The sequence below is a fragment of the Neovison vison genome, chromosome 1 (assembly GCF_020171115.1).
Source record: "Neovison vison isolate M4711 chromosome 1, ASM_NN_V1, whole genome shotgun sequence".
Classification (NCBI taxonomy): domain Eukaryota; kingdom Metazoa; phylum Chordata; class Mammalia; order Carnivora; family Mustelidae; genus Neogale; species Neogale vison.
In genome coordinates, this window is record NC_058091.1 from 147,840,936 (window position 1) to 147,952,619 (window position 111,684).

The 111,684-nt window shown below is 45.4% G+C and overlaps 7 protein-coding genes and 14 non-coding genes across 21 annotated transcripts; 13 read left to right on the forward strand and 8 right to left on the reverse strand.

Moving 5' to 3' along the window:
* Window positions 1–7,554: 7,554 nt before the first annotated feature.
* Window positions 7,555–7,951, reverse strand: LOC122914086 (histone H2B type 1-K). Its single transcript, XM_044260724.1, has one exon. It carries the CDS (start codon window positions 7,933–7,935, stop codon window positions 7,555–7,557), a length of 381 nt encoding a protein of 126 aa, XP_044116659.1. The 5' UTR covers window positions 7,936–7,951.
* Window positions 7,952–8,248: 297 nt separating this feature from the next.
* On the forward strand, window positions 8,249–9,020 carry LOC122913859 (histone H2A type 1-B). The gene has a single exon (XM_044260502.1). It carries the CDS (start codon window positions 8,261–8,263, stop codon window positions 8,651–8,653), a length of 393 nt encoding a protein of 130 aa, XP_044116437.1. The 5' UTR covers window positions 8,249–8,260; the 3' UTR covers window positions 8,654–9,020.
* LOC122909540 (histone H3.1-like) lies at window positions 8,866–10,889 on the forward strand. The gene is made up of 2 exons (XM_044253860.1): window positions 8,866–8,871; window positions 9,014–10,889. The coding sequence occupies exons 1-2, from the start codon at window positions 8,866–8,868 to the stop codon at window positions 9,341–9,343; spliced, it is 336 nt and encodes a 111-aa protein (XP_044109795.1). The 3' UTR covers window positions 9,344–10,889.
* A 2,025-nt stretch (window positions 10,890–12,914) lies between these two features.
* Window positions 12,915–28,664, reverse strand: LOC122914001 (histone H2B type 1-K). Its single transcript, XM_044260647.1, has 2 exons — window positions 28,216–28,664; window positions 12,915–14,745 (listed from the first exon to the last, which is right to left on the reverse strand). The coding sequence occupies exon 1, from the start codon at window positions 28,603–28,605 to the stop codon at window positions 28,225–28,227; it is 381 nt and encodes a 126-aa protein (XP_044116582.1). The 5' UTR covers window positions 28,606–28,664; the 3' UTR covers window positions 12,915–14,745; window positions 28,216–28,224.
* On the forward strand, window positions 25,445–25,794 carry LOC122914173 (histone H4). Its single transcript, XM_044260809.1, has one exon. The coding sequence runs from the start codon at window positions 25,483–25,485 to the stop codon at window positions 25,792–25,794; it is 312 nt and encodes a 103-aa protein (XP_044116744.1). The 5' UTR covers window positions 25,445–25,482.
* A 277-nt stretch (window positions 28,665–28,941) lies between the features above and the next one.
* LOC122913970 (histone H2A type 1-H-like) lies at window positions 28,942–29,365 on the forward strand. The gene has a single exon (XM_044260617.1). The coding sequence runs from the start codon at window positions 28,942–28,944 to the stop codon at window positions 29,326–29,328; it is 387 nt and encodes a 128-aa protein (XP_044116552.1). The 3' UTR covers window positions 29,329–29,365.
* A 6,289-nt stretch (window positions 29,366–35,654) lies between these two features.
* On the forward strand, window positions 35,655–35,726 carry TRNAH-GUG. The gene has a single exon. It is a non-coding gene; the product is annotated as a tRNA-His (tRNA).
* Window positions 35,727–40,729: 5,003 nt separating this feature from the next.
* Window positions 40,730–40,802, reverse strand: TRNAV-UAC. The gene has a single exon. It is a non-coding gene; the product is annotated as a tRNA-Val (tRNA).
* Window positions 40,803–44,713: 3,911 nt separating this feature from the next.
* On the forward strand, window positions 44,714–44,787 carry TRNAT-AGU. The gene has a single exon. It is a non-coding gene; the product is annotated as a tRNA-Thr (tRNA).
* Window positions 44,788–51,314: 6,527 nt separating this feature from the next.
* TRNAI-AAU lies at window positions 51,315–51,388 on the reverse strand. The gene has a single exon. It is a non-coding gene; the product is annotated as a tRNA-Ile (tRNA).
* Window positions 51,389–54,492: 3,104 nt separating this feature from the next.
* Window positions 54,493–54,565, reverse strand: TRNAV-CAC. The gene has a single exon. It is a non-coding gene; the product is annotated as a tRNA-Val (tRNA).
* Window positions 54,566–61,058: 6,493 nt separating this feature from the next.
* TRNAS-CGA lies at window positions 61,059–61,139 on the forward strand. Its single transcript has one exon. It is a non-coding gene; the product is annotated as a tRNA-Ser (tRNA).
* Window positions 61,140–62,600: 1,461 nt separating this feature from the next.
* On the forward strand, window positions 62,601–62,673 carry TRNAR-ACG. Its single transcript has one exon. It is a non-coding gene; the product is annotated as a tRNA-Arg (tRNA).
* A 5,294-nt stretch (window positions 62,674–67,967) lies between these two features.
* Window positions 67,968–68,050, reverse strand: TRNAL-UAA. The gene has a single exon. It is a non-coding gene; the product is annotated as a tRNA-Leu (tRNA).
* Window positions 68,051–71,648: 3,598 nt separating this feature from the next.
* Window positions 71,649–71,721, forward strand: TRNAV-AAC. The gene has a single exon. It is a non-coding gene; the product is annotated as a tRNA-Val (tRNA).
* Window positions 71,722–75,099: 3,378 nt separating this feature from the next.
* Window positions 75,100–81,901, forward strand: PRSS16 (serine protease 16). The gene is made up of 12 exons (XM_044260278.1): window positions 75,100–75,169; window positions 75,246–75,406; window positions 75,694–75,793; window positions 75,885–76,014; window positions 77,172–77,295; window positions 77,524–77,601; window positions 77,683–77,730; window positions 78,307–78,597; window positions 79,322–79,463; window positions 81,322–81,501; window positions 81,581–81,726; window positions 81,833–81,901. The coding sequence occupies exons 1-12, from the start codon at window positions 75,100–75,102 to the stop codon at window positions 81,899–81,901; spliced, it is 1,539 nt and encodes a 512-aa protein (XP_044116213.1).
* Window positions 81,902–86,472: 4,571 nt separating this feature from the next.
* Window positions 86,473–86,546, forward strand: TRNAI-AAU. The gene has a single exon. It is a non-coding gene; the product is annotated as a tRNA-Ile (tRNA).
* A 10,890-nt stretch (window positions 86,547–97,436) lies between these two features.
* Window positions 97,437–97,509, reverse strand: TRNAV-UAC. Its single transcript has one exon. It is a non-coding gene; the product is annotated as a tRNA-Val (tRNA).
* Window positions 97,510–104,299: 6,790 nt separating this feature from the next.
* On the forward strand, window positions 104,300–104,373 carry TRNAT-AGU. Its single transcript has one exon. It is a non-coding gene; the product is annotated as a tRNA-Thr (tRNA).
* Window positions 104,374–109,664: 5,291 nt separating this feature from the next.
* On the reverse strand, window positions 109,665–109,738 carry TRNAI-AAU. Its single transcript has one exon. It is a non-coding gene; the product is annotated as a tRNA-Ile (tRNA).
* A 1,228-nt stretch (window positions 109,739–110,966) lies between these two features.
* TRNAV-AAC lies at window positions 110,967–111,039 on the forward strand. Its single transcript has one exon. It is a non-coding gene; the product is annotated as a tRNA-Val (tRNA).
* Window positions 111,040–111,684: the final 645 nt, after the last annotated feature.

A 111,684-nucleotide genomic window follows, 5' to 3' on the forward strand; every position in this document is an offset into this window, starting at 1 on the left:
TCCCTGCTCCCGGGGAGCCTACTTTAACCCTTCCTCTGCTCCTCCCCACTCTGTGCTCTCTTTGTCAAATAAATAAAATCTTTTAAAAAGTAAAAATAAAGGAAAGGGTTCCAAGCTAGGTAATGAGAAAAGCAATGGGTAGAACCGTGAGACGAACATGGCCATTGCCCATTTAAATTAAAGAGTGTGTCTTTGCCGGGGTGGAGGGTTGGGGGGGCAGGGAGGGGGGTACTTCACTTTTATGTCTTTGTATGAAGAAGTTCCAGTCGGCTACACAGGAAACGAATAAGCGTGGTTCGGTGTTACTGATGGGGAGCTGGGCGGTCGAGGACTATGCTGGGAAAAGAAGCGCTTCTCGTGTTCTTTATGGATGCGGTTAGGAAACCCTCGCAAGGACTGCCTAGTAGAAACTGCAACAGAACCAAGTTTTAGCTGCGTTGTCCCAAACGGCCAGCAGGTGGCGAGAGCGTGCGACGCCGTCCCGCAGGTGGGCCGAAAGGGGGAGACTGGGCTTCCCCTTTCGCTGTGATTTCTGTGCGTCTTCACTCCTCTGAACGAGGAATAGATTCGTTAACCTGGCCGACTCCTTAAAAAAAACTTTTTTGGGGCAGGGCGGGGTGCAGGGGAGGCAGGTGAGGCAGGGACTGAGGCCGTGTTGAAGCACCCCCGGAATCTCGGGGGATTACCAGCATCCTGCCCACGCCGGCGGGCTCTCCCGGCTTCACTGGGCCGGAGGGGGACACCAGCTGTCCTTTCAGTGTTGAGTATTGTCACAAACGTCCCAACAGATACAGAGGTAAACAAAACACCGGACTCTCGCACCGAAAGTAACTTAGAAGTGATCGTTTGTAAAATCATCCAATACCTAGCGGTTAAAACAACAACAACAACAACTCCACAACACTCAATTGCCTCAAATACTTTTCTACAATGATTTTATCTGAATTAGGATTCCGTTGGTTACTATCTGTTTTAATTCCTAACAACCAAATCTCCAAACAGTCGAGTCTGCTCTTTGGGAAAGGACTGAGAAAGGATAATCTGGGTAATAGCAATTCTCATTGTTCATGGATTGTCATTGTTTGTAGACCCTTTCTGTGAAAAGTGCTGGGAGAAGTTTTCTCTGAAAAACAAAAGTAATTACTGATATTTTCCATTCATATTCCGTTCACATTAAATTTAGAATCTTTAAGTTTAAAATTGAAAAGCTTTTGCTCTGAAAACCTTAGTTTGTTTTTTTTTTTTTTTAAGATTTATTTATTTGACAGAGAGAGAGATCACAAGTAGGCAGAGAGGCAGGCAGAGAGAGGAGGAAGCAGGCTCCCCGCTGAGCAGAGAGCCCGATGTGGAACTCGATTCCAGGACCCTGAGATCATGACCTGAGCGGAAAGCAGCGGCTTAACCCACTGAGCCACCCAGGCGCCCGAAAACCTTAGTTTTTACACAATAAGCAAACAAACTTGTTTTCTGTATCCAGACATAATAGGAAACAAACACATTTTAACACTTTCATTATTCTGAATTAAGAACCAGAAGAAAAGAAGGTTTGAATGTAAAAATCTGACCTCAGGTGAGGTCAAGTTCAGACTTCAGTGGAATGAGACTTTTCAATCCCTTCTTCATTTTCAACTGACATTCACTAGTATTTACTAATAATAGAACCTAGAAGTCACGATGTTGCAAAATAGCTTAAGAGAAAAGTCCTCCTCTAATGAGGTATAATGCAACACTCTTCTTCCTGGCTAGTACATTTGTTTCTTGTTTTAAAAAGTCCTTCTTTCTAATATTTTCCTACTTTATCTTCCAAAGGCCTTAGTGGTTTTCTACATACATTTTGGGTCTTCCTCCAACAACCATCCCATAACCAGTTGCCACAATCAACTTTTTTGAGAAGCCCATCTTTTCCTCGCTAACCTGAAATCTCACTTCTCTCTTTTCTGAAGTTTCAAAAAAAATTAGATGTGATCCTTGGCTTCCTATCTAATTCAGTTGGTCAATGAGCCCATCTCTTTGCTGTGCTCTGTAGTATTAGATAAGTCTTTTATTGCTAAATCATATTCTTCCTCTCATTGAGAGTTTCCTGGATCTTTTAAAATCACTCCACTCTTCAAATAAATGTTAGAATTAGCTTCCAAATTCTAAAACTAACATTAGGATTTTGACTGGAAGTACCTTGAAGAATTATACCAACTTTAGAAGAACTGACATATCTATGCTATTTAATATTTCTTGTCCATGAACATAATACATCTTTTAATACCATTAAATAAGAGTCTGATAACTTTGGATTTCTTAATCCTCCAATGCAGCTATTTGTGGTCATATATATATATATATAATAATTTTTGAAAAAGTTTGTTGTTGGACAGAAACTCAGTTAATTTTTGTAAATTGAGAAATAATGACCAAAACCCAAAATTCATTCCTTTGCACATACTGCTTCTCCATAATGATGGTGATTTGCTCATTTTGCATGTCTCCGTCATATTTTAAGAGCATGCAAAATCTTTTTAGTTATAGAAAATAGCTCATAATCCAGAATCCACTACTCTTCTCGTTCAAATGTGAGGCCATCTACATATTGTGTAATTTGTAGGGTTATATGGCACCAAGACATCCGAAGTAAAATACTAAGGGAGAAGGAAAGAAAAACCAGTGGTTAAATAGTCAAAGATGTGAAATATCACAGAAGGAAATATGGGCAGACAGGACAGTTTTTCTCAACTCAGTTATCTAAAATCCATCTCACCAAGTAACTAATTCTTAAGAATTATTGAAACCTTATTTGTGTATTTATCAATTTTGTAGTAACTTACATTAATGTAATTTAACTTGTATTTGAAGATTTCTGAGACTAAGTTGATTGGCTTTCAGTGTGTATTTTTTATGACAGCCTTTTAAAGAACACTCAGACTGTCTCTGCCCCATTGTCTGCCCATTCTCCTAAAAAGAGAAAGTGCAAGAGGGAAGAAGGAAAACAAAAACTTAAGATTGGGAAACAAAAGATTCCAAAGGCCTACATCCAAAGACCTAAATCTTTACCAAACATCTCTTAAGCCCGCTAGTGAATCCAACTAAAGTTGCTTTAACTTTACCTAAAAAAATGAACCACTTTTGGTAAATCAATAGAATTTAATAGAGTCATCTCAGTGTCCACTGGCCAAGGCATTCCTCCTTTGAATACCAAAAACAAAAAACCAAAAATCCAATAAACTGGACAGAGTGAGCCCTGAGATGCAAGGATGGAAACTGAAGGTTGTTTGAGCTGGTGATCAAATCCTGTACCTGAGGGACCCCTCCATTTCTGCCTCTGTGTTCTTTAACCAATGTGTTTTGGCAATGGCGGAAATTATGGCTACACTTTGTCACTCTTCAGGACCTATACGTCATCCAGCTGAAAAGGACTCCAATAACTTGCCAAACTCCTAGACACCACTTTCAATGAGTCTTCTAGTAACTGACGAGGCTGCCATCATGAAGTCTGCACTACATGCTGAGACTACTGAGTCCCATGGCCCTCTCTGCATTGCCTCACCTTTTCTCTATAATGTAGTGAAATGCGGGAAAATAGTGTTGTGAGATAGGAAGCGTAAAGTATTCAGTAAGTTCATAGGTAAGCTTGTTAGCAATGGCCTGAGAGTGAAACACCAAATCTAAAATGAGCATCTATCTCAGTGAAGTCTTGTATTTGCCTCATGAGGACAAAATGGATCCAAGAAGACTTGTCCTAGGATATAGGACACTTGGCAGAGTCTGTATCCAGGTCAGCTCTGCCGAACTAAGTCTATATTGAAGAGCTCCTGTATAACCTCTACCCTGGGCCACCTCGCTTACCAACTGCTTGGGCAGTAGGAAGGGCACTGAGAAAAGAAACAGTGACATGCACATGGCTGGTATTATCTGCCTGATTATGGAGAGCGGCCTTGGAAGTATGGACCTCGTGGTTGGCATTGGCATGGGCCAAAACTATTTTTAGACTCTGCGACCATTTTGAGTTCATTCATCTCATTCTTCCCTAAAACTTGTCAACAAACCTCCACTTTTGTCCTCTTCACATCTTTGCCTCACCAGACAAATCAGTCACACACCTGAATCACTTTAGATCAGTATCGTAGATCATTTCTCTTCCCAGCAAAAGTAAACAATGAGATGCAATGCTCCCACTTCTTCCCAGTGGCAACAATCCTCCTCTCCTCCCTCTTGTCTTTCACAGATGCTCCTGAGTGTACGTTGTTATTACTCTTTCTAATATGGCTGCTATGATTGGTGTCAGCAGTGGGATTACATCCCATAAGTTGAATACTTACCATATGTGAGACATTCTTCCACGCATGTTAAAAATGTTCATTCTTCAGAAGCACTACTCTACCCCCTTTTTAAATGAGGAAAAAAGCTAGAGAAATTAATGTGTAAATGCAAATTTTAAGTGCCACGACCTAGTTTCAAACCTAGATAGTTGTTCTCAATTAGCAATGTATAAGAAACTCCTCCTGTTATTAAAAATAAAAAGCACAACTATGTTCCAGAAGTAGAAATAATTGCAGTGTGAGCTATTTGCTCTGAGAGTTATTTTCTTCCTTCAACATTTGCTTGGCCCGGGCCTGGTATATCTCACTTCCGTATGACAATCGAATGCTGATGTATACATCATAGTTTTGTAGATCTGATGGTGCAGGTAATAGTAGGAGCACAAACCACATGTTTACTGGGTTTCCCAATGTCAAGTGTATAGTATAGTTTCCATAGTAAATGAGAACAGATTCACTGACAAAGAGTAGAAAGACTATTAGTAATGTCCAAGACAAGTTTTTCAGAAATCCTTTTTTTATTATTAAAATTTAAAAATTCTGCTCTACTTTGATGTGCAGAATCCAAATATGCCTTCATGCAATGCAAACTCTAAAGAGAGTTGCATATCCAACGTTTGGGGGCAATATCAAGAAAAGTGACACCTTGAAATTGAATCTTAAGATAAGTCATTCAAATCAATGACTAGTTTGTAAATGTAGTTATTACTAATTGGAAATTTACCATATATTATCAAAACTTGAAAGTAAAATTAACCAAAGTTATATTACAATGGAATTAACTTTAACATACCAAAGGAATAATGGAAGAACAGATCATCTGCATGGTGTCTAGATATAGGGCCACTGACCTTTCCGTAGACTTTGTCAGTGCGGCTCTTTTAACTCCCCTGGGGACTGGGTGCCTTGATTTCAACAACTGTTGGCGATTAGTTTAAAAAGAAACAAGTGCACAGTAGAACAAAGAAATATAATCATTTGCTATAGCTGGAAAAAAGGCTATATACAAGCATCTAGTTCTAACACAATGTTCTAGGCATTCTGGTTTGTGGTTCCTGGGGAACACCTGTCAAATAAGTACTTTGAGCAACAAATATCTTTTTATTTTGTGATATATTTCACAGTGTATTTTTTTCAATGACATACCGTGTTAGTTTAGCTTTGAACCAATTCTTCTGAAGCTGATTAACAACGGGTTAAAGTGATAACAGTTTTTTAAGGAAAGTATAAAAACCTTGCCTTATTTTCAAGGGGACCCCATCAGGGTACAAATTACCTCAAAGATGAAAATTTGATTTATTTACCTGATTTGTTTATGGCCTAGGCAGTTTAATTTTCTGAGTAATAGGAGAATTAGCTGGGATCTTTTCAACTTAGTAGTTTTTGAAAACTTAGTCATTCTAAATTTTCATCTGGGAATGGACTATTGCCCATGGCTCATCTTCTGTCTCAATCTCTGACCTTTTCTTTTTCTTTCTTTAAGATTATTTATTTATTTATTTGACAGAGAAGAGAGACAGTGAGAGAGGCAACACAAGCAGGGGGAGTGGGAGAGGGAGAAACAGGCTTCCTGCTGAGCAGGTAGCCTGTTGTGGGGTTTGATTCCAGGACCCTGGGATCATGATCTGAGCTGAAGGCAGACATTTAAGGACTGAACCACCCAGGCGCCCCAAGTCCTTTTCTTTTTTATTCTGATTTCTATATCCTATAAGACAAACAACAACAACAACAAAATATTTAGCTTGGAAATTATCATCTGACTATCTGGATTAATGGAGAGGGGCCAGGGGCTCATGTGACATGCGACAGAAGTGACAAAAATTATTTATGTTCTGTTTATTTACAGATACTCAGTTACTATTAGTGTGGGATGGAGATGAAGGAAAGAACTTTCTTTCTTTGTTTTTTTCTGTTATGACTGGACATTGACTATGTGGAAACATACAACAAACAAGTTAGTAGCAATTCAAACCGACATATATGAGGAACTATATGGAGGCAGTTCCCAAATGCTGAACAAACTGTTGGAAGAAGCTTGAAAACAGAAGGCAGTTTCAGAGAGGGGGCAGATTGAAGTGGGCATTGACATATGAGTAGGATTTGAGTCAACAAGCCACTGTGTTAAATTTAAATCCGTTTTAGATAAAATAGATAATATATTTTAAATTAAACGCTTTTAAAATTACCTAACCCCCAAACCAGCACCTTGATGAAGCTTCCAAATGCTTTATAGATCGTGGCTTTGAAGCAAAGAGACACTGAATATTGAAAAGTTACAATCCAGAGACTTATAATTGGGTGACTGGTTATTTACAACAGCCTGACATGGAGTTTGTTCTTCCTCACCGGTTCCAGGCAATGTCAAACATAGGATTTAAAATAGCAACAAAAGGAACCTTAAAATAAATACTGATTTTTGTTTCAGGAGAGTCTAGGATAAATGCCATCAAGCTTCTTTGACGTCAGTGGACCCCCCCACACCCCCCCACTCCCCATAGAGCCATTTCGTCCTGTAGTATTTTCCAGCCAATGGATATATGGCAAAGGGAAAACGGCGCCCTAAACAGAAATAAACCAGATACTTTTGGGCCTGAAAATGACATCCGCCAAATTCCTTTCTGACGAAAATTCCGAGGAAAATTATAAACGTCATTCCCACTAGGATAGAACGCTCAAGTGGAGGACAATGGAAAGCAGCCCAGACAGCGGGAGAATGTTCCCTCCCGGGACTACTGGAGCTCTCGGCCGGGAGTGGCCGCCGGTCTCCGCGCGGCTGGACCCGCCGGCGCGACCCAGTTGCCGGCAGCCAATCGGGGCACCGGGAGAACTGGCGGCAAATTCAAAGTGCCCGCGCCACCCCCGCGCCCAACGCTTTACTCCCGACAAACTGGGGAGTATTTGAATTTGCTTCGAGTTTAACTTGCTCTACCATCGTCACTTGACCCCGATGGTGATCAGAACCAGTGGAAGAGGCCTTTTGAAAACCTAAGGGACAGTGACAAACCAAGGGCGGTTGCTTTGCACAAAGGAGTTGCAGACCTTTGGCAAGGCCTGGTTAGTATTTTTGTCGTTAGTTAGCGGGACAGGAAAACTGTGACATTGTCCAGTGATTGCCGTACCTCGCAGACCAATTACTGCAAAACTCCAGGAGCCAGGACAGAATGGAAACAAGTGGCAGCTCTCTCTTTGAGAACATGGGTGGCTCTTAAAAGAGCCTTTAGTTTTCAATCCGCAGCTAAGTTGCTGTTTACTTGGCGCTAGTGTACTTGGTGACGGCCTTGGTGCCCTCGGACACGGCATGCTTGGCCAGCTCCCCGGGCAGCAGCAGGCGCACGGCAGTCTGGATCTCCCTGGACGTGATGGTCGAGCGCTTGTTGTAGTGCGCCAGGCGGGACGCCTCGCCCGCGATGCGCTCGAAGATGTCGTTGACGAACGAGTTCATGATGCCCATGGCCTTGGACGAGATGCCGGTGTCGGGGTGCACCTGCTTCAGCACCTTGTACACGTACACCGAGTAGCTCTCCTTGCGGCTGCGTTTGCGCTTCTTGCCGTCCTTCTTCTGCGCCTTGGTCACCGCCTTCTTGGAGCCCTTCTTCGGGGCCGGCGCCGACTTGGCTGGCTCGGGCATGGTTCGCAAAAGCTTAGTTCTGCGCGAAGGAAGAAATGATAGAAAAGAAGCACAGCCGGTCCCATTTATATAGAAGCCCTTATGCAAATGAAGTGTAAATTACATTCCTGTGTCTGATTGGTGGCCATCCAAGGCAACGTCAGAAGTTAGTGCTGCCCAATCAGAATGCAAGAATCCCAAAGTTGCCATTACCATTGGTTAAAATGAAGCTGCAATCTTAACCAATGAAAAATCTTCTTTTTCAAGCCCAATAAGGGTTATAAAAAGTGCTACTCCTGCGCTTTCATTTCGGCAACTTACTGCGGTGGTCAAGCTTAGGGTTAGTATGTCGGGTCGCGGAAAGCAGGGCGGGAAGGCGCGCGCCAAGGCCAAGACGCGCTCGTCGCGGGCGGGTCTGCAGTTCCCGGTGGGCCGCGTGCACCGCCTGCTCCGCAAGGGCAACTACTCGGAGCGCGTCGGGGCCGGCGCGCCCGTGTACCTGGCGGCCGTGCTCGAGTACCTGACGGCCGAGATCCTGGAGCTGGCGGGCAACGCGGCGCGCGACAACAAGAAGACGCGCATCATCCCGCGCCACCTGCAGCTGGCCATCCGCAACGACGAGGAGCTCAACAAGCTGCTGGGCCGCGTCACCATCGCGCAGGGCGGCGTGCTGCCCAACATCCAGGCCGTGCTGCTGCCCAAGAAGACCGAGAGCCACCACAAGGCCAAGGGCAAGTAGAAGACTGGCAGAGTTCGCAGTTCAAGTATCCTGTCTAAACCCAAAGGCTCTTTTCAGGGCCACCTATATTTTCTGAAAGAGAACTTTAACATTTACTCTGATAAATGGGAAGAGAAGGTGAAACTTAAAGGAAAGCGGAGTATTCTTTAACTCCTATCCCGGGTTGAAAACCCACCTCCGTATGTCTAGTCCAAAACTGCCATGTAGGATAGATGGTCGCATTTGAGATGAGCAGGAACTGTAAACACCTCTTGCGTACCTCGTCTAATTGTTTCGGTAAGTAGTGTGCGTCCACAGACAGCTATTAGCTTTTGTAAATTGACATTTCTGGTGCTCATCAGCTTCCCTGGCTGAGTTTAGCAGCCGGCCACGGGCGGCGTGAAGAAGCCGCACCGCTACCGGCCCGGCACGGTGGCCCTGCGCGAGATCCGGCGCTACCAGAAGTCCACCGAGCTGCTGGTCCGCAAGCTGCCGTTCCAGCGGCTGGTGAGCGAGATCGCGCAGGACTTCAAGACCGACCTGCGCTTCCAGAGCTCGGCCGTCATGGCGCTGCAGGAGGCGTGCGAGGCCTACCTGGTGGGGCTCTTCGAGGACACCAACCTCTGCGCCATCCACGCCAAGCGCGTCACCATCATGCCCAAGGACACCCGGGTCCCCTACAGGTTAATGGAGGGCCTCATTACAGGATAGCGCCACACCCGTGTTTCCTAACAGTAGACATGCTCTGAGGCACTGCCCCCCATCACCCTCAATGTTGCCAAATGAATAAAATCGTGGGATTACATTGGTATGTAATTTTCTCTGGAGCCCGAGAAAACTTTCTCACATCTGGGATGAACCTAAAATCTTCAGGGCTGTTGCCTCAGGGTAATTTTTGTCGAACCTTAACATTTAAGGGAAGTTTCCCGTAACTGGTGCAATTGAAATGTGTAATGTTGCTAATCCCGCAGGCTGTTCTGCCTTCCAGACTCAAGGAACGAATGGAGTCAGGAAAATACTATAGAAGAGTCTGATATGGTTTGACCAAGGGCTGTTTAGGAATGAAGTACACTGTGTGGCCGGTTTCTGACAACCCCTGGCCTCTGAGGGGGCAGGGTTAGGGATGGAGGAAGGTCTGTTGATGAGCACCACACTTAACTTTTGTTGCTGTTAGGGAATAAGGTAAGGAAAACCCCTGCCACCTGGTTTTATTGCCCAGGGTACAGAATCTTGCCTCCTACTCTCTGTTCACTGTACTCCTTTAACTGATGTCTCCTCAAAAAGGGGAGGGGGGGAGCGGGAAGCGTTGTTTGTTTTTTTTTTCTTGAATGTCTTGGATAAATAACCTTGGCTGCCCAGTGACATTTATGGAAATCCTTCTCAGAATAATATTTGAGGTGCATAAAATGCAAACATTACAAAAAACGTATCCCTTTAGTTACTGATGTATTTTTAATAAAAATAAATTCAATAGGACTGATATGTCCCTAACTAGGAAACATGTTATGATACATGCTTGCTGAACCTAAAAACTGCCATCACTAATCAGACGAGTAAATAACGGTTCAAGGTAATTTGGCAATTGTTAAGAGAAATGGGATTATCTGCGATTTCCACTGGGTGACAAGTACTGAGTTTGTGGCCTAAATTCATTGTAAAGAGCAGTAAATTAGGCTTCCCCATCCCAATTTATGCGGTTTCTCCTCACTACCACGCACCCTCCACCATGCACTGCTGATTTTTATCCTCGGAGGTATTGTGGCGTGTATGGACTTCAGCTTACAAACCTTTGTAGTAAAATTTGATTGACCTACCCGTGACTTTTCAGCCTAATTATAATTTATCCTTGAAAGCACCACTTCCTATCTGGGACTTCTTTAACAAAGTCTATTAATATGTCATATTAATATTCATACCCTTGTTCCTATTTCTTGTACTTAAAACATAACTACTTTTTTTTTTTTGTAAACTACTTCTAGTCCTAGTGTAAATATGACTTTTTGGAATGAAAATGAACACTGATGACAGTATCTAACAATGAGAGGCACTCAGATGCACCCCCTCCCATAGTAAGATATTTGACTTTTTGATGGGCTTTTTAGAAGCTGTGTGACCCAAATGATTTTACTCATTATTCAATTGTTCTGTCCTTAAATATGTCTTCCAATTTTAGGGAAAGAAAAATGACTTTTCCTCTACTCTTCTGAGTGTTCATCTGAGATCCCTGTAATAAAAGACAGTTTTCCCAAGAGAAAAACATGGAGACTTTTATTAACATTGCTAAAGAAGAAAAATTCAACTGAGTACATTTAAAGGTCAAATTGGCTTTATTCAATGATTCACAGAGCAGGTAACATCCCACCCGGCAATACAAAGGCGTTCTGGAAGAAAAGAAAAGGCTTTTAAAGGTGAAAGGTGGCAGAAAAAAGAAACTATTAGCAGCTAAGAATGCATTGTTTCAGGCAAGGTCACCTTTCTAAAGGGGCGGGCCTATTGAGTGGATTATCTCACTAGCCGACTAGGTTAATTGCACTTGGCTCAAGGTTACATTCCTGGGGGTGGCAGTGGGACTCCAGGGGAGTGAGATTGTGACTAGATTAGGTATTAATCTTGGTTTGCTGATGTGGGGTTTATTCAAGTGACTCTATGTGGGGCTTGCTGTCTCCTTTCTAACATGTGTACCTGTGTACATATGGGAGCCACACTGCAGACAACCAGGAACCCCCAAGGTGCCTTAAAAATATCGTTTAAATACTGTCTTCCGCGTGTCAGGGAGCAAGAATTCCTGTCCCCTTCAAGGGTCCTTCCGGCTGGACTAGGAATCCAACTGACTTGAGAAAGATTAACAGGAGAAAAGTCTAATTTAATAGCATTTGTACAGGGAATACACACAGACCTGGAAATTCCAAAGACAGGCAAAAGAAGGCATATATCTCATTCTGAACTAAGACGGCGTCTGGGATTTCAGAGGGAAGGGATGACCTTCATGAGGCAGTAAGAAGGGCGGGTGTTCCGTAATTAGATGTTTGCCCTGCCATAGAGAGGTTATGCCCGAGTTTTTGCATCTGAGAGACCACCAAGGAGCCAACAACGATGTAATCACACGCGAGGGTTTATTTGACAAGATTAAGCTTGGGCCCAAGTACACCTGACACAGCCGAGTAGGGACTTGGACCCTGAGATGACATGCTTAAGCTTGGGCCCAAGTATACCCGGTGCAGCGGAGTAGGGGCTTGGACACTGAACCAGATTACAGACAGTTTTTAAAGACAGAGTAGGGATGGATTTGGCAGTAGGTGATTGGGCTACGATGGCATCCCTATGTTCTTGTGATTTTTTACAGTGTTAAGCTGTCCTATTTCTGACATGATTTATTACAACGTCAAGCTATCCTACTCCTGACATGACTTGTTACCTCATTACCTCGTTAAACTATCCTATTCCTAATTAGTTTTTGGTATGGTGTTTTGTTTTCAAAACCTGGGGCACCTGGGTGGCTCAGTGGTTTAAGCCTCTGCCTTCGGCTCGGATCACGATCTCAGGGTCCTGGGATCGTGCCCCACATTGGGCTCTCTGCTCAGCGGGGAGCCTGCTTCCCCCTCTCTCTCTGCCTGCCTCTCTGCCTACTTGTGATCTCTCTCTGTCTATCAAAAAAAAAAAAAAAAATCTTAAAAATCTTAAAAAAAAAAAAAAAGATTAAAACCTGGTCAGTCTTCCTGGAGCCAGGGGTCATTTACCGGTCACGTAGGCCTAAGATGGCTGCCGGGGCCAAGATGGCTGTACCTCATGTACTTCATGCTTTTACTTGACAAAAAGCAGCCTTGGTTTTTTGGCCTCCACAAGAGATGGGTCCCTTGGAAAACGTTTACCTCTGTTAATAATCCTCTTCTGGGAACGACCCCAATTTAGATTTTTCTATGTACCTATGGGAGGGACAAGTTTCTCTAGAGCCCACAGGGTCTTTATTGTCTTCAGCTCAGAATAATTTCAGCAAAAAGCCCATCTTTGGGGCATCCTGCCCTCAGCCCTTATAAGCCTACCACAAAAGGTGAGGGGAAGTTTGTTATGGAAAGCTTACCAGGAAAAAAAAAATCAACTTTGTTAGGCAGATTTAAGCTGGGGCCCTCTCCACTGATAAAGGTCTAAAGCTGCCTACTGGTGTTGCTGGGTGAACTGGGAGACCTGGGCCCTGAGGTCTGGACCCAACCCATATCAAAGATGTCGCTGAAGGCTCTTGGTCTCCTCACGAGAAAGAATTCAAAGGCAGATGCAACACAGTGTATGAGGGGTACAAGCAGGAAAGTTTATTGAAACCAAAGAACACTCAGGATGTGAGAGAGCATGGTGAGCTCAAGAGGAAGAACCATGCGTCCTGGAGTTAGGGTTTCTTTCACTGACAGTTGTTAACCAGCGGGCAGAATAGTTACTACTTGGGGCGGGAAGCAGGGTCTCTTCACCGGCTCAGGGGTTTCCGGTCGTGGCGCCGCCATCTTGGGCCTGTCTGGTGGGATCTGGCTTGAAGCTACCCTGACCTGCCTCTGATCTTCCGCACAGCAGGCGGTGGCCTCCGCCTTGATGGCCTCGGGGCATCCCGGTAGAGCCTAAACTAACTGCCTACCCAGACACTGGGATTAACCTTTGTCCCTCCTGGTAGAGAAGGAAGGAGGGAGAGCTTTGTAAATCTACTTCCTGCTTTTAGGCGAATAAGTGGAAAGACAAAGAGCGTTTCTTCTCTCTGCTTCATCTCAAATGCCTTCAGCTCAAAATCAACCTTATGTCAGAGTGGAATATTCTGGGGTGGCCTATTAAGATATCTTTTAATACCTAATGCTAATATTTGTATTTATTAGTACAGTATTAGGTCTATATTAATAAAAAAATCTGAAATCTGCATTATATTTCTAAATGATACACAGAATATTTCTAAACAAAAGTTTTAAACAAAGGAAAGCTGTCTCTTTACCATAGTTTTAAGGCTTTTTTCCCCCTAATGTTCTGGATTAATGTAATTGAGCACTTTTTCTTATATTTGTAGATATTCATATATTCTTCCTTACAGACAATTTGAATGACCTACTCATTTCAAGTTCCATAGGCTTGATGAGGACTTTTTATAATAGTGCAGAAAAACAATAAGAAAACCATGTGGGCATTGTAGGGAGATTAGGGTGAGATGGGACAGAGGCAAGAGGAGGGAAGGATGGTTACCAGTCCTTCCTTTAGCCTGATGACCTGCCCTTGCCTTGGCTGTATTCTGCTCCTTCCCCCTTATGATCCCTAATCAATTTATTTGCAGCTGCAGCCCAAATCAAAGGGGACTAGGAGGCCTGGTTTCTCTCATGTGGAATAAAGCAAACTGGAAGACACTGACCGCAGTGACCATTTTTTAGAAATAATACACAAAATAAACACTGAAAACCTGTACCATTGTAAGGCAACTCATGTGTGAGTTCATTCTCCTGGGAATCACAGATAGAAACTGCACCAGGTGGCTCAGTCAGTTAAGTGCCGGACTCTTGATTTTGGCTCAAGTCATGATCCCCTGTTGTGGGATCGCACCCAGCCCTGGGATTTGCACTCAGCATGGCGTCTGCTTGTCCCTCTCCCTCAGCAACTCCCTGGCTCTCTTCTCTCTCAAATACATAAAATCTTTAAAAAAGAAACTGCACCAGGTGAGTTGTCCCACAAAGGAAACTTTATCTGCAGCAAATAAGGAAACCACACAGAATAACTTCCAAAACCATGACTCCCCAGGCAAGGGTGAATGGGTTCCTTTTATATAGGGTTAGGGTGAATATGTAGGAAGATGAGCCTTGTCCTTGTATGTATAGGCAGGCATAGCCTCACATGCGCCTTAAAAAACATGCCTAGACTCACATTGTGTGTTATGGAAATGAGCCTTGTGCTCCTTGGGCAGATTTTAGTATGATAATGAAGTACAGGTCACTGTAAGTCACTCCATGGGTCACTCAGTGATCCCCCACACAGGTCGGAGTCCTGATTAGTTCAAACTGGTCTGGGTGGTCTGGTCGGTTGTTAATGCTTGAAGGGTAGGTTCACTTTCCATCACGGGATACTGCTCCTGGGGTCAGCTGCCAGAGCTAAGAGATCAGCTGGAAAGAAGAAATGTGGGACAAACATCAATGAGTACAAGCAGGTGGGCAGCAAAGGTCAGGTCTTGGGGCCTAGCAGATGACATTCACTTTCCTCCTGGAGTCCATCACTTTCCTGCCAATATTCCATCTGGTAAAGGATGAGAAAACCAAATTCTCCATTGAAAATTTGGTTAAGGGGGCGCCTGGGTGGCTCAGTGGGTTAAAGCCTCTGCCTTTGGCTCAGGTCATGATCTCAGGGTTCTGGGATAGAGCCCCATGTCGGTCTCCTTGCTCAGTGGAGAGCCTCCTTCTTCCGCTCCCACTGCCCCTGCTTGTGTTCCCTACTTGCTGTGTCTTTCTGTGTCAAATAAATAAAATGGAATCTTTTAAAACAGAAAAAGAAAAAGCTTTGTATTTTTACAAAATAATATACTGTAGGTTTATAAATAAATAAATGCCTTTGGCTATCAATTTCAGAAACTATAAAGAGCCTGACCAACTTTTCAGATATCCATCCATTGCTACCTTCTATTGAAAGACTCCGCATATAGATACCCCCCCCCCAGCCATTGATTAACTAACTGCTTCTTGGCTTTTCTGTAATCGTTTGGCTTCGCCCTTCCCCTGTTAGACCCTTCCCCCAGTTAATTGTTTAACCGCTCTCTTGCCTTTCTGTAACCGCTTGGCTTTTAGGGGGTGATACTGGTCTCCTGTTTAAACAGGATACCTTATGTGCATAGTCATGTAGGCAAGGGGGGTCGCCTAGGTACGTGGGCCTAGTCACGTAGGCAGGATGCTTCTCTGCTGAGTAATAAGGTCCAACTCCCCCTCCTCACTCCCCCTCCCCACCTTTCTCTTCGCGTGCCGGGGTCCTTCAAAGCCAATCTACAAACACCGAGTATGCCTTACATTCAAACCAGCCAATAAGAACCTTGTAACTATGTTTCTGCTTCTGTACGTATGCTTTCGCTTCCCCAAACCCCATAAAAAGGCCCTGAACAAAGGGCTGGCGCGCGAGTCTTCCTAAGACTTGATCGCCCGCAGGTACCTGTGTCAACTCAATAAACCTCGTGCTGTTTGCATCTGATCAGTGGACTCGGCTTGGTTTTTGGGTCCGGGGGTCTCCTCCTGAGAAGGGGTCCATTCCGGGGTGCTTGGAGCCCCGGGGGATCTTTCATTTGGGGGCTCGTCCGGGATGTGAGACCCCCACCCAGGGACCACCGACCCACTGTCAGGAGGTAAGCTGGCCAGCACTTTATTCGTTGTGTCTGTTCGTTGCGTCTGTGGCTGCGTCTGAACCTGTTACTTGTGAATTTGCGCATGCGTTTGGTTTGGGGTTCGATCGGATCCATTTGTATTTGGTGAGGGCCAGAAGGAGCTGACGGGCTCGGACTTCTCCCTCGCAGCCCTGGAAGACGTTCCAGAGGCGTTTGTAGTCCCGCCGGGCGGGACATTTGGGTCCTTCGGGACATTTGGGCCCCGGGGCAGCGGGGCATTTGGAGCTCAGCCTGTATCAGAGAGATACGTGGCCTTGGTTGGAGAGGGGGAATCCGGACCCCCGGGATCTCCGCTTGAGTTTTTGCTTTCGTTTTTGTACCGAAATCGCGCAGCGTCCTTCTTGTTAACTGTTTTGTGTGTCTTACTTATTGTCCTTGGTGTTTTCTTTGACTCTAAAATGGGGCAAACACTTACCACCCCCTTAAGTCTCACTTTAGGTCACTGGAGAGATTCTGAGTTTCTCCTAATAGATGTGGGGGTTTCTCCCTCACTCACTTCCCATGTTAATGGCTATAACTGGAACCAACTGGGGTTGGTCTAACTCGAGACAGAGACCATAAGGAATATTCCCAAGCAGCTGCCGAAACTCTCTTTGTTTCGGGGAGGTTTCCCTGTGTTCTCTGGCCCGACTTGGACTGCTTAACCCCTCCCCCCTTGCTGGTGGGAAAGCATGGCATCTGCTCCTCTGTTGGGGCTTATGAGCTCCAAAACCGGGAATCCTTTCTCTGCCTCCTGGCAGCACTTTGTTTTCCTCTGTTTCCCCCTTATCGTGTTTCTGCACCAACGTGCGTGCAGCCTGCATGACTAGCCTCTAGATCATGCACCATGGCTCCTCTCTCCACTGTCAAGGAGCAAAAAGAGCACCCCCTGGACCTAAAACCCCCACTCCAGATCTTCCCATGCATGTCTCAGGTAAACATTCAAAGTGGAGTGGGCCCAGGTGGAATGTAAATCACTATTGGAACTAAGTTAAGTTTGTTGGTTTAATTAAGATAAGACCTGTCTTTTAAGTTAACAGTAGTAAATGTGAAACTTGGAAGTTTACTGAAGGTCAAATAAGCTTGTGTTACTTGTTAAAATATGTTAGCAAAGAAATGACTAAACTGATGGTTAATTGTCTGTCTCAAAGTTTTAATGGGTAATTGCTGAAGTAGCTTTCAAAGTCTTTGGTAACCTGAAAGTTTTAAAGTTTTACTTGGATGACAAACGGAATTGAATTGTGGACATCTATATCTTGACCAAACAGGATAAAATGCTAAGTCATTAATTACTGGATGTAGATTTGTGCTTTTGACTTCTTAACTGCAAAGAAACTAAGAGTATTTAAATCTGCTGGTAAACTTGTTTTCCACTTAACTGATTCATAAATTTGCCACCTGAAGAATTCTGTTGTAACAGTTCACAAATGGCTAATAACTAAAGGTGTTTCTAACAATACAAAATTCTGCTTAGTGTAACTAAGACTGATGGAAATAAAGGGAAACTGTATGTAGGAAAGTAGGAGATATGTAAGAAAGATTTAAGGAATGGGAATACATTTTGTTGAAGGTAAGGGAAGATAATTTTGTCCTAAATGAGATGGTTGTTTGGAAGGAAATGGCTTGGGACAAAACCTGAATGCAAAGGAAAGTTGTAGAAGGTTTATGAAGGGAAATCTTCAGAAAAGGAATTTTAGATATGGTCAGGACAGACTAAAAAAAGAAAAACAGCCTCCAAGGTGATTTAATACTCTCCTGACCTGCCTCCACATAGATTATACTTCCAAGTATAAGGGCCATTTGGCCTTGAGAGATTAAGAAAGCAGCCCAACCTTGAGAGACTGCAAAAACACCCGGTTGCCATCCTCCATTGCCTGTAACCATAGAAATTCACTCTAATCTGTAAAGAGTAAAAAGGGAGATTGATCACCTCCCATTAGCCAGAGATACCCAAAAGGGAGGGTATCCAACCTGTTTGAATCTGAAGAGTGCCTGACCATGTAAATCTGTCTGTACGGCTTTCACTGCTTCGGCTACGGAGTCTGAGTGGGCTGCACCCTGAGTCTCGCAGGGCGTCATATGGCAGAACGGTCATCTACTCCACGGAGTAGCCTGGTCTAGGGTTTATTTGGACAGGCCTTAGCTAAAACGCTCCTAAGTTCCTGTGGGGAATGCGAGCAGGACAGCAGGGGAAAGATCCCCCTCCCTTGTCTGCGACATCATTCATGATGGGAGAAAAACCCAGAAAACTCCTATCTTAAGACTGCACACTTAAAAATAAAATTAAAAAGGGAAAAGACACTGGTATAAAAAAAAAAAAAAAAAAGCTGATTTTCCTTGTTTAAAAGGACAAAGTTTTCTTAGATTAATTGATCAGATAAGAGAATGTAAATGGTTTTCTCTTTGCCAGCCCAGAAAACCCAGTCTCTATGTTTTGTTTTATCACGTGTTTAACATCCCTAATTATATTTAGGCGTGTGCTTTAAAACTTTCTAAGATTTTAGCAATTGTTGACAAGATTTAAACCAATGATAGACCTTGGGTTACATTTGGGAAAATGCTATAATTATTCTAGAGATTCTATACATTTCCTAAAATTTTAAATGTTTTAAAAGATCATCGCTTGATATTATAATTACAGAAATGTTATATGTCACAGAAGTAACCTGATTTCCTTGCCAGCTAAATTGTAAACTCTTGTCTCATCAGCTCTAACCATATCCATTCCGAGTTTTGTCATTTGTAATTGTTTTAATTCTTTTGTAAAATGAGTTTTATCTTCAAGGAGATTTATATAAAGGACTTCCAGGACAAATACAGATATTTGATATACTTGAAAATCCTAAAACTGAAATGGGTAAGAATTTCCAAAACTAACTAAAGGTGCATTCACCAGATTTAGTAACATGGGATTAAATGAACTACAAGATTATAATGTTATGTCTCTTAATGTTTTGTCTTGTTTTAGACATTGCTGGTTCTCTAATGTTTGCTCTTCCAGACTAGGGATACTTTTTCTTAAGTTATCTGTAACTCACAGAGATGTAAAAGTGCTCAAGGCATTCAACTTTTCTCTCTAATCTAAACCCTCTGAAACCAAAAGGTCTCAGTAAGTATTCTTTCTTCCATGGCAATCAGTCATTTGCATAAGTTCAATAAGAATCTGTTCTCTTTGTAACAGGACAGCATTGGAAACTGGTTATTTTACCAAGGCTTTGACTGGAATGTCATAATTGAAAAAGACATGCATAGACTCAGATATGACCAGACAGCTTTAAGGAACTAAGGTTGACTTTATGAAACCTGGAGCCATAAAGCCCCTTGGGACTATTGGCCTGATACCTTGTTTACAGAGTTCCCAGCAGCCTCACCAGGTGAGTAAAGAATGTCACTCCTTGGTAGGTGCAGAATCTCATGAAGAGGCATATGCCCAAATCGACAGGTATTGCAGGCATGCCTGATGGCAAGTACGTGGCTTGGCTTCTGGCCTGGAGAGGCTACTAGAAGTTCAACCTAGAGATTCCTTATAAGAAGTTCCAGCAAAGCAGATTCTAAAAGATCTATATGATCACACTCAACTGTTCTTGCTGAGCTTATGTAAATAATGGGCCAAGTTTGTTAAAACTGGACTTGTTTCACAAGTGATTTAGTCCTGATTTGGCTATCTCTGGAAATGAGGTTTTTATTTTAGAGAGAAAAATTATGTTTTAGTAACACACCTTTATGGATGTTAAATTCTAGATTTGATGGTCTTTAAATGTTTGTTTACCTAAGCTAAACAATTTGAGGTAAACTTCAGAGAAGTTACACAATAGCTTCTTTAATCGATCTTATTATCTTGTGGGTATATTAACAAGACCCCACGGCACATGATTAAACAACTGGAAAATGGGATCCATTCCCCTATAATTATATAACTTAACTAACACCTTGTTTGTGGCTGGGATAATAAAATTGCCTGAAGGCCAGCCTATTGCACTCCATAGGATTAACTATGGACTTACAGAGATAATGGATGACCCCACTTTCTTTATAATTAGATCGGATGATGCATGGGGGCCTCCCCTTATCTCTTGACAAGTTTTCTCACTTGCCAGTGATCCTCCGTAATCAGGATATTGTTAAGGCTGGACCACTCAAAGGTCTTCTTATTGGTTTCATCCCTTAGTCATATTTATCCTAGAGGCCACCTCTGTTGAGGTGCAATTGCAAATAGATGCTTTAGTGAAACCTAGAACAGCCCTCATAAAAGAGCCTCAAAGCTCACGATGGGACAGTCCCTGACAGTGATGACTTTACATCAGGCCCAGATTTGTCTTAGAAGCCAAAGGCCACTAATAGATGATGGAGGCCGACTTATTAAATACTGGGCTATACTTACAGATATGCCAGAAATAATACTTAAAACTTGTCAAAGTTTAAACCTAGTTACCTGTATGCCTGAACCTGACCACTGTTCTTCTTTCTCTATAGAGCAAAACTGTTCAGAGGTTATTGATCTTGCTTACTCTATTTGGCCAGATTTAAGATGCCCCTGTTAAAAATAGGAATGACACTTGGTTTTCTGATAACAGTAGTTTTCATAAAAAGAATAAGAAAAGCTAGGTATACCGTAGTGCTCACTAGCACTTTCCAATTGCCAAAGCCTAAGAATTAATATTTATACTGACTCCAAATATGCTTTCCTGGTACTACATGCCCATGGAGCTATTTGGAAGGAAAGGAGATTGCTATCAAGCCATAACTCCCCAATCAAATATAGGCCTAAGTTACAAACCCTCCTTATCGCTATACTGAAGATGGCGTATATCAGATCTGTGATGCATATCTGTGGCTTACACCCACGATTGGACGGCTCAGTCAGAAGGCAGTTTTATGCTGGGAACAAAGAAATCATACGAGTGATACTTGGGCAAAGAACGCACGATATCTAGGATGGCTATCACTAGAAATGTGTTCCCAAGTAACAGTACTCCAGGCTACTGACTGGTTTGCTACTGACTGGGCAAGGCGACCTGGCATTAGATGGCCAGCTCCAAATGGAACCCAGTGGATATGTGAAACAAACCTGTGGCCCTGGCTTCCTCCAGGGTGGATAGGTCACTGTACCTTAGGATTTGCCTGGATTCATGGGCGCATTACTAAAACCATTACAACTCCAGCTAATCTCCCCAACTTAAAACAAAGATGGATGCGATCTATTTTTTAAATGGTATAATCACTTAGCATCCATTTTTGTTCCATCTTTGGGACTAGAGGATGTCATGTGGCATATGTGCAATTATCAAGACAGAATGTTGTGTGTACATCCCAGACTATCACAAAAATGTCACAGGATTAATAAAGAATATAAATGCCCAGATTAAGGCTCTACAAGATCCCTCTCTCTCTTTTAGTGATTGGTTAAGTTCCTGGCTTGGAGGAGGGCTATGGCCAACTCTCCTTTTCGGGCTTCTCATTCTTATCGCCTTATTAACCTTAACATGTTGCTTTGTTCGCTATTTCTCTACTTGATGCCGAGACTCCATCGCTGCAATGACTTCACCACGACAGATGATCCTTACCATGTGCAAAGATACTTTTTCACTGTCAGCACTGGATTCAGCTGCCTCCGCCTTTCGTAACTCCCCTATACATTCCTCCACTGATCAATGTTGACCTGAGTAGGTAGGGACAGCTCTACGCCCCTATTCAGCAGGAAGAAGTTACAGAAGATGAGACCTTCCACCTTCAACCACCTTAAAAATTTAAGGGTCAAAATTGTTCAGGAGGCTGGATGAGGAGGGAGCAGGGGCTGGCGCCTTGCACCCCCTCTCCACCCACTCCCCTTAGTAATATGTGTGACATTCCTCAGGCACCCCTGACTGCCCTGAAAGAAGAACAAATGGTTATATTGCAGAGATCACAGTCTTGTAAGGCAGGAGTCTCTCTTGGTTTACACATGTCCTTGAGATTTACAACAAAGAAGTTACCTTATCAATAGCCCAATTTCCAAAGACACATAACTCAGTTCCTCAAGCCCATCTGCAAGCCCTGCAGCTAGTACACCCTAACATCTGCAAGCTAGCAATGGGAACTCCAGCCAATTAGGACGTAGAAAATTACTTTGACCGCCTTCACAACCATCCCCCCTGGGGGCAACTCGGGTTAAATCCTTGGGGAAGCTATGGGGACTGAAGTCAACAAAGTATGTTAAGAACACTTATGCCCCGGGTTTCACAGACCCAGAGAGTGGACCTACTGTAGTGGGACATCCCACTTTTATTGTCGCTATTGGGGCTGCGAAACCACTGGTGACACAGCAATATCAGCTAATTCGACAGACCAGATCCCAAACTGACCTGGTACAGGACCAGAGCGAATGGATATAAGATTCTATCCATGATAAAAAAAAGGGGGGGAATGAAAGACTCCGCATATAGATACCCCCCCCCAGCCATTGATTAACTAACTGCTTCTTGGCTTTTCTGTAATCGTTTGGCTTCGCCCTTCCCCTGTTAGACCCTTCCCCCAGTTAATTGTTTAACCGCTCTCTTGCCTTTCTGTAACCGCTTGGCTTTTAGGGGGTGATACTGGTCTCCTGTTTAAACAGGATACCTTATGTGCATAGTCATGTAGGCAAGGGGGGTCGCCTAGGTACGTGGGCCTAGTCACGTAGGCAGGATGCTTCTCTGCTGAGTAATAAGGTCCAACTCCCCCTCCTCACTCCCCCTCCCCACCTTTCTCTTCGCGTGCCGGGGTCCTTCAAAGCCAATCTACAAACACCGAGTATGCCTTACATTCAAACCAGCCAATAAGAACCTTGTAACTATGTTTCTGCTTCTGTACGTATGCTTTCGCTTCCCCAAACCCCATAAAAAGGCCCTGAACAAAGGGCTGGCGCGCGAGTCTTCCTAAGACTTGATCGCCCGCAGGTACCTGTGTCAACTCAATAAACCTCGTGCTGTTTGCATCTGATCAGTGGACTCGGCTTGGTTTTTGGGTCCGGGGGTCTCCTCCTGAGAAGGGGTCCATTCCGGGGTGCTTGGAGCCCCGGGGGATCTTTCACTATCATGACTAGTGTTATGCAAGTATCCATTAAATCAGATGACAAGGGAGGCTACTGGTTGGTGGGAATTTTACGGATTTTTAAAGTAGAGAGTAAGGTCTGTAAAAGGTATGTCAATGAACTAATGTTGGGGAAAAATGTTTTTTTAAGATTTTACTTATTTATTTGACAAAGAGAGACATAGAGAGAGAGCTCAAGCAGGGAGAGTGGTGGAGAGAGAAAGCAGGCTTCCCTCAGAGCAGGGAGCCTGATGCAGGTCTCTGTCCAAGGACCCTGGGATCATTACGTGAGCTGAAGGCAGATGCCTAAAGACTGAGACACCCAGGTGCCCCAAGAAAACAATTTTATTCTTCAATAAGCATAAAGCCATAATATTAGGCTCATCACTGGCAATCTTCTAAAGAGATGGCAAAGACAAAGAAATCTCACTTTTTTTAGAGCTAATCAGATACAACCCTTTACATCAGGTAGGATTTGCAATGTAGTCTCAGATACCAGCTGAAGTTAAATTTCCTTTTCAAGAAACTGACAAATAGAGTACTGTTTTCCTTGATGATTACATTTCAAAATAAAGGAGTCAAAGATCCTTGAGGAAAGTTCCTAAGTTAAGAGGCTGGCCAAAGGCTTATTTACCCATCAGAAGGATTTACATACAATCGGAAAGGATAGAGAAAGAAATTCTGAAAAAGAAAAAGGGAATAGAGGGACCTTCAGAGAAAAGTCAGTCTCTTATCTTCCATTTGTATTTGCCCTTAAAATAAACTATGCTATCCCTCCCCTCTATTAAAATATATTGATTTTGCCTCCCACTATCTGAATCAGTATTGTTTCTTCAAGCATTTGGCAAGTTTTCTTTCATTGCAACATAAACGCAGAAAAAAAATCTCAATATTTTAATGACATTTAGAAATTCTTTTTATTTATTTTATGAAATTTAAATGGAATACTTTGGAAATACTGTAATGCAACATCTCTAAAAGTAAGTCATTGAAATAAAGGATAGCAAGAAAATAATTGGATAACAAGGGGATTCCATGCTAATGCTGAAAATAGTCATTAAAATTTCTCAGAATTTAAGCAATATTGTATATGTATTTATGCTATATATATTTAACTAAGTATATCATTGTATTTATATTTGTTTATTATATATCTTTAAATATATAATATTAAGTATATTCTTTTAATAAAGAATTTCTTAGGGATGTCTGGATGGCTCAGTCAGTTCAGCGTCTGCCTTCAGCTCAGGTCATAATCCTGGGGTCCTGGGATTGAGCCCCATATGTGGCTCCCTGCTCAGTGGGGAGTCTGCTTCTTTGTCTGCTGCTCCCCTTGCTTGTGCTCCCTCTCTCTCTGACAAATAAATAAAATCTTAAAAAAAAATTAAAAATTTTTTTCTTAGAAAGACCAAAGTATACTTTCTTTTCCCTGAATTCGAATTTTCTACTTGTTTGTTTATGACAAATTAATTGCTCTTGTAGTTAATGAAAGTTTTAGAAAGTTTTTAAAAATCATATTTATCTAGAAAAAAAAAACACTACTGAGATACACTGAAAGATGGAGAGATTCAGTATTTTTCAGGTTAGGAGGGCACAATATTCCAAAGCTAATAAATTTACCATAATAAATGTACAGCCAAATACTAAGATATTTTTCAGTGTTTCAAATAATTATAATACTTCAGCAGTACACACAGACTGATCAACAGAACAGTGAAAATTCAAGAAATAATTTTTTAAGTAAACTTTTCCATATATAAACAATTAATTTACTCAAACCAGTGGAGAAAATATATGTTATACTGATTAGCCAGCCGGTAAACTTTTTAAAAATTAATGCTCTATACAAGAAACCAAGTCTGGATTATTATAGTTTAAAAATATTTTTAAATGGTCCTACTCATTATGAGTAAAATATATTAACTGTTGTTGAAAATGAAAGTTGGTAGCCCTTTGGCAGTGGAAGAGAATTTAACCATATCCCTGGAAGATCTTTATTTAAATTCTCTATTCTATTAGCACATCGTGTTCCACTTCTAGGAAGTTAGTGTTTGGAACATATCCCCCCATAACAAGGAGAAAAACCTTTACAAAATGGTATAATCTTATGCAAATACTGTTAGTAAAAGAAAATGCATGCATATATGTGCAGATTAAAACAGCATATTTTATTCTCTCTTTTTCAAACGTATCCTCTACAGTGTTAAAGTTGTGTCGTTTCACGAGGATGGGACAACAGAAAAGAAGAAATAAAGAGCCTTAGGTCTCGAGGCTACACTCGGTGAACAAAAGCGAGCACCCTGGCAGCAGGCTGTTCCTTTCCAGATCCCCTCCTCCAACCCAGAGGGACTTCCCGCCACAGTCTTCCGGTTTTCACTCCGGTCCGCAGAGGTTACCAATAAAAAGGAACTGCGCGACCTGGGGGCAGCTTTGTGCTTTCACGCTTGCTGAAATGTCTGGTCGCGGTAAGGGCGGGAAAGGCCTGGGCAAGGGCGGCGCCAAGCGCCACCGCAAGGTGCTGCGCGACAACATCCAGGGCATCACCAAGCCCGCCATCCGGCGGCTGGCCCGGCGCGGCGGCGTCAAGCGCATCTCCGGCCTCATCTACGAGGAGACCCGCGGGGTGCTCAAGGTGTTCCTGGAGAACGTGATCCGCGACGCCGTCACCTACACGGAGCACGCCAAGCGCAAGACGGTCACGGCCATGGACGTGGTCTACGCGCTCAAGCGCCAGGGCCGCACCCTCTACGGCTTCGGGGGTTAAAAACCAAAGTAACCTTAGATTCTTGTTCTCAAAAAGGCCCTTTTTAGGGCCCCCAAGTTTTCTTTGGAAGAGCTTTAGTGCTTGTCTACAAACGGGTCACTTTGGTAGAGCCGCTGTGTAAGTTTTTAATGCCGCTTTGGGTTAGTTTTTAAGGCCAGCAAAATGACTTAGAGGCGCTGGTACGGACTTTTGGGACCTGAATTTCTGCTAACCAACCTTTTTTCGGTACGACATAGGAATCGCATGTATCTGGTAGATCCTGGATCATTAGTCTAACCCAAAGTCTGTGGAGGTCTTAGATCTAAAGCACAGCACCCAACACTAATTTTCTGTTCTTTTTGAATTTAGACTTGAATGTCAGGGTGAAGGGTATAAGCAAAAGGATAAGATCCACACAGCAGACGCCTTAAAAAATGTGTTTGGTTAGGCGGAGCTGCAGGGAGCTCTAGCAAGGGTCTTGAAAACGTATCGCTCCTCTACACTGTAGGACCTAGGTAAAATTTTTAAGTATGCATCTCTATGCTGGAAATTTTAAATTGCTGTACTTCCCATTACAAATCACACTGCTATGGGCGTTGTACACAGCTGTACCCTTCTGTGTGTGCAGATCTAGGAGAGGCGCTGCTTAGAAAGGGGGTCTGCATATTGAACATGAAATGAGCAACTTGTGTTCCGGGGTTATTTTTGTTTTATACCCCATACTCCACAAGTACTGAGTTCCTGTTACTCCCCATCTTCAACATTTCACTAGTGCAGACTAATTTTTTGCCAGTCCACATTTGCTAAACTAAATCTCATATATTTAAGTTGCGTTTCTCTGATTATAATAAAGTTGTTCAGTTTCTTACAAGTTTTTTGGCTATTGTGGAGTCATGTTTAATAATGTTGGGTTTACAATTTCAGTAGTTTGCAAATGATGCCTGTTCATATAGGGGTTATATCCGTCTCCCTTAATTCGCCAAAGAACTGCAGGCATAAGTAGACCAAAAAATTCAGACTGCTTATCTCATTATTTGGTTTGGAGAGTAAGGCTTTTCTGAAATTACTGATAACAGACTGGTCTTCCTATTTTCTTAATAAGCAATGATTGATTAACCAAAAGCCTAAAGTTTGCAAGACACTGTAATAAACAAAGGTAGAGTTAAAGAGAAGAAACCATGCCTCTAAGTTAATTCAAATTTGTGCTAAATGCTTTCCATGGATTCTTATGTAATAATCTTCTGAGATAGATTTTATTATTTTAAATTGGCAAAATATATGTGCTGACAGCCAAGTCAACCAAGTCACAAATATTATATTCTATAACCCAAACCTGTAATATTTTTAACCACTCTCTAGGTAACTAGAGAAGCCATCACAGAGAGGGGGTTAAAAACCAAAGTAACCTTAGATTCCTGGTGCAGAACGGAGAGCTTCCGACAGGTACAAGATGTGCCTCTATCCCAATCTGATCCAATTATTCCAGTCTTTTCTACAGTAGGTCTGACTGGGACTGAGAAAGTCACTTATTCTCTCACTCTGTTCACACAGATTTCGTACTGGCTCTGGAGAGCAGAATTTAGCAGCTGAAATCACAAAGTTCAGATCAATGTTCTTGTACAAATAGGCAAATTGTTGCAGACTTTAATTTGCTCAAATTATCAGAGGCACAGGATTCCACTTGTTACTTATGTGCCCTTGTTCTTCCCCATTATACCACCTACCACTTATTAGCTCTCCAGCCACATGTATAACAAACTAGTAAACTAGCCGCGTATCTTTTTTGTGAGCTCCAGTATTCCATTTCCTTATTCGGAAGAAAAGCTGTTTACTTGCAGACCTTCTCCCCCCCCCCACCCCCGCCCCACCGATGGTCTGCCAAGGTCCCGATCCCTTGTGGGTTGGAGAAGCCAACTTTTTCAAGCTTGAGGAGAGCAACGCTGTCAACTTAAATGCCCCTTCCGCCACTAGCAACTGCCTGGAACATGAGATGGCTGCTGAGCGACAAGGCGGATTTTGGTTAATCACTGGGGACTAAATTTACTAATACATAAACGCAAACTGTAACTGTAACGAAGAAAGACCACAAGACCCAGACTGTTAGAATTTAAACAGGAAGCCACTCGCTCACACAACCAAAGGATACACTTTCACGCCAGACAGGAATTCTTTGCGCTCACACACAGCACACACTTGGCAATAACGTCTCTTAAGGGTCCGGCTTACAGACGGCGACAGACACCGCGCGGTACATCCGGTTCCTTCCGGCCAAAGGCAGTTACGAGCACAGCGCGCGTTACTCAGAGCAATGGAATCCGCATAACAGCCCCGGGGTAACTGCCTGGAACTGAAGCCTCGATCCCGGCGGAGTATTTACAGGTCTCTTACCGAAAACTTAGTGGCTCTGAAAAGAGCCTTTGGGTTAAGTTTAAATATGCTTACTTAGCGAGGTTACTTGGCGCTGGTGTACTTGGTGACGGCCTTGGTGCCCTCGGACACGGCGTGCTTGGCCAACTCCCCGGGCAGCAGCAGGCGCACGGCCGTCTGGATCTCCCTGGACGTGATGGTCGAGCGCTTGTTGTAGTGCGCCAGGCGGGACGCCTCGCCCGCGATGCGCTCGAAGATGTCGTTGACGAACGAGTTCATGATGCCCATGGCCTTGGACGAGATGCCGGTGTCGGGGTGCACCTGCTTCAGCACCTTGTACACGTACACCGAGTAGCTCTCCTTGCGGCTGCGTTTGCGCTTCTTGCCGTCCTTCTTCTGCGCCTTGGTCACCGCTTTCTTGGAGCCCTTCTTCGGGGCCGGAGCAGACTTGGCGGGTTCAGGCATGATTCGGAAAAAAATGCCAGACACGCTCAAGGTAAAAGGAAAAAGGGAAAGAAGAATGTGAGCCCAATGCGGCTAGTCCCTTTTATACAGAAACCTTATGCAAATAAGGTGTAAATTACATTCCTGTGTCTGATTGGTGGCCATTCAAGGCAACGTCAGAAGTTAGTCCTGCCCAATAAGAATGCAAGGATCCCAGAGCTGCACTTCCATTGGTTAAGAAGAAGCTGCAATCGTAACCAATGAGAAACCTTCTTTTTCGCGCTCAACGGGGGTTATAAAGAGTGCTCAGGCGGCGCTTCAATAGCGGCAGTTCCTCCTAGTGTGGTTGAACTCGTTATGTCTGGACGTGGGAAGCAGGGCGGCAAGGCGCGCGCCAAGGCCAAGACGCGCTCGTCGCGGGCGGGTCTGCAGTTCCCGGTGGGCCGCGTGCACCGCCTGCTCCGCAAGGGCAACTACTCGGAGCGCGTCGGGGCCGGCGCGCCCGTGTACCTGGCGGCCGTGCTCGAGTACCTGACGGCCGAGATCCTGGAGCTGGCGGGCAACGCGGCGCGCGACAACAAGAAGACGCGCATCATCCCGCGCCACCTGCAGCTGGCCATCCGCAACGACGAGGAGCTCAACAAGCTGCTGGGCCGCGTCACCATCGCGCAGGGCGGCGTGCTGCCCAACATCCAGGCCGTGCTGCTGCCCAAGAAGACCGAGAGCCACCACAAGACCAAATAAGGAGCAAGGTTAGGGACATTGAAAACCAAAGGCTCTTTTCAGAGCCACCTATCGTTTCAAGCAAAAAGCTGATACACTTCATCTGCACTTTCGTTTTGGGGGGGGGAGGGGAGTAATCCCGTCAAGTGTTTTAGGAAGAGCAACCCGACTGATAGTCCTAGACGTAGTCAGACCTACAGAAAGGCCAACTTGGAGATCGTTCAGGGAGGAGCCCAACAGGTTCAGAAAAGAACGGGCAAGTCCCTGAGCCTATTTTAATGAGGGTCTTCCTGGTTTTAAGCGGCCAAAAGTAAAGCTAGAATGCATTGACTATTGTCCCAGCATAGCATAAGCAATTTGAGTATAGTAGAGTTCTCGGAAAGGTCAGCTTGACTTAAGAGGTCTAACTACAATTTTCACCAGATGTTGGGATTGTTAGTGGCCATTTCCATTTTCTTTAGAATTTTACTCTGAAGGGAGTTAGGCTGATACTGATTAAAGATACATAGAACGTACTGAAGCCCACGTTAGTAAATCCTTGGTCCTATTTCTTTGGAACACATGTATTTGCTTAATTCACTCAGCTCAGGACACAACAGTGGGTGCAATGTAGAATATCTGCCTCTGGGAGCTACTTCCAGGCAGCGGAGACAAATAAACATAAATAGGTAAGGTGATAGGTAAGTATCCTATGAAGAAAAGAGAAGCTATAGAGCATAATGGGAACTCCTACTTTAGATAAAGGGTAACTAATCAGAGACCTGCAGAAATCAAAAGAGAGGAGCCAGGTAGGTATTCGGGGAGAATTCCAAGTAGACAGAACTGAAAATGCAAAGGCCTTAAGACAGAAAGCTTGTGGAAACAGCCTGCAGGCCCTGAAGGCTATGATGGAAAAGCAGAAGGTGGCAGCACAATATAGGACTTTGTAGGGTGTGTAAATTAATGTGTATGAGTGATAAGAAACAATAGCACTCCTGAGCTCTGAGGTAATAAATTTGATAATACAAATCAGCTAGATGTGAAAATCTATGGACTCCAACCCATTTAAAAAACAAACCAAAAAAAAAAGATACTAAAAGTAAAGCTAACTTTATCATATGGCTCACAAAGAAAGAGTTAGGAGCTCACACTTTATATTTCAATACACACAGATTTATTTGCTACTGAATGGAAGGGAGAAAATTTCCTCTGTCCGAGTTCCTTCTAGCAGGACTAAGAATTAAATTGATGAAACGGGTTAACAGGAGAAAAATTTTATAATGTGCATGGAGAGGTCCAGTAATGAATTTGACACCTGAAAGAATGATCAAAGCAGGCAGTTTTTATACATTTTAGACAAAGAGAAAAAAAAATTGTGAGGATTTGACAGGATAAAGAAAACAGATGTTTGGGAGCCTGAATTAGTTAGGAATTCTAATTAAAAGTTGGGTTGAAGTAGTAGATTAATAAAGAAGTAACAAAGTTTGTTTCTACAGCTTTCTTGGCTCTCAATTTCCTATCTCTGGTGATAAGGATATCTTTTACATCTCAGCCCTGGGAGGGTGACTTGAATAGAAGAGATTTATTTCCTGCTTTCAGTGTGATGTCCCTGCGCCTGCTGTTTCCCAAGTAGCTCCCATTCAGGATAATCACTGTGCCATTGTGATACACCTGCCCTGGGCCCCTACACTACTCCTAGTCTTTGTGTGCAGAAGCCCTATTGAATAAAACAAGAGTCAAATGCAGGAGACCCAGGGAAAAGATTATGGTAGCATAGCCACACAGGTCATGTCCTCTGGGAGCAGATGCCCAGATGGAGTTTGGGGCACAAAATGTGATTAGGGGCCAACAGCTGTGAACAGAGGAAGAGGAACAAGGATGGGACAGAAGAGGATGGCAGACTGTGCTACAAAGCAGACAAATGTGGGAGCTCTGACGCCTGGGTTGCCTACCAGTGATGCCCCATGCCAGGCAAAAACTCCCCTGGGCCAGTCTTTATAGCCGCACTTTGCTCTGTCTGGACTGTGGGCTGCCATGGACAAGGATGTGACCTGGAGTGGGACAAAGCCAGAGGGAGCTCAGCGGCTGCCCAGCTCCAGACCACAGTCACTCTGCAGCTGGGCTGCAAGTCCTTCCTGGCAAGGGGGCGAGGGGGAAGTGGGTGGACTCTAGACATTTTTATGCCTCTGATATACATTAACATGAATATAAGTATCAAAGTTATGTCAATGATGGTATTTGAAAAACTTACTTTTTACTACTTTCACTGGGGAATTCAAAAGGGATGTGTTTTCTTTTTAGAGAAATGAGAAAATCTACAGACTTTCTGAAAATCTTTAGTAAGGTTATATACTCCCCTAAGAATCTTAGATGTTTCCATTCTTGCAAATGGAAGGTGACATAAAACAATTGTAAGGACTCCGAGAGGAGCTTCCTTCCATTGGCCTGCTCTCGTTCTCCAGATGCTGCAAATCACTTCACGTATTCACTACTGGGGAAAAATCCAGCTTTGCAGCATTAGGTGAAAGCTTCGAAACGAATAGTTAAGGCCCAGAAGAGAGGAGAGTGAGCCATTAAAAAGAGGAATCTCCATGATGAGATTTGAGATTAGCACTCTTATAAGAGACCAGAACACCTTCCCCCGCCCCCGCCCACAAATAAATCACGTGAGCACACGGGGAGATGGGGACCCCTACAAGCCAGGAGACAGGTCCTGAGCAGACTCTGAATCTGCCGGCACCTTGGTCTTGTACTTCCCAGACTCCGGAACTGTGAGAAATAACTGAGTGGCTGGGTGAACTGGGGAGACCCTGGGTCCTAGGGCCCCGACTCAGGCAGACCCAAAGGAGTCCAGGAAAGGTTCTCTTTCTTGTGCTGAGGAGGAGTTCAAGGACAGACATGTACACAGGGGACACGTGACAGAAGCCAGAAGTTTATAAAAGCGAAAAGTTACACTCTCGAGATATGGAAGCAGGCGGCTCAAGAGGGAAAGAGAGAGCTGTGTCCCTCAGAGACTGGGTTTCTGTCTTCTTTGGACAGTTGTTAATGAGGAGGCAGAACAGTCATTACTGGGGGCCGGAAGCAGGGTTTCTTCACCGGCTCAGGGGTTTCCGGTCGTGGCGCTGCCATCTTGGGCCTGCCTGGTGGGATCCGGCTTCTCGCGGACGCTGCCGGGAGGGCCCCTCACCTTCCCCACAGCCGGCGGTGGCCTCCTCCTTGCTGGCCTCCAGGCATCCACTTTGAGCCTCACTAACTATCTGCTTTAACATTTGCTTTTAAGCCATCCGGCCTATGGTACTTGTCATGCCCTCCAACTGAGTAAGACAAGAAAGTGCAGCGTTGTTTCTTTAATCCGAATCTCAATTTGTAAGAGATAAATCTGTAAATCAGGGTATTATCTACCCCAACACACAGCCCACACATAACTGCCTTCTCTTAACTATCTGGTCTTACATACTTTGGTCTAAAGTGTGCAAAACTTGGGTGAGTTTGTTTAAAAGAAGCTGTGGGAAGATTTTAGCAGGAGTATCACAATCAGATTTGCATTAACAAATACAAAATGAGAAAGCATAAAACTAGACTTAATTATTCAAGTAATGTTTACAGTAGCAGATTCCTGAATATGGGACCATAGTTAATACATACTTTTTCCCATGTTCGATTCCTTACCCCCTCATCTTCATACCTATTACTAGATGGAGCTGTTGTAATGCACTGGGGATAAGGAACAATTGTAAGGTCAAATCTAATATTGAATATCAAATCAAATATTTATACCCCAAAGTAACTGCATGATTCAGGTAATAAGGATAAAATCTCAGGAATGCTTGTGGTTATGGATAATGAGGATGCTTGACTAAGGACAAAAGAACATAACGTTATACTAGGCTGACATCTTTGACAGGGCTTCACTTACCAGGGAGCCTCAGTCCCAGGTATGCTATTCTAAGCACCTGATAGAGGAGTTCTGATTATTTACAAGAATGCCTGACTGATATCTAGATCCACAATTGGCCATGAATATATGAATTTAAGATCTGAAGCCTTCCTTGGAATAATACGAAGGGAAATACCAAAAGAACTCTGAAGGTAAAATTGGTTGTGCAAATGAATATTATTTGACCTATCCAAAGCCAGCCTTCTTTTCATGGTAGAATTGCTAAACTCATTGATATTTTTGTGGGGAGATCATTGTATCTACTACTTTGTTTGCTCAAAAAGTTTACGAATTAATAAAATTATCCGACCAGAACTAGAAAGCATTGTCAGGGATCGGCCTGTCGGATTTGGTCCGGTACCACTGCTTAATAAATCAGGAGGCTCCCGGAACATACTAGTCAGTCTCCAACCTATCCTTTCAGTAGATCAGTTTACGTAAAGAGATAACATTAGAGTTTTTCCATCTCTCTCCCTGGGGGAAGGAGTACGGTGTTACAGTGGTCATTTCGCCCCACTCCACCCTCAAGAACTAACCCAGCACCGTTGTCAGAAGCAACTAGAAATCACAGTGAGCTGCCTCTCTTCCCCCAGTGAATCAGGTAGGACAGTGTGGTGGTGATGAAGTTCTAGAACCTAGGTGAGGTACGGTGGGCTGAGGTCCGAAGCTGATGACCAAGAAAGAATTCTTGAGACATCTTTGGTGCAAAATGGTGGTTTATTAAAGCACAGGGACAGGACCCGTGGGCAGGAAGAGCTGCTGCCCAGGGTTGTGAGGGATGGCAAGTTATATACCTTGCTGTTGTGGGGGTGGTGAAGGTATGGGAGATTTCAACGGAGTTTTCATATGCTAAAGAGGGCCTATGAGGTGCCAGGATATCGGAGGCCTACCGGAGGCCTTGCCCTTGCGGCTTGATCAATGTTGTCTTTAGACCAGCCATTAACATTAAGATAGTTGGGAGACTTTTTCAAGGGATGTCACAATCCTGCTATCAATCGTCTTTGTTAGTGAGATTTAGGACATTTGCAAGCCAAGGGAGACTCCTGTCTAGCAGGATTGTGAGCTCTGCAAGTTAACTATTTGCTTATTGTTCATGGCAGTCAGGGCTGCCTGAGGGATGCTACACACACGACTGAGGGGAGGGGGTGGAGAGGGCGGTGTAAGGCGCCAGCTTTCGCTTTGTCTTCAGCCAGCCCCGTGCTCCCTCATCAGTGGTACCTGGTTTCCGCATCTGATCAAGCCTGCTGTAATCTACTCTTTGTCTTTTACTACCCAACCAGCGTTTGCACCAAGTGGAGAGAAGTAGAAAGTTTAAGTTTGCAGAAAAGATCTAGAATTCAGCTGCAGACATACTCGATGGGAAATGTCTATGAGACATCCAGGGAATGGGGAGGGTCCAACCAAGAGGCTGAATATCACCTTTGGAGCTGGGGGGAGAGGTCTTGACTGAAACCCCGGAGTGTGGGTACATCCAGATCTAATCCCCCAAGGAAGTGAGAGAAGGTAGAGAACGAGACCGAGATTTGAGGACTTGGAAAGCATGAAGCATTTTGGCTCTGCCGAGAAGCGTTATCTGGTCAGCTGTCCAGGTACTTCTGAGCTCCCTTGCTTGCATTTTCTATGGATCTTCAAAATGCCACAGGCGGCCCTAACCCGGGCATCCCCGTCCACACACAATAAAACCAGGCTTCTGTGTTTGGCCACCGGCTGCTGAGAGACGTTGCTTTCATAAAGCGTGGGATTGCATCTGTGCCCATCATTCATTCTGCGGCCAAGCGATATTCTCGCAGAAATAAAAATGGGGTTGGCTGGGGGGTGGGGATGGGGGGGGTGCGTCCCGTGGAGCTTCCAGGCCGCACCAGCAGCCCGCGCTCCTCTCCCGGTTCCGGCCGCCCGGGAAGGCCCGAGAGAGAGGCCCGGAGTCGGCTGGAGCCCAGGCGGGCAGCGCGGACTGCGGGCTGAGGCTGGCCCCGCCTCCCGGAGTCCGGGCCTCCGGCAGGTGCGCGCCTCGGGTCCCAGCGACCCCCTTCGGCAGGACGGCGCGCCAAGCTGACCCGTCCTGCCCCGGATGGGACCCGGGCAGGTTCCCCTCGCGGCCGCGCCTCTCCAGCCGGGGGCCAGGGGTCGGAGGCCGGAGCATTTGGAAACGCGGCGCGTCTGGGAGCGGCCGGGAGGGCGGTGGGTTCGTGCGGTCTCGAAGCCCGGGCGGGGACCCCCGGCGTCGGACAGGTCCATGCGGGCAAACTCACTTCTTCTCCGCTTGGGTTTGTCCGTCCGCAGCGCAGCCCTGGGCGGCGGAGGAGGCCACGGCAGCCCCCCGGGGTGCAGCTCGGAGAAAGTCCTCAGGACCCGCAGGTGGCTTCCGAGCGCCGCTGCAGGTGCTCCTGGGCGGGAGGCCGGAGGGCCGGTGGCGGGCGGCTCCCGGTGGCGCGCCGTGATCGTATAGTGGTTAGTACTCTGCGTTGTGGCCGCAGCAACCTCGGTTCGAATCCGAGTCACGGCAGGGCTCGCGGGCTCCCCTGCGCGACCTCCCTTTTTCCAGCGCGCGTCTCCCGAAGCCGAGGTGCCCTTCACCCCCTGCCCCGCCTCTGGCGTGCGTCTCTCTGTTTGGGGGCTTCTCCCCCCAACCATTCCCAAGTCCCACAGCCCTGGGGACACCGGCTGGAAGTCCCAAGAAGAAACTGAGGTAATAAAAATAAACCTGGGAATCTTTTCCTTTTAACCGCGAGGGAATAACTGCCGGAGCTGATTCTGGCGATCTTTCCCAGCGCACGAAGGCCTGATTCTGCATCGCACGTGCCAGGTTCGTGGCGGGACCAGGGAGGAGAAATTGTGAACCTCTGGAGAAAATGGGTAGAACTTTTGGGGGAAAACATTATGGCCCAGAAGCCTATCTAACCTTTCCAGCTTCCAGAGCTATTTAGAAAGGGGCAGGTGGACCGGGAAAGGTGGGTATAGGGGAGATCCCGCCTTGCAGATTTTGAAGGCTCCACAAATACTGTCTTCTGTCTTCTTTCTCATATTTTTAGCAGCTTATTAAGAACTTTCAGCATGAAGATCAATCTCCAAAAGGCTTCCCTTCTGTAGGCTGGACTAGCCCCCATTGCTTCCCCGGTGGTCTGACACAGATTCTGAAATGCCCCAGCAAACCTTCAGAGACATTGAGCCAGGGCCCAAGTGTCTTACACTTTGGACGTCATCCCTCTGATGGCCCCAGCGGTTTCACTCCACTCATTATGTCGTCCTTGGTCACCGGTATCACCTCTGCCCTTTCGTGTGTGTTCTTTCTCCTCGGTTTTCCATGGGCAAGGACAGGAATCAAGTACATATTGACCCAGAAGGACCAGTTTCTGTCAATTCTTTTGCCACCAGTGAACAAGGAAAGTCTGATTTAGAACAGAGACATCCCTGAATCTTGGAGTTCTCCCATCCAAGTACTAACCAGGCCCGACCCTGCTTAGCTTCCGAGATCAGACGAGATCGGGCGTGTTCAGGGTGGTATGGCCATAGACTTTGGAGTTCTCTAAAACACATTTCCTTCCGCTCCTTAATGGCCTGAGGAGCAGGAGGAAGTCAGTGACCAAGGCCCCGAGGCTACCTCTTCCTAAGAGGGTTAGGATCCTAAATCTGGCACCAAATTCACCTATAGCGCCTGGTGAGTGAGGGGCTGAGGCAGACCAGCACTCTGGATTTGCTCAAAAAGGAGAGAGCTCGCTTGGCATGTACCCAGTGGTACTCGGCGCTGAGCACATGTCTATATTTCATATATATTATGCAGCTTGGAATAAGCATCAGCAAATCTGGTATAAACTGAGCAGGGGAATTACATGAGAAAAACTTTGCATTTTCCAGGTATTCTTTTATGAATGCACGAAGAGCGGTCTGGGAGCCTCCCGCACAAGCTGCTAGTGACCTTTGCCGAGAGAAAGCTGCCCTCCTCTGCAGAACTCGTGATCTGGTTTCTACACTTCTCTGTGCCTCTCATCATCGTCATGTCTTAGGGAATGTTAATGAGAATTACCACTTTTTGCAGCTGTTCTAAAGACTTAAGGGCCTAAAATGCAGGATGGCACTAGTTCACGGGGGCACAAACCAAAAACACGATCAAATAAGCCATTGTTAAAAAGAATAAGAAATCGCATTGCTACTTCTATGGAAGAAGTCTCTGTGCAGCGGTGAGATTGTAAACATGGGCACAAAACTCAGCATCTTTTTTAAATGACTGCCATCTTGAGCTATTTTGATGGTGATTGTGCTTATTTTCACATGGCTGGCAGAGTTTTGCCCATCCTCCGGATTGAGGCTTATTGCAGAATTTCAGCTAGTCTGTTTATGAAGCTGATCGTGGCCGAAATGTTTGCCGTAATAGGCTATCAATGTGGGGAAGGCACAGAGAGAGGTCTTGGAGAAAGGCAGATGGTGGAAAGAATGGCCACAAGTCAGGGAACCAGGAAAAGGACAGATTTACGTTTGAGGAACTTTCTTTTAATATAAGCAGAAATCCCGAGGGAGCAGGCCAAGCCAGGGGCCTGGGGGACTCATTTCTCCCCAGCACCGACATCTGTCTATACTCGGACCATCCTCGTATCTCCTTTACACCAGCATGGCTGCTCCTATTTTGGAAAGCTTTTCAACAGGAGAAACGAGGGGCTTTTCTTCCAAGACCTCACAAAGAACCTCAGTCCAGAAAGCTTGAGAAGTATAAATGGGTGCTGGCCTGGGGGTAAGCCAGGAGCTCCCAGCAATGGTAATCAAGCCTCCCTTCACTTGGTTAAGGAATAAAAACTTGGATCTTAACCTCCGGGGGCGCATCCTTACTGCTCTGTGTCCTCCAGCTTCCATAGTCTTCCTTCCAAGTGTGAGGCCCAGAGCAGACTCCTATGCGCAGAGGCTGGAAAAGGAGCAGGTCAAGTACAGCAGTCTTAACGAGAAGAGACAGAAATTGTGACTCACATGATTTCTGCCTCTTGGCTCTTGGTAGACCCGTGGCTGAGGGTTTCTGGCAGTTCTACTGCTTTCGCCAAAATATCTAAAATCTTTGCTTTTCACCTTTTAGCCTGTGATCCACCAATAACTCATTTTTACGTATAAAGTATGGATTTTGTTCCCAAATATGGGTAATTGAGTCCGCAATACTTAAAGTTAATAGTTGACTTTGCCCTCTGCCCTGCCCTGCCACCTCGGTCAGACACAGGGTTTCAGTATTTGCTTTGGTCTATATTGTGCCATCCATTCTGTTTCACGGGTTTAGTTATAAACTTCTGCAAAAATGCCATATATATTCGCTGTTATCCTTTGCAGCCCCTGTAATACTTACAAGGGAAAGCAGTTCTACCATCTTTTTCTTCTTTTTAAAAAATGATTTAGCTTGCCAAAGCTCTCTACTCCTTCCCCGTATTAGAATCTGTTGGAATTCTGATCGAACCCTCACTTAATATATACTATAATTATAAAGAAACTTTGCATGTTTATTTTATAAAGCTCTAGCTCTCATTAATACGGTATCTCTCTATATTTACTTGAGCAGTTTCTGGCCTTCCATAACATTTTATAACTCTTCCTGTGTAAATATTATACATAATTTGTCAGACTGTTCCTTAGGTATAATTTTTCAAGCCTTATTTTCTGTAGGCTTCAGAATGAAAATTACAAACAGTAGCTAGCAAATGTGTTAAACTCATTTATTGATCTTAAACACTTACTGATTCTCTCTTTTCTCTGTAGATACCATATCATTTGCATCCAAGAGTTCCTTATTTATTCCTTTTCCTTCCTTATCTATTCCTTCCCAGTTTTAAATCGTCCTCACAGACTACAAACGCTCCTCCCACCTGGAGGGAGTAATGTTATTTTTATCGGCACAGTTTTCAGCAGATCTTATCATTTCAGCCCCAGATTCATCCCCCAGTTACAGATATTTCATTTGGGGCTGTCTACCCACATCCGAGGTGCTCTCCACTTCCCACCTCCTCGAATTTGTCTTCCCCAGATGTTCTGACCTCATACAGTCTGGCTCCCTCGGAGCTGCGAACACACCAGGCTCCCGTCACCTTGGCCTCTCCCTCGCTCCTCTCCTGTAATGCATTTTTAGCTCATATTCTCTGTGTCTCCAGTCTCCCTACCTCTCATTTTTTACAGAGATCCCAGGGAAGGGGGTACTACAGGTAAATCATACAAGTCAAGGTACATCTGAAAATGTCTCTCTTTTACATTCCTACACAATGGATACTCAGATTTCACAGAGAACCTAGAGCAGACTTCAGCTTCTTTAAGATTGAAAACCACTGCTTTGTGGTCGTCTAGTTTCTGGTGTCAACCTTGACAAGTCCAGGTTGTTCTGCTAACTGATCTTTTTGTGACTTGTGTTTTTCTTCTCTTTCTAGAAGATTTTATGTTCTTTCCTGTTTCATCAGTAGTCAAGGATCAGACTATTTTTCTCCATTTGATTGAATATTCAGTGATCCCCGACTGCCTAGAATTTTTCGTTTGTTTTTAGGATTCTGACATGTACCTGATTTTTTGAGGTTTATCTTCCTTGCATTTTCCCTATTGTTTACTTTAGAAGTAGTGTTATTTAGCTATTACACATCCTTGTCTTTTCCTCCTCTCTCCTTCAGCACTATGTTTTTGCTTGATGTTCCAGAATACGGCACATTTTCTGATCTATTTGTTGAATTTTTTGTTTCTGATCACGTATTTTTGTTTTACAGAAGCCTCTTTCCTTGTGTAGAGAGATACACCTGTTGCTTCCCTCTTCAGTGCTCCGTCCCACCTCTCTGAGTACATCCGTTTATTCTCAGCCTTGTTCCAACCACGTAGCCCTTATTCCTCAAGTTGCTTTTTGTTTCTGTGGTTTCAGTGCCTTTCTGTCATATAGTCTTCAAATCTGTGACAATTCTGACTTTTCTATTCTAAGCTAAGATCAGGATACTGGAAAGGTGACTGGCAGCTCGGACCCGTTGATGGCACGGGTGCCCCGGGAGGGGAAGTGGCACTGAAGTGGGCCGGGAAGGCTCAGTGTGTGTTGGCCCGGTTTTCCGCGCAGAACCGCAGGCCCTGGCCGCGTGCAGCGCCCCCAGGCCGGGCACCTGGGCTGGGTCCCGATCCCAGGCCCAGGCTGCACCTGCTCATCCTTACCCAATCCCCTCGCCCGGGTGGACAATCGTAGGAATTCCTGCAGGTGAGCCGCTCGCTCTCTCGGTGAGCAGATCTGTTTCTGGAGCCCGCAGGCTTCCCTGTGACCCTCGGAGCGGCTGGACGTGACAGGGGCAAGACAATTTTTCTGCGACGACCTGATGCTCCGCTCCTGCCGCTGAGCGGCGCAGGAAGGTGCGTCTCCGGAACGATCCGTAAGTCTGTGTTTCTGTCAGCACTCCCAGAAAGCTTTTACTTGGGGGGAAAAAAAGAGAGAGAGAAGAAAAAGAAAAGAAAAAGCACTGAAAAGAAAACCTAAAACAAACCCGCTGTGCCTTCGAGCCGGGGCAGAAAAGGAAGAGCTGCCGTCACTGGTTCCACTGGGGATCGAACCCAGGACCTTCTGCGTGTAAAGCAGACGTGATAACCACTACACTATGGAACCGCAAGCTGACGAATGCCTGCCTGGCCCCATATACAAAAGCTTCTGGACAACCACGTCGAAAAAAATTTCTAATTACCCAGTCGAGGGACAGGTGACTCTATTTAAACACGGGGAATCTTCAACTGCGTCCCGGGAGCCTCTCCCTGGCGCAGCGGCTGGAAAGAGCCAGTAAAGCCATCTGTGAGCGCGCGAGGAAAACTTCGGCAAAACCGGGTGCCCCCTTCGAGCCCTCCCCGACTGCCCCATACTCACCCTTTCTTTCCCACGCCGCCCACGCCTACCAGGTGCCACGCCCCGGTCAGGTGCTGCGGGTTAAAACCCCGCGGGTGCGCACTTGACACCGGAAGTCCCGGCAAAGCCGCGGGGCGGACGCGTCTTTAGGTCCCGGACAGCACACGCCGAGGGCGCAGCACTGTCCCGGGCTCCCTTTATTTGCCACTGGGTCAGAGCTCAGGATCTTTATGCATCAGGATGGGACACAAATACGTGTTTTCAACTCTTGGGGTTCAGAGCATGCCACCCCCAAAATATGCGTCTCTGGCATATTGATAATTTTGAGTTAAAGGCACTCAAAAACCAGCAGGTGGAGGAAAGAGCACTCTGGACCTTCCTTTTTCTTCCTGAAAGCGGCGGGTAGAGTACCCCGTGGAAGGAGCCCCTCCCTGTCCCGGGAGGAAGGAAGGCTTCTTATCGCCAGAGCCCGGCCTCCGGGCCCAGAAAAAACTAACCCTTATCTTTCTAGTCACTTGTCCACAGTTAAATGCCCTCCCCCCCCACCCCCGCTTTGTCTTGTCGGGTTTCACCCCATTGGTTCGACCTACTGTGTAGCAGGGAGTTCTAACTGCTTCTTTGAGCCTTTGTTTATCCTGTGAGGACCGCCCATCTATGTAAAAATTACTTAATGAAATGTCTGTGTGTTTCTCCTATTAATCTGCTTGATGTCCGTTTAATTTTTAGGCCCAGCCAGAAATGCTAAAAGCGTAGAGGAGAAATTTTACCTCCTTTACACAATCTCTCTCTCTCCTCCTTCCTCGGACACCGTATGGGTCTGACCGTCTCCTTCAAACTCTGGGCCCTGTTCTCCGGAGCCTTAGTGAAGAGTGAGGAGCCTTTGGAAAGTCAAGTCACTGGTGAGTACCACTAGTCCCAGGAGGTCATGGGCCACATAACCCTTTTGTGTCACCCAAGGTCTTCTCACTTTACATTTTAGCTTAGGATAAAATTCCAGTAGACTTAGAAATGGATGGACTTGGGCAGTTATGCCAAATCCATGGTGGGCTAAGACCATGGTAGAGCCAATAGTGTACCTATTAAACATGGCCTTGTAGGATTTGTTTCCCAAGCTCTGGTGGTAAGGTGCAGGATTATAGGAGAGAGAAAAATAATCAAATTGTCTCAGTGCAAAACAGAAATTCATAGGTTTTCTAGAACCAAGAGGGGTTTGCAGTTCATACTGAAGACGACAAATTAACATATATTATTTGCCACAAGCAAGGATTGGACTCCTGCAAACTTGAAGTTCAGCACCTTGCCCATTCATCCATCACAGCAACTTAGAATCTGTCTTCTCATATCTTTCTTGGAAGAAACGAAGTATTTGTTTATAGTTTGGGGAACCTAGAATTGACTTTATAGGACCATGAAACATAGGCCCAGGCTTACAAGAATATAAACAAAAAACCAATCTAGGGAAGGTTATCTGATGGGAAATTTGTAGAATATAATTTGGACAATTGTTTTATTAAAATATATTCTTTACATGTGATGATTTGTATGGGGTATTAGGAAAGAACTGGATTCTCCCTGACCTTGCAGATAGATATTATGATAGGAAAAATGTATGATTTTATTAAATATGTAATTGCATGAAAATGTGAAAAGGCCACCACACAAGCAACCACACATCTTGGAGACCCTTACCAAATCAAAGCTTTGAGAACCAGAAGATACAGTTTTAATAGATTGTCATATAAAAAACAAACACGCTTATCAAGATGGATAATCTAGATATTATCTAGATGGATACTCAATACTAGATCGATAAACATTTCAAATGTGAAAAAGAAAATGTACACAGCTTTTGTTTTTTAGAGAGAACATTTTTTAACTTAATAACAGAGAAAGACCCTTTTAAGCATAACTATAAAAGTACAAACCCTGGGGTGGAAGAGAGGAATCCTTAACAAAATCGAGGATCTGTCATTAAGTTCCTCCACTGACAAGTCAACAGACAGGTAACACATTGGGAGATAATATTGCAAGACCTAAAATTCACAGTAGCCCAATGACCACGGTACACAATATACCCCCTGTGCATCAATGTGAAAGACAAACCAACCTCAATAAGAACATGGGCTCATTATAAGAAAAGAGTCAATGTCATTAAGATGAAGTGCCAGTAGCGAACAGACACATAAACAGATGCTCAGAGTCTTTAGAAACCATAAATGTGAATTAAAAAAAAAACAGTGATGAGACTCATTACACATGTTAGATTACACAGTAGAAAGCTGAACAGGGTCAAGCTGTGACAAGGCTGTGTGGACAGGGGGAGTGTGGCCTGGAGACTGGGATTAATTAGCCATGCCACTCCTATATCCCAGTGAAATTTGCAAACACAGACATAAAGGGGGTGGGTGAAAAGGCGGTGTTATTTGGAATTGGGGACAGTGGAGTCAACCTGTGAGTGCACCATTGGGACAGAAGAGAGAAAACAAGAGAAAACACATCGTGAGTACCCACCATGGGATTTTATATAGCAGTTAGGAGCCATGACTTAGGTAGACATGGGATAATTTTGATGGCTCTTGAAGTCATAATTTTAAAAGACATAAAAATATATACCATTTCTATAAATTTATAATATATGTTCATGCAATGTCAATTTTACAAAACATACATATTGAAACGATGTACAATAAACAGATTAGCTTATAGAAAGAGAGGTATGGCAGCATGACGTGGGGACAAAGGGAACGCATCAATCTTGAGGTGTTAAGGTGTTAAGAAAGGGCAACTAGGTCAGATACAGGGTAGACTGGAAAAGCCAGAGATGTCCAGAGGAAGGCAGGTTTACGGAGGATCTGTCCCAGGGAAATCTCCCATGTGATTTCTCACCCCAGTTTTCTTCTGGCTTCTCTGTATCCTCCACTCAGTTTTTCTGTCTTGATGAAGACAGACATCAAGTCCGTTTTAACCCAGCAGGTCCACAAACAGAACTAGACTGTGCCTGAAGTTTCCTCCTGTCGAACTCCATGCTGAGCCACACATCTGTGGAGCTCCAAGCTGTCCTTGAGAGAAAGGGCATGACATTGTCTGGTTTGGGCAAGTTGGAAGCAGGGTGGCTGAAAATCTCTGCGTCCACGTGTCCTCATCTCTGCTCGCTTTCTTGAGCCAAATTAGATAAAATGGAAGGAAGCATGATAGTCTTGTTCAAATACAATAAACTAGCTCAGAAGGTAGCACTGTAGGTGTGTAATCTGGCGGTAGTGGTTACGTCATTGTTTTGTGGGGGGGGGGTTAGGGTAGGGGTTAGGGTGGATTATTTACACTTGCTTTCTTTACCTCCGTCTAGATTACAAATTGTATAAGGAAAGCACACATTTGTGGACAAAATGAGTGAATTAAAGCAGAAACCAAATTAAAAGGTGCTGCAATATCCAATATTTCCTCTAGATGGCAACAGTCACCATGAAATGGGAATTTAACCCCCTTTTTTTTTTTTAATTTGGAATTTTTAAAACCTTGCATTGAAGAATGCATTTCTTAAATGTTGAAGTTTCTGTTTTAGTAAAATCTCAGAAACACAGCTATCTTCCCTTTGCCACAAAATCAAGTAAATTCCTGACAAATTGCTACATTTCACAGAAGATGGTATAAATATGATATAACTGAACATAAATGCAAAAAGGGGCTCTGTGGCTTAGCTGGTCAAAGCGCCTGTCTAGTAAACAGGAGATCCTGGGTTCGAATCCCAGCGGGGCCTTCTTTGTTTCGTTTTCTATTTTCAACAGTGTCCTTGCCCTGGAATATGTTGGAGAGGCCTTGAAGAATTTATATGGTAGGTAAAGCCTATGTTCAAATGTTATACCAACGGGGGAGAGTCTCTTGCGAGGCAATTGCATCCCATCATGACGGTTGGGATGAAGGGAAAATGAGTCACATTTCTGTAGGTGGTCAAAGCAATGGCTTTGCTGATGATAGGGAAGACCAGGTTAGGCCCCGAGCACCAGTTCTCTTGCCGTAGGTGATAGAAAGCAACGTCTCACACTCTGTCTTGGAAGTTCAGTCTCCAATCTCTGATTCTGTGACGGCCAACATTTTCAGCTCAATGACGGCGTCTGGTTGTCAGGGTCAGACCAAGAAGTAATAAGCTATGGAGTCCGGTTTGAGTCAGGCTCATGGTTTATGAGGACAAGTAAGGGAGCGCGTGGGACACTTACACTCTCACCGTTCTGGTTTTGGGCAACCCTAAAGAGCTGTCATCCTTGTGCATCAGACAAGCCACTGAGTTTGAAGGACAAGACTGGGGCTCAATGACATTTTGAAGAAATAAATCACAAATGGACTGTCACATACTTGAATCTTCGGTGCTATCTTAGTTCATAAGCTAAAACATATGTGTAGCACTGCCCCACGCACTGGGCTCTTCCATCTTATGTAAGAGATTTCAAAGGTTATGACTGGAGTTCCTTGAGAATCACTGACTATAACCTGGTCCTGCCCCATGCCTGAAATCCCACCTACACTCCAGAGTAAACTTGGTTTCATCTTCCTTTTATTCCTAGCTGTTCTGCCCCTTCCAACTTCCAAAGGGATGTGAACAGAAAGATGGTGATGAAGGGCGTCAGACAATACCATCCAAATCTGCCACTTTGGTATTACGGATTATTGTGAGCTGAAAGCAAGTGAGAAGAACCAGATTCCCAAAATGTTCTCTGCCCCACCCCCAAGCTGCCTAGAAGCAGGACAGGGGTTTACACAGAGGTCCCTCCTTCCCTCTCTACCTGAAAAGACAAAGGTTAAGCCCCAGAATAAAAAATTCTGTATTTTAGAGATAACCTTTCTTAGTTTATGCTGACTGTGCTGACAGAGACAACTTCAGAGCCTGTCTTCCTGGAAATGAAATCAGGAACTTTACTAACTTTTATCTTTGCCCTTGGCCTGACTCTGCCTTCCTTTGTTCCATCATTTCACCACCAATTTATAGTCCGTTGTTAAAGGTGCTACACGACCTGGACTTCTGAGCCACGTGGACAGTTACCTGTCTTTCCTGGGGTGTCTCCCACCTTTACCTGGTAAATGTGTTAACAAATTCAGTTTGTTTTCCTCTTCTTTGTCTTTCCTTACAGGGGTTTCAGCTAAGATCTCAGAAAGGCAGAAGGCAGGCAGATCATCTTTCTTGCCCTATCAGTTACAGGCCTCATGTAACTTTAATACTGCAGTATTCTCCCTCAGCAGAAACTAAATCCAGGGAAGGTTGAAAATACCATTAGACCTATAGATCATATATTAAAGTGTTATTCCTGCCCTCTACCTATAAAAAGCTCCATCAGGGAGGAACACATATGCTATCGGTACCTGTCAACCCTTGTCTAAATCATGAAGCGAACAACCAAGAGCCAAATTTGCCTCCATAACACCGCTGGTTGCCCCAAACTCGCAACAGATGAAAGGGAGGCTCCTCCATAATTAATACCATTATTAATATATCCCAGACCACCATCCCTGCCCCCGCAGGCTGCGTGATGGATAAAAAAGCTGAGTCCTCTCTCCTATGTCTTTGGCCAAACTTAGGAAGAGGAGGAAGGAAGTTAGGAGAAATGACAGAACATGTAAATTTTGCAAGATAACGGATTCAGGAAAGATTTTTTTCTATAGTGGGCTGACATGAAATATTCCTAGAGAGATAATGACTAAAACAAATTCAAGAAAACAAGACCGGCAGATCAAAATAAACAAATAAAAATGCTGCACACAACAGGAAAAATATATGAAAATAAGTCTGTCTGGCAGTTTATAAGCAGTTGCCTTGGGTTTTAAACAGATTTATAAATCAAATCTTGAAATATGGTTGTTAATGGTTGGTTTGTTTATCTATTTCTGTACATGCTGGAACAGACAGATTATTTCTCTTACATCTCAAGAGTCTCCTGTTCCTTGCTTTTATGCTTCGATGGGCCGGTCCACTCATCTGGGCCAATAGTCAGAATTTTGGTATTCCAAGGATCCTTTACACTGGAAAGCTGCTGTTGAAAAGCACTGTAAACAACTGAATAAACTTAAATCAGAGATTTAAGTATCTAAACTACAAACTTGGAATGCTTATTCTGTTACAAACAATTCCAACACAAGTGTTTTCAATGGCTACTGATTAACTCATTTGACAATAACAAAGGGGAACACAACCCATGTTGGGAACAGCTTGGTAATAGTATGGAATTAGTTCCAACCTTGTAGATTCCTGAAGCCAGTCCTGAAATACAGTGCCAAAGTGTTCCAGGATGGGGAAGAGCATAACAAAGGACAGAATTTGAAAACCTTATTTATTTATCCTCATTTATAATACCTGAGTTTTAAAAGCCATGAACTGTATTAAAATCTAGGAAGGTTTGCTTCATTTTGATGTGTCTGTTTCTTTGGTTTACTGCTTCTTGCCTTCCCTATAATATGACAGGGTCCTTTTTGGTCTTCCCTTCTTGGAGAGCAAATATTCTGTATTTTAGAGATAACCTTTTTTAGTTTATGCTGACTGTGCTGTCTTTAATCATTTGAGACAACAAAGTTTCCTCATATAGGAATGAGCTACAGTTCTTGACAATCATGTTACCTTCCATGCTTATTTTAAAATGTTTTACTGTAACTTTGAAACAAGTAGCCAAGTGTTTTCTCCAGTAACCATGATCCGATTCTTCTCCTGAGTGTTCAAATGGCCTGACAACTTTTAATTTTTGTCCTCTCCAAATGAAATCCTAAATGTAAAATAAAACTTTCAAGATATCTTTTCCACCTACCACTGTCTTTGAGACTTCCTGGGAGGTACCTAGAAAATCATAAAGATTTCTTCTTTCACCCTGCAAAAAGAGAGATGCTGGAAAGAACCACGGCTATCTGATATGTTACTATAGCTAAGTTGCACAAGAAAACTTGAAAATCAGAAGAAGAAGAAGGAGGGAAGAGAAGAGAAGGAGAAAGGCTTAGTCTTCCCTAAGTCAAATTTGCATGGATAAAACGTTAATATAAATATTGCAGAAGCTTTACATCAAATGGGAAATTCCCGGAGATTCATCTTTGCTCTTACTGTCCATGAGAAGTTTCTATCAACATATAAATTCCTGGTGTTGTTTGGTTGATAATAGACAACAGGGGTAGAGTGTATTCAGTCATAATCCCAGCAATTTCTTTTATGTAAACTCAGTCGCAACTTCACTTCTTTAATTTGAATCTAGCATCTTCTGGGCTACTGAGTTTTAGTTGGGGACTTACATCACTTATTATTAATAAGTCTTTAATGTATAAATATGTAGAACCTACTCCCGACTTACCAGGCCTCTTTGTTTCATACTGTTGACATCGTCCTTTTATATTCCTACTATGTGACTTGTATGTTTGTGGCATAGGATGTCTCAGGATTAGCATATGTCCGTTTCAAGACTTTTTCTCTGTGGAAATTATGTTTATCCAGTTCTATAAATTAAATGCAGTGTTTTCTATCTTCTTTGAAAATATGATAGGTCATTATGTCTACAACTATTTTATCTAGAACTTCTTTGGGATTGGCTTTGTTATGTTGTTTTGCATGTCACAGAAACAACCAGAACTCCTTGTTAGTGGCATTATGGTTGTTATGAATTCTCATCAACCCTTTCGCTTTGGAAAATCATAAGTAATAAATCAAGCACAACATTTAAAATCTTTTGTCATCGCTCTATATGGTTATTTTGTTGGGAAAGGACTTGCGATCAGCTTCATCTCCAACAAAGAGACCATCTCAAAGCTTCTTAGGAAAAGATGACTATGCCAGATACGCTTGCTTACACACTCCTGATGGTGTGGCTTCAACAGCTTTAAGACCATAACCGTGCTACTGAGTCTGGATTTCCAGAATTCTGCTCAAGAAGCGTGTGGGTTCATGAAACTGTGGTGGGGAAAGAAAATGACCCCACCAGCAGAAAGATGCTTCCTTATCAATAGAAGAAAGAGAAGACACGTTATGAAGTATTTGCCGTATTTACATGTATATAGGGTATCACCAAAGTGATGACAAAAGTATAAACACTGACTCATTGTTTACAGCAAAGCTGAAGAAAGAATATTCACTTCTCTTTATCTCCTTGAGAAGCAAAGGGCTGCACCTTGTGAGTCTCCCGTCAATCTCCTGAGAGCCCTCTGACCTAATTCTGGAGGTACATTCTTATATACCTAGAGGTTATTTGGCTCACAACCTTAGAGATACTCTGCATGGTAAAAATTGAAGACTGGACTTCATCCATAGAGACATTGATCTTTATTCCGGAGCCTGGAGTCAGGACTCAGATTCACTACATATCCAAGAAACACTGCAAGGAAGGAGGTGGGAGGGGGTAGAAGAAGGGCACTCTCGCTATATAATCAGAGAAAATAATTTCCATTTACCCTTATAATTGTCAACTCAAGATCTGGGGGAGCAAGAATTACAGAGGACTGACTGAGGGGTGACTGGGATATTGTCTCTTTGTCTGGAATATTGTTGATGCTGTTACAGAGTTCTATCTTCTAGATCTACAAAGAAGCTCTTTCTCTTTCCTCAGTCTATGCTGTGAGTTGTAAAAATTTGATAGACTTAGCATTTGTGAGCTAAAACAATTGAAAATATCTTATTGTCTAACAACAGGCTCATTTTTGTTCTCTGTGAGTCCTAGTTTTACCTTTTTTTGAAAATTGCCTTTGAATAAATCTATACATAGTTTCCTTTGATCAACAGTGTGTTTTGGCGCTGCTACTTTAGTACTATTGGAAATTCAGAGAAAGTGTTTTATTCACATTATAACAGAAAATTAAAGGCGCCCTGTTCCTGCCCTCTCGCCAGCCGTACTTGTATACTTCATGAGTCAGGGGTAAAACCAATTCAAAAGTTCAGCTTCAACGTTTGGCTAGCTGGACCAGTTCAACTGAAAATGGGCTCTGTCTCTATATATATTAAAGAAGTATGCTGTTGGAGAACTCGGTATATGCTGATCAACCCATACTTCCAAGATACCTCAAGTGAAAAGAGCACGATGCAAAATAGTGTGTACAATGTGACATTTTGTGTCACTAGAAAGAGAACACTTATATTCAGATTTACATCTCCACGCATAAGGACATCAGGGAGCATACGCGTGAAACTCAGAATAGGAGTTACATCTGGGGGACAGTGGTGAGCAGTGACGGGTGAAAAATGTTCAGGCTGGGGACACACCCATTTAGTTACCGACCACATGAAGATATGACCTCATCCAAGAAACACAAAAGCCAGGGGGCTCATCCGGCCAGCAGGAAGGTGTGGCAGGCCCGGTTCCTCGCCGCAGGTGTGCGGCTGAGACGTCCTGGCAGGCTGTCAGCGAGCGGTCACGCTCAGGTTCCAGCGCGTTTCCGCAACCCGTGGCGGGTCTGCCCTTCATCCTCGAGGTCAGCAAAGGCCTGTCGAGTCCTTGCACAAATCTCTGAGTATAGTAGTTCATATACCATGGAGAAGTAGGTATCCTTTATTAATTTTTAAAATAGGTTTCTCAGCCTTTCACTCTGACCTCGGCGCTGCTCTCGACGTGAAGGGCGCAGCACTGAGCACACAGGCGAAGCCCCCGCTTTCTCGGATGCACTGAGCATCTCCCACATCGCCGGCACCGCGCTTGAGACATTGCTTACGTTATTACGTAATCAGTGCGGCTAATGCCACTTTGGTGGTACCCCAGACTCTGAAACGGGAGGAATTGCAGAGCGCGCTGGCAGCCTGCGAGGTCGTGCGCGGGCCAAGGAGCAGCAGGTGGCAGAGGCCCAGGAAGATTCCGGGGCCAGAACGAGGAGGGCGCTAGGACCCGGGGCGGCCCGAGGCTCCCCCGCCCCCACCGCGTCTGCCCCGCGTAGACAAAGACGCCGAACCGCGGGGTTGGGACCGGAGTTCTTAAAAGTTCTAACGCGCCGTGCGCGGCGCGGAACCAGGCGGCGAGCGGGCACAGTGCCCCGACGCGAGGAGAGAAGGGGCTGCGGCGGCAAGCGCCCCGCCATCCCGGGGACGGCAACGCGGCCCCAGCGCGGCCCGCTCCTCCGGAAGCCTGCGCGGGGTCGCGACAGCTGCGAGCATTCTGTAACCCTCCAGACGCGTCCCGAAAGGCAGAACCTCTCTGGCCCCCCGGACGCGATTTCTTTTTTCAAAAAAGTGAAATTTCCGAACTCACCGCTCAGCAGCGGCGACTCTGGGCTGTCTGTCGCTGGGAGGGAGGCCGCAGAGTCCACGCGAACGTGGCGGACAGAAAAGGAAAAACAGCGCATACGTGGCCCGTACGGGGATCGAACCCGCGACCTTGGCGTTATTAGCACCACGCTCTAACCAACTGAGCTAACCGGCCGCCTTGGGGTGGGTCCTCTACTTAGACATGTTAAAGTTATGCCCAGCCCGGCCCACATTTCCCGCCCCCCACCCGCCCCGCTAAGAGGTTAAGAGAAATGACCTTTTTCTATAAAGAAAGAGAAAAGAGGCTTCCCGGCGCCGACAGAGCGGGATAGGCTTCCTCCCGGGAAAACAGACCCCAAACTGACGGCAGCAGCGCTAGAAATCCCTTGCGGGGCTCCCTCTCCTGCACCGGGAGCCGCCCCAACCCGGGCGCGGCCGCCGCCGCGCTGGCTCCACGCTCCTGGGGCCCGTTCAGGGCAGGTCAGCTCCGCCGGGACCCTGGGGACCCGGACCCTGCAGCCCCCGCCGCCCGGCCTCGGCGGGTCCGCGCTCGCCCCGGGCGGAATCGCGAGAGGCGCCCGGAATCTGGAGTGGCAGTGCGGCTTGTGGACGCGTGGTGGCGCTCGAGGACAGGGCTGGCTTCGGCGGGGCTCGAGGACGGAGGGGTCTGCCCGCTCCAGAGCGTCTGACCCCTCTCCGTCCCAAATGTACTAAGACGCCCTAAATCCGAGACAAAAGAAGCCGAGACCAAGGCGAGTTTGGAGTTGGGGCCTTTATCTTTTCTCTGCTGGACGCTGCAACCTTCCCATGTCTCGTCTCAGTGCCCTTTGCTGCTTCTGAAGTTCGCTGACCCGTTTTGTACAAACGTGTATCTGAGCAAGACTCGAAAGACACTTTTTCGCTTTTTTTCTTTTGCAGAAAGGAGAGCTCTTGTCTTTCGACAAGGCAGATCAACTACTCATTTGCTTCTTTTCCATTATGCCACTATAAATTTGGTTTTTAATGTGAAAATAAAAGCTGTGAGACCATGTTCCTTGTATTTAGTGCGTTTCTTGGCGTCGGCACCCTGCGTGTGAACTCACAGCTGTCGGCACTTGCTTTGTCCTCTAGTAAAAATTCAGTAGAAGGTGAACTGAAAAATCAGATTTTTTGTTCTCCGGTCCCTTTTCTCTTTGCACTTCATTGCAGCTCCCTTAGCTTTCCAAACCCTGGGAGAGCTCTCCTGCTGAAGGGCCGGGCTCTTTGGGCTGCCGGGCAACCTCTCTGCTCTCCAGTCTTCGCTTGGCTATTTTTTTTCCGGCCAGGAGATCCCTCTCCTTCCAGAGAGCCTTGGAGAGAGATTGCTCTCAGCGTTCAGTGGTGGCTCTTGGCCGTTGAATACAAAATGCCTTGGCCCGGCCCTACCCCTGCAGGTGCCTCGATGAATATTTCTCTCTTCTTTGTGGCCTTTTCCCTCAGGCCCCTTTTGACTTAGTCTCCTCCGCAGAGACAATCAGCGGTGGTTTGGGCTGCCTGGAATTCTCTGCTTGGGTCAAGCAGGCCCACCAACAAACCTTAAAAATCTCTTGGAGTTTCTTCCAGTTGAAGACTCTAATGGGGTCTTCATAGGTTTGTCTTCCTTTGCCCCTCTGCTCCTCTGCCAGGGAAAAGGGCAACCAGAGGCCTCTTTTATCCTATGAAGGCCTCCTTGTGGAATTTAGTTTCCTTTGATTCTTTAGTCTGGGTTCAGAAACCTGATATTCTGAAGCCTATGGGCTTGCTTTAATCAGTAGGTTGAGAAGGACACACTGTTGCAACTTCGCACAACTGAACCAAGCAGTTTCCAGATTTCCAGGCCAAAATTGCTACTGAAACTAGTTCCCTTAAAATATATATGGTAACAGCCTGGCTGCTCTCCATAAAAAAGCTGCTTGTGGTCTGACTCTGCCAGGTGATCTGCATGTGGGATATCACTACACCGAAATGACACAAGGAACAGTGTAATGTGGGCTTGAACGGAGCAGATCTGCATATCAACGCGAATTTTACCTATAACTGGTCTTGGCTTCAGCACTGCATCAAAGAAAAGAAGAATGTCCTGAGGGCTGCAGGCAGTTCAGTGAAATGTTACTGGAAAAGGAAACACAAAGTAAAAATATCCTACAGTATCATGGGACAGGAAGAAAAAGCCCATGTCATTAAATATAGGTAATATGTTTAATTTGTCCTATTGTATTTGTTTTCGTTTTGAAAAAATATTACATGTATGTACTTTATGCAGACACAATAACGTAGTCTACAAAACCGAAATATACAATAAGAAGTTTAAGTTTCTGCGTCAGAGGACAGAAACATAAAAATATTGTTATGTTTTCTCACATATATTATTTGTTCAATTGGTCCTGCTGTTAGTTACTCAAGGCTACTTTAACCTGATCCTATTGTTTCTATTAAATAACAGTATTCAGCAACAGAGCAGCAAATAGAATAATACATTTTCAAGTAAACATCTGTTTTCCATATTTTTGTTAATAATACATATATGTATGTAATAATACATATGTGTATAATCATTCCTTTTGCATTTCGTGATTGTTTTGACCTGGTACGGCTGTGTCCTAGGTTGGCCTTCTAAAGACTGGGCGACACGAGCCCCCTCGGCTCGCCCGGGCTGGGAACCGCCCGGGAGAAGCGCGCGGAATGCTGCAGGGCGCCCTTCCCACCGCGAGGAGGCGCGGGCTGCCTCGTCCCCCAGAGCCCGGGGCAGCGGGGAAAGAAGCCGGGGCAGAAGCCGCTGCGCGCGGAGAGCGGAGCGGCGGGAGGGAAGAGTCCCCTGCTCCAGGGGCCGCGCGGGGGCCGCGGTCCCAGCTGCTGCCGCCCGCGCCCCGGGCCGCGCTCCGAGCCCCCGAGAAGCGCGCACCCCCCCGGCGCCCCTGCAGCACCTACCCCCCGGCTCCGGGGTCAGCGCATGGGGGTGAACATCTGCGCCTGACAAGAAACAGGGGCTGGCGGCTGGGGTCCCTGCCACTCGGCTTGGGGGCGGGGAGGCGCCTTCCGCGGAGACCCGACCCCAAGACAGTGATCCTCCTCGCGCCCCGCTTCCCTCTCCCTGTCCCCGCTCCTCCCCCGCCGCCCAAGGGCCCGGGACCCGCAGCGCAGGGCTCTCAGGAAAGCTCGTTTCTAACAAACAGGAAGGGCGACGACTTGACATTTTCCGTGGTTTGCAGATACAAGTTCCAATCTCCAGAATCTCTGAAATCAAGTTAAATGCATTTCAGGAAAAACAAAGAAGCCGGCGCCTGTTTCCGCCCGGTTTCGAACCGGGGACCTTTCGCGTGTGAGGCGAACGTGATAACCACTACACTACGGAAACGCTGCGTCGCGGCTGTCGCTTCGGTACCTCTGCCCCCGCGCGCGTCGCTGAGGCGGATGCGTGCACGGGGCCCGGGCGCGCCGACTCCGGCGGCTCCGGAGACGGTCGTCCGTCGTGCGCGTTTCTCCCCTTCCTTTCCACTCACACAGAAGGAAACCTCATAACCGAGCGCGGGCTTCACCCAGGGCCCCGGTTCTTGCACCAGCTTCAGCCATGACAAGCCCAGGCAGCATCCTGGAGTACTGGGGGGGTCAGACGTGTAAGGACCTACAATATAAGGTGGGTTTTGTTTGTTTGCTTTTGTTGTTTTGTTTTTAAGTAAAACTTGACGGAGAGCACTGTAGAAGTTTAAGGAGGCAGCGTCATGACTGGACTCCTACACAGACCGTCAAATGACGACCCAACTGGAGACTTTGCTCTCAAGACCTCCCCATGCTGTCTCCGGGGTGTCTCTGCAATGGGGCCTGATACTCATCTCTTGGTGACAGAAAATGACGCTTTGGAACCGGAATTGAGCGGCTTGAGCTCAGGAGATGGTCAGAAGCCACAGCCTCTTCCTTTGGAGATAACTGACCAGAAACAGTCGTGGGGCTTCATCTCACCACCAGGCTCCGGAGACCCATTACAGGAGCAATTGGAGTGTTTCGAGAACACCATGCGCTGGCACAGAATGCAGATGCTGGAACTGAGTCTGGAATTAGTCTTCCCTACAGAAGCATGGTTTCTTCGTTCTATCGTTTACTTTGCCGGAACTTAGAGCTGGTACAAACAAGAATCAAGAAAAGATTGTCAATTCACACTCAAATCTCATGCTCTCTCCAACATAGCTGAATAGGACACATGATATTAAAGCAAAAAAAAAATAATATAAGGTATTATGACAACCAAATTGGCAATATTTGGCAACAAAATGTAATGCTGTTACTCTTGATGAGACTCAGACTGAGAAACAGTCTTTCTAAACTTATTGTTAAAAAGTAAGCTGACTCCAATAAAAATGAACTGATTTTAGGTAAAAGATAAATTCTAATCTTGGGGGATGGGTAAGGCTAGGGTAGTGAAACATGAAAGGAGGAAATTGCATACTAATTTAATAATAGGTGGGTCTATATTTTAGTCAGAGATTTTGCTAAAAATTAGAAATATTGCAAACTTTATTTTCTAGATGAGATAAGCTTAGAAGAGGGGAACTATCACCTGGTTAAACCATATTTAGGGAAATTATTCTACACATCCAGATTACAAGCCCCTAGTGCTAACTGGTAGAAGCAGACCTTTGACAGCCTGAAGAGGTTCGTGTCCTCTTGTCTGAGATGTTTGTAATGGCCTCGTTGGTACTTGTCTCGCTAAGCTCAGCTGATTCTCTCTAGGCCCTATCACTACCACCTGTCTCCTTTTTTGAGACTCCAGGGAGTCAAGTACAAAGTGTGACCCATGAGGAGTTGTGATCCACATCAAAATAATTGCATGATTTCCCCCAATTTATATCGACAGATACCTGGCCAGTGTGAATGCGAATGGATCTTAAGTGGATAGGATCAAGGTGGCGGCACACAAAGTTGCATCAGACCAAGCTCACTGACAGTCTCACTTGGCCGAGGGCCCCAAGTCAATGTTTTAACTCGAGGGCCTGGGAACAGCTCTACATTTTCATTCATTAAAAAAGCATAATTAATAAATGATTAATATATAAACCAACACAATAAAATTGAAACATCAGTTTTTCCTTAGTGTCTGCAGAGCAAACTAGGGGTGTAAGGAGATTGAAATTCTAGGATGAATTCATCATGGGCTTCTCCAGAGGAACGTTCCCAAGGTTGTAAGAAAGAAATTCACAAGGAGAGCCTCAGCTTCACCCAAGTTGTTCTGCCAACTTGTTGTTTTCCTCAAGGCCAGAAGTTACAGGGGGACCTGCTGCCACGAGACTGGGACCCCTGAACATAATGGACGTCATGGGATCCTGGGATGAAAGGAGCCAAATGTTGGCAATGAATTCCCAAAGACCAGCTGGGCGTTGTTACGGACTCGAAATTCACATGTTTAAGCCCAAACCCCTAATGTGACTGTATTTGGAGATAGGAACTTTTGGGAGGTAAATAAGGTAAAATTAGGTCATAATGGTAGAGCCTTCATCCAACTGGGCTGGTGTCCTTATATGAAGACAAAGACATACCGGAAATTGCTCCCCGAGTTTGCGCAGAGGAAAGACTGTGTGAGGACACAGTGAGAAGATAGCCATCTACAAGCCAGAGAGAGGTCTCATCAGAAACCGTCTCTGCACGTACCTTGATCTTGGGCTTGATTTGCATGAGCTCCCATCCTGGAGCCAGTTTTGAAGATAGAGATGTCCAGTTTCCCTTGAGAAAGCCCATTGACATTTTGCCAAAAATTGATACCATTCTTCTTCTTCCTAGCCTTCCTAACAGGACCTGCGTCTTCCTAGCCTTTCCTAAAAGGACCTTTGTCCTTTTACCAAAGTGTGCATTAGGGAAAAGGAAATAGAATTTTCTGGCATTACTAGGAAATGACTCAGAGCTGGCATTAATTCCTAGAGGTACAAAGCAATACTGCTGTCCACCAGGCAAGAATCCATGAAGTCTGCTTCTGGTCCATTTCACTGTGGGCACAGTAGGTCCCTAAACCTACCCAGAGATTACTTCCCTAACTCCAGACAGTATCTTTAACATTGTTTCTTTTATTTATTTTAAGAGAGAGAGCAGAGGGGGAGGGGCAGAGGGGAAGAGAGAATCCCAAGCAGACTCCTCCCTGAATATACAGCCAGAGGTGGGGCAGGATCCCACCACCCTGAGACCATGGCCTCAGCCGAAATCGAGAGTCAGACACTTGACCAGCTGAACCTTGCAGGTACCCCTAATATTGTTTCTATGACTGATGGAGGGAATGCTAGTACCGCAAAAAAGGCCAAGCGGAAGCCACTAGAAATTCCTCTAACCGTGGCAATAGTAAGCCAAAAGACACACTGGCGGGGTTGCAGAGTAGTGACAACATCAGGGACTGGAAAGAGACAAGGGCGGAGACTGCCGCCACATCTCCGCTCAGCTCGCTTACTCAGCTGGAGAAGTCAAGTGCGCTACAGAGAACGACAGTGAGCACCTGCAAGTTTATTTATTTATCAAGGATTTATTCCCATTGTATCTTCTCTTCAGGGACCGTGTCATTAGTAGGAAAAACTAACAGGTGCGCTGACGCCCAGTACACAGCCACCAGTGTGGTGCATGCTGTTTTCTCTATACTGAACCAGAAAACCCATCAGCAGCAGGGGGCTTTCATCTGGCGGAGCCAGCCGTCCCCCTTACCGAGCCACCCTCACGGGAGATCAACACTCCGGTCCCATGTCATAAATGAGTCACAGAGCCCCTTAACCATGTTGCCATGCTCTAAATTTGCAAGCTGATCGTTGTCATTTGGACATTTGGACATTTTGGGCAGATGTACATTATGCAAACTGTTCACAAGGGGAATAGACCTGCCTTTCCAGAACGGCTCAGTCTTATCGCCTCCATCCCAGTCGTAGTCCACTCGGGCTGCCTGGACCAGGCGGCTGAAATGACAAGCACCTTACCTTTTTCTGGGAGGTGGGAAGTCCAAGATCAAGCAGGTGCAGATTCAGAGTCTGGTGAAAGTCTGCTTCCTGGCCTCTTGGCTTCTGAAGACAGACTTCCCCCTGGGTCTTCACGTTCAGGAATAAGTCAAAGAACTCTCCACAGTCTCCTTGATGAGCACCTTCTCCCATTCTTGGAGGCTCCCCACTCATGGCCTAATCACCTCCCAAACACCCCTCCTCCAAACTGCCCTCCCTCCAGACACCACCATCTGGTTGGGGATTAGGTTTCAAAATACCAATTCTGGAGGAGGACAAGCAGTCTACAGCAACCCTCCAAACATTCCCCCCCCTTTTTTTTTCTGATTTCAAACTCTGTTTGTCCGGAGTAAGGGGACACCCACGTCCTATGCAGGGAGACCAGGGGTACAAGGGGTCCCAGGCATGACTGGGGTTACAGGTCACTGCTGACTGTCTCAGTTTTCTTTCTTCTCTCTTGTGAGAAGCATCTTTCTTCCTATATTGTTCAAAGAAGTGATACTGAACCACGACGCTAAGTCTGGCGCTGAAAATAGTTATTACAACATTTTGAGAGAAAATTATCCTGAGTTGATTCGGCACATCCAGACCTTCTGGGGTCTGCTAAGCCTGAAGATCTGGAGAGGCAACAAAGGAACCATCTTCTAAGATTTCTTTTTACCTCCCACTTCCTGAAACTGAGAACGGACATTGACTGAGAAAGTCTCTGGGACAAATTTTGAAATCAAAGGCTCTTTAAAGAAAATTATAATAATTCACCAGGCCTTTCTCTACCAACTTTTCCCCTGTTGGGCAGCGTCCACATGGGCTTCTCAGGGTTCCCTGTCCGGGGGTGTCAATCCTGGAGGGAAGAGAAAATAGCATCTCCTTGAGGGCTGTTGATGGGGGCAAGAATGTTGCAAGTTCCCAGTGGCACAGAATCTGAGAAGCCATTGAGATTGAAAAGAATCTCTGACAAAAGTTAAACTCCCCAGGACAAAGCAGGAAGGATGGGATGAGCTGTGACAGCTCCTGGATGGTGTCCATTTATTTATTTTTTAAATATTTCATTTATTTATTTTGGGAGAGAGAGCAGCAGAGGGCAAGGGACAGAATCCCAAGCAGACTCCACACCAAATGCGGAGCCCGACCCCAGGACCCTGAGATCATGACCTGAACCAAAACCAAGAGTTGGCAGCTTAACCAATGGAGCCATGCAGGCACCCTGGGTGGTGTCCTTCCAAACAAATGGCTCCTTTCTCTTTTTTCCTTAGGGACTCCTGGATTCCTTGGTGGAGTAGAGAGACTAGGAGAAAATCAAGATCTAACTAAGAAACACACACATTTCAAAAGAGCCTTTGATTTGTGGATGGACTCGATAGTCTTCATTGCAAGATTACGTCAGTCTCCAGAGGGTTCTGTCAAACCAATCAAACTGTCCCTTGGCTAGCCCTGAGTTGGTTCTGGGTCTGTTGCAGAGCTGTGGACTGGATAAATGGCAAGGCTGGGAATGGGGACTGGAGATTGCTACTGAGCTACTGCACTTAGTGCTCTTTGTTCCTAAAGCCAAGAAAGGATTTCCTCTAAACAACTCCTGGAAACTGTACATTCTAAGGAGGACTGTGCTCTGGCCCAGACAAAAAATACTACTTTCTCTGCAAAAATAAAACACACACACACACACACACACACACCAGATTTTGGAAGTTGTTACTCCTAGATCCAAAGGAGGAAGTTTAAGCTATTTAAATTCTGTGGTTTGGAACAAAATAGCCCAAGATTGCACTGTGGAGAGAGGACTTCTTCCACTTCTCCCAGAATACTCTAGAATAAATCAAGATGGCTCCCCCAACAAGCTTTGAAATCAGGTGTGCATTCCAGGTCTCCCTGACCCTGGGGACAGGCTAGAACCCCATTCCAGAGCCTTCCTGCCTTGTTGCCTCAGGCTTTTCCACTCACTACAGACTGACTCCAAATTGCAATTCGCTCTCTCTGGGGCTCCAGGTGAGAACTCCTTCCAAGCCCTTCGGGATGCTGGGTTCTGGAAAGGAAACTCTCCATCCAGCATTCCAGAGGGGACCTCTGGTAAAAAACAGTTTCTGTCCCCTGCCTCCTCATTTGTAGTGTTTTCTTGAGGCTTTATTTAATAATTTTTAGTAGGCACATCCGAAGTCCCAAATGGCAGGCGGTAACTTGCTCCCTCCTGCTCCGGAACGTTCCATCTTCTCCGTCTCCAGTCCCTCAACCGGTTACTGTTGTCATGAGTTTCCTGAATATCCTTGAGATTTTTTTTTTGTAAAATAAATATATAATCTAACACAAATGTACTTGTAGTGGTAACATTCTATGCCGATCGCTCTGACCGTTGCTTTTATTTTAAAATATATATATATGTACACCATGATCTTTCTCATTTTCTCTTCAATACACTCCATATGGAGTGCATAGACTCCACTCTTTAATTATGCCATAATTTATCTAACTAAATAATTCTGAATAATTAGGTTTTTCCCGATATTGTTATTAATGCTGGAGAGACTAGACTTCAGCACAGTATAACCTCTCATGTGTGCCAGTATTTGAAATACTGGTGGGTCCTGACAAATTGTCCTCCCCAGCACCAAAGCCTCCTGGATATTCTGTGACTAGCGTGGCTGAGTAGGATACCAGCACACAGCACAACTCACTTCACTTCCTGCCAACTATGAAGTAAAATCCTGAAAATCAAGGATTCTTGTGACGCTGGAATATTGCTTTCTCTCGGAGAGCCTTGGGAGTGATTTCTTTCTGGGTCCCACTTAGAGTAAACGTGCCAAACGAACAGAAGCAGCCAGCATTGCTAAGACGGGAGTGTGAGAGCCGGGGCCTTGCACCAAAGTGAACCCTAGTGTCCAAAGTGCCCTCCTGTGTGGGGCTGTGATGGCCGAGTGGTTAAGGCGTTGGACTCGAAATCCAATGGGGTCTCCCGCGCAGGTTCAAATCCTGCTCACAGCGCTAGGTGGTCCCTTTTTCCATCCAAGTTACAAAATCACATTCTCACCACCAGATGTGTTTTCGGCTTTTCATCTTATTCCGCAAACTGGACTGTAGTAAGGCGGCTTCCTACCTCTCCGGAGGTCTGAACTAACCACCACCGCCACACAGCACACATCACACACACCCGCGGTGTTTGCTGGCCCTGGTGTCCTTCTGGAAGCTGCGCGCCTGTGAATCGCCCGCCCCCGCGCTCGCGCGCTGCTTCCTGAGGCCCAGCGAGCAAAGCCCGAGACTCGGCGCTCAGGACCGTCTGTTCGTTTGCCCTGGGATTAGGAAATCTGGAGGCAAATCAGGGGCAAAGAGAACCAGGAAATTTGATTTCTAAAACTCTTTAATGAAAGATCTCCTGCTGATGATAGCAACGTAAGTAAGTGTCCTTAAAGACTTCTCTGGTGTTTAAAAAAAGGAAAAGGAAAAGCAAGCAATCAAACCTAAAACAGACTGGTAGGAAACATTACGGTCTAGGATCGTAAAGATCCATTAGTATGTGTGTGTGCCAAGTGCTCTTTAAAACATCGCACAGAAATGAGGAGATGGAAGCAAGGAGACAAAGAGCAATTTGGCCAAGGCAAGAAGCCTAGTGGGGCAGGTGTCAGGTGCTCCCTGGCTGGCCTGGGACCCCAGCTCCTGTGCTTCTCGCTCTCAGAGGAGGGGACCCGAGTCACTTAACAGTTGCTCTTGTGTTTCCATGTGTCTATTCCGCCTGCACTGAGCGCTTTAATTTACTAGCTGATTTAGGTAATGATGGCTGCTAGTCTTTAATTTTATAATTATAAATCCAAACTTCTAGGTTCCTATGTGAATTGAGTTCTTAAAATGTTTACCTTTTTTGAATTCTTGCCACCCCGCGGCTTAATTTGGGAAGGTGTTTCTGAATGTCTGTTTTGTTGCACAGAGTCTGAAATCATCTCGTTCAGCCCAAGTTTGGCTCTTTGGAGAGTGAGGTGGGAAACATATGATTAATAGACAGTAGTATATTTTATTCCACCTTCCTGGTCATTATATGAAAATTGTAAATGATGCAAATGTATGTAAATGGTGATGCAAATGACGGCTAATAACTGATCCACCCACGTAGCCTCAGTATTAAGTACAGAAGAAAAATGCGATGCTGATGGACCAGGGAACCCACTGCATAAACTACTGAACAGTTCACAGATAGAAAACATAGAAACAAGCATGCACATAAATGAAAAAAAATGGAAGTGACATCGTGTCACACACATGGTGTTTCAGGGCAGAAAATCCTTTCAGAAATGTAATTTTTTACCGGAAGGTACTCATGCAATTTAGCTAACCCCGATCGGTCTGCTTTACTGTAATCCACAAGTCTTTTCTGTTCAACTCGCTTCTCCCCACGTCAGAAAGCAACTCAGTGATTCTAATGAATAATGAATAATGAACACCCTTTAGACAGGAGGGCCAGTGGCGCAATGGATAACGCGTCTGACTACGGATCAGAAGATTCTAGGTTCGACTCCTGGCTGGCTCGAGCCCCCTCTTTTCTTTTCCCACAAGAATGTCTTTTCATGTTTCTTCAAGTCGGTAAGAGAAACAAACTCTCAAAGTGCTCTGGAAGGTAATTCATCCGATCTGGCTCCTCACCTCAGTGGCAGCCTTGGCCCTCCGGTAAGTGGGAGTAAGTGCTCAACAGCCCCTCTTCTGCACGTCCCTTTTGCCATAATGACAGGGACTGAAAGATCTTCGGAAAGACAACTTCCAGATCAAACGAGGTATGTTATTCGGCCATAAAAAGGAATGTTGTCATATATATTACAACATGGATGAACCTTGAGGACATCTGCTGAGTGAAAGAAGCCAGCTGTGAAGGGCCACATGGTGTGATTCCACTTATAGGAAAGGTCCAGAATGGGCCTCTCCACCGAGATGGTAGCTCCCAGGAGCTGGGAAGGGAGGGAAGGTACAGAATTTGCTGGGGCTGATGGAAATGTTTTGCAGTTAGCTAAGGATGATGGTTGCACAACTCTGGGTGCACTAAAAACCACTGAATTGTACACTTTTCCCTGAATTTTATGGTATGTAAACTGTACCTTAATATTTAAAAATCAAAGAAGCGTCAAAGAGAAAAAAAAAATCACACACACACTACAAACCAGTATTTTTCTCACGACGCTTTCCCGCATTGGGGAGGGCTCTCTCTCCCGCACACTTTCTGTCCCTGAGCATCCGTCCGGAAGAAAGAGAAGGGACATGCCCTGGAGAAATGTTGAAGCAAGAAAGACCCGGCTGTGGACAAACGGAATCAGAGCCTCGCTTAGACCTTCAATCGCCGATCTTCGCAAAGATGCAAGTTGACACGCACGAAAACGACTCAGCCTCCTTGGCCCCGCCCCGCCCGCCCCGCCCGCCCCGCGAGGTCCCCCGCAGCGCCCCCCCCCCACCCCGCCGAGAACCGACTCCGGGAAACTGTTCAGGGTCGTCAAGGATCCCCGACAGAAGTGGAGCAGACGAGAGGCTGAGGATGTGAGGGAGACGAGGGAGCCACAGCCTTTGGCGGGGTCTCCCTGCAGGCGCCCCTGCGCGTGCCTCCTGCGGCGGGGCGGCGGGTGGGGGCGCCTGAGAAGCGAACGGAGCTGAAGGAGTGGTGGGAGGGGCGGGCGAGGGCGACCCGGACGAGCGAAAGTGACCTTCGGGGGCCGATATGACCGACTGGATCCTACAAACGTGGGCTGGCGCTGGGCGGCGCGCGTCGTAAGGGGGAGCCCGCGGCGCGTCCAGACCAAGCTGGATCCGCCAAGGTGAATTAAAAGTGGGGAAGGACGAAGAACGGGCCAGAGGATTTGGAGTCTCCTACAGGAGATGCTTCTCGAATTTCCGCGCCAGCAGAGTCCCGGCGAGGGAGGCGGGAGCGCAGTCTCTGGGCCTGCTCCGGAGACGACACTGGGCTCGCAGGAGGCGGCCGGTGACTTTTTAGCGAGGGGATCCCGGCGCGACTAACCCGCAGGCCGCGCTTCCCTGCCGGACTCGGGCTTCTGAGTTTATCACCCGCTTTTGAAGCCAACACCACCGCGGAGCTTCCACGGAAGAGTGAAAAAGAAAACAGCCTATACGACAGGAAAGTCACTGCTTCAGCACTACTCCGCTAGGCTTGAACCAAGGTAATCAGTTTTTCCCCAGGGTCATTAATTTTAAGGTAACCGACCGTTTCTATTCTCAAGATTTTTATTTTCCTCAAGATTTTTGTTGTAAACGTGTCAATTTCATCGAATACTTTTTATTTTCCTTTTTGGTGTCTTGTTTTAGAAAGAAGTACATTTCCATCTCCCCCTCAAACAAACAAAAACACCTTAGATTTAAGACTCACAATCTTGAACCTAAAGAAAACTTAGACTTTTTTGTTTTGTTTTGTTTTTGTAAGCTGCAGGTCGGGAACTTCTCTTCCCCATAAAAACATCAACAGAGATTGTTTTGTGAAGAGAAAATTTTTTTGTTTTCCCCCAGAACGTTCTAGAGCCGCACTGTCCAAAACAATAGTCATTAACACGTTTCTAAAACTTAGTTCTAGGGATGCCTGGGTAGCTAAGTCCGTTAAGCCTCTGCCTTAGGTTTAGGTCATGACCCCAGGGTCCTGGGATCCAGTCCTGCATCTGGGCTCCTTGCTCAGCAGAGAGCCTGCTTCTCCCTGTGCCTGCTCACATTCTCCCTGTGTGTGTCAAATAAATATGTAAATTTAAAAAAAGCTTAATTCCAGAAAAAAATGTATGATTTCTTATTTATGGTTTTTTTTATTGATTCCATGTTGGATTATAATATTTGGGGGGGAAAGCATTACAATTAATTACAATTAATTAATTACAATTAATTACATTAATTATTACAAGTATAAACACTTGTTTATACTTTTAACAATGGCTACTTGGAAAATTTAAATTACTTATTATATAGTTTTAAGTCTTACATCTTTTTGTGGTTATTAACGTGGTAACACCAGTAAAGGGCAACCAGTTTGTCAGGATGCCATTCTTTGGTGGTGTCGCATTCCAAAGAATCTGTTTTTTACTTAAAAAAAAAATGCATGTATTCTTCTCCAAAAGCAATTCTTAGTGTGTGAAAACAAAAAATGGTTTGAACTTAGTTTCTTTACCTGCCTTTTTTTTTCTCTGCAAGAGGGGTCTGTGAGTTGTCTGCTTAGGAAACAGAAGAACCTGGGTTGTAGTTTGGTGAGGCTCTGTCTGCAGGCTTTGTCACTTTGAAAATGTTAGTCCCAGTTTTGTTGCAGTCATTTTGGTGGATTTATTCTTGAAGCAACCTGAGTTACTCAATTGTTACATGATGTGGAAGACTAAAATCCTGACATTTACTTTATAGGTGCCTTCAGTTTCAGAAGGTGGTGATAATAGAAGTGTTCAAAGAAGAGACAGAAAGACTGGATGGAAGGTGTTAAAATTTGCATGAAAAAAATCACTCCTCACTGCTCAAGACTGAAGCACCGTAAACTATTACCTGAACACCAAAAAATTCAGAATTCTCGTCTGATGACAATGCAATGAGATTATCAGTGATTTGTTTTGCAGTGTTTGGAATATTTTGTCTTTGATCTCTGAATTTATCATCTGATAGCTTGTAATAGGAGCTCCAGCAGTTAGTGGAAATGCTGATTTTTATTTTAAATGATCCCAACAACTGCTCTTAATTCTTTTCACATCCTGAAAGAGTCACCATAGGTGTGACTCATATCCATCTCAGCCTAAATACTATTTGTCCCACAGGCTACTGCCCTAACACTCTAAAAATGATGAAATGCTCATAAATGGGAGAAGAAACCATGCACTGTCAAGAGAAAAACTAATCAACAAAGTGGGATTCAGAGATGTCCCTTGTAATGGAACAGTCAGAAAGGAAGTTTCAAATACCTGTGATTATCATGTGAGAGGCTCTAGTGGAAAGTAGAGACCACATATGTTGGCAGATGAGAAATTTCAGTAGATTGTTGGAAACTGAAAGTCAAATGGATATGCTAAATTTTAAAAAAATACCCAAGGTAATAGAGCTATAGGATGCTTTTAATGGTTTACCAAAAAAATTTTTTTTGAAAAAAAAAAAAGATCATTGAAGAGTTAGTGATTAATGTCAAGTGGTCTAATATATTTATAACTGAAATCCCAGAAGGCAAAGAAAGAGAGAATAGAAAAATTATTTGAAGAGATAATGACTGATTACTTTCTCAAAATCATGAAATCAAGCCACAGCCCCAAGACCATAGAAACCTAAGCATTTCATATTGGGGTGTGGTGTGACCCTATTTACCTCCAATTCAAACTGCTGAAAACAAATAGAAGAGAAAATATTGAAGGCAATGAAAGAAAAAAATACATATTATATATAGCTGAAAAAGATAAAAATTGCTGCAGACTTCTCACCAGAAATTACTTATGTCATGAGACAAGGAAATGACACTTCCAAGTGATGAGAGACCAAAAAATCATAATAATTTTTAAAACCCCAAAAAACTCTTAACCCTGAATTCTCTACTAAGCAAAAAATATTTTTCAGAAATGAAGAAGATATAAAGATATGTCCAGACAAACAAAATCTAGCAGACTTGCACCATAGGAAATGTGAGAAGGTATTCAAGAAGAAGGAACAGGAGACAAAAGAGATACGAAGGACTGAATGTGCACAGAAACGGTTACAGTGCAGGCACACAGAAGGCATACATTCCCCAATTTTAATCACACTCGATAAGATCGACTCCATAAAGCAGTAGTAACTGCTATACCGTAGACAGGAAAGCAAACACATGACAATGATAACACAAACCAGAGAGGGCTAGTCTCTCGCCCCACACAGGCAGCAGCAGGGGACCTGGGCTAATTGTACGTGTGTATAGAAAGCCCTAGGGAAGCCAGTCCAGATCATTTTTAAAAACATGAAAGAAGGGGGGGGGCTGGTTGGGAGAAGGGGAGTGGGGTTATGGACATTGGGGAGGGTATGTGCTATGGTGAGTGCTGTGAAGTGTGTAAACCTGGTGATTCACAGACCTGTACCCCTGGGGATAAAAATATATGTTTATAAAAAATAAAAAATAAATTTAAAAAAACCCATGAAAAACAATAAGGCAATAGTGAAGATAAAATTAAACCATGTTTCAATCAGAGAAAGACAATTATCATATGATCTCCCTGATATGAAGGATTTGAGAGACAACGTGGGGGGTTTGGGGTCTAGGGAAGGAAAAAATGAAACAAGATGGGATCGGGAGGGAGACAGGCCATAAGAGACTCTTAATCTCAGGAAACAAACTGAGGGTTGCTGGGGGGAGGGGATTGGGAGGGATGGTGTGGCTGGGTGATGGACACTGGGGAGGGTATATGCTATGGTGATTGCTGTGAATTATGTAAACCTGGCGATTCACAAACCTGTGAATTCACAAACCTGTGAATAATACATTATTTGTTATACATTATAGAATACATACATTAGTTACATATACAATAATACAATATAATAATTAGTATTACAAAGTAATACAGTAATACACTATATGTTACTAAAAATAAAAAATTAAAAAAAATTAAACCATGTAAATGCTCATAAATTTCAAAGACAGGAAGAAAGATAAAGGAAAGAAACACCTAGAAACAACTTAAGAAGACAGTGGATTTTAATAGCAATATGTCAGTGATGACAGTGATGACATTATATATAGATTACCTGAAGGCATCAATGGTAAAGTCTGTCAATCTCTGGATAATAAAAAATTGGACCCAGCTGCAATGCTGGAGCAAACCCAAGCTCTTAACAAGGGAATTCTAATCTCACTCCTACTGGGAGTGGGGTTCGAACCCACACAGGCACACGCCCATTGGATCTTAAGTCCAACGCCTTAACCACTCGGCCATCCCGGTGGCACATGCAAGCATTCTTGTCAAAATTACTAAATTAGAATTTATTAGAATTCTTGTCCCTGGGAGGATATGAATATACCTGAGAAATCTGAGACCAGGCATCCTGGAGGTGGGGGGGAACTAACAAAATGTCTATGTGCAACAACTATTCTAATCACTAATTTGTACCATACATTACAATGGGTGTTAGGGAAAGACTGACACATCCCTGATCTTGCAGACTTGCATTAAAATGAGAAATATTATTAAAGAAAAAGCACAAAAAGAAAGAAGTACTATAAAAGACAAAAAAAGAAAGGAAAAGAATACTCACACTGTCAGATTCAACTCACTTTATCACCACTTACACTCAAGGGAAGACCCTTCCCTGGTGGATTTGGAAAGAAATCCAAAAAGGAAAGGGAGTGGAGTAAGAGACAGAGAGAACCCAGCCACATGAACTGTCTCTCTTAACTCTCCAAAGGTGGTCTCTACCCTGCTCACTTCTCATCAGACAACACTGGTTTGCCTGCTGAATCTAAGCCCCCATTCCAAAGTCAATGAATCTGACTGTCCAGGTGAGGGTTTAGGGTCTGGAACCAGAGAACAGTCAATATTGAGACAAGCTATCTTTGGAGTAAGTTTAGAAAACCCCACAGTACATATACGGAGTTTGGAGTTGAACACGTGATACTGGTTTAATAAAGACATATCCTAACCAAGGGTTCTAACTCTCCACTATTGACATCTCTTTCCCGAGTACCTAGTATGTGCTAGGCACTGGGTCAGGTGCATATAATCTACTCAGGCAGTAATAAGACGATGTCCAGACACTTCAGTTGGGACTGAATTTAAGAACTTATTAAAACAGGTTCCAGATATGCATTGGCGGGGGGTTGTACTGAAAGTCTGTGAAGGCTTCTAGAATCCCCAACAGGGTTCCTTTTTCTCCATATTCCTGCCAACCCTTGTTTGTTCTTATCTTTTTTATAATAAGAAACATTCTGACAGGTGTGAGGTGATAGCTCATGGGGGTTTGGATTTGCATTTCCCTGATAGTAGTGATGTTGAGCATTGTTTCTGTCTGCTGGCCATCTGGACATCTGCTTTGGACAAATGTCTCTCCAGATCCTCTGCCCACTTTGTTTGGTTTTTTGTTTGATATTAGTTGTGTGAGTTCTTCATGATTTTTTTTGGATATTCACCCCATATCAGACATATGGTCTGCAAATATTTTCTCGTGTTCCATAGGTTGCCTTTTTATTTTATTGATGATTTCCTTTGCTGTGCAGAAGATTTTAATTTGATGTAGTACTACCTGTTTATTTTTGCTTTTGTTGCCTCAATTATTGTGATTCTTAACACAGAGTAGAATTATCTATAGAATTTATAAAATATACTGAACTAGAGAGTGTAAATACCTAAATGTGAGAGGTAAAAATTAATAGAAATGTAGGTAGAGAAATGTCTTTGTGACCCAGAGGTCAGAGAGGACCTAAACAAAAATTCTAAAAGCACAAACAGTTGGTATAGTTTACGTCATCCAAATCAAAATCATGTTCAATGAAGGCCACAATGGAAAGGTCAGTGGACATGTGTGAGTAAAGTAGAAGATATCTGAAGCATTTAACAACAGCTTCATCCATGTCATGTAGTAAGAAGCCATGAAAATCAGCAAAATCGGGCAGAAAATTCAACATAAAATGGGTAAAGAATAGGAACAGGATGCTCATAAAAATGAAGAAAACGAAGACTCTGAAAAGATTAACTGATTTAAAGCAATTAATATTATTAGTACTCTATGAAAATGCAAAATAAAATGAGATATTACTCTACCAACATAAAGCTTGAAGAATTAGAAGGTTGGATGCACCCATTACTGCAGAAATGAGGATATCAGAACCCTCGTGTTCTGCTGATGCAAGTTCATGAGGAAGCAGCCATCCTGGAGAGCAGTCTAATAATTTTAACTCAAAATTAACGAGATCCAATGATCCAGATATTCTGCTGCTAGGTGTATATGATCCCCACTCCTCATGGCCTCCCCCAAATCTCAGAAAGTCACAGATCAAGTCATATGTGGATATTAACTGCAGCATTATTTTTGGTCCTTCAGAATCAGACTCAGCCATGCCCCCATCATTAATGATAGGTAATAGATGATCGGTAGTAGACCGGTAGTAGACCGGTAAGCGTGGTAAATGCATAATAATGAATATTATGATACTATGAAATTTAATAGACCAGATGTTCATGTAACACCACTAGTGAACCCTAAAAAGAAAGGCTTTTTAAAAGATACCTAATGAAGTTCTTTCCTTCATTACAGGATTATTCTGTTCTTTGGTCTTCAAAATCCTACTGTTGCTCCCATGATTTTGTTTTTTGTCCTTATACATTTATGCCTTCAAACATCCCTAGTCCTCTTTCTAACATAGGTTGGGATAGAGAGAAAGCAAATGCTGTGCTTATTTCCCCATAATTATAATCAGGTCCATCTCTGACTGACTATGATTTTTCATCACTATGAAACACAAAGGGTTCCTAAAATAGTGGGTGGTGATAGGGAACCACCATTTATATTAGGATCAAAATACTAAAGAGGCTAGGGAAGAATTTTTTATGTCAGATTTCCCCGTTTCTCATTTCACCACTGACCATTTCAATCTAATGAGGTTAAGCTAAAGGAATAAATGTCATTTAGGACATAATCAGAACTTCATTTGCAAGCTATTTGTTACTTCTGATGACGCTTCCTAAATTCTGACACATGCTGACCGGGCTACCAGTATCCTTTGCCCGTGAATTTTTTTTTTCTGCCTTGTTTTTTAAACTTTCCCAAACCCACTCAGGAGATTTACTTCTTGCTGTCCATCTTTGCATGAGCACCCCCCCATCTTTCCTTTTCAAACCTCAAGAAGGTGTCTTATTTAGGAGTGTTAATAGCAGGTTGTGAATGACTCTCTCACCACCACCAAGATCCCGACAGGCTGCCAACATGAGGGAAAAAAACACGGAAGTGGGTGTCCTGCTTGATGAGATTTCAACTCTCCAGATCCTTCAGCTTCCAAAAGGAAAGAGCCTGTGATGTCGTTTGTCCCCCTGGCAGGGAGAACATTTGATACGTTCCCTCCCCCAGGCAGTTAAAAGAAAGTGAGCCCAGCCTGTCCCGGAAAGAGGGCTTGTCCGTGTCCCTCGCGAAGGCTATGGGTAGGGAAGCTGACCATACTCACTCCACCTGTGGCTCGCCATCGCGGGGTCCAGAGACAAGTGTCCTGGGCTCGCTAGTTGGTTCTGACTCCTACAGGACAATTTTCGGCCGTCCAGAGAAGGGCAGGGCATCTTACACGGTCAGAGACAGCAGCCTATGACGTTAAGACTTTTCTCAGGAATCTGCCTAGAATCCCCCGCCCCCTCGTGTCTGCAAAGTGACTGGGGCTCTGGGGGGGACACGGGCCTGGCTATGAATTGTCCAACTCCGATATTGTGGATGCTAAGAATGGGAATGTGTAGAGGGGGAAACAGCGCCTAGGGCAAGAATACAGCCTCAAGGGAAGGATAAATTAATTGAAGATCAATTTTAACTAATTCTGGAATGGAAACGAGCAGGAGCCAGTGAGTTTCCGTAGTGTAGTGGTTATCACGTTCGCCTAACACGCGAAAGGTCCCCGGTTCGAAACCGGGCGGAAACAAAGCCCATCGCTTTTCCCATAAATTCTAAATTTTGTTCTCCAAATTTTCTACTTCAATTTGCCTACTTTTCTGCCAAGTCTCAAGGTTCGTGCTCCCTTTGCAGCCCAAAACTCTAAGTTACAAGAATGCCGTTACAGAGCAGGAGCAGAGCTGAGACGGGCTCCCTCTCCCCGTCAGGGCGCCTCCCGATCAGGTTGCATCCTCCCGGCGGCGGCGGACAATCTGCGCTGCGCGGCCGGGACCGCTGAGCGAAGGCCGGGTCCGCACCCTCTTGGGGCAGAAGCGACGGGGACCAGCCCTAAGAGGGGAGCGTGGCTGGTGGTTCACTAAGCCCGCGGCGGCCGAGCGAGCCGAGCGGAGAGTCGTTCCGGGGGAGGCCGACAGGTGGCAGAAAGGAGCCCACGGGTCAGGGGCTGCCCTCTTAGGCCATTGCTGCCTGACTGCAGCCTTCCCTCGGGTAGAACAGGAGGACGCTGGATTTCAAGCAGTGAAGTGCCTCCGCGGGTCTGAAGTTTTTTAGAAGGACCCCTCTGCCAGACCCGCTGTGTGCAGCGAACAATGGAAGCAAGGACATCTGTGAGGTCCCTTTCATCTTGCTGCGTATCAGAGAGAACGGTGGCTTGGACAGGATGGTGGCAGTTGAGTTGGTGAAAAGCAGTTACAGTCTGGATATATTTTAAGGACAGGGCAAAAGAAATTCCAGAGAAAATGGATACGGAGAGTGAAAAAAGTGGAGTCGGTAATGACTTTGAGGGTTTTCTTCAGGAAGGATGGAGTTGCCATTGACTGAAATGGGGTAGACTGGATGGAGCAGCTTTATTGTGGGGGGAGGGGAAGTGGGGGCTCTGTTTTAGACATCCCAACGTGTGGATGTCTGGTATAAAACACCCGGGGTAATGCTAAGCGATCAGTTGACTACGCACGCCTGGAGTTTAATGGAATGGTCTAGACTAGAGACACCAGTTGGTGAGTTGTAGTCATTAAGCCATGAGAACAGATGAAATCACCAAGAAATAAGTGTTTATAAAGAAGGTGTCCAGGGACCAAACCCTGGGACATTCCATTATAGAAAAGGGTGGGGGGGAAGAGGGGAAACAGAGGATATTGAGAAGAAGAAGACAGGGAAGTAGAAAGTCTACCAGGACAGCAGTGTCTTGAAAGTCAGATAAAGTAAATATTTTAAGGATGAGTTGCCTATGGCCCCTAAGAAGTCAAGGACTTAGAAGTGATGATTAATTTTAGACATTTAGAGGCCATAGATAGGAAAGGGAGCGAGGGAAGAAGGAAGGAAGGTCGAAGTAAAATGCTGAGAATATAAATTAACCACAAACTTGTCAATAGCCACCAGAACCAGTCTGTCAACGATAATTGTTTTCAAGGCAGTGAATCACCGTCAACCCCTGCCTTCTAAAGGTCAGCTGGTCAGAGACAGATTCATCTCAAGACCCTTGAGTGCTAAACAAACAAGAGCATCTCTTCCCAAAATCATGCTTCCGCAGAGTATATCAACCCGCTCAGCCCCCCAAAGTCCTTGCTTCCGTGAGCCCCCTCCCCAAAAAAATCTTCCCTTGGCTCTAGCCTTGCTCTCCCCCTAAGTGAGCTTTGGCTCCATATTTCAAGTTTTGAGTGATGGTTTCATCATCCTTTAAAAATGCAACTTTATCAAATCTGAAACATCTACCTTTCATTTTTTGCTGGGATTTTATTTTTTATTCATTTCTCATTCCTGATATCCTTGTGTATCCTGTACAATAATGTGGGCTCTACAGCTATGTTGTCTTGTCACAGATAGACTCAGGCAGGTGTTTGTCCTTTATACGGGTGGGTTAGATTCAGCAAACAAAATGCCAACATTTGAAAACACCCTCTGACAGAAAGGCTTTGCACACTCTCTCCACAAATAACTTACTGAATGCCCAGCTTAGGTTCAAAACTGTTGTAGATCTGAGAGATCCAGAAAAAAGAAAAACAAGAACTGTCTTTGTAGGGAGCAAACAGGTAATTTTTTAAAAAGGAAAGGAAAGGAAGGTATACTTGCGTATGATTTGATTTTTTTTAACAATAGGAAATATGGACTTCAGTGGTGTTGAGAGGCAGCGGGGAGACAGGGGAAGATCAGGTACGTGAAGAGAGGAGCCACGGAGATGGGTGTACGGGACTCAGGGAATGGGACAAGGACACACGGGGGGGGGGGCAGAGGGCAGGCCAGCAGATCCTGTGTCACCTCCAGTCCTACCCCTACTCCTGAACCTCCTTTTCTTTACTAAGATTTCTATCCGAAGGCTTTAAGCCACTTTTTCTCAAGATGGTGCTCCTTTTTCTTTCCTTCCCCCCATCCCCACCTTGGAGAGGGGGACAGAGAAGGTGCGTGTCACTGCTGAGGACTAAGAAATAACGTTGACATTTAACCTCAGTTTTATGTTGGAGAGCCTCTTCCCAATGCCTGCGTCGAGTGCAGCAAAATTAATTTTATTTAAACACAGGAACTAACGCCTTTCTTGGACTGTCTGGGGATCAAACCCCCAACATCAGTGTTGTTAGCAGCACCTTCTGCCCACCTGAGCTAACAGCCACCTGGCCAGACCCTCTTCTTACTTAAAAAGTAAAAAGTTGGGGCGCCTGGGGGGCTCCGTAGGTGAAGTCTCTGCCTTCCACTCAGGTCATGATCTCAGGGTCCTGGGATCAAGTCCCACCTTGGGCTCCCTGCTCAGCACGGAGTCAGCTTCTCCCTCTCCCTCTGCCCTGCTCTCTCTCTCTCTTAAACATCCATTCACTCTATCTCTCAAATAAATAAATACAATTTTAAAAAAAGGTTAAAAGTTTGTTGGCATTCTTGTTTTCTTTAAAGCTAAGGGATATCCTTCTCATTTTCCAAAAGAGACTTTTTTTTAAGGGTGGTGAGACAGGGGGCTGGGCTAAGGAGCAGAAAGAGGGAGATTGGGAAGCAGATGGGGCAAGACTGGGACAGGGACAGACGCTCAAGCAGAGAAGACAAAAGAGAAGAGAGTGGCTGAGGACACGCCAGGAGGAGTGAGGAAAGCAGAGCGAGTGGGCAGGGCCAGGTCCCGGGGTGTATAATCTGTAGGACAGAAGGTAGAGGTCAGGCCTAGAAACGGGGAGGCTGGGGGACAGAGGGATGGGAAATCCAGGGGAGGGAGCGAGCGAGAAATGGATCTCAGGGCCCAGGTCTGCAGGCCTCCTCGCGCCCACTCCAGCGTCGCTGCCCCGCTGTGGTGACTCCCACAGACGCCTGTCCGGGGAGAAGCGTCCGAAAAGAACCCGAGCTCCTGGAGACAGGCTATAAGTGTGCAGGCCGCGCCGGGAACCTGACGAAGGGTGACAGGCGAGCAGAGCACCCGGAGGCTCGCGCGGACAGCATGGCCGGCAGGCCCGCCCTGTGGCTGGGCCCTCTGCTCCTGCTCTCCCTCTGGGCGTCCTTGGCTCCAGGTAGGAAGACGCTGAGGGTCAGGCAGGGTCTCCCCAGGGGGCCTGGCCTGACTCCTTCCCGGTCTGTGTCCCACAGCCTCCCTCCTGAGACGCCTGGGGGAGCACATCCAGCAGGTTCAGGAGAGCTCGGGCCTGAGCCTGACTTGGGGCCCAGGGGCTGGGGCCATCCCGAAACAGGGGTGGCTGGAGCAGCCGCTGGACCCCTTCAACACGTCCGACAGGCGATCCTTCCTGCAGGTGAAGCCGGGAGAAGGGGAGCCCGCTGCCGCCTTCCTTCCCTAGCTCTGCCCCCAGTCCCCACATCCTTGGGCCCCACAGCTTGTCCTCTGCCCTCTGTCAGCGCCCCCGTGGCCCTCTGAAGAGAAAAGCGGGAGAGAAAGGGACACATAAATAAACAAGCCTATTTCACGTACCACCAAAAACACGAAGGAAGAGCGAGAAGGGAGAGAGGCTGCGAGGAACCGGGAAGAAACGAGAGGTCAGGCCTCTCCAGCCTCTTCCTTCTTCCCTATCCCACCCGACAGCGGTACTGGGTGAATGACCGGCACTGGGCCAGCCAGCGGGGACCCGTGTTCCTGCATCTGGGGGGCGAGGGCAGCCTCGGGTCGGGTTCCGTGATGAGAGGTAAGAAGCGAGGATGGGGGAGACGCGGCTGGGGAGCTGGTGGGGGCAGGGCGGCTTGCGGGGGGGCCCCCCAACCACACGCTCTTCACAGGGCACCCTGCGGCGCTGGCCCCAGCCTTGGGGGCCCTGGTGATCGGCCTGGAGCACCGGTTTTACGGCCTGAGTGTGCCCGCTGGGGGCCTGGACGTGGCCCAGCTCGGCTTCCTGTCCAGCCGGCATGCGTGAGTGACTTGTCTGGGGCGGTGGGATGGCGGGTCTGCGTCTCAGCTTCCCTACATCGTTGTGGCCTCGTTGTCGCGCGGCCTGAAGCGGACCCCTGGGTCTCTGGCTCGTGTTTTCTTCTCTTTTCCAGTGTCTCACGCTCTCTCTCTGGATCTCTGGGTCTCTATCCTCCCTCTCTTTCCTCCCTCTCGGACACAGCGTCCCCACTCGTCTTCGCTTCTGCAGGGCTGTACCCCGCTGGGGTACTGTCCAGATGTGGCTAAGGGCCGGGCACAGCACAGACCCCCTCGCGGGCGTCTCTCACAGGCCTCTCCTCTCGCTTAGAGGAAACCGGAATCTTCGCGGTGGCCCCGAGGTCCGCTGTGAACCCTCCGACCTCCACTTTCTCTCGCTCTCTGGGCTCCACCTACTCAGAGGCCCCGCGGTTCTCCGGACTTCCAAGCACGCTTCCCTCCGCAGGGAAGGGGCTGCCCCCCACGTTTGTGCAGCTCCCTCCCCCTTCTCCCCCTCCCGGACCTGACTTGGTGACAGCCCCTCCCGGTCCTACACCTGCTCCGCTGTTCTCCACTGCTCCCCGTAGGACTGATCTGTCCCTTTCCCGCCTGGCGTCTCTCGGCCTCCCTTCCGCCTGCACCCCTCCCTGTCCCCACCTCGGTGTTTCTTTCTCTCGGTCTCTCCATTTTCCTACCGGTTTCTGACGGCAGGAGGGATGCACTCACCGTTTCCGAAAGGCCGGGAAGGAAGAAAAACACCTGGGATAGGAAAGAGGATGTTAGACGCATCCCAGAGCCCCTTTTAATTGGGTCTGTCCTTCCTCCGCTGGCTTCGCCCGCTCCAGCCTGGGACCCCAAGTCTTCCCTAGTGGCTCTCCCTTTCTGCCCGGACTCGTCAGGTTTCCACTTAAAACGCCTCAGAGATTTTTCCTCCCCCACGTAGTCCGGAGCGGGGGCGGGTGGAGGCTCTCCCGAGGGGCCTCCCCTGGCCCAGGCTGAGAACGCGGGGCGCGGGGAGCCCTCACTCCCATCCCGGGAGAAGAGCCCTGGCGTCCGGCCACACCCCCCTCCCAGTGGTGTCTCCGGGTCCCCGCCCGCGCTGGGAGGGAATCTTCGGGGACTTCCGGCGAGGAGGGCCCACCGAGCCTCCCCTCTGCCCCTAGGCTGGCGGACGTGGCCTCCGCCCGCCTGGCACTCGCCCGCCTCTTCAACGTGTCCGCCTCCAGTCCCTGGATCTGCTTCGGAGGCTCGTACGCCGGCTCCCTGGCCGCCTGGGCCAGGCTGAAGGTCCCCGGGACTCTGGGGGCGGGCTGGGGGTCCCCTTCGGAGGACAAGGGTACCCGGTTCCCGTTCGCTTCCCCACGCGCACTCCTCTCCCCCCTGAGGAGCTTGTCACCAGAGTCACCAGAGGGTGGGGTCTTGCCTAAGACCGCAGGACGCGGGAGTGACGCGGGGAGGCGGGAGTGTGCGGTCCCTGGTCCCTCGGCCCGCAGGCTGACGGCTGTCCTCCCGCAGTTCCCCCACCTCATTTTCGCCTCGGTGGCCTCCTCCGCTCCGGTGCGGGCCGTGCTGGATTTCTCGGAGTATAACGAGGTGAAGACCGCGGGCGGCGGGTGCGGGAGGGGTCCTCGCGCGGGGAGCCCCCTGATTCCTTCTCCCGCGGCCCCCCTGCAGGTGGTGTCCAGAAGCCTAATGAGCACGGCTGTCGGCGGATCCCCCGAGGTAGGAGATTGGGCCAGTCCGAGGGGGTAGGGGGACGGGAGGCCTTGGAAATGGGGGCTAGAGGAAAAGGGGGAAGCTTGCAAGGTGCGGGGGTCTGAGGGAGGCCTGAGACCCGGAAGGTGGGCGGACTTTAGAGCGCTGGACAGAGAGATGGGGCGGGCACCGAAAAGCGGGGCGCCCTAGCAGGGGCGGGGCCCGGGGGGCGACCCTATCAGGAGGGAGAGGCTCCGCTTGTTGGGGTGGCTGGGATGGGACGACCCTATGCGGTGGGATGGGGTGAGGCTCGGCTCCGGGTAAGAGGTGGGGGGGGCGACCCTCTCAGGGGATTGAGGCTCCGCGCGGGGAAAGGGGGTACGGGAACCGACCCTATCAGGAGGGAGAGGCTCAGCGCGGGGTGTGGGAGTCCGGGGGGCGACCCTCTCAGGGGGTGTGGATCCGCGCGGGGCGCGGACCTATCAGGAGGGAGAGGCTAGCGGGGCGCGGCCTCGGGCTGGCATTCCGGGAAAGTGGAGCGCTCAGGAAGGACGCGGGTCGGGGGCCAGGAAAGGCACCAGCGCGGACCCTCGTTCCCCGCAGTGCCGGGCGGCGGCGTCCGCAGCCTTCGCGGAGGTGGAGCGGCGACTGCGCGCGGGCCGGGAGGCTCGCGGGGCGCTGCGGGCGGAGCTGGGCGCCTGCACGTCGCTGGACCGCGCGGAGGACCAGGCGGAGTTGCTGGGGGCGCTGCAGGCGCTGGTCGGGGGCACCGTGCAGTACGACGCGCAGGCGGGAGCGCCGCTGAGCGTGCGGCGGCTCTGCGGACTCCTCCTCGAAGGCCGGAGCAACCGCAGCCTCTCCGCGCCCTACCACGGGCTCCGGCGGGCAGTGCAGGTGAGCGGCCCTGAGCGCGGCTTGGTGCGGGGGAGGAGGGTCAGTCGGCAAAGGGTGCCTGCTCCTCTGCCAGACCTTGGGCCAGCGTGAACCCTTCTGAGCTGTAGTTTCCTCATCTGTGAAATAGGGATGACTCCTCCGGGCCCTCTAGAAGGTGCAGTGACTTCGGTCAAGGGAAGCATGCAGTTTGCAGGCGTTAGCAACTGTGACTGTTACCTCTTTCGCCCATCTTGTTCTGTCCACTTCCCCGGGCCTGCAACAGAGTCTAGCGCAGCGCTGAAGCTCAATTAGCATTTACAGAAGGCAGGAGGAAATGTAGTAGAGCCTGGGATTCCAGCCTCGGAATCCACAGCTACAAAGAGCTCTTCCTTCTCCAGCGCTGTCTGGACCAAATGCTGTAAGAAGGGCTTCACATACATTATTTCACAGAATCCTCGCGATAGTTCTAGGAGCGAGGCACTGTTTTCATCCCCACTTACAGATGAGGAAAACGAGGTCCAGGAGATGATCACTTGCCCAAGATCTCACAGCCATCTAGTACCTCTAACACACAGGCACCCTGACACCACTCACTCTGACCCCTGACTCCCACGAGAACTCTGCAGATCTTTGGACTTCTGACCTTTGATTTGCAAGGACTTATGTATGCTTTCTGGCCCTGGGCCCTGACTTGCTGCCGGGACAGGAGGAATGTATGCATGTATGTGTGTATATTGTCCTCTAGGTTGTCCTGCACAGCCTGGGCCAGCGGTGTCTAAGCTTCTCCCGAGCAGAGACAGTGGCACGACTGAAGGCCACAGACCCCCAGGTGTCCGGTGTGGGCGACCGGCAGTGGTTGTACCAGACTTGTACGGAGTTCGGCTTCTGTGAGTGGCCCACGGCACCCTCACCCCCCCAAAACAGTATTCTGTGCTGTGCCCAGAGGGCACAGAGGGTCCGGACTGATTTTCATTTCGCTGGCACAACTGGCCAGACTGCTGTGCATTGTCTAGCCTGTGAGTGTGGGTCTAGAAGATAGACACTCCACTGGAGTGTGCGCGTGCCCTGGGCCCTCACATAGCTTCTCTCACACAAGCCCTCCACATAGGTGATCACCCCTCCAATCTGCGCTTCATCCGAGTCCCTGTCCCGGGAAGGGCCCCCACCATCTCCCGAGTTACCACCTACAAACTCTGGCAGTGTTTCCCGTGCCTCCTTCCCTTTGTCCCCACAGCCTGTCAGTCCCTGAGCCCGGCCTGTTCACCTCAGCTCCTCTCTGTTCCCAGCTCTGCCGTCCCAGTGGAGGCCCCCAGCCCCTCCCGCCTCCATCCCTGACCCAGCCTCCTCTCTGGTCTCCAGGTCTTCTTTTCACCCATAAAATCTAATTTCCTCACTGCATCAAGAGAGATCTTTCTAAATACGACCTTGTCCTTCCTCTGCTCAAAACCCATAGGTCCTAGAGCGGGATTGCCAAATAAAATGCAGGATGCCCAGTTACATTTGAATTTCAGATAAACATTTTTTAGTGCATGACCTAAATATCGCATGGAACATACTTATACTAAAAAGGTGTTTGTTTCTCTGAAATACGAATGCAGTGGAACATCCTGTAATTTCAGTGCTCAATCTGAGTACTATACCCCAGAGTTCAGATCCTTTCCACATCCCTTGAAGGCAATGAAGATGTGGTTTAAAGCGAAGTACTCAAAGTCCAATTCCATTGTTTCATAGCGATGTGATCTTGTACAAACTTGGGCAAATAACCTAAGCTCTCCCCCGGGCCTTAGTTTCCACATCTGCAAAGTGGGAATAACGACAGCGCTTCTCTCATAAGGTGGTTTCCGGAATTAAGGGAGGTAATATAAGTCACATGCTAAGAATAACACTGGTATACAGCAGATACTCCCCAAATACTTATGATGATGATGATGATGATGACAAGACATTGCATATTTTGACCCCCTAATGTACCATCTTTCTTGAAACCTCAGGAACTTGGCCCATACTATTCGCTTGTCCTGGATTATTTGTCTTCCTCTCGTCACCCAGTACACTCCTCACAAGATGCTTCCTCCTCAGGAAGCCTTACCTGATTGCTAGAGCTAAGTCTGCCCCCTGGCCCACCGTCCCACCCCCCCCATAGTTCTGTGTTTCTCCCCCTAGTGCTTCCCACAGTCTTATCATACAGACCTTTTTGCCTGTCGCCTCTGCACTGTGAGCCCTGTCACCTTAGATCCTGGGACTATCTTGGTTGCTGCTGTGTTCCCAATACTGTTCACAATGCCTCTGAGCATACAGGAGGTGCTCAATAGGTGGTGGAGAAAGGAATGAGTGAGTATCAGGCTAAGGGAGTTCCCTGAAGGCTGGGGGTGGGGAGCTAGGGAATTTGAGCAAGGGCGGTGTGGTCCAGTTTGTGCTTTTCACTCCTGTGTCCGCCCCCTCCCCCAACCTATGTGCACGTGCAGGCTCCCCTCTTTATGAGGCTTTCTCTTTTCTGTCTTTGCCTTGTCTGGCTCACTCTTTCTAATTCCTGAAGGTTTTTATCCCTGGCCGGATGCTTTCCTGGAGCCTGTCATGCTCCCTCTGGGATTCCTCCTACCCTGGGCTTTCTCCGTCACAGACTCCACCAGGAACTTACTCAAGGGAGGGTATGGAGCAGATTTGGTCATCACCAGAGAAAGCTCTATAAGTGATTAGTAAAGGGGAGGGCTGTAGGCCCCAGGATGACAGACTTTCCTTCCACAGATGTCACCTGTGAGGGCCCCAGATGCCCTTTCTCCCGGCTCCCCGCACTGCCCTCCCAGCTGGAGCTCTGCGAGCAGGTGTTCGGTCTCTCCTCTTCATCCGTTGTGCAGGCCGTGGGCCAGACCAACTCGTACTATGGTGGCCAAACCCCGGGGGCCACCCAGGTGCTGTTCATTAATGGTGAGCCGGGCATCGGACCCTGCCTCCTAGATCCACACCTAGCTGGGGCACAGCACACCATTGTTCCCTTTCTTACCAGGGGACACAGACCCCTGGCACGTGCTGAGCGTAACACAAGCCTTGGGACCCTCGGAGGTAGCCCTTCTCATCCCCGGTGCCTCCCACTGCATGGACATGGCCCCGGAGAGGCCCTCAGACTCCCCTAGCCTCCGCCTAGGGCGCCAGGTAAGAGAGCCCCGAGCTGGGTCCTCAGCATGCTTGTTTGCATATTGCTTTGCACGTGCCTGCCCTGGGCCAGGCCGGAGTCTGACCTTCCCAGTTCTCCCCACAGAGCATCTCCCAGCAGCTGCAGATCTGGCTTGGGCTGGCAAAGCAGAGCTCGGTCAGCAGTGGGGGCTGAGGGGCCCATACCCTCGCCTCTCCCTGGGTGGCCACCTCGGTCCTGGACGGAATCACCAGAGGAAGCAAGCAGCTCATGGGGAAGGAGGAAATCTCCGGGAATTGGGTTTCAGCCCGTGTCCACAAACGTGGCGGAAAGTGTTGTGGGACCCAGAGTTGTGAAAATATAAACGGAGAATTATCCTCATTGTGAATACTGGTTTCTCATTTTATTTTTTAGGGAGCATTTTATTAATCGTTTCGTGGCTATCCTTTTTTGTTGCTTCAAGTATCTTCTGGAAAGCCACTTTGTGTCATAGAATTCTGGGCCGATCTCACATTGATTATTTTCTTCCTACTTCCGGAAACACAGCGATCTTGGTAGGAATCAAGTCAAGCTTGGTAGGAGCCCCTTTGGGCTGCTGTAAGAGAACATGCGATAGATGGGGTGGCTTAGGGACAAAGCTAGTGATTTCTCATGGTTCTGGAAACCCGGGAAGTGTGAGATCAAGGCACCGGAAAATCAGGTGTCTGGCGAGACCTCGCTCCCTGGTTCCTACTCAGCTGTCTTCTCTCTGGGGCCCCACGTGACAGAAGGAATACTGGTGTTTTTAATGCTAAATGTCAGAGCGATGTGCTCTGGCCCAAGTCCTGCTCAGACCCTGCTCAGACCCTGCTCAGACCTCAGACCCCCGAGCTGCCCCTGCCTCTCACTGTTCCTCTCAGGGCCCTTCACACCCCCACCTCTGCCTTTGTCTCTGAGTCTTGTCCCTTCTCTGGATGTCCTCATTTCTGTCTCTCTGTGTCCCAGTCTGTTTCTCTTCGCTTCCTCTCTGATAGTCTCCACTGCAGTCGGCTTTTGTCGCCCATCCTTGGTCTCTGGGTCACCTGAGTCACTTTCTACCTCATCCTCTATCTCTGCTCTCTTTCCCTCCACCTCAGACTTGTCCTGTCTCTCCTTTGCTGCTTCTTGGTCTCTGTCTCCCTGAGACCATCTCCTTTTGTGTCTCTGGTATTCCTCCTCTCTGTTTCTCTTCCTGCCATTTAATCTTTGTCCTTCTCTCTCTCTTTCAGCCTTCCTTCCTAAGCCTTCACTCACCATCACTTCCCACCACCACCTGATGCCACTTTGGCATCCTGATAGGGACGCCCCGGGTTTTGGGAGGGCAGGAAGGAGCAAGTCAGGGAGACAGCATTTCTGGGGAGCTGTGAAGGGCAGAAGTAAAGACAGGTCCGGACAAGGGAGGGGGTAAGAGAAGCCACAACCCACTCTCCTGCGAGGAAGTCCCTCCTTGTCTATCTTGACTTCAAACCCCAAGGACGAGCTCTTTCTTCCCTCGCCTAGAGCTAACCTAGCCCTGTTCAGCAGGTGCTGCCCTGTACCACTTACTGACCTTGAACCATAGCCCGTTGTGCTGGGGTCTAGCCTCAGTGCCTCCTTTTACATGTTCAGCACGTGCACCGCAGTCTGACACATCGTGGGCGCTCAGCACCTGTTGGGAAATGAAAGGATGGGGTCTACACTCAGCTCGTCACACACTTCTGGTTTTCCTTCCACTGCAGCTTCCCTCCATCTCCTTTGCGAACTTCCTTGCAACTTGACATCCGAATGCATTTGGGTTTGGAGTGAGGCTCTGTTCTCAAGCATTCTTGGTGCTCCTTGTGGGGGGCCTGTGGTGCTGGGCTGCCCTATGGGGTGTACATTGTGGGGGTACATCATGGCTCTGGGGTGGCCAAAGTCCCCAGAATGGCTGCTGGTGACTGGGCAGCCCATTGTTTTCTCCCAAGATGGTTCTGCAAACAGCATTACTGTCCCTGTTACAAAAGGATGGAAAGTTCTGAGCTGTTTTCCCTCCCTGGCCTCCTTGTCACATACTTGGCCCCTAGTATCTGTTCTTTTCCTAGCAACCACAGTGATGCTTTCAAAAGGTCAGTCGGGTCATGATACCTCTCTGTATAAAACCCTCAGATCGCTTCCTGCTACAACCAGAATAAAGTCCGAGTTCCTTCCCATGGCTACAGGCCCTGCATACTTTGGCTTTGGAAGTCTTCTCTGAACTCATTTCCTACTACTCTCCACGCTGCAGGCCAACCACATGGCCTCTTTTGTTACTTAAAATCTAGGGCCAATTCCTATCTCAAGCCCTCGCATTAGCTGTTCCCTTTGCCCAGAAGTTGTTCCCTTTAATGACCTTTAAATGACTGTTTCTTTCTTAACATTCAGGCTGAACTCCAATGTCATCTCCTCCAGGATGCCTTTTCCCGACTGCTCCCAAGTCCCAGTCACTCCCCATCACATTACCTATTTTATGTACTTCCCAGCCACAAGCACTATTTTCAGAATTGAATTCTAATGAAGATAAACAGTTTGAGGGATGTAGAAGCATTATGTTCTGAAGACCCCTGGTTTGTTGCAGGCAAATTCCGTCCTTAAACATGAACAAGTGGGGAATCTTCCCTGAGTGATCTGCTTTGGAGATTTCTGCTCAGGTGCAGATGCGGGCATAACCGTATCCTGAAGCGAGAAGTCCAGGAGCCTTGGGAAGATGCCCTGTCCAGGCACCCTCTCTAGACCGTACTGTCAACAGGACACAAACCTTTCATATCGAATCTAGAGAAGAACAAAGGTGGACGACTAGTACTACCTGATCAAAAGATTTCCCATAAAGCTCCAATAATTAAAACACTGCAGTTTGGGCATTACATATAGACAGACCTACCGGGCAGGACCGAGTTCAGAAGTAGATACACACACACACACGCACACACACACAGTCAACTAGTTTTCTACAAAGATGCCAGTGCTCATCATGGAAAAGAACAGTCTTTAAAACAAGTGATTCTGGAACAGTTGGGTAAATTATAGACCTTCTTTCAATCTCTTTTGCAAATTCCTTTGCAACTCATCATCTGAATGGGCCTGGGTTTGGTGCTAGGCTGCTTTCTCTCAGCCTTCTCTGAGCTCCAGAGCTGGGGGTAGAAATGCAATCTCACCCCTATGGTGCCATCCTCAAAAATTAATACAGGTGGATCATAGGTCTAAATGTAAAACTCAAACTATAAAATATCTAGGAAAAAATAGAAAAATTATTTATGACCTTGTAGTAGGCAAGTACTTCTTAGGGGAGAAAAGAATAGAGTGAGATACACAAAAAGGGATAAACTGACATTATCAAAATGAAAACTTCTCATTAAAAAATTATCATTAAAAAACATTAAGAAGGGGAAAGACTGAAGGAAAACGTGCACTACATACATTTGGCAAAGGATCTGTGTCCAGATTAAAGAATTCCTGGAAATCAATTTTTTTTTAAGATTTTATTTATTTATTCGACAGGCAGAGATCACAAGTAGGCAGAGAGGCAGGCAGAGAGAGAGGGGGAAGCAGGCTCCCTGCTGAGCAGAAAGCCCGATGTGGGGCTCGATGTGGGGCTCGATGTGGGGCTCGATCCCAGGACCCTGGGATCATGACCTGAGCCAAAGGCAGCGGCTTTAACCCACTGAGCCACCCAGGCGCCCCTGGAAATCAATTTTTTAAAAAGAAAAGCCAGTAACAGGAGCGCCTGGGTGGCTCAGTGGGTTAAAACCTCTGCCTTTGGCTCAGGTCATGATCCCAGGATCCTGGGATCAAGCTCTGAATCAGGCTCTCTACAGGGAGCCTGCTTCCTCCTCTCTCTCTCTCTCTGCCTGCCTCTCTGCCTACTTGTGATCTCTATCAAATAAAATAATTAAAATCTTTAGAAAGGAAGGAAGGAAGGAAGGAAGGAAAGAAAGAAAGAAAGAAAGAAAGAAAGAAAGAAAGAAAGAAAGAAAGAGAAAGGCCAAGCCAGTAACAAACGGTTAGGACAGAAAGCCCCGCTGGGAGACTTTAGTCAGAATCTTTTCGGGTCAGAATTGGGATTTGAGAAAGATGCGCAAGAGGAGGTTTCCTTCATTCACACCAAATGTTAAACTCCTCTCCTTTTCCCCGTCCAAGGTGGGGGAGCGTGAACTAGGAAGACTGTGGGGATTGATTTCTATAACGTTCATCCTTCGTGGGTTTTGTTTTGGCCCCTTTCCCCCTCCCCTCGCCCTCCTTCCTCCTCACACGTCCCCTTCCCGCCCCCACCCCCGGATCTGAAGAAACCGCGATGCCCTCGGTTTTTGTTTACATCATCGGGGTAGGGTGAATCCCTGCGGTAGGTGGTCAGTTAGTTCCGCTGGTTAGAGCGTGGTGCTCAGAACGCCAAGGTCGCCGGTTCGAGGCCCATTCCCATTTTCTGCGCACGGTTCCCAGGTACCAACCCCAGAGAACACCACTGCTGAACCGAAATGCTTGTGAGGGCTGTTTTGACCTAACCTCTTGTTCTTGTTTTGTTTTGTTATGTGTTGTGTGGTTGTTTTTTTTGTTTTGTTTTGTTTTTAAGTAACATACGAAAGCTAAAATGGAGAGTATTTTTAAAGGAAATTGAGTAAAGTAGGGCAGGTACAGTTAGGTAAGAGGGGAATAGGAAGAGTTGGAGAATTTCCTATTACGTGTCGGGAGGGAAAAAACTGAAATGGTTTTGTCTTGTGCTACACTCTCAGTAGGAACGAAGTCGTAGTCTTATCGTTGGCCGGTTAGCTCAGTTGGTTAGAGCGTGGTGCTAATAACGCCAAGGTCGCGGGTTCGATCCCCGTACGGGCCACTCCTTTTATTCAGATGTTTATTGTCTTTAGATGTTCAATCTCTGAAAAAGTCGCCTCGTAACGTTCAATGTGAAATGCTCTAACCTTTAAAAAGTCGCCTCTTAACGTTGAATGTGAAATGCTCTAACCTTTTGCATCATTGATGGCGAAAATGTGCACCGTGGGAGGCCTTGGGAGACTTGAGAAGGGGTGGGGGGGATAACCTCCATCTTGTTCAAACAAAGCACGTTCTGCCTGAACTGTGAGCATTAAAGGAGCTGCGAAAGAAAATTATGCATGATTTAACGTTTGTTTTGAAATCTCTCCACTCTTTAGAATGCAATAATTAGCTGTTATTTTTTGTCTGGTAGATGTTGGAGACATATTGTTATGTGAAAAAAGCAGAATCCAAAACAGTTTGCGTAAGATTCTGATTTTTCTATTTTAAAATCAGCTTTATTATGAGATGATTTACATACAATTAAATGCACCCAATTTAAGCATAGAACTTGACATATTTATACACACAAGTAACAAACACCGCAAAGTAGAGACCATTTCCATGATCCCCAAAAGCTCCCTGTGCTCTGTGGTAGTAAGAGTAATGCCCTCCCCCAAAGATGACCACATCCTAACCCTTGAGGTCTACAAATATGCTAGTTTTCATGGCAAAAGGGACTTTGCACATGCAGTTAAGGATCTTAAAAGGAAGTGATTACACTGAATTATCTGGATTGGGTCCGATGTAATCACAAGGGTCTGTGAGAAGAGTCAGGGTGGTAGAAGGAGACGTGACCCAGAAGCAGAGCTTGGAGAGACGCAGGACTGCTGGCCAAAAAATCCCAGTGGAGTCTACAAGTTGGACAAAGCAAGGAAACAAATTTCCCTCTAGAGCTTCTGGGAGGAATGCAGGGCTGCCGACCCATTTTGGACTGACTTCCAAGACTTTAAGGTAGTAAGTTTATCTCATTACAAGCCACTGAATTAGTCGTGATTTGTTACAACTGCACTAGGAAACTAATGCACACCCTTTCTGGTGAGTTATACCTTCATCCCAGCCCCAGGCAGCTACAGATCTTCTTCCTGTCATTTAGGTTCTGCCTTTTCTGGACTTTCTTATAAATCATGGATGATATAGACTTGTGTTCCTGGCTTCTTGAACTCAGCACAATGCTTCTGAGATTCATTCATGTATCAGTGGCTTTATCCCGTTTTATTGCGGGGTCCTCCTGCATTGTAGGGATGCATCACCATTTGCTTTCTACTCGCAGTCAATGGACATTTTCACTGTTTTCAGTTCTAGCTATTATGAAGAGCACTGCTGTGAAGATTAATGGAACAGTCTTGGTGTGCACATGTGTTGCATTAGTCAAGGCTCCCCAGAAAAAGAGAGGGGGAGATTTTAAGGAATTGGCCCAGGCCATTGTGAAGATTGGCAAATACACATCTGCAGGGTAGATCATCAGCAGAGGGGAAACCCAGAAAGGAATTGATGTTATTCCAGGCAAATGGCAGTCTGCTGGCAGAATTCTCTCTTCCTCAGGAGAGAAGGTCTTTATTCTTTAAGGACCTCAACTGATTGGACAAGGCTCACCCATATTACAAAGTGTAATCTGCTTTATGCAAAGTCCGCAGTTTATGGGGTTTTTTTTTTAAAGATTTTGTTTATTTATTTGACAGAAAGAGAGCACAAGCAGGGTGAGCAGCAGGCGGAGGGAGAGGGAGAAGCAGAATCCCCCCTGAGCAGGGAGCCCAACTCAGGGCTCAATGCCAGAACCCCATAATCATGACCTGAGCTGAAGGCAGATGCTTAACCTACTGAGCCATCCAGATACCCCAAAATCCACTGGTTTAAATGTTAATCTCACCTGAAAAATGTCTTTACAACATCATCTAAACTAATATTTGACCGAGTATCTGGATTCTGTGGCCTAGCGATGTTGACATGTAATGTTAACCATCACATATGTTTTCATTTCTTTTTTTTTTCCTCCACCCATATTTTCATTTCTTTGGGGGTAAAATACCTATGAGTGGAATTACTGGGTTTCTTGTTTGACGTATGTTTGACTTTTTAAGAAACCACCAAGTGTTCTCCAAAATGGTAATACCATTTTATATTCCAAACAATACTTTATGAGAGTTCCATTTGCTCCAACTTCTCCAACATTTGATATTTTCAGACTTTTAATTTTAGACAGTCTACTGGATTTGAAGTGTTATCTCATTGTGGTGTTAATTTGCATTTGCTATAACTAATAATGAGTATTTTTTCATAGACTTATTGGCTATTTACATATCTTCTTGTTTGAAGTGTGTGTTCAGCTTTTTCATGCATGTTTTTCTTGGGTTTTGTTATTTAGTACTGAGTTATAAGAGTCCTTTATAGATTCTGGATACCTGTCCTTTCTTAGTTATATGTCTGAATATCCTCACAGTCTGTGACTGGCCTTTTCATTTCCTTACTTTTGATGGAGAATATTTGATCAGATGTTTGTATTTTATACTACATACAAAGATATCCTAAGACATCTTTGCATTTTCCAGGGTCATGATGATCTTCTCCTATGTTGTTTTCTCAGAATTACATAAATGAATCTTTTGTTTAGGTCTACAATCTATTTTAAATTGATTTTTACACATACTATAACTTTTTTGAGACAATTTATTACACAGCAATAGATACACAGATACAGAGTGCCACATCAAGCATAAGACTACTATAAAAATATGTTAATAAAGTGGGGTGCCTGGGTGGCTCAGTGGGTTAAGCCTCTGCCTTCTGCTCAGGTCATGATCCCAGGGTCCTGGGAGCCCCGCATCCAGCTCTATGCTCAGCAGGGAGCCTGCTTCCCTTCCTCTCTCTCTGCCTGCCTCTCTGCCTGCTTGTGATCTCTGTCTGTCAAATAAATAAATAAAATCTTTAAAAAAATATTAATAAAGTAAAATTATTACTCATTTAACAATTTAAAGTATATTTTTAAATTAACATACGATGTATTATTTGCTTCAGGGGTACAGGTCTGTGAATCATCAGGCTTACATAATTCACAGCACTCACCATAGCACATACCCTCCTCAATGTCCATCACCCAGCCACCCTCTCCCTTCCCCTCCCCAGCAACCCTCAGTTTGTTTCCTGAGATTAAGACTCTCTTATGGTTTGTCTCCCTCCTGATCCCATCTTGTTTCATTTTTTCCCTCCCTATTCCGCACGACCTCCTATCCTGCCTCTCCCATTCCTCATATCAGAGAGATCATATGCTAATTGTCTTTCTCTGATTGACTTATTTCACTTAGCATAATACCCTCTAGTTCCATCCACATCATTGCAAATGGCAGGATTTTGTTTCTTTTGTTGGCTGCATCGTATTCCATTGTATATCTACACTACATCTTCTTTATCCACTCATCTGTTGATGGACATCTAGGCTCTTTCTGTAGTTTGGCTATTGTGGACATTGCTGCTATAAACATTTGGATACATGTGCTCCTTCAGATCACTACATTTGTATCTTTAGGGTAAATACACAGTAGTGTGATTGCTGGGTCGTAGGGTAGCTCTATTTTCAACTTTTTGAGTGACCTCCATGCTGTTCCCCAGAGTGGCTGCACCAGCTTGCATTCCTATCAACAGTGTAGGAGGGTTCCCCTTTCTCTGCATCCTCACCAACATCTGTTGCTTCCTGACTTGTTAATGTTAGCCATTCTGACAGGCGTGAGGTGGTATCTCACTGTGGTTTTGATTTGTATTTCCCTGACGCTGAGCACTTTTTCATGTGTCTGCAACCAGGATGTGATCTATTCTTGAGAACGTTCCATGTGCACTAGAGAAGAATGTGTATTCTGTTGCTTTGAGATGCAATATTCTAAATATATCTGTGACATCCATCTGGTCCAGTGAGTCATTTAAAGCCTTTATTTCCTTGTTGATCTTTTGCTTAGATGGTCTGTCCATTTCAGTGAGGGGGGTGTTAAAGTCCCCTACTATTATTGTAATTTTGTTGATTGTTTCTTTGATTTTGTTATTAATTGGTTTATATAATTTGCTGCTCCCATGTTAGGGTCATAGATATTAAAATTATTAGATATTCTTGTGGGACAGACTCTTTAAGTATGACATAGTGTCCTTCCGCATCTCTTATTATAGTCTTTTGCTTAAAAATCTAATTGATCTGATATAAGGATTGCCACCCCAGCTTTCTTTTGATGTCCATTAGCATGATAAATTGTTTTCCACCCCCTCACTTTGAATCTGCAGGTGTCTTTGGGTCTAAAATGAGTTTCTTGCAGATAGCATATTGATGGGTTCTTATTTTTTTTATCCATTCTAATACCCTATGTCTTTTGATTGGGGTATTTAGCTCATTTACATTCAAGGTAACTATAGAAAGATATGATTTTAGTGCCATTGTATTGCCTGTAAGGTGACTGTTACTGTATATTGTCTCTGTTTCTTTCTGGTCTTTTACTTTTAGGCTCTTTGCTTAGAGGACACCTTTCAATATTTCCTGTAGGATTGGTTTGGTGTTTGCAAATTCTTTTAGTTTTTGTTTGTCCCAAAGGCTTTTTATCTCTTCTATATTCAGTGACAGCCTAGCTGGATATAGTATTCTTGGCTGCATATTTTTCTCATTTAGTGCTCAGAATATATCATGCCAGTCCTTCCTGGCCTGCCAGGTGTCTGTGGATAGGTCTGCTGCCAATCTAATATTTATAGCATTGTAGGCTACAGATCTCTTGTCCTGAGCTGCTTTCAGGATTTTCTTTTTGTCACTGAGACTTGTAAGTTTTACTATTAGAGATGACGGGGTGTTGTTGGTCTTCTGCATCACTAATTCTTTCTTCTACCTCATTTATCATAGCAATAAGAGCCTCCTATTTTTTTTCTTTTAAAGATTTGACTAATTTACTTGACAGAGACTGAGAGAGCACAAGCAAGGGGAGTAGCAGAAGGACAGGGAGAAGCAGGCTTCTCATGAGCCGGGAGCCTGATGTGGCTCAATCCCAGGACTCTGGGATCATGACCTGAGCTGAAGGAGATGCTTAGTCATCTGAGTCACCCAGGCACCCCAAGAGCCTCCATTTTTTATTGCAGGTCATTAATAGCTTTTTAAAATTTCAACTTGATTAGATTTTAGTTCTTTATTTCTCCAGAAAGGGATTTCATTTCTCTGGAAAGGTATTCTCTAGTATCTTCCATGCTTTTTTCGAGCCCAGCTAATACCTTGATAACCGTCATTCTGAACTGTAGTTCTGACATATTACTAACGTCCATATTCATTAGGTCCCTAGCCATCGGTGCTGCCTCTTGTGTTTTTTGTTTTTTGGTTTTTTTTTTGAGGTGAGTTTTCCTGCCTTGTCATTTTATCCAGATAAGAATAGATGAATGCAAGAACAAAATACCAGAAGGGTAGCAACGACCCCGGAAAAATTTACACTATCCAAATCAGAAGAGACCCGAAACTGGGGGGAGAGGAAAGGAGGGGGAAAATATATATATATATTTATATATATGTGTGTGTATATATATACACACATATATATATATATATACATGTACATATATATATCTAGATAGATATATTATGCATACATATATATGTGTATTAGACTGGTGAATAGAACAGAGCCACACACTTGATTTTGGGTATATTTTGGTCTATAGAAGAAACTGCCTCCCAAAACTTTAAAGAAAGAAAAACTTATATATATATATACACCAAAACAAGGGTAAACACGATGAAAGGATGGAATATGACTGTAAAGATGAAAATTTTAAAAGATTCTAAAAAAGGAATTGATAAGAAGTTGGTTGAAAAAAGAGGAAAGAATGTGTTCATGCTGGAGATTAGAACAAAGCCATGTGCTAGATTTAGGGTATATTTTGATCTATTAGAAGAAACTGTATCCCAAAATTTTAAGGAAAGAAAAACCTATATGTATACAAAAAATAAGGTTAAATACAACGAAGGGATAGAATATAACTATAACAATGAAAATTTTAAAAGAGATTTAAAAAGGTATTGATTAGATAAAATAGTTTAAAAATGTTAAAATAGGAAAGAGGAAAAGTTAAAATGTAGAATAATAATTTTTTTTAAAATTTAACTTTGTAAGACTAAAGGATCACGGGGAAAAGGCCATGAGTTCTATGTGTTTCATTCCTGTATCTCTGGAATTCCGCAGTTCTTATTGATCGATGAGCTTGGTCTTGGCTGGATGGTCTTGCTAATCTTCTGCTGGAGAGGCCTGTTGCTGTGATTCTCAGATGTCCTTGCTGGAGGCAGAATTGTACTGCCCTTGGCAGGGGCCGGGCTAAGAAATCTGCGCAGTTTTGGTCTCGGGACCTTTTGTTCCCTGAGTGCTTTCCGTACTGCTTTGGAGGACGGGGACGAAAATGGCGGCCGCCCAGTCTCTTGCCCAGTGGGAGCGAGAGCTCCAGGCCCCGCTCCTCAGTGCGCCCTCAGAGAAAAGCTGTCAGTCCTTCCAGTCTCCCTGGTCTTTAGCCACACTCCGAGCTCACCTGGCCTGTGACCGAGCATTTCTGTCTCTGGCGCATGGCCCCGTTTGGAGTCTCCAGACCCAGCAGATTCCTGCCGCCCTGCTCCTCCTGGTGAGTCTCCCCAGACTTGTCACTTGTGGGGTCCCTGCTCGAACTTGCTGTCCAACTGTCCAGCTGTGCTCCGGATCACAGTTTAAGGTAACCCCAGCGGAGAGCCACCCCTCGGCCCCGTCTCTGTAGCTGGCTTCCCCACTCAGATGCGTGGGAGCGCTGCTGCACTCAGACGCCCCGGTCTTTCTGTGACCCCACAGGTCCCGAGACCACACTGTCCCCCTGAGGGCTTCAACCCCCACCCCCCACTAAGCCTCTGGAGTGACGTCCCTCAGTGGAACAGACTTCTGAAAGTTCTGATTTTGTGCTCGCTGCTCCGCCGCTTCCTGGGACCCGGCTCCTGCCCCCACCCCCGCGTCTCTCTTCCCATCACTTCAGATTCACTTCTCTGCACGTCCTACCTTCTGGAAAGTGGTTGATTTTCTGTTCCTAGAATCGCTGCTTTTCTTCTCTTTGATCTTCTGCTGTGTTTGTAGATGTTCAGAATGGTTTGATAACTATGTAGCTGGACTCCTGCGACCCAGAGATCTTTAGGTCTCCTACTCCTCTCCCCAAGGCTGAGTCTTATAAAACAGCAGGCTCCTGTTAGGACCAGGGTGCTGGTTCTTACGATTCTGCTTAAAGGAACTTACTCTGCATTGGAGCCCCCTTTGTGACATGCTACCTCACCGGGGTTTGTCAGTGTTCCCTGGAGAAAAATGCATATTCTCTAGAGGAGGTTATAAATTGGATAAATATCTGTTATGCCCAAATTCCGAGACCCCCCAAAGACGACCACCAGAGTCCAGAGTCAAAGCCAAACAGCAAGGGTCGTTTATTAGGAGTTCGAACCCGGACCTCCGCACACTCGTTGCCGGGGACGCTAAGAGGTCCCGAGCTCAGGATCACAGCACTTTTCATACACTATTTGGGGAGGCAGGGACTTAGCATACATCATAGTATCTTGTAACAAATCGCCACATACCGCGGGAAAATAAAAAAGGAACTCTATAATATGACTGGCGCTCTACAGAGCGGGAAAAGGCTGGGAACAGATTATTGGTTAGGTCAAAGGGCTGTCATTCTTCAAACTGCTTGGTTGGCACCGCTAGGGTATGTGTCACCTCAGGATTGGCGGGGGTCTCCCTGTCAAGCCGCGGGGTGCCAGATGGTTATTATCTCTTGCACCCAGAGCTGGGTGGGGGGTCCGGGAGCAGTCATTTTGTCACGTCCAATTCTGGGTGGGGGTTTCTCTGGCGGCAGTTGACTGTTATCTCTCCGCCCAGTGCCAGGTGGGGGTCGGGGAGCAGCCACTCTGCCAGGTTCAATTCTGGGCGGGGGTTGTGAGGTTACAGAGTGCCTATAGAAAGTCTGCTGGTATTTTTCCATCTCCTCATGGGTTAGCAAGCGAAGGTACAGAAGCAGAAATAGCGGTAATGGTTATAATTTAGTCATCTCATATCCATAAGGTTTACCTTCTTGACTATGCTGCCCTGCTTCTCTACATCCTTTTTTTAAAAAATATTTTATTTATTTATTTGATAGAGATATCACAAGTAGGCAGAGAGGCAGGCAGAGAGGGAGGGAAGAAGCAGGCTCCCTGCTGAGCAGAGAGCCGGATGCGCGGCTGGATCCTAGGACCCTGAGATCATGACCTGAGCCGAAAGCAGAGGCTTTAACTCACTGAACCACCCAGGCGCCCCTCTATATCCTTTCTTCTTCTTTTTTTTTTTTTTCTCTATATCCTTTCTTATTTGAGTTCTCTTCACCTATCTTGTGCTGAAGGTGTCCTTTTAAAGTCTTTATTATTATTGCTCTGAAACCTATTTTTTGTGTCTTCCATAATTTTTATTTTATAAATGTAGTTGGTACATTCTTTATGTAACAATGTATAAGTGTTCTAACTTTATTGGATTCATAGCCTTTAACATTCAAAACTGATCTCTTTTGTCATGTTTAATTTTGGGGTGCTTGAATTCAAAATTATCTCATGTCAAGATCACGAACCCTGATTTTTTATGGCTTCCTCCTGGTGTACCTTATTCTGTTTCTTTTCTTCTCTGAATAATTTTGCTTTGGATGTGTATCTTAACATATTGTTATGTTTTGTTCCACGAGCCAATTTGAAAACATTTTAACGTATGACTTAAGCCTATTAATATATATGATATGATTGATATATTTGTTCTTTTTTTCTTTTTTTTTAAGATTTTATTTATTTATTTGACAGACAGAGATCACAAGTAGGCAGAGAGGCAAGCAGGCTCCCTGCTGAGCAGAGACCCCCCGATGTGGGGCTTGATCTCAGGACCCTGAGATCATGACCTGAGCCAAAGGCAGAGGCTTTAACCCACTGAGCCACCCAGCTGCCCCTAGATTAAATAGTTTTAAATACTTTTATTTAAATACTTTTAAACTAGTATTTTAACTTTTATTTAAAATACTTTAAACAAGGGACACCTGGGTGGCTCAGTTGGTTAAGCAGCTGCCTTCGGCTCAGGTCGTGATCCCAGGGTCCTGGAATCAAGTCCCACATCGGGCTCCTTGCTCCGCAGGGAGCCTGCTTCTCCCTCTGCCTCTGCCTGCCTCTTTGTCTGCCTCTGCTCGCTAGCTCTCTCTCCCTCTGTTTCTGGCAAATAAATAAATAAAATCTTAAAAAAAAATAAAATACTTTAAACAATACTTTTAAACTAGGTTACACTTTCAGAATATACTTTTTTATATTATTATTTATTTATGCACAAGTGGTTTTAGATTTTCAGAACATAAACTTTGTGTTAATTTTAGCAGATTATTCCCTTCAGTATAAAATTATAGTTATTAATACTCAATAATGTCATGATGTAAGTCTGTAAATTTGTTTTCATTAAAATTCCTTTTGAAATGCAGATAAAAGGAAACTCCTTCAGATGAGAGCTGTGTTAAATTTTTCTTCTGCTTTTTCATTTTTGGAAGAATTTTCAACAGCTACAATATTTTGATTTTGTGTTTTCTTGTAGTTGTTTTGTATAAAGTTTATTCAGATATTGTGTGAAGAGATTTGGGATAATTTACACAACTCCTAGTTCAAGACCAACTGCTTCTATCCCTACATAACAATACGGTGACTTTAATAGATGTCTTTGGGAGAGGGGGTGGGGGTCCACGAGGAAAAATTTCTGTGTCTTCAGATTTTTGTCTCCTTCGGTCTCGCAGGATTTTGAATCCACTTCTTCATTTTTCTTTTACCATCCAGTCTCCAAAGGGAGCTACTCCCTCTTGTTTTCTTTTCCTTTGTGCCGCTACTGCCTTATTTCTAGCTGACCTCCACATTCTGTCCCAGTAGACAGTGCTTTGACCTACCAGGAGCCCTTTTCAGTGTTTCCTCACTCAGAGTGGAATTTCTATTTGAGGGGAGGGGAATTTTAGCTGATTCTTAGCCTCTCTGTTCCGATTTTCTTACCTCTAGATAGATTTCTGGACCTCCTTTCATTCCCTGCAAAGACTTACCTTTGGGAGCTCCTGAAGGTAGGTCTTCTAGGATTGGCTGTTTATAGTTCTCCTTACAAGTAACTTGAAGTTTGTAGTGTCCTCTCTTCTAGTCAGGGAGAAGGTATGGTTTTATTGCTGTGTGCGTGTGTTTTAATATGTTGGAAAATTCAGATCTGAGTGATTATTACTATCCTCAGGTTTTAAATCACTACCCAAATTATGAGACATTTAAAAATTACATAGTGCTTTGGGAAAAAGTGTCCTTACATTTTATTTAACAGTGTCAAATTTTCTCACATTGGTAGTGTAACAACTTTTCTGTCCACAAGCATGTGAATGTTTGTGTTTCCTTACAAAACCACAAAAAAAATGTCTGATCTACCCTCCTTAAAATCTCATTCTGTGGGAAACCACACACATCTAATTACATGAAAACTAGAGACTTCCAGTTTCTGGGACCAAAGACTTTGGGTTTCCTTTAAGTACATTTCTCCACCTCTGCTGCTTCAACTTGCTAAAATAGATGCTCGTTTCTGCAATTATAAATCTTTAACATTGTAACTACTACAGAATTAGAATAATCTTTTCAATCAGCCTCTGGCTGTGTACTATTTTAAAGTATTCCACATTTGTTATTGATCAGGCTTGTTTGTAACTGTTTTCTCCCTGGCCATCAGGAAATGCAGAGAACTCCTCTGATAATACAAGACTGCATGCCCAATCAAGTGAGTGTCCAGAAAGGGAAACTGAGGACGCAACCCACTGGGCCCTCCGTTATCTCAGCTTCTGGAGGGAAAAGGAGAATTCCCAAATTTCTTTTGAATGGAAGCCAAAGGTAGCCTTTTGGTTCCACTGGGAATTGAACCCAGGATCTTCTATGTGTAAGGCAGATGTGCTAACCACTACACTATGGAACCTGAGGACAGCAGGGGTTTCAAAGAGCTCTTATTAGAATCAGGTGAGAAAAGAAGACCAAAATTAGGTATAGGTTCTAATTATGACTGAGAATTAACTCCTGTCAACTTGGCCCAGGGGGACATGTAGGACAAATGTGCTATCTGCATCTCACATACACAAGCTTGAAAGTCTTTTTTTTTTTTTTTTTTTAAAGATTTTATTTATTTATTTGACAGAGAGAGATCACAAGTAGGCAGAGAGGCCGGCAGAGAGAGAGAGAGAGAGGAGGAAGCAGGCTCCCTGCTGAGCAGAGAGCCTGATGCGGGACTCGATCCCAGGACCCTGAGATCATGACCTGAGCCGAAGGCAGTGGCTTAACCCACTGAGCCACCCAGGCGCCCCCTTTTTTTTTTTTTTTTAAGATTTTATTCATTTATTTGACAGAGAGAGAGATCACAAGCAGGCAGAGAGAGAAGGGAAACAAGCTCCCAGGACCCTCAGATCATGACCTGAGCTGAAGACAGCAGCTTAACCCACTGAGCCACCAGGCGCCCCCACAAGCTTGAAAGTCTTAATGAGTACTGTTCCACTCTCTGTTCCACTCTTAATGAGTAGAGTTCCACTCTCCTGGAACACTTAGTCTGGCCGACATTTATTGTTTTTCTACCCATATTTATTGAGAGCTTACTATGCTCCAGATACTTTTCAAGGTTCTGGGATACAGCAGTACATACAAAGGTTACAAAAAAAAAAAAAAAATCCCTTCTTAAGATGACATTGTGGTACTAGTCACTAAAAAAGTGCATTTCTGTTTTCTGGAAACTAATCTTGAATTTAGCAACAGTCCACATTAACTCCTCCTTTGTCCCTTGTCCTGAAACTACTGTGCATTTCAATTCACAAGATTGAAAAATGCATTCATTAAGATCACTGTCAAGCCCATCATAAATATCTAGTATTACTATGAAATTAGTTTAGAACTTGCAGACCTCTTGAAAGAGTTCTGAGGTTGTCTATATGACTTGCCTTAACTAACAGAAAGTTAGCGGCCTTGGCATAGCCAAATGTGCATTTGGGCTTGTTTCTTTAGGATCCCACAAGGAGAAGAACATGCCTTAGCCAGTCTGCTAACTCCGTGAGGAGGAGGAGGAGACTCATATGGAACAGAGTCCACTCTCCCCCTCCCCCACTCTGAGTCTTCATCAACTGATGCTCAGAAGCTTCAGCAAACCCAGATGAAATCAGATCTAGCCGCCTGAGTTCAGCCTATATCAAGTGACCCAGAGCCACTTGGGAATAGATAACTATGTTTTATGTTGGTGATACTCCAGGTGATTTCTTATGCAGTAATAGTGGATTGACACAGAAGAGACAGAATTAGAATATCCACTCTGCGATGAAAGCACAGCCATTACACATCACGTGTCCACACCTGTTCAGCCACGACCCAATGAGTGATAGATACACTCTCTGTCTCTGTGGGAAATTTCCACTTAGTGTTGAACCAGTATATTCGGTTAACTCTCCAATGGTCTCAGATAGAAACTTTTATTGACCTCTAGGATATATATTAAAATATGCATACCAAAATGAGACAAAGCTATAAAAGAAAACTTAGCACAACATCTTTCTTAAACATAGGCCTAAAAATTCTTAAAAAATATTGGCAAATCAAACTCAGAAATATTTGAAAAGATAATATTTTATTACTACCTGAAATTTATCCCAGCCTGTTTTAACATTCAAAAATCAATCAGGGAAACTCACCACAATTTTGAATTCACCATATTAATAGGCTAACTAAATACAAAAAAAAAAAAACCAATATGATCATATCAATAGAGGCAGACAAAGCATTTAGTAAAATTCCACATCCATGCTTCCTCCTCTCTCTCTCTCTGCCTGCCTCTCTGCCTGCTTGTGATCTCTCTCTGTCAAATAAATATATAAAATCTTTAAAAAAAAATTCACAGCAAACTAGGGATAGAAGGGAGCTTTGCTTACCTAATCAAATAAAGGCTTTCTACCAAAAAAAAAAAAAAAAAAAGTACAAACAACATCATACTTAATGGTGAAAGACTGAATGCTTCCTTCTAAGATTTAAATCAAGGCAAAAATGTCTTCTTTCTCACTTTTCCTGATCAAGGAAAGACTTAGAGATCTTAGCTACTACATTAAAACAAAATGTGCAGATTGAAACAGAAGAAATAAAGCCATCTTTATTCACAAGTAATGTGATTTTTTATGTAGGAAATCCCCTACAACCTGAATAGACACTTTTCCAAAGAAGACATACAGATGGCCAACAGACAGATGAAAAGATGCCTAACATCAGTAGTCATCAGGGAAATGGAAATCAAAACCATAGTGAGATATTACCACCTCACACAAGTCAGAATGGCTAGTATCCAAAAGATAAGAAATAACAAGTGTTGGTGAAAACGTGAAGAAAAGAGAGCCCTCGCGTACCGTTGGTGGGAATTTAAATCAGTGCTGCCACTGTGGCAAACAGTAGGACAGTTCCTCAACAAATTAAAAATAGAACTACCCTATGATCCAGTAATCCCACTGCTACATAGTTACCCAAATGAATGGACACAGTGATTTGAAAAGATACATGTACCCCTATGTTTATTGCGGCTCATTTACAATAGCTAGGATATGGAAACAACCCAAGTGTCCGTTGATGGATGAATGGATAAAGAAGATATTACACACACACACACACACACTCACACACACACACACTCTAGAGCATTACTCGGTCATGAAACTGTGTGAAATACCACCATTTGCAACATGGATGGACCCAGAGGGTATTACGATAAGCGAAATAACTCAGATGGACCTTGCTGAATTCTTACGTTTTTTTTTTCTTTTTTCATGCCTTCATCTGACACCCTGTTTTAAAATAGTGGTAAGCATTTTTCTTTTTTGTAAAATCATGTTTTTTTGTACAATAACAATAGCCAGAGACAGGACGGAGTCCTTACAGGTGCATCTCATGTTCCAAAATGTGCTTTGTTTCAGACATCCTGTATTACAAAAATTAAGTTAAATTGTGGAGAGGGGTGAGTCAGCAGGGCACTTTGCACTGGAAGAGGAAAGTTAGTCTTTTAGAGTGAAAATCCAGGAAAGACGGCAGAGGCTTTAATCAATGTGTTGGAATAACAACTTCCAAAGCGGAGGCCACTTGAACTTCAGATACTGTCATGAGAAAGATGAATTCTGGAAGAACAGGGTTGCCTGTGGAACCTCAACAGAGGCCCAGATCAAGAACACCCCTAATCTCGTAGAGTTCCCACATTCCCAAAAAGATAGCATAATTTGTAAAAATGTGTTACAGAAGAAACTACAGTGGTTTATTTCAGTACTCCAAGGAGGATGGAATGTTTGTAAAACATCACTGAATTTCAAATACTTAAAATACACTCATACCTACACCTCCTGACAATCTTTTTCCATTGGGTCACTGCAATAATATTCAGGAATGAACATAATTTATCAAGGGCTTCACCTTCTTGTTCAAATTATTTGCTTTTTGTGTAGAATAATATTAGGATCTCTTGAACAGCCGCATTTTTCCTTGATGTGTTTCCTTTATGTAAGAATTCTTTCTCTTGTGTATTTTTATTAGAAGCAGTTTCTCTACTTGCTATTATCATTATTATAACGTGAGTACTTAATTTCAGTCAGTCAAGGCAATGCTGTTCAAATGAGACCTATAGTTTAAGAAACTTCTGAAAAAAATTAAATATAACTACTTTCAGGGTAGGCTGGAATTTTGAAAGTTTCTTTTCTTTTCTTTTTTAAAGATTTTATTTATTTGACAGACAGAGATCCAAGTAGGCAGAGAGGGGGCAGGGAGCAGACTCCCTGCTGAGCAGAGAGCCCGATGCGGGGCTCGATCCCAGGACCCTCGATCCCAGGACCCTCGATCCCAGGACCCTGGGATCATGAACTGAGCTGAAGGCAGAGGCTTCAACCCACTGAGCCACCCAGGCACCCCATGTTGGAAGTTTCTATTGAGGGTTCTTATTTATCTTTTCTGTGTCTAAAAATTTTAGATGTTATTCACCAGCTGTAAATATTTGAATGTCTTTGGTGCCTACTATATGCAGAAATGCAGTGAGGGAAGGATACTAATGCAATTGGCTTGGCTTCTCTGTTTGCATTAGAATTTTAGAGATAAACACATGATATTGAATTAACTTACCATATTGAAAAACACATTTTCTCCCACACATGTCACACTCCACCGAAAATAGGCTAATTCTTTCCTCTGCTACAATTTTTTGCATGCTAGATTAATTTCTTGGTTGATTTCCTGACTGATAGTTGGAATAACATAGGTGCTATCTTTTTGCAGTGTTTGATCTGTTTAAATTAATAGAATATCAACAAAATAAATAAGTCTACTTAGGAGTTACCATTAGGAATTAAAAACTGTAAGTCTTAACTAAGGATTCCTCCACATTCTCAGGAATATGAGAGACGAAATTCAGGTGGAAGTACAGAGATCAAGCAACTGCAAAATAGTATTTCCCAAGCTCATAAGTAGACAAACAGGAAAGTATATACACAAGCAAAAAGACCTTCACAGAACCACATCCATTCTATTGCACGTAAAAATGTTCTAAAGGATAATACAGTTGTTGTTTGTTGTTGTTGTTGTTGTTTTAAGATTTTGTTTATTTGACAGACAAAGCTCACAAGTTGGGGGTGGGGAGCAGGCTTCCGCTGACCAGGACACTGGGATCCTGACCTGAGCCAAAGGCAGAGGCTTTAACCCACTGAGTCACCCAGGTGCCCCACACAGATTGGTTTTTGTTATGAAAGAAATAAATGAATGTGGATATTGGAAACAGCATAAAGCAAATTGCTCTGAGCCTTGGAATCACACATTTGAGCATCCCCTTCTGCCTCTGTCTCGAAACCAATCACTTCCTGAATGCGACAGATGGTTTCTAATGAAAAAGGCATTTAGAAGGCTTTTCCTGCATGAGGATCAGTGACACAGTGGGCACGTCTTCTAAAAAGTCAACCCAAACTTTCCAGATTCAACAACTGACTGGCTTGCTCTTGTCCTTTTAAAAAATATCTTTCTTCCTAAATAATTTTGAGCGATCAGGAAATAACTTGGAGAGGAACTGACTGAACTATTCCCTCATCTCTCCCCATGCCGACCCCAAAGAACAGTGGGATGTCAGGTTCACACACAAGACAAAGCCTCTCTTAACCCCCAAATCCACAAGAGAGGAGCACTTGACTTCACCTGTGTCAAAAGCATTTACATTTATCTACATATGAGGCGGAGAGGGAGGTGGTGGAACTTCCTGGTTATTATGTTCGTATTTATAGGCTGTTCCTTAACGTTTGGTGCGGACTCTGCAAGCAGCCCCCTACAGGGAGCAGCGCTGAGACTCCCTGCGGGTCGGGGGTAATCAGATTCGTCTTGTCCCTTTCTTGCTTCGTTTGACTCTGGACCTTCCTGATTTTAAGTCTCAACTCTTGGTTTCTTGATTAGTCACTTTGCTCTGTTTCTCTCGGGTCACTCTTTTCCATTTTATTAGCAATTTTCTCCCTCAGGACGGGCTGCAAATTTTTCAGCTTAGCTTCAACTTTGCAGGACTCGGACTGGAAGTCGCCCTTACCTATCTTTTGGGCTCTCTCCAACCGCCTGCCCCCTTCAGCAACACTGGCTTGGGGGTCAGGATGGGAGGGGTGATGAAGAGGGTGGAGAGGTAGGGGCGAGGCCTGGTGGAGGGGAGCACCAAGCAGCGATGTCTTAGCAAGGCTGCTCACAAGAAAACCCTGTGTATTTTTGATAGAAGCTTGTGCAATTTTATTATAGGTATGTGTGTCTGATTGGTGTGTGTTACAATATATTCCTCCAACGTTTGTCTCAAGGATAGGCGAGATGATCTAAAGGATTTGTCCAGTTCCAACCTCTTGGAATGAGAACGTGTGCCTTTTCCAGGTCATTTTCAGTATTTGTTTCTCAGAAAGGAAGGAATCATTATTAGTTTAATATCAACATCAGGAAAAAGGTGAGAGTAAGAAGAGGTCTATCCAATATCATTTGGTGGGAAAATGTAAGGAAATTAACATACCAGTGAGGTCTTCCAGTGTTTTGATATTTATATATAATTTCTCTTTTAAACAATTTTTTTCCAAGTTTGTATTTAAATTCCAGGTAGTTAACAGACAGTATCATATTAGTTTCCGGTGTCAAATTTAAGAAACTCCATGTGTTTTTAATGCATTCTCCTTTGCTACAGCAAATTACCAGTCTCAGCAAATACAGAAAATGGTCAGTTTGACAAGGGATTAAAAGGCAACCACTTAGCCACAAAGAGAAGAAAACTGCTTGTGTCAGAGCGCCAGCCTTATGCCAAGTGATTTCTGCGTCATCCCAGGAAAGCCCCAGGGCAATCCTCATTGCTGGAGCCTGTGCAGCCAAGAAGCCCCATCGTCTCCCTGTTGCAGATTCGAAGCTGAATCCACCTTCATGTGGAGTTGTAAAGGCTCCTGGAGGGGAGGTGGTCTAGCTGCCCTAGTGCAAGGGGCCTAGGGGCTGAGGAAGTCTCTCTTCCCCACACAGTATAAAGTGCTGGGCACCTTTCAGGATACAGTAAGAAAACTCTATCAAAATCCTGAGACTTTAAAAAAAAAAAAAAACAATGCTAATAATCCTGAGAATGAATCTGGATGCCCTTCTGTTGGTCAAAAATTCTTGGGAACCACAGCAGCAGAGCAAACAGCGAAGTCACCCTCAAATTCTATGCAAGCGAACCACCCTATAGCAAGGGCTCTGTGGCTTAGCTGGTCAAAGCGCCTGTCTAGTAAACAGGAGATCCTGGGTTCGACTCCCAGCAGGGCCTTCTGGTGTGAGCTTTTGTAATTTGGCATTGGAGAATTGGAGATAATTTGAAATTTACATCCCTAAAGACCCAGAAGGGGAAGAGACAGCATCAGTTGAAGAATCTTATTTAACAAAATTACAACAGCCAAAAAGAAAAAAAGAAATCTGTCCCAATAGTACAGCGATAGAAAAACCAAAATATCTGCTGAGAACTGAAAAACTCAGAGAACTAGTTCTACTGTTAGGATTTGAGTACTGGAATGGCCTAAAATAAGTAGGGTTTGCTTCCTTGGTCTTTTACCATTTTAGATCAAATGGTAAAGACACTCACTACTTGGGTTTTATGTGATATCTGCAACTGTCTTAATTATATTGCCTCCTGACTCTTTACCAACTAGAACATTGTCCACATTTGTTTTTCTTGAATGGCTCCTTGAATGGCCATTTCCCCCTCCTCCACCCCCAGTTTGCACCAATAACTTTTTGGCCCACTGAATAGTGCACTGAAGCAGAGCCTTGGTTCTCAAAGTTTAGTGAGCACATGAATTACCTGGTGGTCCATTAAGATGAAAAATTTAGTTCCCTACACCTCTGATGGGGCCTGAATGTCAGCCTTCAGACAATCTCCCTGGTGAGTGATAATTATGCTGCTGTTATATGGACCCTCTTCTTTGTGGAAGGGTTAGTGACTTAGTGATCTAGTTTCAGTGGTTGTGATTTTTTTTTGGGGGGGGAGGTAAAGTTGGCATGTAATATTATATACCTTCTGAGTGCATATTATAATTAGACATCTGTATGCACAACAGAGTGATCACCACGAGAATGTCCCTTTCCATTCTTTTCATTTTGATGGGCGGTTTCCTTTGTTGTGCAAAAGCTCTATGGTTTGATGTAGTCCCCTTTATTTTTGCTTTTGTTTCCCCGTGCATTTGGGGTCAGATCCAGGAACACATTGCTAAAACTGATGTCCAGGAATTTACCGCCTATATTTTCTCCCAGGGATTTTATGACTTGAGGACTTACATTCAAGTCTTTAATTCATTTTTAGTTAATTTTTATGGTTGGTGTAATTGTGGTCTAGTTTCATTCTTGTGCTTGTGGCTGTCCAGTTTTCCCACCACCTCAATAGTTGTGGTTCTGAGTTCTGTTCTTTTATATGCTTGTGGCCGTTTTCCAAACCCATTAGTAAGCCTGGAGTTGTGTTTACTCATTTGGTTTTTGTCAAATCCAGTTCAAAAGAAATGCAAGAAAAGAACCACGTAAAAATTCTAATATAATTTAGTGTAAATCAAGTAGTGTTATAACTGTTTTCTCCTTTTCATGTGATACGGGACTCTAAGATACACCAGAAATTTTGGAAGGAGGGGTAATATGATTTGTACCTTTTCTTAAAATTAAAGATTTTATTTATTTATTTGACAGAGATCACAAGTAGCCAGAGAGGCAGGGAAAGAAAAAGGGGGAAGCAGGCTCCCCACTGAGCAGAGAGGCAGTGGGGCTTGATCCCAGGGCTCTGAGATCATGAACTGACCAACCCACTGAGCCACCCAGGCACCCCATATGATTTGTTTCTTAAAGAGGAGAGGATAAAAAAGAACTAACAGCAAAGCACACAACATTCCTTTAAAAAAATGCTTGAGGCAATTAGAAATAAAAGTATAAACCTAAAAACACTTAGCACATTTATTAGTTAGATAACTCTAAAATAGAATAGACCTGGAAAAATACTTTGAACCCTGAGACCTGAGACTTTCTTGTTTATGTGCTCTATTTTTTCAACATTCCAAGAAATACTTTTCAAGTATTTGTCATATGTCCTAAATGCTCTCCACCCTACTCATGGTGCACAACATCTCTCAAACAATGGGTTTCATTTCAGTTAGTTTCTTGCTTCTCCCCATAGTTGTGTAACAGGTTGATTTCTCCTTTTGTGGGCCATCTGGGAGGAATGTTATCTGTCAGAAGACTAATATTATAGCTCTCTTGTCATGGGATGCTGGCTCCTCTAAGAAATAAGGGTGATAAACAGTGATATGAAACACTGCTGGGAGAGGTGAGTGCTTAAATATAATTACTGGAGAATGTTTGTTCTCTACAAATTGATCCCAAATGGGATCTGGAAATTCACCGATACGTCTTTATGAAAGTGTCTTGTCTTTAACTGAAATCCTATTTCTCCACCGACTAAAGTGAATGTATCCTCATCATTCCTAGTCCCATGACATGTCCCCAACCCATGACCAACAATGCTGCCCCTAAAGCCAGATCCCCTGCTTCTCCCCATCTCTCCTCCACTGATGTATTTCTTTTCATCTATCCAATCTCAGATCAGTGATCACTTCTTTCGAAAGCCTTTCCTAATCACTAGGAGTTGGAAAATTGCCCCGTTCCTATGCTTCTGTGAAAATGCATGAGTATTTATCTCTGTGGTTTCTTTTGGCAATTTTAAAATCATTACCCTATTTTGTTCAATCATATTATAATAATCAGCGCATGTGCTGTTTGCTACCCCAGCCTGTCCAATTTTTCAGGACATCTGGTACCTCCAGAGCCTAGGTCAGCATTGGGCACATTGTGAGCTACTCATTAATTCTTTTAAAGTAAATGCTTAGCAACTTACTGCAAAATGAACTATTATTTATGCTATTGAGTTGATACCAGAAGGAAAAAATAAGACTGGCGATCTTGCCATCTAGGAAATACCGCTTCTCTTCTGTTTCCTGCAACATTGCGACCAGACCAGTTTTGGGTGAAGAAAGAGTGTTTTCCACGTTGCCATTTGCAGGAGGCGAGGGTACACCCACACAGGATTTGAGGAAAGGTCATTCGGCAGTGAGCACCTTCCAAACCCCTCTGGAAACGCTGCGGAGGAATGACAGTTTAAATGAAGAGAAAAATAAAAAGTAGGCAAGGGCACCATCTGTTAAGCAAATTGACACCGATCCCTGAGCCCTGGCGTTGCAGAGCCGTGGGAGGGACACGGAATCATCATGATACCTCTTTGTCACCCCCCCCACCACGGTAAGCTGGGCACAACCCCCCACCCCCAACACGGCAGAGATCCTGAGACCAGCTGGGCCCTCGCGGAAGTTTGGGGGCATCTCCAGCTGGCTGTGGTGGCTTCTGCTTCTCAAGGTTAGAAGAGAGGTGGACACTGCAGCCCTGAGAGCCTCAGGTGACCCTGCCTGGAGTCTGGGAAGGAATCTGGACTCTGGTTTCCAGTTACCTTTGGTGGTGATTACAGCGTTTCTGTGTTGTTATATTAACAAACAAAAAGTGTAAGGGGAAATAAATACACCGTGAGTGAAGATACACTAAGAGAAAAATCACTCGAAATTATTAGGTTTGGGAGCACCCAGGAGACGCATGTAAAAATGCCTGCAGGCACGGAGAGGTGGGCTTCATGGGGGATTTCTGTGGTGTAGTGGTTATCATGTTCACCTAACACGCGAAAGGTCCCTGGTTTGAAACCGGCCAGGAACAACCATTCCCGAGAATTTTCTTTCACTTTTGAGGAAATGCCATCTTATAAGTGCCTAACTCTTTGTGACACCCCCACCCCCGGGCTGGCCCAACATGAAAAAACACGGGGTTTCCAAGTTACCCGGATTCCAGCAATGCTGAGACTTACACCCTTACCTGCGGGGCGGGGCACACCTTGGAGCCCAACCTCTGAGAATAGGCCCGACCTGGAAATCCACCCGGTTACCATTAAAATCCTTTCTTCTCATGGATTGCACTTTATGTCGTCTGGAATCAAGAACTTTTCCAGCATATCTGTTAGAATATTTTCTTCCAGGCTGTGGCTAGTGTTTCCTCTCTTAACTCAGTCTTCTGATGAAATATATATCTACCTCGGCTCAGGTGTTTCCAATCTAATAACCTTATAAAATGAACATCAACACACAGTTCACAGAAAAAGAAATAAAATGTCTTATAGATTTGACTAGATACTTGACTTACTCATTATCAGAGAAATGCGAATAATTAAACTATGGAGGATCTCTTTTCACTACCAGACTGGCAGAAGGAGAGCTTTGGCAGCATTGTCTGTTAGGGAGGAGTCACTCATTCAGTAAACGACTGTGGATCGCCTGCTTTGTCCCTGGCCCTGACACGACCCGCCGCACACCTGGATCCAGGCTCAGAGTCACGAGAGACTCATGTTTCACAGATAGCTCCGACCCAAATGCTCCTGCTCTCAAGGACGCCCCATTCTAAAATAAGCTCCGCTCAGCAGTCAAACACAAGTCAACCGACCCTCAGCATATGAACTGGGGAGACACTGAAGCCATGTGAAATGTTTGCATTTATACACAAAGACAGGTCAGATTTAGGCCCAGGTCAATAAAGCACTTTTACTTCCAAGAAGGTCCAGAAGGACGTTTGGGAGTCCATTGGAGCTGAGGACAATCTGTGGACTAGCCAGCATATTTTCAGATGAGAAGGACGCCTGACCTCACTTACTAAATGCCAGAAGAACTGGCCACCTTGTGACGGCAACCAGAAATGTGTGCACAAGAAATTTCCACAATACCCCTTCGTGCTCACTTGCAAATTCTAGGTGTAACTTACCACGAAAATGGGGGCAATGAAATGCTTTCTAGCAAGTAAGTATGAATAAAACAAGTATCTTGGGAATTTCAGAAGTTGGAAAGGCTACTTCCAGGCAGAAAATATTTTTAAAAATTATTTATTTATTTGACAGACAAGATGATAAGTAGACAGAGACAGAGGGGGAAACAGGCTCCCTGCTGAATAGCGAGCCCCATCCGGGACTCTATTCCTGGACCCTGAGATCATGACCTGAGCCAAAGGCAGAGACTTAACCCACTGAGCCACCCACGTACCCCCAGGCAGAAAGTGTTTGTAAAGACAGAATGGTTAAGTTGAAGGGAAAGATTTTTGGTCAAACAGTTGATTGTAAAATGATAGAACGACTAACATCCTGGACAAGATAGGTTCCCCAATCAAATAATGAAGGAATTCCAGAGATTTTTAAGTTATGTGAAATCTGGTTGATTTCTTGTGTGAAAGCAAGCCCTCTGGCCAAGGTGGGTGGAGCTGGAAGTCAGGAAGTCCGTGATCAGAGTCACTTGTATTACCCACTGAGCCAGTAGGGCACCCTGATAGCAGCAGTGGTTTAAAGATTATTTATTTATTTATTTGTCATAGAGAGAGAAGCGAGAGCAAGCACAGGCAGACAGAGTGCAGCAGTGGTTTAGAAGGAACCTCAAGTGTTAGTCTTAGGAAACACAAGAAAATCCATAGGCAGCCCTGAAGTCAAAAGGATCCGAAAACAAGGCAAGATGGCCAGTACGGGGCTCGAACCCGCGACCTTGGCGTTATTAGCACCACGCTCTAACCAGCTGAGCTAACCGGCCTGCGTGTGCCCCGTTCTGTAGCAGCTCTTCCTGGAAAACTAGACATTTTCTTCCTTTTCTCATTCCACCCAACCTCACATGAACACAAACACTGAAAGAAAAAAGTCCATCTGCAAGCACAAATAAACCTCACGAGGAAATTTCGTCTTTCTCAAATCCTGCCGTTTGATCAAAATCTCAGCAAATCTTTCCCCACTCCCCACCAACCACCGAAAAGCTAATCTTAAAATCCACATGGAAATGCGAAAGACCGAGGAAAGGAAACATAATTTTGAAAAAAGGAAAGAAAGAAAGAAAAGGACCCAAGTTGGAGGATATATTGTTCTTGATTTGAACACCCTCTGCGATGACGCAGTAACCAAGAGTGGAAGAGTGGCCAACAGGGCAGCCGTACAAATCCACGGAACAGAGCAGAGTGGAGAAGTCACGCCACCCACATATGGCCAAGGGTAGTCTCTTCAGGAAGGAGTGCGGGGACAATGGCTAGCCACATGAGAAAGCCTCCCTGGTCATTAGGAAAATGCAAATGAAAATCCCAGGAAGGTATCATTCTGCGCTCACAGGTATGGGAGGGGTTCTCCTTGGAGCTCTGGGCCCTGCTGAGGTTTGGAATTGTGGCTCCAGTCCCCACTGGAAAGGTCACTAGCGAGCTGTGGTGGGCCTTTCAGTTTAGGACATTGGCCCTCCTGGTGTTGTAACAACATCATGGAATATTGCAGATAGGGGAAACAGCCTCCTCCCTGCATCTCACGTAGGCCATGTGACATCCGTAGACACACTAGGCTCGACTCATGGGCACCGAGTCCTCCCCGGGATAGTCCAACAGTCTCCTCCCCATTTCAGTCCTCACTCTGCCTGGCACACAGGTGGGCACATCCCCCGCTTAGTCCTCAACTTCTATGGGTCCCGCCCCGCACTGCCCCGCCCAGAATGGGTACTTTCCAGTGCTACCTACACGGATTTACTGATACTTTCCTACGGAAGGCGAGCACCTGAGGTTCCTTCTAAACCATTGATGTTATCAGGGTACCTTACTGGCTCAGTGGGTAGCGCAGGCGACTCTGCTCACGGGCTTCCTGAGTTCCAGCCCCACCCACCTTGGCCAGAGAGCTTGCTTTCACACGAGAGAGAAACTAGATTTCACGTAACTTAAAAAAAAAGTTTCCGGCGGTCCTGGACAGCCAGGAAAAGTCTATCCTGTATTAGGAGACAACCTGCCCGCGGAGGGGTTTCCGTAGTGTAGTGGTTATCACGTTCGCCTAACACGCGAAAGGTCCCCGGTTCGAAACCGGGCGGAAACAGCCATCCGCGTGCAATTTTGTCACTTTGCGGAGGGAATGCCATCTTATGATATCCCAAATGCCTATCTTTGTCCACGCGCCCTACCCCAGGGGAGCCCACCTGAGAAAATACGGATTTTCTAGGTTGCCCTCACCTGCCCCGCCCGCCTGGGCACCTCGGACCCTTGCCTCCGACAGAGGCCCTCAGAGAATTGGACCGTCCTCGAAATCCACCCGGCTAACACTAAAGTAGACCCTTCCTTCTACCCTGCGGTGCTCTAAGGGTTCTTTATGGCGTCGGGATCGAAGCCCTTCCCCAGCACTCCTGCAGAGTGTCTCCTCCAGCCTGTGGCTAGTGTCTCCGGTCTCCCGACGGCCTTCGGAGACCTGCGCTCTGTTTTTCGGAAAGTCGGAGCATCTCTCTTCCCGCCATGCTTAGGGCACGTCCTGGGCACGCACTACCGGCCTTGCCCGCAGGCAGGCAGGCTCTCCCAGGCCTCTCCAGTCGGCTTTCCTGTTTTCTCCCGCTCCGCCCCGCGCGCAGCACAGCCCGGGGGCCGCAGCCTACATGAGTCCCCGCGGCCAAGCCAACCAGAAGGCCGCCCAAACGGAAAACAGGGTGACGCCTACCGGGTGCCATGCATTTCCGACATTTTTCCCCCCTTG

Excerpts from the sequence above, each read along its gene's own strand:
- LOC122914086 (XM_044260724.1), bottom strand. The coding sequence starts at position 7,935 with ATGCCCGAGCCAGCCAAGTCGGCGCCGGCCCCGAAGAAGGGCTCCAAG.
- LOC122913859 (XM_044260502.1), top strand. The coding sequence starts at position 8,261 with ATGTCGGGTCGCGGAAAGCAGGGCGGGAAGGCGCGCGCCAAGGCCAAG.
- LOC122914173 (XM_044260809.1), top strand. The coding sequence starts at position 25,483 with ATGTCTGGTCGCGGTAAGGGCGGGAAAGGCCTGGGCAAGGGCGGCGCC.
- LOC122914001 (XM_044260647.1), bottom strand. The coding sequence starts at position 28,605 with ATGCCTGAACCCGCCAAGTCTGCTCCGGCCCCGAAGAAGGGCTCCAAG.
- LOC122913970 (XM_044260617.1), top strand. The coding sequence starts at position 28,942 with ATGTCTGGACGTGGGAAGCAGGGCGGCAAGGCGCGCGCCAAGGCCAAG.
- PRSS16 (XM_044260278.1), top strand. The coding sequence starts at position 75,100 with ATGGCCGGCAGGCCCGCCCTGTGGCTGGGCCCTCTGCTCCTGCTCTCC. Across the intron at positions 75,794-75,884 it reads GTCGGGTTCCGTGATGAGAG|GGCACCCTGCGGCGCTGGCC; the intron begins GTAAGAAGCGAG and ends CGCTCTTCACAG. Across the intron at positions 77,731-78,306 it reads CTGTCGGCGGATCCCCCGAG|TGCCGGGCGGCGGCGTCCGC; the intron begins GTAGGAGATTGG and ends CGTTCCCCGCAG.